We start from the raw sequence: 113,085 nt of genomic DNA, 5'->3' as shown, positions 1-113,085 counted from the left end.
TTCATAAATCATTTATTAATAAACTATGTAAAGTATAATTTTAAAAAGTAATGTATAAAAAACAATATAGTAGCTTTATTTTTAATTATTTTATACATTTACAGGTTTCTGGTTTACAAAAAAAAATTATTATCAACGAAAAAACATATGACAATGGGGCCTAGCGCGTGAGACATGTATCCTCCTTAAACATTTTTTATTTTCCGCATGATTTAAAAAAATTAACGAGCAGTATAAAAACACAAAAAGGATCTCTTTATCTTTTCTTTTTTTTTTGAACACGCAAGGATCTCATTATCTTATAGAACAATATTATCTCTAGGCTGTCTATTAAGAAGAACATGGTATTTCATATACATTATGCATCTCATAATCCATGTCTGCGAAAAAAATATCATTTTCTGCATGACTGTTCTTATCAAATCCCATTGCATCTCATAATACAGTTGATGTATTAAAATGAATAAATAAATTAATTAAATAATATAATCTGTTAATTTAGGATGAATTTTCATGTTTACCACTTTCATATTACAATTATTCATCTTTACTACCACTAAATTAACATTTTTAAAAATACATTTTTCATTAAATGGAAAAAAACTCTTATGCCATTGTTCTATATATATATAAAATAATTATTTACATAAATAAATAATAATAATAATAAATAACAAATATTTTTTTATGTTTTCGAATTATATTTTTCAAATTTGAACTTTTTATAATTTTTATTTTTGAATTTTTTCTTTTTATATTTTTTTGTTTCAAGATTTCTTTTTAAAAATAGAAAACTATGTTTGAAACTATTTATATATTTATTAAAATCTTAAATTCCACATTCAGAAAACCCTACCCACCCCTCAACTCTAAACCTAAGTCTAAATTAGTTAAATCTACAGTTATAAATGTATTATATCCTTCATGAATGTGATATTTTTGACAATTAACATAAATAATAAATTAACTATAAATTTGAATTTGTTTTAATTATAACAAAAACTGTTGAGAAAAAATCTAACAAAATCTTACTTAAAATTTAAATATTTTTATAAAGTAACACATTAATTAATTTCATAATTAGGAATATAATATTATTATAAATCACTCTTAACTAAAATTTTATTATGAAACAAGAAAATACAAATTCTATACTATTCTTTTTATAAATTCTATAATTATTCTTTATTATATAAAAATAGAAGTGCTATATGAATTAAATATTACAAAATTATATTAAATAGGTAAATTAACAAATTTTATATTTTTCATTTTTTTTCATTTCAATTAATTACAACTCATCATTATAATGAGTTAAATATAATATTTTTATACAAAAATAAATTTATTAACACATGTTAAACTTTTATATTTACAGCTATATATTATCTTTTTTTTTTTGAAACTCTCAACAATATACTGCTTAAAAATGTTTATAAACAAAAATATAATAGTATATAATAACTTTTAGTTCATTTACTATTTAAAATTTTGCTATTAGGAAACTATGAATTTTAGTAATTCATGTAAAATATTAGTGACAGATCAAATTTTAATTATAAATTAAAATTTTATTCTAATTATAAAAAATATGTTGAGAAAAATTTAGAAAATATCACCAAAATTAAAATATATTTTTATAAAATAATATATTAATGTGGTAACAAAAATAAATTCAAAATTCATGTAATCTTCCAAACTCAAATATTTTTTTTATCATCTCCTAACTCAAAGATAGTTGTGAATTTTTCAAAAAATTCTTGACAAAATATAAAGTTTTGAAAATAAACATCAAATTCGAAATGATTGTATTTATAATTTTACAAAAGATAAAAGCATAGATAATAAAGAATAACTTTTTAAAATGCACCACGAAATAATAAACTACATATGTTGTAAAAATTAAAAGCAATCTGATATTTTGAATTCTTAATTAAAAATAAGATAAAACTTAATATCATAACATCCAAAAAATATCATATATCAATAAAATTTACTAATATAATATGATAGATGCTACTATGCATAAAATTTACTAAAATAATAGGTCTATAGTATTTTAAAACATTATTTTTACTTATAAATCCTGTAAAATACTAAATGATATATGTTCAAGTATTTTTTTTAAACACAACATGTAATTATAAATTATTGTAAACATATTTATTTCCCATAATATAAATAAATAAATTTAAAAATGTATTATATGTAAAATGTATAAGTTAAAGAAAAAAAACATATTTTAAAAGAGGTTATCTATTTGATTATTTCAGATTGTTATTTTATTCTACCTAGTTCGAAAATATATTAGTAAGTAATAAAAATTAATAATAAAGTAAAATGTATTAAACAAATCACTATATATTAATAATACAGAATAAAAAATAACAATAATATTATAGAGTTACACAATATATAACACTAAAATAGAAATTATATATTTAAAATATTGTGATAATATCAAATACATTAATAACATGAAAAAATATCCGCGCGGACGTGTAGGTTAAAATCTAGTTAGAGTATTAAATTGGATATTCTAGTATTAAGAGCTTCATGAAATTTAGTTATATTATGGGATTATCTCTTAAATTAAAATATATTATAGTTATTTTTGAATTAGTTAATTATTTTTTATTTGATAATATTACCATTAATAAATGTCTAAAACTAACATTTTTAATGGTAGCATGGATTATAAATCATATGTTAGACGAAAATGTATTGTATATAATGTTTTTGTTTTAATATAATAGACAACAATGTTTTCAGAAAAAAAGAATAGCTAACAAAAATGAGGATGCTGTTGAGTGTTTTTGTAAGACTTGTATGACACTGAAATTGAGCTAAAATCAAAGCATATTTACCAATCACTCATTTAGTTCAATAGGGTACATATTTAGAAAAATTAAAATTCACATTGTAGGTTCATTTCTATAAATTTATATTTGGAAAAGGTAGGTCTTTAAATTTCACATTGTAGGTTATGTTTCCCATCCCCAGAATTTCGCAAACCAAGTTAGTGAGGGTAGAAACCTAAAGTTAATGATTTTGGTTTATTATTAATGTAAATAACTAAATATGTCATATTAACTATTTTTTAAGTGGTCATACTATGATTTGTTAATATAGATAAAAACATAATCCTAAATTAATAGATTTGATGATTCTAGAATTATATTCTGTCAAACAACGTTTTAACAAACTAAAACAAAGATTTTTACCGGAAAAAAAAAACTAAAACAATGAGATGTCAAAAAAAAACAAAACAAAGAGTAGGACGATCACTAGCTGGAATAGAGGAATATCCGGATATCCAAAAAGAAAAAAAAACTTGGAAAAATGGCATTCCAACATATAGCTTTTTTTTTTTTGTATACTAAACAACATATAGCTTGTTGGAATCAAATGAGATAGAAACTTTCAAATTCATACAAGAATGAGGCGTATTGGATTTCACAACTTAAATCAACAAAGAACAAGGAGGATACTTACTTCTTCTTCTTCTTCAACCGTTCTTCCTCATCTTGCACCATCATGTCAAGAAACCATTCTCTCACCCCAAGATCCAAAACCCAAAACAGATCTTCCAAGCAGTTTCAGCTTCTTGCGAGAAACAAAGCCATCCATTTCTTGCCCGGTACGTTACTCTTACTTCTTCAGAAAACTTGTAAGGACTACATTTTTTGTTTTCACAGTGTACTTATATGTTGTGAAAACAGAGGAATCAAGTTACAGATTCAGTGAACAGAGTTAAGCTCCGAGATGGGAGATTCCTAGCTTATAAAGAGAGAGGTGTTCCAAAGAACGAAGCCAAATACAAGATCATTCTTATTCATGGGTTTGGAAGCTCCAAAGAGATGAACTTCTCTGCTTCAAAAGTATATTATTTTGGGCCTTTTTGTGGGTTTTTAGTTTTATTGTAAAGTTGACTTTATCTTGTCTCACCTGGATTTTGTAGGAGTTGATAGAAGAGCTAGGCGTATATTTTCTACTCTACGACCGAGCTGGATATGGAGATTCTGATCCAAACCCGGAACGTTCGTTGCAAGGCGAAGCGCTTGACATAGAAGAACTTGCTCGTAAGTTGCAGATAGGACCCAAGTTTTACTTAATTGGAGTTTCCATGGGATCATATCCTACGTGGAGTTGTCTTAAACACATACCTCACAGGTAAAAATTGTCCACCCACCATTTAAGACTTTGAGTAAAAATCATAGGTTTAATATCCGTGGTTGAGTTTTTACAATTAACACCCCCAACAATCGTATAAAATAGTAACATTCGTGGTCTTATCGTAGAAAATGTTAAAATTGTGGTTTTATCGTATAAATGTTAAATTTTGAGGTTTTATATCGAAGAATAAAAATTTATAAATATTGCAGGCTAGTTTTTTTCTTTTTTTTTTTTTGAAAAAGGGTTTGCTTGCAGGCTAGCTGGAGTGGCGTTTGTAGCTCCGGTCGTAAACTATGGGTGGCCGTCGCTTTCTAAGAAGCTTATAAAGAAAGACTACAGGAGGGGGCTTATAAAATGGTGTTTTCGGATATCGAAATATGCACCTGGCCTGTTACATTGGTGGATCAGTCAGAAACTCTTCCCATCAACTACTTCAGTCCTTGAAAGCAATCAACTCTATTTCAACAGCAGTGACATTGAGGTACTCAAGAGAATTACCGGTTTTCCGATGCTTACTAAGGTAAATCCATACCTTATATATATATCACACATGAGCTTTTTGCTTATTCGGTTTAGTACTCAAGGTAAATCCATACCTTACTCTGATTAAAGTTCTGATTATTTGGTATAAGACCAAATTTTGGTCTGGTTCGTGGCAAGAAATCTCGATTCGGTTTAGTTCAGTTCAATTTTTAGTGGTCTTATTTGCTTGTAGGATAAACTACGGGAAAGGAGTGTATTTGATACTCTTAAAGACGATTTCTTGGCGGGGTTCGGGCATTGGGACTTTGATCCATCTGATGTAAGAATGAGTGGAGAGAACTCTGTTCATATATGGCATGGAAAGGAAGACAAGGTGGTTCCGTTTCAACTTCATAGATGCATCTTGAAGAAGCTGCCTTGGATCAAATATCATGAGATACCTCATGGAGGACATTTGATCGTACACTATGATGGTACGTGCGATGCGGTTCTAAGGGCACTATTGCTCGGGGAAAATCAAAAGATGTATCAACCCGAATACAACTAAAATCTCTTGTGTTTGGAGACACATACGATTTCAAATTGTTAACGAGCATTTTGTCATATAAGAACTACAATACATTCACAAAACTACATGAAACACACACACACACACACATATATATATATATGACCTACTAGTTAATCCTATTTTTCCTCCTATAGAGCAAGCCATGATCAAGAGAATGATAAACGTTGATTTTGGCATCTACAACTACAATATAGAGGAAGAAAATGGAGCAATACGTCTTTAACTTGTGTATGTATAGAAGGTTAACTATTATTTATCATACGAAATTACTGCAAATTGTTTTACAAAAAAAAAAAAAAAAGAAATTACTGGAAATTAGATTGAATGAAATATCTCATAAAATGTAACTTACTGAAAGTTTAAAACAAATAACAACACAGTGAAATCTAATTTAGACTAGACATTAGCACAAGCAGAATATACAGACCTCAACTTATCAAAATCTAGACACACCAAATATCCACATTTTTATCATTATAATTAAACCAGAGAAGGAAAAAATTAAACCAGGGAGTAGCACAATGTTCACACCAAAATTCAAGAGTTTGTTGTAACACTTATGCAGATCAGGATTAGGCTTAGGCCACACCTCTCTAGGATCAGACATCACTTCAGCAATTTGCTATTCGCTTTTTTCTTTCCTGTGGGTTTCTGTTTGTTATTTGCCTCATTTTTTTCCTACTGGGAATTAACCTCTGGATTGTGTAGTGTAACAGAAACCCTTCAAACTGGTTTCCCATTGATTAAATTTGAGTTTAGCTTCTAATATTCTCTGATCGAATCACTCACACAAGCTCATATCTTCTTCATCAATGTCTTTAAGATATATACTGGTTCTAAAGATGTGATCATCAGTCTACCAGACGTTCTTAAAGCACCCACATCCATAGTATACATAAAAATAAAAAAATAGCAAAAGTAAGAAAAATGAGAGAGATGATCTCTCATATGGGAAACTATAAAAATAATTTGAGAAACCCAAGTACATTGGTCACTCTTTTAGGAATTCAACAACTTTAAAATTTTAAAAGATTAATAAAAAACATAACAATAATAAATATTTTACTATTTTTGAGAAATCCACAAGTTTTTTTACCATTGAGTATGCTCTTATTGGCTACATTTTGTTCTTTACACAAAAGATGCTGCTTTTATTTTCCAAAACATTATCACCTCGTTCATGTTCATATCATTTCCTAACCGCTGTCACCATCCCCGTTATGCTTGCATCCGTTTTCGATTCAACCACCACCACTATCTTTATAAGTAAACGGTCAATCGCTCGTCTCTTGTTATAAGTAAACAGTCAATTGAACAATGGAAAAGTCAGGAAAAAGATTTTTTTTTCTTTGGTGCAGTCCTTGCATAAAGAGAAGCGTGAACATATCTTATATATTAAAACAGAGGTCACAACATTGATTTATGTGTGATTTTTTAAAAAATTGATCTAATGAACCTATTCAAAATCATGTTACATTTAATCTCTAATCTTATCATTTAAATTTTGGGTCAACCAAAATTTTTTATTGGACTATCAATAATTGCATTTAAACAATAGATGATCCATTGAATTTATAGATAATATAAATTAAATAGATATAATTTAATGTTGTAATACTATACCTCCATATATTAAATATTTAAATATTTGTCGATGTTAACTTTTAAATTATAAAGAATTTTTTTAAATAACAAAAATCATATTATCTAACAATGATTAATCTTTACTATTTTAAACCAATAAAAACAAATTTTAAACTATATAGTTTATTGATATGGAAGTTATCCTTATCTAAACTAATATCCTTATCTCTATAGAACCCCTTTGTACCCTCCACTAGATGCTGAGATATGGACATTTTGGTTTGCAACTACTCAAAGACAATATACCGTTTCTCTTGTAATCCACCAAGCCAAGCTTGTTTTGCATCTCATAACATACAAGTCCTTTTTGGTCAATAATTCTCCCATATATATGCAATACAAGTATTATAGAGCACATGTAAAAGACTAGTCAAGTAAATAGAATTCGAGGATGGCTAAAAAGAAATGTTCAGATTTGTGACCTTCTTTGATACTCCTTCCCAAATAAGTCAGGTATCGTAAAGAACAACCAAAACATCCAAACAAAACAAAATAAAATAAAATGTCTTCAAACCAATGAAACCTAGCTTAGAGCAGCATTAATCATGGGGGAGTGCTTAAAAAATAAGAATAAAATAGTGGTTGGGTCTCACTATTTTTGAAAATAGGGGTGTTTCTGCTGCCTAAATAAGCAGCGATCTTGGGGAGGTTTTTCAACAGTTTGCGAGTCCCACTGACACGTGACGACTCGCGATTGGTGGGATTTTAATTTTTTTTTTTTTGGGTTTTTAATCAGAGAAAAGAAAAAAAATTAAAAAAATAAGCACCCTAGATGGGTTGCTGGGATAAATATGCTCTTAGAAGCCTAGAAGGAGAGAAGAAAACACAAGCAAGCATAAGCGTTTAAAGATACATCAAGTTCTCAACATCATCTAATCCAATAATGCCCCACTTGTTAGTAATATAGCAGTTGGATGTGTCTTTGATTTCAACTTCTCTCAAATGGTTGTTTTGTAGACTGTAAAGAAAAAGGTGGAAACGAGTGCTACTTTTATGTTGAACGATCATCTCGCAGGTTTTGGGATTACGAGATGTATTTTGAGGTACCAAAATAACCTCACCGTTTCTAGTTGTATCTTGTACCCTGAAATGGCTGTCATTGAGTAAATGCATCTGAGAAGGATCCATCGCAAAAGTCTTTTTCGACCACACATTCTTCTCCGCATCATCCATAACCCATAGTTCCATCACACCTCTCTCTTCAAAATCGTCATTGTATAAAACAGCTACTCTTCCACCGTATTCTATAAGTTCAGTAAAACAAGTACAGTATGAATCCAAAAAGTCCAAGCTAGGTAATTATAGACACGCCCCTTGACAGTCAATCTTTGTGTTAAAGAACAATGTGGTCGACACGGGTTTGAAATATTTCTCCACTGACTTGATCCATCTCCTCCTAGTAGTAAGACCCATTGCTCTGGCACGTACCTTCCGCATACTTCAATGGGTGCTGAAACTATGCAAAGCACTTTATATTGATCATGAAGAGAGGATCATGTCCGATATATATGGCACATGAACTTCTTATTCGGGCGATCTTCAACTATGATGCTGGACCCTTCTTTAATAGAAACACAGTTTTGAATACAATAAAATGGAATCTCATTTTTATTAAGTGTTGATAAAATCCGGATAATATATGTAAATTACACATGTAATTGACCAAAGTAAACTGACGCTAAAAAAAAAAAAGGAACAACAAAAACTAAAGATGGGCTTTATTTTCTACTGTTCATTGGGCCCACCAATATAACAAAGGCCCAAGTTGACGATATCAGACTAGCTAGGGTTTACTCTCTTCCTTTCATATAAATTCTTGAAGCCGCCTCAAACGCAGAGTAAGGGTTTCCTCTGCTTCACCTCTCAGGTTCGTCACTTTCGTTTCGTCACTTTCGTTGATTTCGTGAACATTTCTATAACCTTTTCGATTACTTGTTTGCAGGTTCAGAGATTCGTTCAACTGCGAGAAACTCAAGATGAGGTAAAAGCCTGAAACATCTCACAATTTTTCATATTAGATAGATCTCGTCTTGTCTTTGCTTAGATTCTGTCTTGTCTGAATGCTTACTTTTCATATTGTTTAATGAATCAAGAAAGTTGATTGTTGTTCTAATTTGAGTTTAAAATGGGATTGTGTAGTAAGCTTCAGAGCGAGGCTCTTAGAGAAGCCATCACAACCATCAAGGGCAAATCTGAGGACAAGAAGCGTAACTTTGTGGAGACGGTTGAGCTTCAGATTGGTCTGAAGAACTATGACCCGCAAAAGGACAAGCGTTTCAGTGGATCTGTCAAGCTCCCGCACATTCCTCGCCCTAAGATGAAGGTCTGTATGCTTGGAGATGCTCAGCACGTTGAGGAGGTGAGTCAATTAATAATATCACTGATTCAGTTGTGCTGGTGAAATGTTTGTGTTTGTTGGTATTAATGCAAAGTCTTTGGTTTTGGTGATGAGATTAGGCTGAGAAGATGGGGCTAGACTCTATGGATGTTGAGGCTTTGAAGAAGCTCAACAAGAACAAGAAGCTTGTTAAGAAGCTTGCGAAGAAGTACCATGCTTTCTTGGCTTCTGAGTCAGTCATCAAGCAGATTCCCCGTCTTCTTGGTCCTGGTCTTAACAAAGCTGGTGAGTTTCTTTGATAACTTAAAGTCACGTAGTTGGGTGTTTTTGAATCATTCTTGTTCTGAACTTTTCTTAAAATGGTGCCTGATGTTACAGGAAAGTTCCCAACGCTAGTGAGTCACCAAGAGTCCTTGGAAGGGAAGGTGAACGAGACCAAAGCGACTGTGAAGTTCCAGTTGAAGAAGGTTCTGTGTATGGGTGTTGCTGTTGGTAACCTTTCCATGGAAGAGAAGCAGCTCTTTCAGAATGTTCAGATGAGCATCAACTTCCTTGTCTCGCTCTTGAAGAAGGATTGGCAAAACGTAATGTTCCTGTCTAATTCCACTGAAACAATCTTTAATCAAGCTCGCTCTCTAATCTTGTTTTGAAATGGTAATCTTTTGCAGGTGAGGTGTTTGTACTTGAAGAGCACCATGGGACCACCACAAAGGATCTTTTGAGTTCTCTACTATTTCATCTTCGAACTTTTGCGTTGTGGTTTTTGTTTGTTTCAGAGATCTTGAGTTATGGTTTTGTTTGGTATTAGCAGAACTGAAGTGTTAGTTTGCTTTTTGTCAAGACATTATAATATGCATTGTTGGATTCTACCATATCGACTCTCCAGTTCAATTTTATCTTTATCAATTATCGCCGTGAAATGCTTACTAGTCAGAAAACATCATTTGAGATTTCCCAATCTTTTGACGTGTGGCTGGACTTATAAGATGGTGCATGATCCTTGGTTGCATTAGGATGTCTCGTGGAGATAATAAAGAGGCAAGAGTTTCATTGTGTGGCTACTATTTCTCATTTGATGTAATTGATTAGGCTTTAGGCAAGTTGTTTCCGCAATTGGAATTTACAGAAGATGACTTCGTGAGAGGTAAATCTGAGTTTGTCTGAATAGAGATGCAGAAGCAAATCAAAAGGAAGTAGGAACAATTTTAATTGTGTTTGCGTCAAAATGTGAGCACAATAATTTGGCTAGATGATGGGATCGACAATACGTCGGCATTATTAGGAGAACAGATGATGTGCCATATAGTGCTGAGTTTTGTCGATTTATGTCGACATAAATCATAAATTCACAATAGTATAAAGAGACACAAATAAATTATTTAAGAAGTTCAAAACTATCCCCAAGGGTTTAAGCGTTGTACACGGCCTATGGCATGAGTCAAAGGACACACGAGTTCGCAACATTGTAGTGCCAACTTCCCCACTTTGACCTTTGATCTCACTCGACACTCATCTCCACCAACAATAGACCAGTACGCATTCATCATAATTATACTTCTTATTGTTTTCACAGTATATAAATTCCCCAATGTTTTTTTTCTTCATTAATACAGTAAAGGCTATAGCAATAGTGAAGACCCCATGTGTGTTTTTAATTGTCTAGCCAAATATTCTATCAAGATCCCCATCTTTTTTTTCTTTTTTTTTTGTTAATCAAGAACATATAAGTTTTAGTGTCATTAGATATAAGTTACCACAGAAAGACGACTCACACTTTGTAATTCGTCACAAGTATAATAATCAAGTAATTTTTTGCAAATCATTTAAAACTAAAAATTCCAAACTCATTCTTCCTGTTTAATTAGATAAATCATTTTATGATAAAAGTACATCAAATATATAAACTCTATCATTTTATGATAAAAGTACATCAAATAATTAGATAAATCAATTTTTAATTATTTAAACATTAAAAATATAAAGAATTATATAATTTGAACAAAAAATGACACTTAATTCAATTAAACAAATAATCAGTTTCCAAATTATCAGATTTAACATGAAATATATCCTTCAAAACATATATATATATATACTGGATTACGTTTCCATGACAAGAGATTCACTTTGTCACCTTTTTTTGGTAATAAAAAACACAGATGAATTTGAAATAATTGAAAAATGAAAAAGTTAGTAGGTTCAAAAAAGAGTCAATTAGCTAGAAATCTATTAAAAAGTTGGAAATTTGCAAACTACCTAAAACAGTAAATGTGTAAGAGCTACAATAACTAAATAGCACATAAAATTATCTTTGAAGTCCTTTGGTAAATTGCACATTTTCTAAAAATTATTAGCTTATTTGATTTCTAAAAATTAAACAAAAATCTCATTTTCTCTCTCATTGTCGGTGTCTTCTTCTCCATCTTCTTCTTCTCCTCTCCTCTGCTTTTTTTCTTTTTTTTTTGATGAATCTAAAAAATCCAAAAAATATATTCCAATATAATGGTTTATATAATCATTTGATCACACCCACCCATTCATCACCAGTCTTGTATAAGATCATGAGTTATATCTTGTGGAGTTCGTTTTTTTCGTTCGGAAATTCCTCGGATCACTTCTTAGACAAACAATATGACTCTGTCGTAGAACTAGTTTGCGCACAAAGCGAGAAAAGAGCAAAGATCCGTGCCGACGTTTGTAAAGTATGAACTGAGATTGCGGGAAACAATGATATTTATCTTGAATATGTTGTTGTTGTTGTTGTTGTTGTTGTGAGGGGTATGGTGAGGATGTAGCAAGCCTTTATGAGCAGCATCTATAGATATCTTGGAAGAATCATAAAGGTTTACCTAATCTATTGCGGATAAATAATCAACCTCATGGTGAGTGTAGTTATAGTGTGAGTTACCCGCTAAACAAATGATTAGCTGGTTACAATACTACTTGACAAGGAAATGTATGTAATATACAGTCAATTTAACAATTATAATGGAAACAATAAATTAAATACCCGATAAGTGAATTTGTATATGTACAATAATCTAAATAACTTGTACAAAAATGTATCAACAAGCCATCATCTCAATGAATGATTAGCTAAACATTTATGTAACCAGCTAAGCAAATAATTAATTGATTACAATACTAGTTATCAAAGAAATCTATGTAATATACCGTCAATACAACAATTATTATGGAAACTATGTATTAAAAATCTGATAACTGAATTTATATCTGTACAACAATTTAGATAACTTGTATAAAAATATATCAACAATGAGTATGATTCTACTTTTCATATATTTTGTAGATTTTACAAGTCATCAGAATCACACTCGATATACATATGAATCTTATATAATGTCACCATACATACATCGGTTACATTATTAATTGAGGTAAAACTCCACAATATATATATATATAGTCATTTGTACCCATATCACTAAAACATGTATTAAATACCAGATCGAACTATATGTATCTGCATAAGTACCTTTCATATCCTAAAAGATTTGGGGTGCGAGTATTCTCAACCTATGTCATGCCCTAGAAAATTGATAAACTGACTACTATTTTTTATAGTTACAATGCACCCATTTCTCTAGCAGTGGAAGGAAGAACACCCTCAGCTGTGTCTTGTTCTCCGGTTATTGCCATTTCATTGAACATGCATGTTTGGAAGGATTGGTTCTATATATTTTTCTGCCATAAACCTATCTATTAGCAGTTCATCCCAAAAAAATTAGTGGCATCCATTACGCCACAGGTTGAAGAGGGATTACACTCAATCAGGTCTTATCCTATGCCACCAAAAAACCTTAGAGATCGTTTCTATGTGCAAACGACGGTGGCATGAACATGAACAATCAAATAGTATAGTACTCCATCACCATCATCTAGAAATATACCGAAACAATCATAAGGATTTACGCCAAAAGAATAATTATGTGGCTGAGAATTTTTTTTTTTTGTTTCAAATTTTTTTTTGGTTTTCTTCTGTAAATTTCTCTAAAACTGAGATTGAAAAATATTTCTGAAAATTAAGACGAAACAAGCAGAAGAAGGGAAGTGAACAATTAAGAAGAAACAATCAGAAAAAAAAAGAAACATCAAAGAAAAATTAGAGGTAGATAGAGAAAAATTTAAGAAACCATGAGAAAAACAAAAAGAGAACGAGAAAGAAGAAGAATAAAGAAAATGTTACGAAAGTCAAAAAAAGGGGAGGAGCCGATTATGTTGAAAATATAAAAAGATGTGGGATCCGCTGCACTATTTGCACAGTAAATTCTACTTCTATATAAACGATCGATTCGATCGTTTATAAATCATCATTCACTCTTCTCTTCTCTCTTTAATAAACTCTTTCTATCAGTGTTATAAATTCTACGGGTATAAAATTTTGCCCTTATTTAAATTCCCGCGATACAATAAAATTCCAGTTCTTTTTATAACACGTTATCAGCACGATCACTCTGCGATTCGACTGATTTTTAGTGCACTCGATTTAACCCCAACGGTCACAAAGAAATTTTTTCAAAATTTCCCCTTTCTGCAACGGTCATAAACAGTGATTTTCATCTATAAATACAACTCATTTTCACTTCATTTCATCATCCAAAACATATCATCTTCTCTAAAAAATTTCAAATCGCTCTCCTCCGATTTTTCATTTCAAGAAAGATGATTCGCGCACTTTTGTTTTTATGTGCCATTTTTATTTGTGTTTCTATTTATGGTTTATTCGTTGGAGAATTTACTCCGAGTGAATTTAAGATGAATATCGGTTTAATTTTCTTTACATCGCTTCTCCTTGTAATTGCTTGCATGATTAATGTAAACGGTTCCTTTTAATATCAATAATATTCTAATAATTTTTATTTATGTGCTTTAGAAATTCAAATGGCAAAAATCGAGAAACTACACGGCATGGGTCACAAACATGGAGCTTCATCTAGATTCCGAGAAAATACTCGAAACAATAAGAGAAGGCAATATATCAACCTCTCATGAAAAGGCTAAGGCCGTGATATTTCTGAGAAGGCATCTAGATGAAAATCTTACGCATGATTATGCGAGAACCAAAGATCCCTTAGATCTTTGGAAAGCTCTGAAGGAGAGGTTTGATAACCAAAAGAAAATTACTCTCCCCCATGCACTCGATGAGTGGAAAAATCTACGATTTCAAGATTTTGAAAAAGTGGAAACGTACAATTCCGCTATATTGAGAATAGCGGCGCAATTAGATTATTGCGGTAAGCCTGTCTCGGAAGCAGAAATGCTCGAGAAAACTTACCAAACGTTCCACAAAAATCATTATGTTCTACAAGAACAATATAGAAATTGTGGGTATACGAGGTTCTCTGAACTCGCTGTGGCGCTTATAATAGCGGAGAGAAATAATGAACTCCTCATTAAAAACCACAATGCCCGACCCACGGGAACCAAAGCATTTCCTGAGGTAAATGCAACGGATATAAAAAATCCGGAAAAAGGAAATTATTCCTATCGTGGGCGTGGTCGTGGCCGTGGTCACAATCGTGGTTTTGGTCGTGGTCGTGGTTATCGATTTAACCGCAACCATGAAAGGAGTAACAACCCAAGAGGAAGGGGATCCAACACATGGAATCGATCTGATCGGGTAAAAGGAAAAGAAACCCAAGAAAACCCTACTCATAAAAATGAGAACGTCTGTTACAGATGTGGATCGAAGGGACACTGGTCTCAAGTATGTCGAACTCCTCGGCATCTATGCCAATTGTACCAAGAATCTATTAAAGGCAAGGCAAAGGAAGTAAATCTCAATGAACACCTTGTGGGTACAACATCGACATACCTCGAATCCTCTGACTTTATGGGAGATTTCGACGAGGCCACTCATCAAAATAATTGAAGTGCTTGTACTGATCAAGCTTAATAATGCCTAGTGATGCCATAAAATATTATGTATTTCACTTTCAAAATAATGTTGTATTTCAAAATATCTAATGTATAATTATTGTGTACTTGTTATTGATGCATAATATGTTTACTTATGAAAGTTTATTTTCTTTATTGATATTAACTGTGTGTTACAGAAATGGATAAGAAAGCAAATGGAACAACAACTAAACAAATTGGTAGAGAAGTTTGCATACCAGATAGTGGCACAACGCACACTATACTGAAGGATAAGAGATATTTCTCTACTTTAAAGTCAGTAAAAATGACTATAAACACAATATCAGGTCCTACAGACCTGATCGAAGGAATTGGCAAGGCGAACTTTATGTTGCCTAATGGAACAAAGTTTTCCATAGATAATGCCTTATATTCTCCAAATTCTAAGAGAAATTTGTTGAGTTTCAAAGATATATACCGTCAAGGGTATAACACTCAGTCTGCAACTGAGAATGGAAAGAAGTATTTGTATATAACTTCTGAAAAATCAGGCAAAGGCCTTGTACTGGAAAAATTTCCAGAACTTCCTTCTGGATTGCATCACACTTATATTGATGCTATAGAATCACATCTTGTGATAAAAAGAAATCCAGAAGATGTTACATTATGGCATGATCGCCTTGGTCATCCAGGCACTACAATGATGCGAAAAATCATTGAAAGCTCACATGGTCATTCAATAAAAACCCAAGATATATACCAAAGTAATAAAATGACATGTGATGCGTGTGCTCTTGGGAAATTAATCATAAGACCATCACCAACCAAAGTTGACAAAGAATCACCAAAGTTTTTGGAAAGAATCCAAGGTGATATTTGTGGACCAATACATCCACCGTGTGGACCATTCTACTACTTTATGGTATTAATCGATGCATCGAGTAGATGGTCACATGTTTGTTTGTTATCATCTCGAAATATGGCATTTGCGAGATTTCTAACTCAGATAATCAAATTAAGAGCACAGTTCTCAGATTATCCAATTAAAAGAGTTAGATTAGATAACGCTGGTGAATTCACATCCCAAGCTTTTAATGATTATTGTATGGTATCAGGGATTGAAGTAGAGCATTCTGTTGCTCATGTTCATACACAAAATGGTTTGGCAGAATCATTAATTAAACGGCTGCAACTAATTGCAAGGCCATTGATCATGAGATCAAAACTCCCAACCTCTGTATGGGGACATGCTATTTTGCATGCAGAAGCACTAATTCGGATAAGACCAAGTGCATACCATAGATATTCCCCATTACAGTTAGCATTTGGAAAAGAACCAAATATCTCTCATCTAAAAATCTTTGGTTGTGCGGTTTATATTCCAATAGCACCACCACAACGTACAAAGATGGGACCGCAAAGACGGTTGGGAATATATATTGGCTATGATTCTCCATCAATAATAAGATACCTAGAACCACAAACTGGTGATGTGTTTACGGCACGATTTGCCGATTGTCATTTCAATGAGAAAGAATTCCCAACTCTAGGGGGAGACAATAAACAAGTAGGAAAAGAGATCAAATGGAGTGTACCATCGTTATTACACCTTGATCCTCCTACGAAACAGTCAGAACTAGAAGTTCGACGTATCATGCATTTACAAAATATAGCAAATCAGCTACCTGATGCATTTGCTGATACCAAAATGGTAACTAAATCACATATACCCGCTGCAAATACTCCTGCTCGTATTGAAATACCACAAAATGGTGGAACGGCAGTTGATACACGTGAATCAGGAACACGTTTAAAGCGCGGTAGACCTATTGGTTCAAAGGATAAACTTCCTAGAAAACGTAAGGAATGTGAAAAGCATGATACTCCCAAAATAACAGAAAATATTTTGGACGAAGAAAATTGTGAATCTAATGACAATATAAAGCATCTTGAATCTGAAGGAAATCATGAGATTTCTATCAATTACATCCATAATGGAAAGATATGGAAACGAAATGAGATGGATGATATTGATGACGTTTTCTCATACCTTTTAGCAAAGGAAATAAATGAAGAAAACGAAGATCCAGAACCAAAGTCTGTATATGAATGTCAAAAGAGACATGACTGGATAAAATGGAAAGATGCAATTCAAGTCGAATTAGATTCGCTTAACAAACGAAATGTATTCGGACCTATTGTGCTCACACCCAAAGATGTAAAACCAGTTGGGTACAAATGGGTGTTTGTCCGAAAAAAAATGAGAAAAACGAGATTACAAGATACAAAGCTCGTCTCGTAGCCCAAGGTTTCTCTCAAAGGCCAGGAATTGATTATGAGGAAACTTATTCTCCTGTCATGGACGCAATCACATTTAGATTCCTGATGAGCCTAGCGGCCAATGAAAATTTAGAAATGCGTCTCATGGATGTCGTTACGGCATATTTATATGGATCATTAGATACTGATATCTATATGAGAATCCCAGATGGATTTAAAATGCCAGAAACGTTAAGTTCCAAACCTAAAGAGTTATGTGCAATAAAATTGCAAAGATCATTATATGGGTTAAAACAATCTGGACGAATGTGGTATAATCGTCTCAGCGAACACTTAACAAAAGAAGGATACACGAATGATCCTATATGCCCTTGTGTTTTCATAAAGAAAACAACATCCGGATTTGTGATAATCGCGGTGTACGTTGATGATCTTAATATTATTGGAACTCAAAACGAAATCCAAAAGGCATCAAACTATCTGAAAGGAGAATTTGAGATGAAAGATCTCGGGCAGACAAAATATTGTCTAGGATTACAAATTGAGCATTCTCGAAAGGGTATATTTGTACACCAGTCTACATATACCAAACGAGTATTGAAACGCTTTAACATGGATAAAGCAACTCCTCTTAGCACCCCGATGGTCGTTAGATCACTTAATGTTGAAAATGATCCGTTTCGACCATCTGAGGAAAATGAAGAAATACTTGGTCCTGAAACTCCATACTTAAGTGCAATTGGAGCTCTTATGTATCTTGCAAATTGTACTCGACCTGACATATCTTTTGCCATTAATCTTTTAGCGAGATTCAGTTCGTCTCCTACGCGAAGACATTGGAATGGAATTAAACATGTCTTTCGTTACCTTCAAGGAACAACTGATTTAGGCTTGTTTTATCCTAAAAGTTCAAAAGGTCAAATGATTGGTTTTGCAGATGCAGGTTATTTGTCAGATCCACACAAAGCTCGATCCCAGACAGGATATGTTTTTACAATTGGAGGCACCGCCATATCTTGGCGTTCTCAGAAGCAGACACTTGTTGCTACTTCTTCAAATCACGCTGAGATCATTGCACTCCATGAAGCAAGTAGAGAATGTGTATGGCTAAGATCAATAAGCCGACACATCTGTTCAAGCAGTGGGATTGACGAAAATACGGAGCCAACTATTCTATATGAAGATAACGCGGCATGTGTTGCTCAAACGAAGGAAGGATATATCAAAAGCGATAGAACCAAACATATACCTCCGAAGTTCTTCTCATACACTCAAGAGCTCGAGAAGAATAAAGAGATTGAAGTAAGATATGTTCGATCATGCGACAATGCAGCCGACCTCTTCACAAAATCACTTCCTACCTCGGTATTCAGAAAACACATCCATAACATTGGAATGCGTCATCAGAAGGATATATGACTGCTTATTCGAGGGGGAGCTTACGTAGTTGTACTCTTTTTACCTTACTATGGTTTTTCCAATTGGGGTTTCCTAGAAAGGTTTTTAACGAGGCAACAAAGACGTTAAGCGAGAATGGATAGTGACACCGGTCCCCAAGGGGGAGTGTTACGAAAGTCAAAAAAAGGGGGGAGGAGCCGATTATGTTGAAAATATAAAAAGATGTGGGGCCCGCTGCACTATTTGCACAGCAAATTCTACTTCTATATAAACGATCGATTCGATCGTTTATAAATCATCATTCACTCTTCTCTTCTCTCTTTAATAAACTCTTTCTATCAGTGTTATAAATTCTACGGGTATAAAATTTTGCCCTTATTTAAATTCCCGCGATACAATAAAATTCCAGTTCTTTTTATAACAGAAATTAAATTATTAATTAATTAAAGTATACTTAAATGATATATTATCGATATGTTATGTGTAGGGGTAATAGGGTCAAAATGATTAATGTACCGTATGGAAATAGTGTAATACGGTATATAGCTAATTATGATAAAATGTTTAGGTGTAGGCTGCAAATACTCAAAAAATTATTAGCCGACGAAGGTGGGAAGCAAGTTGGGCCGTCACGCCCTTCCAAAAGCCACACTACCCCCTTTGATTTTTCTTTCTTTATAAACCATTCTTCCATCAACCAACCCCTCTCGTAGTCTCCGCTCATCCACCCTCCCTTTTTTGTTCTTGGTAAGTTTCTGGGATTTGATTTTATTTTCTTTTGTTGTTTTCCAGATAGTTGTTTGATCTGATGAGATTAGATGTTTGTAGATTAAACATAGTTTGTTATTTTTTTTGGTTGTGTTCGCTGTGGGGACATAAAAAAATCTTTGTTGCGATGTTGACTGATTTGATATTGAGATGATGCTAAAATCGAACTTATTGTTTTCAATACTTGGTGCAAAATATAAATTCAAAATCGGTGGAAATTGAACATTCAAGCGATTCATTTAACTTTGTCATGATTACTGATTCATTAATCATTTACTAATTAGTCTTTGGAGCATCAAGCTTGCATCTTCTCATTACGCTCCATATAGTAAGATTTAACATCAGTTTTGCAATTGAAACTTATTACTCTTCTGGTTCAGTTGCTACTTGTGATGCACATTCTTTCTGTGAAATTAATTGTGTTAAAGAGATTTAAGAATATTCATATAGATGATTTGAGTTTCTTAAACATAGACTTGTGCAGACGCAGTTGCATACACAAATGGCGACTTTTCAAATCTCTTCCACTAGCATGACCACCAAGGCGGTTCTCAGAACCCAGCCGACCAACAAGCTCATCGCTAACAATAGCCCACAAGTCTCCGTTGGATCCGTCAAGAAAGTCTCGAGATCCTTTGGCTTGAAATGCTCAGCCAATTCAGGTGCCACCATGATGTCAGCCGTGTACAAGGTCAAGCTCATAGGACCAGAAGGCGAAGAACACGAGTTCGACGTTCAGGACGACCAGTTCATATTGGACGCAGCTGAAGAGGCGGGAGTGGACTTGCCTTACTCTTGCAGAGCCGGAGCGTGTTCCACCTGCGCCGGTCAGATCGTGAAAGGACAAGTTGATCAGTCTGAGGGATCGTTTCTTGAGGATGATCACTTGGAGAAAGGTTTTGTCTTGACTTGTGTGGCTTACCCGCAGTCAGACTGTGTGATCCATACCCACAAAGAAACTGAACTCTTCTAAAGACCGTTCTCGTTTGGTGGTAGTGATGCAAATTGTTATTTGAGTTATTATTATTATTGTTATCAGTTTCCTTCCACGGATTTGTGTGTTTAAAGGTATGCTTTTGTATGAAAACGTCTCAGGATATGCCTTTTTAGTGTTCATCAGTCTGTCTTCGCCGGGTTGCAACTGGTTAATAAAATTGTTAAATGTCATTTAGTCGATCATTTTGTTTGTTTCGTTTGTGTTGTGTTCATAATTTGGAATTTTCATGTATCCATATCAGCCTGTGAATATAAACCAAATCGATATGGTGAGCAAAATGATGATAATACAATTCAACTTGCACTGTACCAACTACCAAATATACATCAACACTGAACCGGCATGTATTTTGGTTTATCTTCAACCGGGAAACTATTTTAGATTCCAAAATAACCGAGAAACCAAATAAACCGAACTGAACCAACTAACCAAAATCACAGCGCTGAGATGTAAAGTGTAAACATATTAATGAACCATTTGACCAAGGGACTCGACAAAATTTAAAAATGTTGGGATGTTAAATGTTACAACAAAAGAGTAAAAACTCAAGCTGGGATACATTTGAATTTTTTCGGATGCATAAAAAAAAAGGTAACAGAGTTCATTTGTTGCTAATTACTTCATGTATTCAGCCACACTCTGCGAAACATCGTCCAGGAAAGAAACAAAACCCCTGGCGCTAGCAAAACCGCTACCGTCCACGTCTTGTTCTTCAATAAGATAGTTCTCAAATGCCGTAGCATCGTCTTTCCCTTCTCGAATAAACATCAGTTTTGGTGTGATGCTCCTTCCTTGCTTCACCATATTAATGTTCTTCCTCAATAAGCCTGTAATAAGAATATTTCCATATGTACATCAGCTCTCATATCTTAAAAAGGTGATTTAGTTGGATTTTTTACTTTTAGCGAGCAAACTTACAGTCTTGTGGTGGAGGGAAAGGAAGTGAGGGGTCAGCTGTTGATGTGTAGAAGACTATCAAAGTGGTATATGCATCTAAGAAAAATATCGGACTACCACTTGTTATCAGTGCTGCACGGCTCAATGAATGACGCGGATACGCCTGTTTATCCGGTGTTGAATACGACACTAGCGATGGGTATATCCCGCAATGAAGAGAACTCGGTTCCAACACACTGCAATCAACAACAAACAGTAAATCTAGAGACTTGATGTTATTAACTTATTATTAGTTCATTGGGACGAGTGGCTACCTGAAAAGGCATTGCAAGTAGATTCTGTAATCAGGATGAACACCTTCTTCATGAAACCGGAGGAGAGGATTACGGAGTAGGGCAAAGACTAAGCGAGGCAAAGGCTCAAGTTGGGGACATTGTGAAAACGTGATGTCAATCTGAGAACTCATTGACTTGTTTCCCTTTTTGTATTGGACGAGATTATAGGCATCGTTGTATTGTGCTGTTAGGATTACTAGCCAATCATGAAGCAATGCCCTACCTTCTCGGACTCCATCCTCTAGAGACACTAAAATAACCTGCAGCCAAAAATAATTACGATAAATAGTAAATACATACATGATTAGCAGGTTAGTTAATAGATTGACAACATGAAATGATATTTTACCTTGTGAACGAGCAATGAGAGAACAACTTCAGGATCTACACTGTCGTAAGTCTCATTGATGTTTTGGGCAGTTTCAAATTGCATGGTTCTGATCCTTAGTCGTCTCTGAAGTAAGTGTTTGCCTCTGTTGAACATGAATTAGATCAAGATTTAAACGAAGTACGACAAGATCCACAGTATCGATTAGCATAAACAAATATTATGGGCTCCGGGATTGACTGTGCACAAGGTCATTGACTGCATATAACAGGATAGGAGGGTTTGAGATTTACTATCAACTCTAGGGTCTAGCATGAACAAGTATATGAGGTGTGAGATTCTTTTCAAGGATACAAAACTCTAGGAATGTCGGAATGTTCAAAACTTTACAGAGACTACAATGATTAATCAATAGCTTTATCATTTGGATACCTATTTGAAGATGGCAATTCAGAATTTTGCAGTCCCTCGGGAGGAACAACAACTGTGTACTGGAATGCAATTTGCACCACAGGTGGCTCTCTAGAATGCCTGAAAAGGTGATGAGTAATTAGAAGTATACAAGTACTTAAAGGCATAAAACAGAGAAAGAATAGAAGTGTAATATCAATGATCAGCAGCTCTTTCATCTTTTCCGCTCAATCATGAAATAGAAAAAGCAATTATGGTTCATTTACCTGGAAAACCCAGTATTATTTGCAAAATCAAAGTCATAAGCATATGTTGCATATGAATCACAGCAGATGATATGTTGAAGATTCTCGTACTGTGGATCGGGAAAGAAGTGACCATACTGCATGCAAGGGTAAATAGTTAGCTGAAGCAAAAAAGAAACAGAGTATCATCCAAAATTTTGCTTCTCACTAAATCCACATACAGAGTGGAGAGGTTTGAATTCAGTTGACGTCCTCAATCTCAAGACGCAATTGAAAGCATACGGACGGTTAAGCATCCGAAACCTTCAAAAGAAAATCACGCAGTTCTGTTTCAATTAATCTGTTAACACGTAAAGTAAACACAGCATGCTTTCCTTCTATTAAAATGAAAACAACTGATGTTGGGAAATCATCAGAACTAACATGTCTTGGGGAAGAGTCGAATCATCAGTGCTTGAATACAAAAACAGCGAGCCGCCACTTTCGATGCTAACGAACTTTAACGATGCTAAATCGGTGTACTCATTCGTAACTGCAAAGAGGTCTACGCATACACCTGACTCGACAGCAATGGTGGCCTATAAAAAGCCGTCAGTTCTAAAAGCTAAACGTATATTTATCTTTGAGATAAAAAAGTACTAAAGTAAGACTTACTAAGTCTTTGTAGAACGGTGTTTGCTCAGGAAGCAGAGCACGATCAGCATCAACCCTTTTACTTGCGTATTGTTCGCCATACCTACTTGTATCCAGCTGCCCACGTCCATAATCAGGAGGACCAGATATGAACGCAAACACCCTAGCTGCACTTATATCAAGTCAGTAAAACGCTCAACACTGAGGAAAGAAAAACTAGATTATGTTGAAATATAGAGTATGGACATGCTATATATTTATTCACATACCTAATGCAAATGTATTCCCAAATTCAGATCCTAGATAGTTGAAGAGAGCTTCCATTGCTGTACCAAATCCTCTACCGCCCATCAACACACCATCTATCCCTTGAGCTGCTCCAGATGACCTCTCCCAAGAAGTTATTGGTCTGAGTGTCTCAAGAGCGGCAGCAATACGATCCTTGCAAGTTTCTACCTGCGGGTAAGTATAGAACGGAAACTCAGTCTTCCTACAGGTGTTCCTAGCAATTGTTTTGTCCAACAATCACCATGAATGACCAAAGAAGTAAGAAACAGGAAAGTAGATGTTAAAGTTGAACATACCGGAGCCAAAAACTGTAACAAGGGCATGGCATCCTCAAGTTCTAGAGGTAATTTTCTCTCCGCATCAGGTGGAATAAATACATTCTTTACAACTGGTATAGGACCTTGAACATCATACAGTCCTATTTTATGGCTGAATGTAGCAAGCCCGAAAAGAGACCCTGGACTCAGAGCTGCAACATATAAAACAGGAGAGAGCAACAAAAAAGTCCACCTTTAAAACACAGTCACACAGAATAATAAAAAAATTCGATCTTTGCTTTAAGTTTTGTATCAAATGACCTTCCAGAGCAGCTAGCAATGCACTTTTCGTGAGCTCCAAAAATTCCTCAGAAGCTACAGATAGGAAAGTTGATTATGAGCAAAAACTCAATAAGAACAAGGGAAAGCATACAAGCCAGGCTAGAATCACGATCCATATCACATTCAATCCAAATTGTGGAGAACATTCTACATGCACTGCAATTCAAAGTTCACCAACGCGCAATTCAACTACAATCTACACTTAACCACAGAAGAAGAGAAGCCTTACAGGAGAGATCAATGGCTGCGAGGTACACAGGCCTTGCTTGCGTCATCTCTTGCTCCGATCCATCCACTAGAACAAAAAACAACATTCAATCAAAACAAAAATCAATAGACAAATCAAACCAATGGATACAAGAGGCGATAAAGAACTAACGAGGCAGCTCGAGATCAACGAAGGAGGAACTCATTTCAGGGATAGAGTCGTGAGGGTAAGAGTAACGAGCGATCGCATCGGAAGGGAGTCCATTAAGAGTGCCGCAAAGCGAGCAGGTCCAGGCCCACTGATCGAGCTCACAGTAAGTGTTGAAGTAAGCGTAGCAGTGTTCGCAGCGAGGAAGAAGATGGCCGTTGGATCCGTACGCTGGTCCGATCCCGCTCTCGTCTTTGGAGGCGAATGGCGTTACTGTGAGTCCCCAGGGGAGTCCTGACGCCTCTAGAGCGTCGGAATCGATCGGGAAACGTGACGCCGTTGCTCGCACGGCCATCTTATATTCAGATCCTTTTCTATGTGGTGGTGGATCGGGGGGAATGGGACGAGCACGGCGAGTCTGTGCGCCAATTTCGTCTACGGCGCACGTTAGCTTATGAGCGATGATGTCTACTCATTTGCACGAGTGAGGTGAGGTGAGGTGAGGTGAGGTGAGGTGAGGTGCGGTTGAACCGCTTTTTCAAAGTAGAGAGGGGCGAGTGCGATTTTGGTTTGTTTCTTACGCACCGTTAAACCATCCGGTCTACTTATTCCGTATTTGACCAATTTGTTTCTTGGTTTTTTTTGTCCATTTGAGTTAATCTTTTTGTCTGTAAAATGTGAAAATTTACACCATTTTCAAATTGAATATTTAATTAATTTTATTTGAGAAATAAACTAAACACGAAATGAAATTAAAGTGATTTTTTCACAAATAATGATTTTACTTGCTGCCATAAGAAATTACATTTGAATAGTTGCGAGGAAACAAATTGACATACATAGAGTTTCATCCATCACGTATTTTGTTTTTCTTAAATTGGACGATTTTTATCCAAAATCGCCGGGTCAGTAACTTATATTTATAAGAAGTTATTAATAAACATTATTTTTTTAAAAAAAATAATGAGGTCCAAGCGTTAGCGTTTGAAGCGAAAAAAGAATTGGAAGTTGGCGTTAGCGTTAGCGTTTGTAGAGAAGACCCCTTTATTCGATTTCGGAGAAAGTAGAATATAGATTCTCTTTCTCCTTTCCTTTTCCTCTCTCAAGTGACAGTCACCTACGCATCATCTTTCACCCACCCCAGAGAAAATCAAATACAGAGAACAGAGAGGAATGGAAATGGAAGGAAGAAGGAGAGAAGTGGTTGTTTCGTCTCTTCAATTCGCCTGCTCCGACGATATCTCCTCCAACGTCGCCTCCGCTGAAAGGTTCCCCCTTTCTCCTCTCTCTCTCCCCCTCTTCTCATTTTCCCTGCTCCTTGAGAAGAAGGTTAACTTTGCTCACAATCTATTATGCAGGCTGGTCAGAGAAGCACACGCCAAAGGAGCCAACATCGTTCTTATTCAGGTGTCATTCCTTGCTCTTTAATTTTTTCCCAGATTAAAAGTTCGAATCCAATTTAGGTTATCATCACTATCTGGAAACAAGTAGAGTTATTGTTCTGTAGTGAACTATGTTGTCCTCCTCTGACTATTATCAAATTCCAGGAACTTTTTGAGGGATATTACTTCTGTCAAGCACAAAGAGAGGACTACTTTCAGCGAGCCAAGCCTTACAAGGACCATCCTACCATTGCAAGGTTTAACCTTTTCTTTCATATTGATATTTAGCTTCTGTATCTGTTATAGAATGTGCTTTAATGGTTTGTTATGTGTTACTACTACTACTAACACAGGATGCAGAAGCTGGCGAAGGAGCTGGGTGTTGTGATACCCGTTAGCTTCTTTGAGGAGGCAAATACTGCGCATTACAACTCTATTGCCATTATTGACGCTGATGGAACTGATCTAGGGATTTATAGGAAGTCGCATATTCCTGATGGACCAGGTTAGTTAAGATTTGGACTTGTAAAAGAGTTCGACCTTCTTTTGCTGATTACTTTTTCTTAACTTCAGGGTATCAAGAGAAGTTTTATTTCAATCCCGGAGACACTGGCTTTAAGGTAGTTTTTTTTCACTGGTAGAATCCCACTTTTTTCTTATTTAATCATTATGCTATTTGGTCAACATGATTGGTTACTTTCTCCATTGGTGTCAATAGGTTTTCCAGACAAAGTTTGCAAAAATTGGGGTTGGTAAGTTACTCTATGTATAGCTTTTTTCTTTCTTTGTATCTTGTGTGTTTTAAGTTGGTGGCATCGTAACTGAAGTATTGGTGAAATGTCTTTTATTCAGCTATATGTTGGGACCAATGGTTTCCCGAGGCAGCTCGAGCTATGGTTCTACAGGGTGCTGAAGTACTGTTTTATCCCACTGCCATTGGTTCTGAGCCTCAAGACCAGGGGTTGGATTCACGTGATCATTGGAGGAGAGTCATGCAAGGGCATGCTGGAGCTAATGTGGTGAGTTCTTATCACTGTCCCTTTTTCAAATTCGATCAGTGTTCTCTTATTAAATTTCTATGTGTACAGCTAATGAATTAGGGAATACTTTTGGTTTCAGGTGCCTCTAGTAGCCTCGAACCGCATAGGGAAGGAAATAATTGAAACCGAGCATGGACCGAGTCAGATCACTTTCTATGGAAATTCCTTCATTGCCGGTATCAAATTTTATCAAATGATTCAAATAAGATTAATAATGCATTTTGGACCAACAATATTTTCTTTCTTTTTTGTGATATGACAGGACCGACGGGTGAAATTGTGGCCGAGGCCGATGATAAAACAGAAGCTGTTCTCGTGGCACAGTTTGATCTGGAGAAGATCAAGTCGAAGAGGCAAAGCTGGGGAGTGTTTCGTGACCGCCGTCCAGATTTGTACAAGGTGCTTCTTACTATGGACGGTAACCTTTGAAATCTTATGCTGTTTAAACCTTTTCCATGAGATGACACTGGGAAGCATTGCTTAAAGACCTTACAATAAGTTCCATTTGTATTTTCTTCAATAAATAGAGCTCTACTACATGTGCTGGCTCTTTCATGGCTGCCAGTTTTGCTTACAAAAACACATTAATCGTTTGTGTTTGGCGTTTACATAATGAATAACGTTGTTATTTTCTTATGTAAATGTCAAATGAAAAAAGGGAAGAATGAAAAATGATATACATTAAAAAGATGTGAATTTTTCATGTGAAACACAAACAAATAAATTGAACTTGGAACAATAAACTAAGTTATTTGCACCTTGGATTTACCAAGAACATAAAACAAAAACAGAGCTCCAACTCCAACTCCAACTCCAACATCTGTCTTCATGTTTTCTGTTTCTTTTCCTTGTCGAAATCCAAACCATTTGATGGTTTGACTTCATCTTCCACCTTCATGGTCTCCTCTTCCTTGTTCACATCATCAACACCTTTGTGTTCTTTTTCTTGTTGATTGTATTCTTCCACATCACCAACTTCAGCTTCGCTGTCATCACAAGGAACGATTTGGGTAGATGCAACTTTCCTCTCTCTGAGTGTTTTCTCTGTGAGGTTCTTCAGCAAGTGCATAACTTGGACCGCATACATCAACGCTGTTAGAGGATCTGCCATCTACAATAAAACCAAAACAGACCCAGTTTGTGGATCAGGGAAAGATCCATTTGGTTACAAAGGAAAACTGTTGGAAGGTTTTTAATGCAAATGTAGTTGGTGCAAGAACACTAACCTTAGACATGTTTGGCGCAAAGACCAAAGCAAGGTTACGTGTGGTCATCTTGTTGACATCTTCGAACTCTACAATATCAGCCATCAGATTGACTGCCCAATTCAAAAGAGAAGCTTCCGCTTGCGGTAAAAGTCTCACAACCTTGACAAAATCCTCCTCTGACTCACACTGCATCACTTGTTCAGACGGCAGAGAATCAAGTATTCCTCTCGGTAACTCTCTGAACCAAGCCTGATAAAATATAACCATTCCAATGTTACATCAGCTAAGCCAAATCTAAAACCCTTGAGTTTTGTTAAAAGAAGCTATATACCTTGATAAGTCCGGAAAGACAGTGGACATCTATGCCCTCTGGTACAACTCCTTTGTTTAACTCTTCTCTTACAAACTCTTCCTCGCTGTTATCTCCTGTGATTCTGAAAATGCCTTCAACTTTCAAACCTCCTTGATCGTATAGTCGTCTTTGTAATAGCGACAGTATGATCGGAACACAGTTCCCTCTTGAGTCGTACGATAGCTGCATTGACTCTGTAGAAACCCCAAACACTGTTGCACTGTAAACCACACAAACAGGTTATTAAAGGAATAATACTCAGGACCTGACAATTTAGTAAGGGTTTCAATATATATATATATTTTTTTACAAATTTGGAAAGCTATTTCTATGTAATTTTCTTCAAAAGTTTTGGAGGTTATAGGCGAATGTTTGACTGACATATGTCCAGGACCGGCCCTAATAATGTTTGGAAGAACATACATGTTCCATCACATTGTTATCATTTGTGGAACCTTCCTGATATGTTACCAAACCATCTCAAAGGTTCATGATCATATTTAATATACTATGTTTAGATCACAATCTATAGTCAATGTGAAATGAATTTTTAGCAATAGATTCATAACAAGAAGGTGAACCTTGCACTGGGGGCCTTTTTGGGAACGTCAGGCTCGAATTCAGAAGGAAGACCGAGGAAGCCATCGAAGCGATCGTATGTCACGTGAGCCACGTGGCATATATTGGTCGGGGGACCAATGTCCATGGCTTGCTGGTTGTTTGCCTGATCCGCCATGTTGTTTTCGGTCGAGAAGCAACGAGATAACTCCGAAACGACTCGACTTACCGACGCGGAGCTGCCGAACCGCGAAAGTTCGGGCTTGCCGCGTCTTCTCACTCGCGCTATCTCTCCTTGACAGCCAAGTTAAATGGAACAATTTGTACACACGGTTTTTCTTCTTCTTCTTCTTCTCCGGTTAGGGTTTTTTAGTCGGCAAGGTCAATGCGTGATATGCAGAAGGGGTGATATGTGATTTATCATGGCTCGTGAAAAAACTTGGTTCACTTAATTAAGATAAAATAAAAGACCAAGGTATACACGTAGAGTGAGTGGCGATCAAGAAAGATAGGTTAGGAGGACGGTCGAACGTGGGAACCACTACCTGGAAGACTTCTTCTTATTATATATTATATATATCACCATGGTTGGAAAATATCATAGGGATGATAAAATATGTCATTTTTAGTTAAAATCAACAGATCAATGTGAAATTTTCGATTCAAGAATAAACCAATGCTGCTTTTGGATTTAGAAATCATTGGGATGTAAAACCAGAAAGAAGAGCACATGAAAAATATCGCACGATTTATGAATCAAACTTTGCTAAATACTACTTTTTATTTAAATTTGGGAAAAAAATCGAAGACCTACTTACCGTGATGACGAAGGTAAAAGGAAAGTTTATTATGTTATGTCTCAAACAAGTTCACACAAATCGGATGATATAGTAAAAAATCAGAGCGCAGAAGACTAACTGAAAAAAAAATACCTTATCTGAAAATATATTTTCTTAACAACTATGATGACGTGCTTGAATATAAGAAATACATACATAAATATTTTTAAAAAATTAACAGATAAGCTCAATTTTTAAATTGTCTAACATTGTTATTGTTTGTATATGATGTATATAGCACACATGCACTTTACTTACGGAGAAGACACGGTAGATGAGCTTGACTCCTCTAGAAAAAAAGAATTTTCCAGGATGAATTTATTATTATATAAGTGTAAGAAACATATACAAACACTAATATTAACGTCTGATCAAAACAGTTGATAGGATTGTGCGCACCAGACTCCTATCAATTCAACGAATGGGAGACGACTCTTTGGAGAGTGGGTTACATATTTGGCTAGCTACAAGAACGTGAACTACAGGATATGCTAAAAGAATTCAAATCTGCTTAAATTTAGTCTGTTTTTTTATTCTTGAAAAAAACTTAGCCTTAGAAGCACTTGATGAGCTGGAATTGTCTTCCTCTCAAGCAATTGATTCCGACTGACTTCCTGGCTGATAATTGTTGGTCTCTACCAATTTCGGGTTGGCATAAATGTGATATTGGTGTTGCTTGGGATAAGAACAGTGCTATTGCAGGTGTTTATTGGATTTTGAGGAATGATTATGGCATTGTTCTTCTCCACAGCCGAAGAGCCTTCTCCTTTGTAAGAAGTGAATTGGAAGCTTTTAAATCTGGATGCTTAATGAGCTATGGAAAGTATGAGCAGCTTACGTTTCAACAAGATCATCTTTGGATTGGAAGCTAAAGACCTCATTTCTGCGATTACTAGGCCACCTGCCTGGCCATGCTTCAAATGGTTGGTCTCTCCAATTCTTAATGCAATATCCCTTCTGTCAGATTGGAAACTGCTGCATGTCAAGAGAAGCGCTAACAAAGGAGATTTTTGGATTGCTGTTACTGTCATTAATTAATCAGAGACGTTCTCAATCTTACGTTGCTGCTAACTCTCCCTTGTGGCTGAGAGATTTTTATGGATGTAGAAAGTAGATGTGCATTGTTAGCATGATCTTACTTAATGCTTCCCTTCGGTATCCTCTTGTAAATCTCCAGCAAAGAGCTAAAGGATGGGCAAACCGATATCTTTCTACTGCGGGGAAACTTGTAATGCTCAAGAGTGTCTTAACTCCGACACCCTCCCACGTCATGACTCCCTGTCTCGCTGTGTAAAAGGATTCAATCCGCGGTTACCCGATTCTGGTGGGACTCAAACAAAGAAACAAAAAAGATGGCGTGGGTCTCTTGGGACGACATGACGCAAACAAAGTCTAATGGTGGCCTAGGTTTCAGAGACTTCCAAAGCTTTAACAATGCTTACCTAGCTAAGCTAAGTTGGAGACTGTTGAACAATCCAAACAGCTTGCTCGCTCAGACTCTCTTCGGCAAATATTGCAAGGATGAAGAATTTTTACAATGTCCGGGTAATTATTCAGAATCCCATGGATGGAGAGGAATCCTAATAGGAAGAGATCTTTTATTGGAGAACATGGGATGGCTAGTTGGAGATGGGAAAGCTATCAAGGCGTGGCCCGATCCGTGGCTTAGTCTTACGAACCAAGTGCGACCTATGGGACCAGCACTAGAGTGGTGTTCATATATCTTAGTGTCGGACCTTTTGGATCCTGACACTCGGGAATGGAACAGAGACCTCATCAGACTGATCTTCCCCTCCTTAGAAACCACGATACTGAGTATGAAGCCAAGCCGTCTAGGAGCCTCTGACAAATTGAAATGGCTCCATACAAAAGATGGAGAATTTTCTACCAAGACAGGGTACAGCACCGCTCTGGAAGCACGATCCAAGGATTCCGATAGACCAAGACCATCAGTTAACTGGAACAGAGGAGTTTGGAACCTTAAGACCGCCCCCAAAGTTCAACACGTTATCTGGAAAGCCTTGAAAGGTGCTTTACCAGTAGGCGAGAAGTTACTTGCGCGACAAGTACCAATAGATCCATTGTGCAAGCGCTGCGGTAAACTCGAATCTATTAATCATCTCCTATTTCACTGTGAATTTGCGGAGAAGGTCTGGAAACAGGCTCCATTCCTGCAATATCTGGACCAGAGAGGATTACTATATTTGGAAACGGATTGGATGGGTTTGGTTGAGTTAACGTGTCTCCGACCAGTGGGGATCGTCGCAACTCAGCTAGCCCCCTGGCTCATCTGTTCGCTATGGACATCACGTAACAACATGATCTTCAACAACAAGATCGTGACAATTGAGGAAGTTATATCCCGGGCAATCTCCTCAGCAAAGGAGTGGAAAAATGCGCAGGGCCAAGATGAACCGAAGAAGCCTTCTCAACGCAAGATAGAAGACGTACCACACTACGATACAGTTCTTCAAACAGATGCAGCATGGACTGAGACAACAGGAACCACTGGACTGGGCTGGGCTATCAAAACCGCAAGAGGAACTCAGAGATTCTCAAACTCTACTACCTTTGTCACATCACCACTGATGGCCGAAAGTTTAGCAATGAGGGAAGCGATCAAGAAGAGCAAGGAGCTGGGGATCCGGAGTTTACGGTGCGAATCAGACTCTTCACAGCTGATTAAAGCACTCAGTTCATCTTTTGAACCTCTGGAGATTTATGGTATAATTTCTGATATTAAAATTGAGGCTAGCTCTTTTGATGTTATTTCTTTTTGTTGGATTCCTCGAGAGAGGAATGTGGATGGTGATTCCCTAGCAAAAGCGGCGTTACGCCATGTAACAACTGACTCGTTCAGTTAAATGTTTTTAGTTTAATCAATGAAGTTGCGTTCCAAAAAAAAAAATCCTCTCGTAAATCTTGTTTGTTCAGTGAAAATTATAATTCCAATGAAAAAAGAAGTTAATCTATAAAGTTTTTGATTGACTAAATTTTACATTCACTCGAAAAAGAAGCACTTGATATATATATATTTTAACGTTGTATTTTCTTATAACATACTTATTTTTTTATGGATAACAACGAGTGTAGCTAGAGTGGAAGAATTTCTCGATTGGTTGCATGAGTTTGTGTGTGGACCAAACTATGTAATGAGCACTCGAGCATATGCATTTACAGTTTAACGGAGAAACCAGTCAGGGATAATTTCTGATTTTGGTGTTCCGTTCTCATTTAGTGACAGATGTGTACTATTAGGCATGGGCATTTGGGTATCAGATCAGTTCAGTTTGGGTATATCGGATATCGGGCAATTCATTCGGGTAGGGGGTTATATGATCCATTTACTACCTAACGTATTTTTGGCTCAAGTAGTTTCGGATTCGGTTTGGATAGTAAAACTAGGAACCAAAAGAGTTCAGAAAAATTGGTTCCCATTTGGTTCTGATTCGGCTATTTCAAGTAGTTCAAGTTAAATATCTGATATTTATGATAAAATATCGAATAATCAAGATATTTTAGATGATTCGGATAAAAATCTCAGATATTTTGGATTATTTAGGATATTTCGGATAAAAATATTTAGATACTTTCAGATATTACACAAAAGTTATACTTGGTCTTCTTTTCTTCATCGATAATTTTATTGGCACAACACATAAGAACTTTATTAATTTCGTTAATATTTATGGAGAGTAGACAAATTTATACTAATCCTTCTTTATAATTGCCATTTTAGTAATTATTGACTTTCATTTTTACCATATGAAATCCACTTGTCACATTTTTAGTAATGAAATATTTCTGAGCGTATTGATTCCAAGGTGGTTTCCAATGGGATCGTTATAACAACAAATCTATGAAGAATCGTACAGCACAACCATTATTCACTATATATTCATAATGATCACCAGACCCAAAAGGCCAAAATTAATTATGAAAATTAGAATGGGCATAACACTAGAGAAAACCAGCAGACCTTCGCCAACAATTATGTTGAAATTTGAGATGATAAGACCAATAAAACATCTGAAAGAAACTTGATAGATGATAACCAAGAAGGACAAAAGAAAAGGTTGGCAACGGAAGAATACGAATGTAAGTTTCAATCAAGATATTAGGATAAAAAATTACAGTAACCACCGAATTACTACGAAGATATCATCATGGGAGAAAAACCTCCATGGATGGATAATTTGCAAATGGAGTCATCCATTTCTATCGCATCCGTTTATTTCCATATGTGAAAATGAAGAAACAAAAAGAAAAAAGGGAAAATATGTAGGGCCGATGCCATAGTCGACGTCGGCCTAAAAACCAAAGATTAAATTTGTGCACAAATTTGTCAAACGCCTTAGAAATAAGGGGGAGGAAGGGAGAATATAACTTGCTTTTCAATTTCTGTCATTTTCTGAGGAAAGTTAATCTTTTATTTTATATCCTTAGAATTCACAAACAAGAAAAGTATTGTTTGCATTTGAGTCAGGATAGGATCCCCTGATAATTATAAGCCCAGAAGCCAAAAAATTTCTCCCCATTAGTTTGGAAAAGCGTGAAATATTAAAAGTTACCATTGAGTTTCGAAATAGGCTCTCATATTAATAAATGACAGGTTTTATACCAGTAGAACGAGGTTATACTTTTTTTTTTTTTTTTGTAACTCTGGTATCTGGGCAGTCACATTCCCAACTATCCTCCGTAGGGGGTTCAGTGCCCCAACAAAAGGGATGTTAAATCCGTTGTGGCCAATGCTCGAACCCGGGTGGCGGGCAGTACAGTTGTACCTTCTTTACCACGAACGAGGTTATACTTTCTATTATATATTGGCTCTTATAAATATATGCAATTTCCAGCCATAAAGCATACGCTTTATTTGCTTCTATTCAGACCTGCTCTGATTTTTCAGTTCAGTGAATTATTTACTGGTTCCATAACAAAATAATTTACATATGTTATAGTTTTTTATATTCAGTATTTCTATTTTTATTTAGTATCCATTTTGTTTGCATCTACAACATGACATAATATTGCTTTGCTGAATGTGTTATGCATTCGTTAGTGTTCAAAACAAGGAATGATGGTACAACACTTCAAAGTTCAAATAATCCATGCAATAAATATTTCTTCTTTCATTATTCCAAAAGAAATATATTTTTTTTGCTATGTACAAATCATATAAATTTGCTTTTCATTATCATTTATATCCATTTTATTTTCAGAAATGCTGAGTCTAATTTTTAGTTTTACTATTCCTTCATTAAAAATATGTGAATAGTATCCAAATCCTAAATATCAGTAAAACGATGTAGATAGTTTACTCGATGCATGAAAATAATGACACAATATTTACGTTTTTCATAGATTTGAAAGTAAATAGTTTCCTATTGCAATGAGGATAATAATAAAAGTTTACTTTACCATTCATTATAAACTTTATTTATTTTACCACACAATATGTGGTACCATATACAACATAGACTGCCCTTGTACTAGAAAGCCTACTTGGCGATCTTTTTGGGTGTATATATATATATATTAAACTCGTTATCTAAGGTTGTGAAAGATCTGCGTATGGAGGAGGAGTACCATATCCGACTTGTGGAGGACTATAAATTGGTGTTGGAGGCTTCTGCACAGGTGGTGGAAGTACAGGTGGACTGTATGTGGGCGATGGAGGCTTTTGTATTGGTGGTGGTATTACAGGAGGACTGTAAGTTGGTGTCGGAGGTTTCACTGGAGGTGGTTTAACAGGTGGGCTATAAGTTGCTGTTGGAGGTTGTTGCACTGGTGGTGGCTTTATAGGTGGGCTATAAGTTGGTGTTGGAGGTTTTACTGGGGGAGGTTTAATAGGTGGACTGTAGGTTGGTGTTGGAGGCTTCTGCACTGGTGGTGGCTTTACCGGAGGACTATAAGTGGGAGTTGGAGGTTTTTTCACAGGTGGTGGTTTGATAGGAGGGCTATAAGTTGGTGTTGGAGGTTTTTGCACGGGTGGTGGTTTGATAGGAGGACTGTAAGTTGGAGTTGGAGGCTTTTGCACGGGTGGTGGTTTAACAGGTGGACTATAAGTGGGTGTTGGAGGTTTCTGCACCGGTGGTGGTTTTACAGGAGGACTATAAGATGGTGTCGGAGGTTGTTGCACTGGTGGTGACTTTACGGGAGGACTATAAATAGGTGTTGGAGGGTTTACTGGTGGTGGTTTAACTGGTGGACTGTAGGTCGGTGTTGGAGGCTTCTGCACTGGTGGTGGCTTTATCGGAGGACTATAAGTGGGAGTTGGAGGCTTTTGCACTGGTGGTGGTTTGATAGGAGGGCTATAAGTTGGTGTTGGAGGTTTTTGCACGGGTGGTGGTTTGATAGGAGGACTGTAAGTTGGTGTGGGAGGCTTCTGGACGGGTGGTGGTTTAACAGGTGGACTATAAGTGGGCGTAGGAGGCTTTTGCACTGGCGGTGGTTTTACAGGAGGACTATAAGTTGGTGTCGGAGGTTTTACCGGAGGTGGTTTAACTGGTGGGCTGTAAGTTGGTGTTGGAGGCTTTTGCACGGGTGGTGGTTTAACTGGCGGACTGTAAATTGGTGTTGGAGGTTTCACTGGAGGTGGTTTAATAGGTGGACTATATGTTGGAGTCGGAGGTTGTTGTACTGGTGGTGGTTTTATTGGAGGACTAAAAGTAGGTGTTGGAGGCTTCACTGGAGGTGGTTTAACTGGAGGACTATAAGTTGGTGTTGGAGGCTTTTGCACTGGTGGTGGTTTAACAGGTGGACTATAAATTGGTGTCGGTGGTTTTTGAATGGGAGGTGGCTTGACTGGAGGACTGTAAATTGGAGTTGGAGGCTTTACTGGAGGTGGTTTAATAGGTGGACTATAGGTTGGTGTGGGAGGTTGTTGCACTGGTGGTGGTTTTACAGGAGGACTATAAGTAGGTGTTGGAGGTTTCACCGGTGGTGGTTTAACTGGAGGACTATAGGTCGGTGTTGGAGGCTTTTGTACTGGTGGTGGTTTTATGGGAGGACTATAAGTAGGTGTTGGAGGTTTTTCAACTGGTGGTGGTTTGATAGGAGGAGGCTTTTGCACAGGTGGAGGTTTGATAGGAGGACTGTAAAATGGTGTGGGAGGCTTTTGGACTGGCGGTGGTTTGATATGAGGAGGCTTTTGCACGGGCGGTGGTTTGATATGAGGAGGCTTTTGCACGGGTGGTGGTTTGATAGGAGGACTGTAAGTTGGCGTTGGCGGCTTTTGCACTGGTGGTGGTTTTACAGGAGGACTATAAGTAGGTGTTGGAGGTTTCACAGGTGGTGGTTTAACTGGTGGACTATAAGTAGGTGTTGGAGGTTTTTGCACAGGTGGTGGTTTGACAGGCGGACTGTAAGTTGGCGTCGGAGGTTTCACTGGAGGTGGTTTAACAGGTGGACTATAGGTTGGTGTCGGAGGTTGTTGTACTGGTGGTGGTTTTATGGGAGGACTATAAATAGGTGTTGGAGGTTTCACCGGGGGTGGTTTAACTGGTGGACTATAAATAGGTGTTGGAGGCTTTTGCACTGGTGGTGGTTTAATAGGTGGACTATAAATTGGTGTTGGTGGTTTTTGGACGGGAGGTGGCTTGACTGGAGGACTGTAAGTTGGAGTCGGAGGCTTTTGCACCGGTGGTGGTTTTACCGGTGGACTATAAATCGGTGTTGGTGGCTTTTGTATTGGAGGTGTTACCGGAGGACTGTAAATTGGTGTAGGAGGCTTTTGTACCGGTGGTGGCACAATTGGGGGACTGTAAGTTGGTGGTGTCGGTTGACTGGGTGGAGCTTCATAAGTTGGTGACGGAGGTGTGTACCCATAATTATCAGTCGTATACCTACTGTTTTGATTCACTGTTTCTCCTGTAGCGACTAAAGAACCACTAAGAAAAAGAATAATGAGAAAGAAGCTCAGTATACTTATTAGTGGGACTCTCATCTTGTAAGTGACTTATTGTGAACTAAAGATAGAGACTCGTTCGGGAGTTTAAATACTTGAAGTTGTGAAAAAATCTTTGTGAAAGGATGTGTCTTATCGTGCAAGCTTGTTTCTACAGAATTTACGGTAAATTGAAAGACTCTTTACTCTCTGCTTACGGGAAGAAAGGTTGTGTTCGTGTCAAGAGAACCCTAAATTACTTAGTCCATATTCAAACTCGTGTAGTATCTCATTTCTAATGCCATACATGTGTCGTGATATTTTGCTTTAAAACCGTTTCTGATTCTGTAATTATATATTTGTCTTGCTATATTAATCAGATCACTTAATGTCAGTTTTAAGTCTTTGTTTTTTAGTCTGAAGATGCCTGGAATTAGCTGGATACTTTGTTGCTTGTACGTTACGATCAGGTTTGGTAACGCCTTCTCTTTCACTTTATTGATTTTTTGAAAGACGAAACTAGTTGATTTCTCGCACATTATTTAACAGTATTGTTTCTCCAAGCCCTTAAAATCTTCTTTTTTTTTCTTTCTTTAGAGACTTTGAATCCCTAGAATTTATATGCCAATAGTTAAAAATCAAGGACAAACTTGTAATATATTTAGTTAGAATAAATACAAGGTTAATGTAACATATATGATTCAAAGGTTGTATCGTATGTCATTCTGGGAAGCATATATATAGTCTGACTGTAATTTCGAATTCATGAATCTTGTTGATTACGGTGTACCAAAATATTGACAAAACTAAATATTAGAAAATTTGTTCGACAACTCGCATTTGCTATATTATACATCATTTGTTTATTAGATTTTTCTGCCGACTGAGGAAATCTAGGAACCAAAAACAAAATCGAAATTCCAGATTTATTGCAGGAAAGCCGTAAGCCCGTAACAGTTCATATCATATGTGTCACCGCGTGCAGATTTTGCTTCGTCTATGTACAATGAGGCTGTTAAGACTCGAGACAATCATTATTATTATTTTTTTCAAGACAATCATTTTGTTCTTGTTAACAATGGTTTAGGTGTGTGCGTTAATTTTATTCCAGTGTCGCGCACCTTAATTTAATTTATAAACATTTGCGAACAGCCCATTTATTTATTGAAACACGTTTTAAGGTATTTGTAAGTCCGTCTGTATTATTTAAGATTAAAAAGGTATTCGTCCTAAGCAGTGTTTTAAAACCCGACCCGAACCCGCAGTTGAACCGGTAATCCCGGTGACCCAGAAAAAAATCCGGTTTGAATTTTGTGAAAAATCCAATATTTAAAAACCCGTAAAAATCCGCAAAAACCCACTAAAACTCAGAACCCGATATCGGTTGAACCACCGGTGGAACCAATAGATAACTTTAATTTTATTTTTTAGTTTCGAATTATGTTTTTGGATTCTGTTTTATATTCTAAATCTACAATTAAGAAATTAGGTTTTCACGTTTCGATTTTATATTTTTAGATTTTAACGATTTCACTATGTCCTTCGAAGAAAATGAAGTGAATGATGATATATATAACCAAAAATTAGTTGATGTGATTTGGATTTATTTATTTTTGTTATTGACAATTTATTACAATGATGTTTTACTTTTGATTTATTTTAGATTTGAAGTTTAATTTATTACTCATATTAGACATATAAATATTTATGAATTTTATCATCTTGATTTTTTAGATGTCATAACTCGTAATATGTTGCAAAAAAATTATATAGTCTAAACTATGTCTATGATATTTTATATGTCAAATGAAAAAATAAAGTTAAATATTTTCTAATTTTTTAACATAAATTATATACATATCCAAACTATTATTTTATGTTTTAATTTTTTTTAGAAAATATTAAATTTTAGTTTATATATTTTAATTTTTATAGCTAATGTAGTATTATATAATAAAATTTATTTATTTATTAATCTGCGGTTAACCCAATAACCCAGTGACTCGGTAAATCGTCCGGTTCAATGTCCGGGTCGGATTTAAAAACATTGGTCCTAAGCCATCCGTATTTTCTGAAAGATTTTTTTGAGAAACTAACTAACGAAATTTGGAACAAAATATGGTTATATTAAGAAAACAATTGATCAAACATTTTTTGTAAATTGTTTTTGGTAAATCGTGGATTGCTTCTTTAAACAATCGCACTTTCTGACATACCAGCGAGCATCTTCAGCTGCATGTTGCAGAGATTCTCCAAGTGTAGTTCCATATTTTTATAGATTATCAAACTTGTATGGAAGTTAGTGTAAACGTTTCAACTCAAATAAGGATGTATATTGTAATTGTGGTTAAGGATTCAATTTGGAATTATGACAGTTATAACCAGACACATCTTTATTTTGATTGAAAGACTATCCTTCTCTATGCTTTCATATTACAACTAGTTTTGGAACAAGATCCCCTCTAGTTTGTCTCCACAGTTGTCTCCCATGCAACTTAATATACTATTCTTTGTTATTCATATCTGTCAGCAAGCCCATTCACTTAGCAAGTTAGGAAAGAAACAAAAATTCTACTTATTTACCTTGCTCCTTCGGACTTTTTTTGTTACAATAAAAAAAAATCTGTAGATGCATTAAGCTATACTGATTGTTGAAAATAGAAAAGATATACCAACAAAATTTTGTATCTGGTTTATTGACTTTCGGAAAGAGAAAGGGGATATAACTTTGTTTAGGATAAATATTGGTGTGTTATCAACCAGATTGTGGATGGCTTATAACCAAAAGATTATGATTTGTAATCTTTCCATTTATCTATGACGGTGTAATCTCCTATATAAGGAACCCCTATGTTATGAATAAAGATAGACTTTTCCATTACTTATATAACATGTTATCAGCACGAAACTCTGAGAAACCCTGAGCCTAAAATTTCCAACCAGAAACCCTAATTTTCTTTCTCTTTCTCGTTTTGAATATTCAACCACTAAACCCTAAATTTTCATACCATCAATCTTCCTAAGCCGCGAAAGCAATCCGACCAGACGATATGTTCACATCCTGACGTACCGACGACCAGGCGATCCCGATAGCGCATCCGATAGACGATCCGACTGACGATCCTGACTGCTCTTCGCGACCCGACGATCCGATTCGGCACGTACCAGCTCGCGAAGTTCTTCTCGATTCTCAGTGGTCCGTTCAACCCGTTTGGAGGTTAAGGTAAACATCCAAACCCTAAAACCTTAAAACTCCAAATCGGATTCTAATAATCCGATAAACCCTAAATCATGTTCCTACATGATTAAAACCCCAAATCGGATTTTACAAGTTAAAATCCGATAAACCCTAACCCTAAATAATATAAGTATCAGAATTAATTATACTATAATTATCAAATCACATATTAAAACCCTAATCGAATATTTTTGAAATCAAAACTGTTTTCGGTTTTGATCATTGAGATTTTAAATCTGATTGAATCTGATGCTATGTTGCTAGAATTGTTTGACAGTTAAGTTGCTAGATTTATTATTCTCATCCTGCTAGTTTAATAATTCTGATCTGTTTAAGTCTTGATTAAATCTGACCTGCTTGTTTTTATTAATGCTTTGATCACAGTTAGGATTGATAGATTTATTTTCTCATCCTGCTTGGTTAATTGTTCATCTGATTTAGAATTGTTTAAACCGACCAGCCTGTTAAAGCATTGATTGAATCAGATAGGTTGCTAGCTTGCTTTGCTTATATAATCCGATAGGTTGATAGATTCATGATAAAATCTAATGTCTTGAGGTTTATGATTGTATGCTAGGTTCGATTTTATTGATTGATCTGATTAGAAATCATGAAACCCTAATTCTAGTCCTAACCTTAATCCGCATATCTGAAACTTGAAACCCTAAATTCATTATGCTTATGAGTTCTATTAAATTGATTGATATGATTATATGTTTTTGAGGTTTGATAAATTCGGATACTAGATAGATTATTTACACACGGTTTATGCTAAATACCAATCAGCCTTGAAACTGATTCATTGAAATTCATGCTTGAAATCTATATTCTAGTATTGCTAAAATCAGCCTTGAAACTAATTGAGTGATTAATTGAATCCATTTTTGCTAGTCTTGATAAACCATAATATTATGAGCACATAAAAATAGTATTGCTGAGACTTGCTAGAAATTTATTGATTGATTAAATGCCTTTAAGATTGATAGTTTCATTGTCATCACAAGATTGAAATCTGAATTGATTGTTTTTAAGAATAAGGCTGCATGAAAAATTATACCTAAATATTGAGTGATATATGATTTGAGATGTCGAAAATCAATATAGATTTTGCTGCCCTAAATCTCTCTGGAGATAATTATTTACAGAGGGCATTGGATACAAAGATTATCCTAAAGTCAAAAAGACTTGGTGAATGTATCATAGAAGGCAATAATGCCAATGAGAAAGATTGATACATGGCAATATTAATTATTCGCTATCATCTTATTGAGAGTCTCAAAGATCAGTATTTGACAATTGAGAATCCTCTAGACCTTTGGACATAATTCAAATCGAGATATGATCACCAAAGAAAGGTGTTATTACCAAAAGCTATGGAGGAATCTCAGAATCCAGGACTACAAGTCCGTGGATGAGTCTATTGCTAGATAAGCCTCCAATACTGATGAGAAACAATGAATTGAGACCTCCTGGATCATCAACCCCATTACCTGAAGCCTATAAGGCCGCAAAGGAAAAGAAAGAATCCAAAGAATCTAACCACGTCCAGGATGATAGACCACACGGCCATGGCCGTGGAGGGTAGAAAGGACGTGGCCATGACCACTATTATACATTTGGTCGTGGGAACCACTATGGCAAAGGCCGTGGGTATCAACCTAATTTAATACCATGGTCGAGGCAGAGACCGTGGTATATCCTTTAAACCACAAAGCTCGACCAAATCAGTGTGCCATAGATGTGGAATGGGGAACCATTGGGCTAAGATATGTAGAACTCCCAAACATCTTTGTGACCTCTATCAAGAGAGTCTGAAAGGGAAGAATCCTGAAACCCACTTGGTATATAAAGATGGTAAAGATGATTTTGATCATGAAAGAGATGATCCTACGGAATATGAAACTTCTGATTGCTTAAAAGAATAATGTTGATTTCGACTTCTGTGTTTGTTTTGCTTTTATACTTGCTTTGTTTTATCACTTTGAATTTATTTTATTGTTTTGTTTGCTCCGAACTTAATAAAAGGAATGAATGATTTTTTCAAATATATAAGTTTATAAGAAATATAGTTGCGGGTATAGCCATTCTCATGATAAGCTACGACCAGACTAAAGAAATTTAATGATTTATATTCACTCATAGAAGCCCATTGAGTTTAAAAGATATAAGAGTGGTTTCCATATTGAAACAATGGGCAAAGGAAATAAAAAGTTCCTTTTAGATATATAAAATTCGCCCAAGACCATAGAAAAATGGTCGAAACTATACATGCATTCTCTACTAGTCTTTACTATGCTAAGATCAGGATGATAGAGGTTAAATTCCTGCGAAAAATATTCACTTTATGGCATAATCGGATTGGCGATCCTGGTTCAAACATGATGCGAAATTGATATACAAATGGGCACACATTGAAAGAAAGAAAGAGTTATCCCAAAGAATCTCACGTGTGTAGCATGTACACAAGGGAAACTCATTGATAGGCCATCACCAGTCAAAGAGACTATGTAAATAATAAACGGGTGAATACATGTCTCAAGCGTTTAAATGATTATGGTATGTCCATGGGGGCAAGTGTGGACAATTCCGTGATACATGTTCATACCAAGTACGGCTTGGCCGAAATCTTTTAAAACGCAAATAGCTGATTGATAGACCATAACTTATGAGGTCAAAAACTCGCATTCACAGCTTGTGCCACACGAAATTTACATGCACCTAAGTTAATACGCATCAGGACATTTAGTGAGCATAGATATCCCCTATCACAATTATTAACGGGTCAAGAGCCATACATACCCCATATCATAAGACATTTGGATGTGTTGTCGATGTACTAATTGCTCCACCATAGAGAACTGAGATGGGACCTCAAAAGGAGGATGAGGATATATGTTGGATATGATTCTCCCACAATAATAAAGTATCTTGAGCCAACTATGAGTGATTATATTTGAGGCCAGGTGCACAGATTATTTTAAGACCAGGAGGAGAAAAATAATAAAGCTGGTAAAATAATGGTAAAAGAAATAGAATGGAATCAACCATCAATGTCTTGGCAAGATCTTCGGACTAAATAATGTGAAATAGACGTCCAAAGATTATACATTTACAAAGCTAGCTAATCAAATGCCAGACACATTTGCTGACTCGAAAAAGAATGACTAAGTCATATATAAACCAGCTTGTAAAGCACCAACGAATTTGATGTCCAAGAAGAGACACAGTCAAGTTGCTACAAAGTCTAGACAACGTATGAAACGTGGTAGACCAATAGGTTCCAAAAGATAAGAATCTTCGGAAACAAAAGAAAGGTGCAGAAAATGATAATCAAAATCTAAATCCGAGGTTACTAAGGAAACCATCCTAGACATGGAGATAAGGCCGGCCGGCTCTAATGTACAGGTACCAAACAATGTAGCTTGGGACGCCAAGATGCAAAGTATTAAAGGTCCTGATAATAATGAATCTCAATCGATTATATCATGTCTGGAACATAATGGAACCAATAAGGAATGTCGACATAAGATGATTTATTTGCATATAAGGTAGCACTTGAATTTATGAATATAAGCGAGGATCATGAACCCACGTCAATATAAGAGTGCGCACTCGAAGAACAGATTGGATTGAATGGAAACATGGGGTTAAATAGTTTAAGGAAGAAAGGCGTATTTGGTCATATGATTAAGACGCCATATGATGTTAAAACCAGTGGATATAAATAGGTCTTGTGAGGAATAGAAATCGTGAGATATAAAGCTGATGTTGCACAAGGATTCTCACAAAGACCAGTAATAGATTATGAGGAGACATACTCCCATGTGGTGGATGCAACTACTTTTAGATTTCTCATAAGTCTGGCTATATAAGAGAGAAAATTAGACTTGCAGCAAGTTGATGTAGTGACTGCATATTTATATGGTCCACTGGATAATGAAAGTACTAGAGGGTATTGAGCTGAAAGTACAACAAGTTCTCGAGAACAATATTGATAATCATCAAAGTATATGATCTGAATATCCTATGAACCTCTGGATACAATTTCCCAAACAATTGAATATCTCAAGAAATAGTTTGAGATGAAAGATCTTAAAAAAAAAACAAAGTTTTGTTTGGGATTACAGCTTGAGTACATTAACAATGAAATCCTTGTGCATCAAATGGTATATACAGAAAAGGGTACTCAAGAGATTTAATATGGACCAGTCTCACCCATTATCTAGTACATGGGCGTGAGATCACTTGTTTTGGACACTGATCCATTCAGTCCAAAGTTCAGTCCAAAGCTGGACGATAAAGAAGTCTATTTAGTCATGAGATGGACGATGAAGAAGCCTATGATTTTGGTATATTTTATACTAACCAGCCCAAAGAGTGGTTATTTGGTTTTGTTGATTTGTTTTCAGACAGGTTATGTTTTACACATGGTGGTACACGCATATCACAGCAACATCATCCAAGATTTCGTGTGTGTGTATTTGATGTCGATGACTCAATATGTTCGATCAGATTGTGGCATGGCCGATGGTAAAAAAGAACCAACTATCATGTTCAAGGACGAAGCATATTCTGTCCAAGATCTTCTTCACCCACGGATTGCAGAAAATTGGAGAGGTCCAAGGGACCTTCAGTAATGTCCAAATCAGGGGGAGTAATGTGTGTTGTACTCTTTTTCCTTCACCATGGTTTTGTCCCAATTGAGTTTTTCTGGTAATGTTTTAATGAGGCAACATTAAAGCACATTACAAGCTCTAAATGGTTATGGCATCCAAGGGGGAGTGTTATGAACCAGATTGTGGATGGCTCATAACCAAGAGATTATAAATTCCGAGGAAATTCCGACGAACTAGCCGTTGGCGTCGGAATTCCATCGGAATTTCCTCGGTCTGTCGGCAGGATTTCAACTATAAATACAAGCACCCCTCTTCCTCTTCATTCCCTCCATATCTTCATCCTCCCTCTTACTCTCTTTACACACGAATTTGATTCATAAAAAACATGTCTTCTTCAAATTATTTTCGTTCTTGGATCGATCGACCTCATTTGGATCCGAACACGAGATTGCTTACGGAAGAATACCAACGAGGTATAACCGAATTCATGGGGTTAGTTCACTGACAACCGGAAGCAAAAACGGGTATGTTAAGATGTTCTTGCTCTAATTGTAAAAATAGAAAAGTTATTAAAGAGTGGGATGTTTGGACTCCTCTATATTTGAGTGGGTTTACACGAAGTTACAAAATTTGGTATCATCATGGGGAAACTGATTATGAACATGGTAGTACTAGCGAACCTCAGCCAGCGGTTAGATTAGAAGAACCAATTAGAACGGATGTAGATTATGGTGTAGGTACTGAGCAGATGGTAAATGATCATTTTAGAGGGGAAGATTTACCCAATGCAGAAGCTATGTGATTTTATGATATGTTGGATGCTGGAAAGCAACCATTGTACGAAGGTTGCAGAGATGGTCATTCAGCTTTATCATCTGCTACAAGATTGATGGGCATTAAAACATATTATAATTTGGCTGAAGACTGTGTGGATGCGATTGCTGATTTTGTAAAAGGTATTCTACCCGAGGATAATGTAGCTCCTGGTTCATACTACGAGGTTCAGAAACTCGTTGCTGGTCTTGGTTTATCGTATCAGATAATAGATGTATGCAGCGACAACTGCATGATTTATTGGAGGGCGGATGAATAGCGGGTTACATGCAAATTTTGTGGGAAGCCTCGTTATAAAGATACGAGTGGAAGAGTTCCAGTGCCATATAAAAGGATGTGGTATTTGCCTTTGACGGAAAGGTTGCAGAGGTTGTATCTGTCTGAACGCACAGCGCAACCAATGAGATGACATGCGGAGCACTCAACAGATGGTGAGATCAGACATTCTTCAGATGCAAAAGCGTGGAAGCATTTCCAATCAAAGTATCCCGACTTTGCGTATGAGAGAAGAAATGTCTACCTTGGATTATGTACTGATAGTTTCAGCCCGTTTGGCAAGAGTGGAAGGCAGTATTCTCTATGGCCAGTCATTCTTACACCATACAACCTACCCCCAAACTTGTGCTTGCGACGAGAGTTTTTTTTTTCTCTCGATTCTCGTTCCCGGACCAGAGCATCCTAAGAGATCACTTGATGTGTTTCTTCAGCCACTAATATATGAGTTGCAACAACTATGGGCTCAAGGTGTTGAAACATACGATGTTTCGTGTAAAGAAAATTTTCAAATGCGGGCAGTACTAATGTGGACAATAAGTGATTTTCCAGCATATGGTATGTTATCTGGATGGACAACGCATGGAAGGCTATCATGTCCATATTGTCAAGATAACACTGATGCTTTCCAACTAAAACACGGAAGAAAAACGTGTTGGTTTGACTGTCACAGGAGATTCCTACCACCTGATCATCCATATCGTAGGAGTAGGAATTTGTTAACGAAGAACAAGAGGGTGTTTGACAGTCCACCTCCGGAAATTTGTGGGAAAGATTTGAAGACACAACTAAGAGATTTTGGTGCAAAAAGGACGCCAGACGTCGGTCGAGATGATCCATGGGTTACTGTTACAAGACTCAACCCGAGAGGCCGAGTTCAGGGAAGTTCTGAGCTGGAAGACCCACTACAACCAAGCACATCCGGCAACTTAAGTGCAGCAGAAGATTTAGATGGAGTTGGCCTTGTAGTCGATTTAACCGATTTCGGAGAGGAAGCCGTCGTTCACGTAGAGGATGAACCAGTGATTGGAGAGTTTCACCAAGATCCAGATTCAGATTCATCTGGTGATGATGACTCGGAAACAGACTAGCATCGATTTGATTATAGAGTCATTTTCCTCGGAATTTCCTCGGAATATTCCGACAGAATTCCGAGGAAGATAAGGGTTTCCTCGGAATTCCCTCGGAATAACTAGGGGTTTTTAACCGAAAACAACGTTTTGCGGATTGAATAACACGTATATAACCTTCATTAAGTGTCTTAACCAGATTATGAAGTCAAACTTTGGTGTTTTACCCAATAACAAACACTTTTACGATTGCATGAACGAAAACCACACAACATAAGAGAAACACTTATACACTTTAATAAACGGTAAAGGGAATACTTACAATTATTTTTGAAATTTTGTTTTTTCATGGTTTATGATCATCTATACAAAGAATCCTCAATGGTATGCATTACAATTGTATAAGAAATGAAATACGACAAAAAAAAATCGATGTTTTGAAACCCCAAACCCTATTTCCTCGGAATATTATCATTTAACCGGGTAAACCAAGCCGCCAAATATTTCGCGAAAATTGAATTATTGATTTCGGAAGAAATTCCGACGGAAATATTTAATCATTCCGAGGAAATTCCGACGGACATTTTCCGTCGGACGCCTCATTTTATTAGGCCAAACCAGATCTTCTTCCCCATTTCTCTCTTCCTCTCCGCCGAAGTCTCTCTTCCTCTCCGCCGTTTCCTCCCTTTTATCTCGACGATTTCCGGCGAATCCGCCCTAATCCTCCTCAATTTCAGTCACTGCATCATGTATGAACCATATCCCACTCTCTTAGGTTAGATTTGTTAGGTTTTTAAGTAGATTTGATGATTTTGGAATGATATTTATAGATTTTTGTTAGGGTGAATGGTAGGATTGTGTAAAATCGAGTTTGATTATGGTATTCACTTGATTTGGAATTTTTTTTTTTAGTTTTTATTAATTTTGTGGTTATAAAAATCTAATTGATAATTATGTATATATAATATGAAAACGTTTTTTGTATACAAAATCTATTTTTTGCATTATAAATCATTTATATATTTATTAAACATTTTAATATCTATAAAACTTTTTTTGTGATTAAAAACTATTATTTGGGATTTTAAAAAAAATATATATATACACATATATATATGATATAAATTTCTATATTTATTAAACATTTTTAATATTATTAAAACTATTTTTTGTAATTATTAAACTATTTTTTATTTATTAAAACTATTTTTTGTAATTATTAAACTATTTTTTATTTATTAAAATTATTTTTTGTAATTATTAAACTATTTATATTTTTGTGATTAAAAATATTTTTTAAATATGTTTTTTTTTATTTATTAAAATTATTAGAATTAATTTTTAAATATGTTTTTTTTTTAATTTACTGATCTAATGATGATCAGATCCGGCCTCGACAGCGTCGTGGTCGTGTTGGTACGGGGAGTCAGTCTCGGGATTCCAGCCAGATTCAGGATTTCTCTTCGCCCCACAGCTCCTACCATACATCTCCCTCTCCATTTCCCGCTCCTGCTCCTCCCACTCCCGCTGCTGCACCCGCTCCTGCTCCTCCGGATCCTCCGGGAGTGATGAGTGTTGCGAAGTTGGTTCGACAGCCCGGTCGTGACCATCTTCCCTATCTCACTCCGTATCCACATGGAAGGGGTCAAACATGGTAATTAAACGTAATTGTTTTATTAAAATTTGATTCATTATTAATAATTTGTTCTTTTTATTAGGTTCAACCGATCCGGGAACGAGATCAGCGCATGGATCAACCGTATGATGTACTCGGCCCTCGATAAGGGACGTCCGACTTTCACTGACTTCCCTACCGACAAGCAGCATCTGTGGTTTCGTCAGTTTGCGGTAAGTATTCTAATTTTTTACTTATATTTTTAATCTTTAATATAAATTTTCTACTATTTGTGTTTTTTTTCTTCAAGAATTCAACTGGAATTCCGATGATACGCTCTTTATCTATCACCACTTCGTCCATAAAGTTATGGACAACTATGGGAAGCAGATGCACGAGTGGAAGAAGAAGTGGAAAATAAACAAGGTTGTTTTTAATTTATTAAACTATTTTTTTATTTATTTAACTATTTTTTTTTTATTAAAAGGTCCCAAAGTCGATGAACAACACGGTCTGGAAGGAGTTGTGTGTGCATTGGGATAAGGAAGAGACGAAAGAAACTTCTTCCACCAACTCCACCAACCGCAGGAGCGAGCGTAAAGGGAAGGGCGTCTTCAAGCATAACTTGGGTGCTCAATCTATTGCCACTCTGGGAGATCGTATTGCCACTCTGAGGGATCGCATGGTAAGTTCAGCCGCTTTTTCTTCAATTATTTAAGTTTTGAAATTTAATTTTTTGTGCATTTCTTCTTATTTCTAATGTTTGTTTAATTTATATTTTTTTTCAAGGCGGAAGAAAATGATGGCGAGCCGGTTGATGATCTCGCCCTAATGAAGAGGGCGTACACCAACAAAAAGACCGGCTAGATTGATGATGGTCTTGTGAGGGAAGTGGTCACCCTGGTCCAAACTCAGGTGCAAGACGAAGTGTCTCAGCTTCAAACCGAGATGACGATTCGACGGCTTCGACCAACTTGTCTCGGGTTCGAATCAACGAAATCGTTGAATCGGTAAGTTCTTTTTTTAAAGTTCAATTCATTTATTTCTTGATTTTTATTTTATCATCTTTTTATATTATTTAAATTTGGCTATTTTCTATTTCAGTCGGTTCCAAAGAATAAGGGATGTTTGGTCGGTTTGGGTCGTCACTCCCGGTCGGTTCCTCCTTTTTCTGCACCACCGCTCTTTGTTGATCCAGAAGTACTTACGGCTCAGTTGAAGGACAATGATGATCGCATATCTTTGTTGGAGACCCAGATGACGGCTCAACAGGCGGGCTATGAGGCATAGAAGAGGCTGAACCAGCAAATGATGGAGATGATGAAGAGGATGTACCCGAATGAGGTGTTCCCGAACGTGCAAGACCCGTAGTTTTTTTTTTTTTTCAAAAACTTGGAATGTTTTATTTTTATTTGTACAACTTTGAATATTATCTAATATGTTTTCAGTTTTAATTTTAATTTTATATTTTCGAATTTAAATTTCAAAAATTTTATTTTTTAAAAAAAAATTAATTTTTTTTGAAATTCCGAGGAAATGAACCCTCGGAAATTTCCGACAAACATTTCCTCGGAATAAGTCGTCGGAAAATACCGAGGGACTCCTTCCTCGGAATTTTCCGAGGGCTCCGTTCCTCGGAAATTCCCGATGAAAATTCCGAGGAACATTTCGTCGGAACTTCTGAGGATTGGACCATCGGAAAGTCCATCGAAATATCCCGAGGAAGTTCTCCCTCGGTATATTCCGAGGACCTTTCCGACGAACTGGTGGTCCTCGGAGTTTCCTCGGAAATTCATTTCCTCGGAATTCCGTCGGAAATTTCCGAGGGATTTCCGAGGAAAAATGAATTTCCGAAGAGTTATTTCCGAGGACTTGTTTCGTCGGTATGTCGTCGGAATAACGTTATTCCGACGACATACCGACGATTTTTTTCCTCGGTATGCCGCTGTTTTCTTGTAGTGCAAGGCAGTCAGCACATACGTTTAGAGATCTTGGTATGTAAGCAATTGAGAACTTAAAAAAAAACAGTAGAACTGGCTTTTATTTCGTCCAACTCAGGTGCCATTGCCGGCCAGCATGTCTTGATATCATATAATTATGCATCCATATTCTAAACTTTTGCAGAGTTTTAATTTTAGAAGCATCAAGATTCAAGATATTGAAAACTCAATTTAAAAGAAGCAGTATTTTGGACACTGAGCAACTCAGAGAATCCCAAGTACAGAAGCCTTCTCTCTTGGATGTCAAGAGGTGTCAAGAGTTATGACATCTATAATGTGTACGTGCTTTGATATCAAATGCGCTGTTAATGTGAAAAATAGTAAATGCGCCTATGAATGTTGTGTACGTGGTACCTTTTATTTTATTCAGATTTCCCTTTTGACTCTTGCTTACTTTTTTTTTTTTTTAACTTTACTCTTCCTTACTTTGCTTGCTAGAAAAGAATTGATGTTAGATATAAAGAGTTTTTGCTAATCTCTATAATATTATTTGAAATATCTGTTTTTTATTTGTCGCGCTCACGTTAACTCCTACGATGGTTGATTACACTAATACCCTTAATGAATTAAATATATTACATTTAAATACTATTATTGAATTTTTATTTAGTTTCCTTTTTAAAATTTTCCAAATAATATATATAATAAAATGGAAAATTTTATAAAGTTTTTAAAAAATTAAAACGAAAATTGAAATATTCCATTTAAAAAATATTTTTAAATAACATAAAATACACTTTTTAAGTAATAAAATATTTCTTTATATCTATATTTTCTTAGACGAAAATATATATTTGCATATAATGTAATTTCATAAAACAACATTCACACACATAATCTTGATATTAAAAAATGAAATATTATTTCTTTTAAAACATAATTTTAAACAATACAAAAATATATATTTTTAAAGTAATAGAAATAATTTTTATATGTCGTTGGCATCAAATATAGTTTATAATTAGTATTATTGAAATGTTTTATTTATTTTTCATATATTTAGTTGACTATAATATCTTTCAATTACAGTAAAAAATCTATAAATTATATTTTACTTATATAATATGATTTTAAAATACAATCACCCATTTTTTAAACTGCTTATTTTTAAGAGATATTAAAAAAATATAAACAATTAACAATAAATATATTTTAGTTAAATAATTATATTTTTTTAAATAACATAACACTATATACTTTAACGAGGTAGATATATTATATTTAATCATTACTAAAATTATTCGTTTTCATAATATTAAATTTTTTTAAAATTTTATGTTTTTTTTCTGTGGAACTTAATATGACTATAATTAAAATACCAAATCAAATCGGAATTCTCAGATTAAGATTATTTAAAATAAATTTTAGTTTACCATTTAATAAATTTAAAGCATAAAATTATTTAGAATTTATAAAATATTTTAATTATTGATATGTGTTCATGAGCTTCTAAAAATGTATCAATTACTTATATATGTAACTTCATATTGATCATCGCTTTATTTTATGATATTTTGTTTTAAAAAAATCAACATATAATTTGATAAATATTATGAAAATACATGCACATTTAAACGATAAATAAAACTAATTTGATTTTACTTAATTATAATAAAAATAATTATACTTCAGTTTGAATTTGAAAAAATATATGTAACGCATATACTCACAACATGAGTGACTCAACTAATCCAACTTATATCTAAAATCATAGATTTAACTAAAATAAGAATATATAATTTTGTAATAATAATTTATTTTATAAATATAAATTATAAGATGACTCAAAACATATTAACAAATGATAATAAAATACTAACCAACTGTTATAATTTAGTTCTTTTGTAAAATTTACATATATGCATGAGATATTGTAGAACATTATCGTTATATTAATTTACATAATTTAGAATCATATACTTTAGTTTATTTTATATTTCATTCTAAGCACAATATATCTTAAGTTATACATAATCTTCCTGAAATATATTTACATATCTAAGACAACAACCAACGTAAATGCAAATAAGAAAATTAATCATAATTTTAATATATTTAAAATAAAAAAATATTATAGTTGAATTCAGAGAAATAGATGGAATCTAATATACCCAAATGATAATTAAATCGACTATAAAAATAACAAAACCGACTAGATATAACATATCTACAATCATATGTCTAATTAAATTAATATAATATCATTAATATAAATTATGCATACAAATTATAAATTAATTTAAAATTTTAAAAAATAACAATTCAATTGTTATAATATATTTATTTTATAAATATTTATATCCGTGCATGAGCACGGAAAAATCACCTAGTGTATATATATATATATATATATATATATATTTTAACAAAAGTTCCCTTGATTTGTGGTGTCTTTCTGGTGGAAAAAATAAATAAAATAACAACGTGAGCAGCAGGAAAAAATAATATAAAGCGTTTATAATTACACTGATGACTGACCATGGACTATTTGATCTGGTGAACATAAAGCTAGCCATTAGGTCAAATAGTCCATGGTGAATATTCACCAGATCAAATTGATAAGGTGAATTAACAATATTCTACATCACCTACTAAGTGCAACCTAAAGCAAAGTTAGCAAATAATTGACCTGACCTTTTTTTTTTTTTTTGCAAATTTACCTGACCTAATCCTATAAAAAAATGTGTAACGCCTTCATTCAGAGCGACTCACTGGTCCAAAAGTAATTATTCTTTAAAAGAACGTCTATGTGTATTGTATAATGCATATTTGGTTATAACTTAAAAGGTACACGAGCGTTGACACAGACACACTTTATAATTAGGTTCAAAAAGTGGAACTAACAATCCCAATAATAATAATAATAAAAAAACAATCCCAATAATATACAGTCCGAGTTTATATGGAAATGGAGCAAGTCATCTTCAATATTTTATCAAGCGACGATCTTGAATGTAAGATTATGAAGAAAGTCCCATCAAACCTAAAAGGAAGAATACACATACCCAAACCAATTCAGCAACTTCACCAAGTCAATCATATATATATAATTACAAGCAAGACTTATGATTCATCATCAAAATACCTAGCTCCTCCTTTGAAGATTCGGAAAGGAATAATCCTATAATTTCTCCTCTTCTTAATTATTTCCCATGGATATAGAAAAGGCCGGTAGGAGAAGAGAAGAAGAAGAACCCATTGTTCAAAAGCCAAAGCTAGACAAAGGAAAAGGCAAAGCTCATGTGTTTGCTCCTCCTATGAACTACAGTCGAATCATGGAAAAACATAAGCAAGAAAAGGTGAATATGGCCGGCTGGAAAAGAGGTGTAGCAATCTTTGATTTTGTACTTAGACTCATTGCAGCCATTACGGCCATGGCCGCTGCAGCAAAGATGGCAACCACCGAAGAGACTCTTCCTTTCTTCACTCAGTTCTTGCAGTTCAGTGCTGACTACACCGATTTACCAACGTTGTCGTAAGTTATAAAATGTTCAGTTTTACTTAGATTATACCAAAAATTTAATAAATAACTTATCGAAATCATTTTGTAGCTCTGAGTTTGGTGCTTAGTAAGTTACTATAACTTTGTAGCTCTGAATTTAATATATGTGTTTTTTAACAGATCTTTCGTTATAGTAAACTCAATCGTGGGCGGTTACCTAACCCTCTCATTGCCTTTCTCCATTGTCTGTATCATCCGGCCTCTCGCCGTGCCGCCTAGGCTCTTCCTCATCTTATGTGACACGGTAATATTTTATATGCAAGATTACTATCTAAAACGTCACATTTTCTTTTTGTTGCGGTTTTATATATCCAGAGAAATAATATCTTTAAAAAAAACAATATAAACGCAAACGCCCACTACGAAAGAGTTCCCCATTAACAATGAATTTTTTTCGTAAAACTGTAGTTTCATTTAGAAAAAGCTCCTTATTATGAAAATGTAAACGTAAAACCAGCGCCGAAAACAATAAGTGCTTTAATCACCTAACCTCGGGTGATAAGGTTAGGTTGATACAGGTAGCTCGTTAATGCATATAAAATGGTTGTGTATATACAAAGGTTTTAAGATCAATAACGATGATTGTGTGTATGTCGATTACATACAAACGACACATCTCTTTATTAATATACAACTTTTGCGGACTAGGCGATGATGGGCCTCACAATGATAGCAGCATCGGCTTCTGCAGCGATAGTTTATTTGGCGCACAACGGGAATTCAAGCTCGAATTGGCTTCCGGTTTGCCAGCAGTTTGGTGACTTTTGCCAAGGAACGAGCGGCGCCGTGGTGGCTTCCTTTATTGCAGCGGCTCTTTTGATGTTCCTCGTCGTCCTCTCTGCATTTGCTCTCAAGAGATCGACTTAAAAGCTTGTAATGAAATTCATTTGTGTGAAAATTTTAAAAGGGTCAGATGTATGATTTGTTTCTTATTGTGTTGTGTAACTCGAATGTACTGTGGATCATGTTGTAAATCAGTTTCATCTTACACATAGTTTGTTTTTGTTTTTTCCCAGCATAAATTGTCGTTTGAAAGAGAGCATTTATTTACCTGAGCATGTTGGAAAATATTATAGTCATCATGATGGTTAAGGTTAGGAGGATCCGGATATCCGGAAAATTTAGGGTATCCGGATCCAGATCCGTGGATTTAATATTCGGATCTGGATTCGTGGTTTTCGGATATCTGGATTTCGGATATCCGTCTCGATATTCTATTACCCGCGGGTATCCGGATCCGTAAAAATAATTAATTTTTTTTTTAAATACTAACTTTTTTAATATAATACATAAATTAAATATTTATACAAGATTTATAAATATATTTATATATGTCTATAATATTGTAAAAACTAAAATATAATATTATAAGATTAATTCATGTATAAATATTAATATATCAAATAAAAATATTAATAAAATTTAAAAATTTAATGTATTTTAAAAATACGGATCAGGACCTAAAAAATTAAGATATCCGGATCCGGATCCGGTCTGCACGGATCCAAGATTTTACTATCCGGATTCGGATCCGGATATCCTATTTTCGGAGCGGATCCGGAGCGGATCTCGGATCGAATCCGGATCTTGGATATTAAGTTCCAGGGCTAGTTAAGGTGATGATTGTTTTTAGTTTTTATAATGGTTTTTTTGTTTGTGTGTGGAAATCTCTGTTTTATTAGTCAATCAGGTTTTTAAAGAAAAAGATTCCCTAAATGTTAGGATAATTATTATTTTTTAACTTGTTTTATAGCAATTAAGATTTGAAGAAAAAATTTTTTGCACGAAATAGAGAAACCGGATTACAAGTCCAACCGTTTTTGCTGAAATAGATCAGTGTTGTGTTACACAAGTTTAACCGGCGCTATGCCGGGATCCGACAATGGTTCCAATCTAGCTAACACTGTCCAGACGACAAGTCTAACCCTAACTGGTCCGTCTAAACAGTTAAACCAAGTTTGTTCTTTGATTAATGTTCCCCTCAGTCCGCTAAATGTGGGTGTTACACAATGGCAAATGGACAAGTGGCAAAGCTACCTCGAAAAGATGTGGACACGTGTCAAGCTCAGCACTCGGGTCGTCTCTATCCCAGACCCGGACACTACGGTGTTCGAAAAAACTAACTCTCTCTTTCCCCCAAAAATTTAACCAAATTGTCCTATTCTTCTTTCTCGCGAAACCCTAATCTCCTCCGATATCGCTCGAATCTTTGGTACTCGTATCTTCCGTCGGATCTCGAGTCTATACTCTCAGCTTCTGAAATCTCCGGTGAGCTTCCTACTCTGACAAGTCAACTCTAGGGTTTCGATTTACCCCCCTTTTATCATCGTTTTTGATTTCGCCCCGTTCCCTTTGATTGATTTCTATATGAAAGTTGTGTCAGTTTTGGTATTGAGAAAGTTGATTACTTTACAACTAGGAGGAGGCTTTGAGCTTGTAAAGGTTTTATCTTTGATGGGAATGTTTCAGATTTAGTTTCTTGTGCGTCAGTTATGAGGGACATTGTATGTAGCTTTTGAGCTAGTGAAAGTGTTGTTGGGATTGTCTAAAGTTGGGGAATATTGATGAATGCTAGGGGAATGCAGATAAGGTCTTGCTGCGAAGGCTGGAAGGAATCCCACTCTCAAGGGATTGTCATCGTTGCCCCTAAAGCAAGAGCCAGGGACAAACCTTGGGATCATCATCACCTCTAATCTTTCCTTTCTTTGTATTTCGAAAAATGGCTCGCATTTTGGTTCAACGAGGAAGTTCTTCCAACGCAAGCCGCTCTACTTCCTCCTCGTCTGGCTCGTCTTCTTCCTCAGGAACTGAGCCACCACAGGCAAGCAGTAATGCTCAGGTTCCACCAGTGACAATTGATGAAGAAACTTCTACGGATGGAAAGCAAGAGGAGGTTATTGTTGTTGAACCAGCAGAGTGTTCTGAGGCTCAGGATGTATCACTTCCCCCCAGTGATGAGCTTGTGGATAGAGAAGATGATGAAGGTTTGGTTGCTTCGGAAAATGTTGTTGTTGAAAGTGAAGGTGTAGACTGTGATTCCCCTGATTCGCTGCCCTTACCTGTTCCTCCACCAAAGCCTTCTTCAAATGATAATAGGAGATCGGTCTTGAGAAGTTTTGGTGCTTTACGAATTGGAGCAGCACAAACTGGATCACACCCTTCTTCTCCAAGGTCACTTAGTGAGAACGAAGGCTATAACAGTTCCGATGAGCATATGCCATGCTTTGTGCCCTCTCATACTGGCTCTAGCTCTGGCTTGGTAAGTTTTATTTTCAGAGAATTTATTTTTTGCACTCTTATGGATTTTTTTTTTATATATTTGATTCCTATTGTACAGGAAAGAGAAGATGAGTTTGAAACCGAGATTAGGCAATCGAAAGGCTTCGAAATCAGGCGTATGCTGGAAGATGGAAATTGTCTCTTCAGGGCTGTTGCAGATCAAGTATATGGAGACTCGGAGTCACACGACATGACTAGACAACTGTGCATGGATTACATGGTAATTTTCTATCATTTGTCAAGCTAGGTGTTTGACTTTTGCTTTCATTAGATGAGCAGAAAGGGACTTGCATTTGAGAATAGCACGTTAGAAAGATATATTGAGCCAACAATATATGATGCAATTTCGCTACTTACCGTGTTATGCTACTTTTGAAACTATGATGGTACCTTTTGTTCTGAGTGAGCACACAAGTAGTGGTTTTTAGTTATGATGGTAACAAGTGGCAGAACTTACTCACGATGGATGGTTTAGGAACACGAGAGGGATCACTTTTCTCAGTTCATAACCGAAGGCTTTACCTCTTACTTGAAGAGGAAAAGGAGAAACAAGGTGGCGCTTTTCTCCTAACCTTTGTTAAACTATGTGTCAAAACAACTTTTGACCCCTCTTCTTTTTACGCAATGGTAATATAGGTCTATGGAAACAACGTGGAGATCCAAGCTTTAGCAGAAATGTATAATAGGCCTATCCACATTTATTCATATAGCACAGGTGCAACTTAGATTGACAGTGAAAACAAAAAGTTGTTCATGTTCGATAGTGTGACATGAAATTTATGAAAATTTGTTTTGTTTCCTACAGAGCCGATCAACATATTTCAAGGGAGCTACAACACCGACACACCTCCGATAAGGCTGAGTTACCACCATGGGAACCATTACAATTCTTTGGTGGATCCACATCGGTTGACAGTTGGTGCAGGTCTTGGGTTTGGTAGCCTCAGTGGGGTAAGCTTAGTTTCCTCTCTTGTTCAGAAAGATAGGCATCTCTTTGTTTTTTCTCATTCAGATTTTCTTGTTTTGAATCCAGAGACACGTGGACAGAGAGCAGGTGAAAGCTGCTATTAAGGCTCAGCAAGAACATCAGATTGATAATGCAAGTAACCCATATTATATATGTACAAGTCACTAATCTATCTGAGTGTATGGGCTTACTTATACGTATTTGACTATGTTAACAGGCGCTCTTAGCAGAAGGGAGATATTACTCTGATCTCGAGCTTACGGAAAAGGAAATTGAACGGTCGGTAATGGAAGCTTCTCGTGCTGAGTATCTTATGGAATGGTCCAAGCCACGTATTGGTCCCGCCTCTAATGCTGAGACGTCCTCTTCTGGAGCTAGTGAGTATTATTTTTTCTTTTGAACCCTTCTCACCTTGAGAAGAACAAGCATATTTGAGACAAAAATGAAATTCTTGAAAGCAGGAACTGACTGGAAACAAAAGGAGGCAGTAAAAGAGAAGACGGTGGTGATGAGCAGCAGCAGCATAGATATGGTTTTGTCGATGGGATTTAGCTATACGCAGGCCATGGAAGCTTATAGCATTTTCGGGGATGACGTTGACTCTATCGTCTGCTATGTACTGGAGACGAGCTGTGGGAGCACCAACAACCGACGCAAAGGCAAAGCCACGGAGTAGATAAATATGTAACATTGCGTTGTTTTGTTATATAGTATGAGACACCGATTGGTATTCTTATCAACGTTTGGGAGATTGTTACCCTTTGTCAAAATAGTGAATAAACTTCTGCGTCATGACATGGTATGTTTAATGTATGTAGAGTCTTCCAACCGAATAAAAGAGTAAAAGAAATCACTTAGATTAGGCTATGTACTTGTCCTAAAATCTCCAAAAAAATTCGGTGCGAAGATCTCATTGAAATCTTTACTCCCTCCGTTTTTTTAATTTAAATCGTTTTTAATATAAGTCGTTTTAGAATTGTGCACATAGATTAAGAAATCATTAATTTTTTATATTTTCTAAACAAAAACATTATTAATTATTTACCTAACCACAAATCAACCAATAATAAAATAGAAGGTATATTATCATTGGTCATATAACATTAAGTGTTAATAAATTTTACATAGAAAACCGAAAACGTCATATAATTTGAAACAAAAAAATTTCTGTAAAACGACTTATATAAAAAACGGAGGGAGTATTAAAATACTCCCAAAATCTCACGGCCCTGCAGCGCTCTCAGCTTGAGCCAACGTGATTGGAGTATGATCGTTACTTAGGGATGTCAATCAAAGAGCTGGACCGCGGGCCTGACCCGTAAAAGCTTGCTGCGGAACGGGATTGGGCCTCCATTTTGTAAGCCCGTAAAATTGCGGGCCTCGCGTGACGGGTTCAAAGCGGGACGAGTCAAAAGCGGGACGGGTCGAAAGCGGGATGGGCTACAGGTCAACCTGCGGGATTTTGAAGACCCGCAACCCTAAGTCCCCATTTCTTCTTTCACCTAAAACAGAGAGAGAGAGAGAGAGAGAGAGAGAAGGCGATTCGACGCTATGTAGCTCCGGTGACGGTGGCTTCAGGGTCGATGATGCTTCCGGTCTGCACCGGCGAAGCTTCTTCGAGTCATCATAAGAAATTTGAAAACTCACTTTCCATCGAAGAAGAAGATATAGTTCCCGCAGGGTTCTTCATAGTTTTGCCTATATTTATTTGTTCACATTATCATACATTTTGGAGTTTTAGGTTTCATATATCTTTAACTGACTTCTATTATTCTTATTCGCAGAAGATGAAGTTGGTCGTGAAGAAGATAAATCTTCATCTTTTTGTCGCTTTTTGGTGATAAAGATGAAGAACAAGAAGTGTGATTGGTGTTTTCTTTTTATTTATTTTTTGGGATTAGTATATTTGATTTGGTATTGGTTTTATTTAATTTTGGATTCAGAAAACTAAAGCATTTGTTTGAACTTATGAGTTATAATATTTGGATTCAGCAACTAAATTATTATTTATTTTTAAAATGTTTAGAGTCTAACAAAAATAAATAAACTAGTGTTTTGATCCAATTAAAATCTTCAACTAACAAGTGTATTGCTTTATCCAGTTCAATCATCGACTAAACTCACTTACTGATGCGTCATGAAACTGATAAAGCGTCATGAATCATGTCTTGAAACGTTCAGGAGCCATATGTCCGTTTGTAATTATATGTCCCGCGGGCCGATCTGCAAAAGCTTACATGTTTTGCAGTACGGGTTTGGTCAGCCATTTTGAAGACCGCAGTCTGCGCGGGACTGACCCGCCGTGACCCGCTCGAAGACGAGCCCGCTGCGATACGGGACGGGATGGGACGGATCAACCTGTTTGACATTCCTATCGTTACTCATTAGTGATGTTGGTGTTATCAGTAGACATATGTTGACAACAAGTAAATCAGATTATTACAGAGCCGAACTTGCATTGCTACTTCCAGAGAGAGAAGTATGTTTTCCTTTTTCCAATCAGGTAAATTATCAACTTTGAAAAACCACATTTTATATAGTATCAATTATCTAACTTTGAAAAACCACATTTTACATAGTAAGATAAGCACGGAAAAGAACTTAGTGAAAATTGAAAACAATTTGGCAAGATCTCCCTAACAAACAGGAAAAAAAAAAGAATATAGATCTGACGGTTGAAAACATGCCACCGTTCTAACACACCCATCTTTGAGATCCAACGGCTAAACATATGCCAGACTGAAAGTGGAAATATTTCCCTTCAATTGATTTACAGATTTACATGAGTTGATATACACAAAACTGTTACAAGATACGAGGGATCTTGTCCTCGAATACAGGAACGTAATGTAAACATTCTTGACTGACTAACACGCATCAAGGCCATAGCCTTCTCTTTGTCAAATACTTCATGGGTAAAGTCAATAAACTTTCTATTTAACCCACAGAGTGTCATGTTCCACTGTCTAACTGGTTCATGTATTGTCTTTAAACCCTTGATGTTGAGGTTCATCCAAGTCGGCACCAATGTGTTATATACACGGCAATGAACTAGGGTATTACAAAGGGAGTTAGTGCAAATATATTATGTATCCTTAATCAGTGAAATTCATAAATCAATCATTGATATAATTGATCCTTAATACTTTAGATATACGATACTTCTCTTTCTGAAATTGCCGTCTCATGATTATTAATACAAAATCAGTGAAGTCCAAATCATTGACCAAAGTGATACATAGTTACAATCCATAAACAACAATAGTTTGTCTTAACCTTATGACATGAGGTTCGATTTTTCTTTGACTCGGTCGCCCTTAGTCATATATGCGAAGTAGAAAAAAAAGGCTCTTGTCACAACAATCTAAGGATGTGTCATATGTATTTGACTGTTTAATGTTTTGCGGTATTGCCTCTTATCCAGTTTAATCTTGAACCATAGATTAAGCCGGCCGTCAGATTAATCGTTTGAAAAAGTTGTGGATTGTGAAGTAAATGATCAATGTATATATTGTTTAAGTAATTTAAAAGACAACTAATGTGTGTATACATTATTTAATTAAATTTTATAGATCAAGGTGAATGTTCATTTAACTGATCAACGAAGGTTGTTTTCTTGTCTTAGTCATTAGTTATTCTGTAATACAGGTGGATGATTGTTTCGAAATAAGATTTCTTGTAGATCATATTAATGAAATCTGCATTAGTGCAATTCCGTCTAACCTTAAAATATTACTTTTGGTTCGATCTGTAGTCCAACGTCATTTATAATTACGATAAGGCCTACCTTATCCTTATCCTAATCATGAAATTATGATCCGTCTTTTAATCATTCTTCAGTTATCTTTTATTTTCATGTCTCAGACCAAACAAAACAAAACAAAAAGATAATCTGTCCTTTGTGGAGGGAGATATCTTCAATGTCGATGAAACATTAGAGTTGGTAGTCTTTGGGTTTTGATTGAATGAAAACACATATAATGACAGACATCGATGGCTAATGTGTTTTATATATGTATTTTTGGCTCTTTTTGTATTCTATATTAAATATTAATTATTTGATTCTATCTACACTTTCAAATAGCGGAAACATTTTAAAAAAAAATTAATTTGATAATACAAAAGTATCTGTAGACTAATTTGGGTTTTAGTTTTAGTTTTTCTTTTGTTTTATAATAAACACATCTACTTTGTTTGAACTATAATAATTGATGGATTTTAAAAACATAATATACTCATTTTCGGATTTTTATAACTTATTGTAATACTCAGTTGTTAGAATTTAATAAAACAGTTAACATATAGTAGTAACTTGTTACCTATTCAATAATGTAATTATTATTTTTATTGACCGTTCAAATTATTTTTGTAAAGTAAATTAAAATAATTTGTTTAACCTAAATTCTGGCCACAAAAATAGTTGTCTAAAATTTATAACTTTAATATGTGTTAACAAATTTATTTTGGTATAAATATATATATATATGGTTATGTGTTATCTTTTTTTTTATAGAAAATTAAAAATATTTTTGGTTAAGAGTTTAAATTTTGATGTAAATTATTTTATTACTTTTGTATTTATAGTAAATATGAAAATTATATATCAGACGTTACTTATTTTTTATGAAAATTGTTTTAGTTTAATTGAAGGAAATATTTTATGGGGTTTTTGCCAAAACTAACCCACAACTTGATTTTAACCCCAAACTTATACCCAAACTTGAATCAAATGCAAAACTAACCTAAAAGCCTAGTGAAATTACAGCTTAGCCCCTTGTGACCAAACAAAAAAACAGAAGCTATTTTTACGAATATAGCCCTAGTAAATAGTCTGAGTCGTCTGAGATGTTGGAAGTCGTCTGGTACCGGTTTATTTTAAAAATAATTTATAAATCTTGTAAAAAAATATTTTGATGCGTGAAAAATAAAAATCAAATAATTATTAACAGTTTTAAGTGATATAAATTAAGATATGATAAAAATGATTTGTTTTGAAGATAAATGAGTGGAAGTAGTGAATCATGAAATACTTTGGTTTAGGAGTTTGGCAAACATATGTTGTAGTATTGTATGTATTGTTAGGGTTAGATTTTGGAAAACTAAAATGTTTCTTTCAAAAATTAGTTTTCACCTATATGTGTTTATTTATGTGTATAGTAAACACTTTTGAAGTTTGATTTGATTTTATGAAGTCTTTAATTAGATAATTAAGTTTAGGGGTTATGTTTAGGGTGTGGACGACTTATATTTCAGTCGTCTGTTGAATAATTTACTCGGACGACGTATATTTCAGTCGTCCACATCGTACCGAACCTTTAATTTTACCAATGTACGTTTTAACCTAACCGGATCATTTTACTCGGACGACGTATATTTCAGTCGTCCACATCGTACCGAACCTTTAATTTTACCAATGTACGTTTTAACCTAACCGGATCATTTTACTCGGACGACTTACATTTCAGTCGTCTGGTGAAGAAATTAAAACAGACGACTTACATGTAAGTCGTCCAAATATTCCCGCCTAAAATTTTTTTAAAAAATTATTTTCCCGCTTAAATAATTTAAGTATTCTATTTTAGTTTCCCGCTAAAAATATTTAATTTCCCGCTAAAAATATTAAACTCTTCTGGACGACTTACATGTAAGTCGTCTGTTTTAATTTCTTCACCAGACGACTGAAATGTAAGTCGTACAGAAAGTCGTCTGAGTCAAAAATATTTAACCTAATTGGATTTTTTGTCTCCCTACATAAAGAAAAATTTACACATTCTCTCTCCTCCTCTCAAATGGCTGCAACAAAAATGTAATGTTCATCATTCTAAAACTCTCTAACCTCTCTCTAATCTCTTTGACTTGAAAACACCAAACTTTATATGAATTTTTCAGTTTTGTCTCATGTATTTCTTACTAATCTATCTCTTTTGCAGGTTGTTAATCAAATGGTACTCATCTTCCACTAATTTAAAGGTAAATCTATTAATTTTAGATATGTATTTTGTGTGTTCTATAAATGTAGATTTATCTAATCTTCCACTCATTTTCTCTATTTTTAAGTCATTTGAACGTTTTTGGATATGCATGTTTTTCAGATCTTGAAGACTTCTTGGACGACTTACCTGTTAGTCGTCTGGAAGTCGTCTGGACTTCTTGGAAGTCTTCTGACAAAGTCGTCTGGACTTCCAGGAATTCGTCTGGACTTCCAGGAAGTCGTCTGGACTTCCAGGAAGCCGTCTGGACTTCCAGGAAGTCGTCTGGACTTCATGGAAGTCTTCTGACGGAGTTTCCCTTTCATAATAGATCTGAGCGTTTAGGTAAGTTCTTATGTCTGATTTTTCTTCATTTGGTAACTTCTTGTTGTATAAAGTTCTTACTTTTTTCCCAAACTAAAACTCTCCAAACCCACTCTAATCTCTTTGACTTGAAAACACCAAACTTTATATGAATTTTCCAGTTTTGTCTCATGTCTTTCTTACTAATCTATCTTTTTGCAGGTTTTTAATTAGATGGTACTCATCTTCCACTAATTTAAAGGTAGATCTATTTTTTTTAGATATGTATTTTTGTGTGTTCTGTAAAGGTATATTACCTAATTTTTCACTCATTTTTTCTGTTTTTAAGCCATTTGAACGTTTTTGGATATGCAGGTTTTTCAGATCTGGATTTAATATGCAGGTTTTTCAGATCTGGAAGACTTCTGGGACGACTTACCTGTTAGTCGTCTGGAAGTCGTCTGGACTTCTTGGAAGTCTTCTGACAAAGTCGTCGGGACTTCCTGTAAAGTCGTCTGGACTTCCTGTAAAGTCGTCTGGACTTCCTGTAAAGTCGTCTGGAAGTCGTCTGAACTTCCTAAAAGTCTTCTGACAAAGTCGTCTGAACTTCCTGGAAGTTGTCTGGACTTCTTAGAAGTCGTCTGGACTTCTTAAAAGTCGTGTGGTCTTGTCTACTCAAGTGGAATCCAAGCTTGTCTTTGTAGAGGAATGATCTATAATAGTTTTGTTTGTGGTCTGTTTTGTTAATTGCATGTCTACTCTTTTAGTTGTGAATTTTTTGTAAAATCAGTAATAATGTTTTCCAAGATGTATTAAATGTGCTAACAATATGTTTACACATTTACAAATCAATGAAATAATAGACTTCAGTAGCCTTTTTCTTATCTTTGGATCTCTCATATGCAATAATAAACTCCAATGGTCTTTTTCTCATCTTAATAAACAAGAATGTTGGTAGTTTTATATTGATACAACATTTTAAGAAGCATTTTAACTCTTCTTCCAACTCATAACAATAGTCATCATTATTGTCTATAACAATAATACTTAAAAGATGGAAACAAACAATAGTAACTAGTCAAAGCATATCATATTTTATTATAAGTTTGCGTTGAAAAACTTAGTCAAATTTAGTAAAACTAAGGGAGAGAACATATTTTGTAAATATGAGTTTTACATATCTTGAAGTTACTTATCACTCTTAAAAATACAAGTTATTCAAAAACTAACGTAGAAGACTTAAAAACTAGCGGAGAAGACGCGGACGACTTCAATCTAAGTTGTCCAGACGACTAAACTATACGTCGTCTGGTCAACGCAGAGGTTATTTTTGCAATTGACTTTGAAATCTGTTATTTCGGACGACTGAAAAATAAGTCGTCTACTATTGTTTGGCTAAAAAAAAAACTCCAAAAAAGCTAGACGACTTACATTTCAGTCGTCATAGGTTAGTTTTGCATTTGACTGGATTATTTCAGAAGTTTGACTTTTCTGGACGACTTACATTTCAGTCGTCTAGTGAAAATTAAAATAATAATATTTTTTTAAAAGTAGACAACTTACAGTTAAGTCGTCATAGGTTAGTTTTGCAATTGAAAAAAAAAACTTCAAGATTTAATTATATACAGACGACTTATAATTCAGTCGTCCACGAGACGACTGAAATGTAAGTCGTCCAGGATTTACGAGGTTTGACCAGAATCTCGGAAAAAAATCCTGGACGACTTACAAGTAAGTCGTCTCGTGGACGACTGAATTATAAGTCGTCTGTGTATAATTAAATTTTGAAGTTTTTTTTTCAATTGCAAAACTAACCTATGACGACTTAACTGTAAGTCGTCTACTTTAAAAAAATATTATTATTTTAATTTTCGCCAGACGACTGAAATGTAAGTCGTCTGGGGAAGTCAAACTTCTGAAATTATCCAGTCAAATGCAAAACTAACCTATGACGACTGAAATGTAAGTCGTCTAGGTTCTTTGGAAATTTTTTTTGAAACCAAACAAAAACAGACGACTTAACTTTCAGTCGTCTCAGGTTACAGATTTCAAAGTCAATTGCAAAAATAACTTCTGCGTTGACCAGACGACTTCCAGGTAAGTTGTCTACAGCCAGACGACTTCCCAAGTAAGTCGTCTGACGAACAGATCTGGAAAAAAACTCGATGTCATACCTTAAATTGGTGAGATAAGTTCCTTAGCATACATAAGGCTTCTCCAAGCATACATAATCACAAACGAAAGCAACCCACCCAGAATCGTTAGCTTCTATGACTCTATGAACCATAAAAAAATTAGAATCAAAATCATGGGTTTTTTTAGCTCATTGTGGAGAGAAAGTGAGAGATATGTTGTGTTTAGTTCACAAGAATGGAAAAAGAAGAAGGGTAAATCGATTTTGGGAGCATTAAGAGCTTCAAATTGGTTGTTCATGGTGGTTGTGGTATTGAAGACAATGGCAATCTTGTAATTACTTGAAGATGATGAGGGTGAGAGAGTAAAAATGTCATTTTCGAAAAAAAAAAGAAAAAAAAAATTGATGGCATTTTCGTAAATTATATGAACTTGTGGGGTGAATAGGGCAAAACCAATTTTCAAAAAAAAAGGAGGTTAGTTTTGTGTTTGACTTTAAGTTATAGTTCAATTCTGCAAAAATCCCATATTTTATTTATGAGCATGTATATATAATTTTAATATGAATATACTTAGTTTAATTTTATAATAATTAGCGTATTAATTTATGTAATTATATTTATCATTTAGCTTGATAATATATTTTTATCTATGTAATATACAATAATATTAGCATATTTTCGTTTTTCCTTTTAAAATAATAATAATATAATAATAATTTATAAAATAGTGGTGAAACATTTTATAATATTTTGTTAGAAAAATATATGTTTATTACAAAATTAAAAAGGCAAACATATTATGAATTATGGAAACTTTTGAATTAATTAATTAGAAATTGATTTAACAATATTACATATAAGTAATGTATAAAATTCTAAAAAAAAAAGTTAATGGTACAAAATGACACAATCCATAATGTACCACGTAAATATAGTGTTATTTCATATAATAGTTATTTTTCAATAAGATTGATTACTAACACGAAAATACTAATTCACACTAATCAAATTTAGAGTAAATCTTGATTATGCTACTATGCTTAACTAGGCCTATGCGTAACTATCACGACAACGACGTATTTTATAAGATAAAAACAAACATATTATATGTATCTGGTATCTTTATATAAATATTTTAAAGAAAAAACTTCTTCAGTTTTTTTTTTTTTTTTTGTAAAAAGGCTTTAATATAAAATGCATAAAAAGGGTACAAGTATGAGTTTTCACTCATAAGTTTTGGAAAGCTTGGAACAAGAAGAGGGTTATTACAACCATAATGAATGATTCAGTTAAGAATCATAAGCAGCAAGAAAGTTAAAAAACATTGGTCAATGGTTTTGGCTTCCTCGGCCACGGCCACGGCGACCTTTACCTCTTCCACCAACCTTCGTCCATCCCATGTCTTGAATCTTTTGAGTTGGTTTTATTGATCTTCCTCCTCTAGTTAAGTAACTAGAAGTCTCTCCAACCTCATCATTATCATCTCTCTCAAAAGAAACCGGTATCTCCGGCTCAATATGAAATTGTTGATGGTTGTGAGCGAGGGGAGTGTAGACACCAATATGTTGCTCACTTTTAGAAGTTCCAGAGCTTTCCAAAGTGATAATTTGTGATGGAACATCTTCCATAATCTGTGACTGATGTGGCACAGCATTTGCAGCTGCTAATATAGGCAAAATGATATCATTCTTTGAGCAAGGGGCAGTATGTACCTCATGCAACTGTGTGGGTGAACTAACAAGAACCTCGGGCGATGGAGTGTCATGAGACTCAGTTGGAGCCTCGTGTAATTGGCGGGAGGAGGGAGATTGCGATCCTGGTTCGAGATGGTCAATAAGTGCACTCGGAGTGTTATGCAACACCTTAGCTATGTCCACAATTGGGATCTCTTCATTGGCAGACGGAGCTTCTTTTGCAGTTTGAACTTCTAGTGGTTTAGGAGGAAGAAGACATCTCTTCTCCTTATGGCCAAGTGCTCCGCATCTTCCACAAGCACTATGGATCCAAGCGTACTCCACATCTACGAAGAAGATATTGCCTTGCTTATCATCAAGCGCAATGTGCTTCGGAAATGGTTTATCTAACTCCACCTCCACTAAAATTTTTGCTTCTCCCATGTTTGTTGGATCTAATCGAGGCTTGTGTGTAAGCATTGGCTCTCCCAAACCTGAAGCTATATGACTGATGCCTAATCTAGAGAAGCATGAATCCGGTATATTCTTAAGTGTTACCCACACGGGTAATGTAGATATCTCGGGGGTATTTAAAGAATTTACGGGACTCCAAGGGGCCACAAAAAGGAGACAGTCATCGATATGCCACACACCCCGTTGAACAACCCATTTACGAGTATTTTCATGAGGGATATGGAACAAGAACGATGAATCTCCTAATTTCCGGCAAGAAATCTTGCATTCCCGTCCCCATAACCTATTCAAGACAGCATGAATAAGACCCCCAGGCGGGCTTGACCACCTATGGAACTGTCCAATTATGTATTCCTCGTTATTCTCCGGTCCTAACTTTAGAACCTTAGAAGGAATAGTCACCTGAGGAGTGCCATCCAGTCGGTAGGTTGGTACCGCCGCACGATAGAGGTTTCTGGAGGATTGATTCATCCGGGCAGCCCAAGGAAACCAAAGGCTTCCATCTTCCTTGAGTGTTAGAGGAGGAAATTTTCTTACAGGCAGATGAGGTGCTGCTTGAACCGGAAACAGCTTCCCCTTCTTTTGCTTCTGACCATTTGTGGAAGTTTCACCAAGAGAAGGCCAAAATGAATCGATTTGGCTTTTTACCGCTTCAGAAATGGTCAGCCTTGGAGTGGCTAGTTCCGAAGGAGTATGTGGGGGCGTGAAGTGAAGCGGCTTCGACCAAGCACCTATGGAACGGACAAAGGCGATACCTTTATCGGAATCAGCTTCACCGTCTTTATCGGATTCAGCTTCACTGTCTTCCATTCGAGAAATCACATTAGCCGAATCATCTGGTGGTTTTGTTACCTCGGCAACTACGTTGAGCTCATGGATGAGAGAACCAGGAGGAGGAGGAGGAGACTTGGTGTTTGTAGCAGCTAATATTGCAGGAGAAGGAAAGGTTGTGGTTTGAGGAGAAATGATGGTGATTGCAGAAGCAGGGTGAGTACCGGTGGTTTCAGTAGGAAGAGGGGGTACGACGATGGTTTCAGTAGCAGGAGGAGGATCAGTGGCGGAAGCCGGAGGAGCATCGGATTCTGTTTCTTTCACCAACGACAATGGAGTTACAGGAATGATGGGTGCTGGACTTGACCAGCGTCCTAGATACGGCCATCGAGGGTCCGGGGTAGGAGTCTGACGCAGGGCTTCGCCTTCAACGGCTTCACGAGATGACTTTGGCTGAGGTTCAATGACCGGAGAGGGAGGATCTTGCGAGTTCCCATTGAAAGGATCCATCAGAGAACAAGCGAGAGGACTATGTAGAAGAGGTTATGTGATTCTGTTGTGCGGATAGACCTAGCAGCGGCGACTCACGACGGAGAACGCCGACGGATCGAAAAGATCTGAGTTTCTAGGTTTCTCTTTTTGGGTCGTGGGTTGGGGGTGCGTACAAGGCGCGTGATTGGAAGTAACAATAATTACTTTTTAACTTCTTCAGTTTTTAACTGCTTTTTATTAAAAAATTCTGAAAAAATAAATATATAAAAAATTGTCTTATTTTACTATAATACCTACCCCGTAATTACTATAAATTTATGTGCTAGTTTTTTTTTTTTTTTATAAAAAAATTTATGTGCTAGTTATTCTACTATAACCACTATAATTTTAATACAGGACATTAGTACCACCACGAATAAGCATACAACACAACTAATGCACCCTAATACAATCATATTGCGAAAATGTCTTTTTTTTTTCAAGAAAGAGCCACCAATTAAGACCACCGGTTCTGACTTCTGACTGGCCATTAAAAAAAGTTATTTGTTCTAAAAAAAGCTTTTAACTGACCATAAGAACAAAAAATGTCCTCCTGGTTTTCAAAATCCGAGCAATACCAAAAAGCTTGACAAGTCAACTCAATGATAAAACTAACGTGGAAAATATGAAATTCGTTGCAGAGATTACGTGATCTGTCTAATAAGATAAGTTTTGAAAAGGATCACAACCTAAGTTGGGTTGTTGTGGCTCCAGAGGTTTTCTCTCTCCTTATTCTCGGTTCTCTCTTATTCATTTTTCACAGAGGAAAGTGATGAGACCAAACCTCAGGCCAGTGTTATCCAGTGTAACTTCACCTTTATGGATCTTTCTCCCGGCGTCGCACCTTCGGTGGTCTGCCGGCTTTTGATTCTGGCGTCAACGCTTTCCCTTCAGGCGTTTGGCGGCCGGCTTTAGTCTCTGCGTCGCACCTTATCTTCCGGTGCTGACGGCGGCTTTATATCCGGAAGTTTCCGGTTTGTCTACTCTCTCCGCTTGAGCTTTTCCTGATTCGAGAGAGCTTCGTTCTCAGATCTGATCATGAATCAGACTCTTAAGCTCGATCGCATGTGGTTGAAGCGTTTTCTCTAAGCAGAGACCGTTTGGCTTAGTCTTTGGTACGACGGTGGTTCTGCTACTGGATTTACTCTCGGCGGTGTCGATTGAGGTTTCTGGTGGTTGAAGGTCCGGTGTTGAAGATTAAGGAGTTGTTATCAAAGTCTTTTCACTTCCCATCATCGTCTTCTTCGGTTTCCATTGAACGGGTTTCTGTTTCCGGTGTGTCCGGTGAAACGCCGATTTGAATTCCAATGATGACGTGCAAGTCGGTGAAGAAAGGTGGCGCCTTCGCTTGGCACGTGTCCCTTCCGCGCATGACCTGCGCTTCTCGTTCAACACGATGTCAGCCTCGTCACCTTCTTCCTTTGGACTTTTTCTGGCTGCGCCGTTTTGGGTCTCTTTGTGTTTTGTTTTAATATGTATGGGTCTGGATGGCCTTAATCTTGTAAAATCCTCCTTGGACTTTTGCCATTATAATAAAGACAAGAAAAAAAAGAAAAAAAGATAAGTTTTGAAAAGATTTGTCATAAATGGAGCGTGTATATACATTTATTTATCTACAGAAACTTTAGAAAAAATAGGAATAATCAATCATGCATCTTGAAATAGAATAGTCTAAAAGAGCGACGGTTGACTGAACCATCGCCTCCTTTAACCATTCTCTTTATATCATTACTTCATTAATTATATATATCTCTATGATTTCATAATCATCTCGTTGCACATTCTCTTTTCACACAGAAAGAAAAAACAAAATGGCGCACGGCGATTATAGCAACGGTGACTCCTTCTCAACCCTTCATCCTGACATCATCCAAACCCAAATCTTGACCCGACTCGACGGTCCGACGCTTACCTCCACCGCATCAACATCCTCTTATATCCATACCCTCTGCACCGAACAGAAGCTCTGGCAAGAACTCTCCACCGCCGCGTGGCCTTCTGTAAACGATCCACGTGTTGTTAAAGCCATATCCTCCTTCCCTTCCGGGTACCGCTCCTTCTTCGCTGACTCGTACCCGTTCAGTGAACACACGTGGCATTCCGAAAAAGACGATCCACCCACCACTGGATTAATCTCAGCCGTTGACCTGTATTATCGAGGAGAGCTAATCTACTCCAAGGTCCAAGAGATGGAAACAGAGAGCGGTAAAGGAGGATGGTTTTTGTCGACTCCATTTCGGGTCGATCTGATCGACCCGAAAGAGTCGGTTGAAACCCGGATACGATATCCGGGTGGGGATTACGAAGCGTGGGTGAGAGATATGGAAGAAAGCATGAAGCTTAACTGGATACTGATCGACCCGGTGAAGAAACGCGCGGCGAATATATCGAGCAGGGACGCAGTTTCGGCGAAGCGGAACTGGTTGACCGGAGATTTGGAGATTAGATTTTCGACGGTGGTGACGGGGAAGAGAGCGGCGGAGGTAGCCATGGTCCTGTCGTGTGGATCGGCGGAGACGTGGAAAGAGGTGGACGAGGAAGTGGGAGGGGAAGTGCACGTGAGGGAGGTGAGGTTGGGAATAGAGGACATAGAAGGAAAGTGTTTGAAAGGAAGGGAGAGTGTGGTAATATTACAAGGGTTGTTGGAAGGCAAGAGAAGTCGTAAAGATGGATGTGGTGAACAGGGAAGAGGTAAAGGAAAGTATGAGGAATACGTGGAGATGAAGACAGAGTGGAGAAAGAAAAAAGAGAGGAGAGAAAAATTTCAAGACACTATTTGTATGATTTTTGGGTTTTCTTTGTTTGTGCTTTTGTGGAGTTTTATTTTGTTAAGATAATAAATATGCTAAAAAGGTGAAACACAACATAATACGGATACACAAGTCTTTCATTATCAATATTCTTCTTGCTTTTTTTTTGTAATAAATGAAAATTTACTAATATACAACAGCGTGAGAAATTCCAACCCAACATATAAACTGGCATAAAAATATGATATCTACAGGTTCTTTTCTTATAGATTAGAGTTTCAAGTTCTGATAGTTTTAGTAGCTAAATTGTGAGTTACTCACTTCCATCACAGCGATATAGAACGTTAGAAAGAAATGGTCTTATACAACAATATTTTATTTATAGTAAGAGTAAATTATGAATAAGGTGTTATAAAAATCTTATTTATTAAAATAAAAATTATGATTTTTCCCTGTGAGATATTTTATTTCAAAAACTTATAATTTTTAATAAATGTATTTTTTTTTAATTTACTTTAACATTCCAACAATAAACTTATTTAACACAACTTTATGAAAAGTATTCTAGGAGAGTACTAAAAATTATTTATCACGAAGTAGCAAACATGAATTAATATGACCAAAATAAATTTCATTAAAGAAGAAATAACAATTGTACTCATATACTATAGATATATAAAATTAAATAAATAATTTTAAAGAGATATTATTTTTAAAAGGAAATATTTGAAACATTTTTTTAACAAATTTCTCAGAAATAATTTTTTCAAGTTTTTTTATTAAGTTTATTTCTTCAAATTTTGTTGTTAGAAAACAATTTATTCGTACATTTAAGTTAAGTAAAACCTTTATATCTTCTAAAATTTGAGTTTAGAAAGACCATTCTGAATATATAATACCTTTGTAAACTATAGAAAGATCTTGCTATATATATATAACATCTTCATAAAATTTAAGAAAGCTTTCATAAATGTGTTTAAAAATAAATGTATCAGTGTATATTTAGAAAAATATTCATAAATATATATTTACGAATACTTTACTGAATTTGAGTTGTATGTATATTTAACAACAATATATTCTTAAATATGTATATCATTTTTGTAAATTTTTCAGAATACCTTCATAAATTTAATTTTATAAGGATTTTATACATATTTAAAATAATCTTCGTAAATTTTGAGAGATGTTATATATTAAGTAGTTTTTTCTTAAATATGAAAATAAATAAAATTTAGGAAGATGATATACATATTTAGGAAGACTTTTCTATATATACATGCAGTTTATATTCAAAAGTCTATTTACACATTTATGAAAAAACTGAATTCTGGAGAAAAATGAGAAATACTACATATTGGATATCATTTTCAAAAATAATATATCATTTGGATTTAGGATATAGTGATTATTGTTTAGTATTGGGGGGTTGGGTTAAAATATTTCTGATTTTATTATTTTCAAAATTTTAAGTATTTATTTATTTTCTATATTTAATAATAATTAATTAAAAAATTTAATAAGACTATAATTGTTATTTAACTTTTTAATCAAATATACTTTGTCATCTTAAATATAATAAAAAGTTATTTAAAAGATTTGCCCTTATAATATACTTTAAGTGTATAATGTATATAGAAAATGTATTTGAAACAAAAAGTACAGAGAGAGAATGTATATATTTTGGGTTTTGTGCGATGTATGGTGTGGCGACTTGGCCTGCATTCTAGTGGTACGTGTGTTGAGTGTTTGAAAACGAAAACAACCTCATCCGCTTAATTTTTCCCAGGGACGTGGATATTCGTTTACCTCCTCATTTTTTTGTTCTTCTGTACTCTCAGTATTGCAAGGCATCTTCTAAATTCCAGATGATTAACACTAATTTTAATTAACTTGATAAATAAAAAAAATTAACCTTTTTTAGATTAAATAATTAGATAAAAAGCTATAACTACGGTAAGATATGTGTGTACAGAAAGAACAAACAATAAGAGAGGTAAAGGAAACGATTGACTTAGTTTTTTGGTGGCTGAAAACAAATTAAACGATGGCGATGATTCTGCAAGTCCCTTCGTCTACTCCTTCTTCCTTGTGGAACACCAGAGACACTAAAACTCGATTCTTCTTCTTCTCTTCAATCCAAACTTCGTCGGAGTCCAATACGAAGAAATTCAGATGCAGAGCCGTCCGAGAGAAAGCCGAGGAGAAGAACACTTCCCCGCCCTCTCCTGAGGAAGTTACCAAGAAATATGGACTCGAAGTTGGTCTATGGAAGGTCTCTTTCTTATCTTCAATCTTCTTGGATGATCATATGTTTACAATTTTTGAAATGAACAATACAGATATTGAGCTCAAAGGACGAAGAAAGTGATGGAGAGGAGAAGAAGAAGAAGTCAAAAACAGATGAAGCTAAGGAGTTGCTTGCAAAGTACGGTGGTGCTTACCTAGCAACATCCATCACCCTTTCCCTCGTTTCCTTCTCGCTCTGCTACGCTCTCGTCACTTCTGGTGTTGATGTTCAATCTCTCCTTCTCAAGGTTCTCCTTTATCTTTATGTGTTTCTTGTTCTTGAATTTGAGTAATTATAGCTGTTGTTTTGTTTTCAAAGGTTGGGATCTCGACGAATGAGACGGGAGAGAAAGTGGGAGCCTTTGCTTTGGCTTACGCAGCGCATAAAGCTGCTTCTCCCATAAGGTTTCCTCCCACAGTGGCTTTGACTCCTATTGTTGCTAATTGGATTGGGAAGAAAGTTGACAAGGAGAAGGATGATGAATAGTCTTTTCCTTTTTGTTTATATATACATATTACTGGATAATAATTAATTCTGTCTACAAAGAGTTTTTAACATCTCGTGAGTATGAATCAAAGAGTGGCAGAATCCAAGTTGTGCGACTTCTTTAGACTTGTCCATTTGAGAACTGTAATTTACTGACTTTACCGCTCGGCAGTGGTTAGACTAGTAGTCTTCATCCATGTTCGTCGTGTATGGTTCGAAGGATCTTTGTGTGTGCTTCTGTTATGTACATGAAAATGGTCACGAAACAACCATCTTCAACACCCACTTTCAACGGTCGATTTTTCTGTTGCTTATGTTTGTTGTTCCAGTACTTATCCCTGTCATTCCTCACTATTTAATACTTCTTTTGCTTGCTCGACTCCGACATGATCTGGCTAATTAGGAAAAACCTTGTTCTTTGTTTAGTGTTGTTGCATTTAAAACACTCCAAATAACAAAAGTATTTTGTTCTACTAATGTTTCTCCACAAGAACTGTCTTGCTGTTAATGAGAGTTTTGTTGTGGACTCTCATGAAAACCGTTTAATATCATCCACTTCACATTTCTAAGCCTTGGTATCTTTGTTCTAACATCTGAGAAGCCTCTTTATGCAGTTATGCTACTTGGCAAACAAAGGAGAAAAGATAAGATGTAAAAGTGGATGCAACTACTCTAATAATGGCACGGAGAACAAACGTTACACACAAGAAATATTTATCAATACTGTATAGAACAACACATCACTGCGAACAACAAAACAGAGTTTTTTTTTTTTTACCCAAACGGCTGGCCAAAAAACAGACCCAAACCATATCTTTCCATCTTTACATACTTCATCGTCTTCCCTTCTTTGTCCTCAAATATCTCAAGGATCTCTCCCGTCTCCCCGGATATTTTCACCGCGATTCCATGCGGTTTGAATCCATTCATCACAGCAATCAACAACTCCAACTTAACCGTCTTCTCAACCAGTTTCCCAAGCCATCTGTTCCCCACTATCAATCTCCCAACTGGAGATTTCTTGCTGTGTATCCCAATCCAAAAGTCTCCAGTTGGTGTTAGCAGGATGTTGTCAGGGTATCCAGGGACCTTCGCAAAGATATCAAACATTGAAATACTTTGATGATAATTCACATATATTCTATTAAAACAGGAACACGACCTATTGATATAGACGTGGTCCAGCTATTTTAATACAATTATTAAAACTTTTTATTAATCTGATTAGAGTAGACACCCACCTATACCCACATGATGATGATTTTATCCCTCTCCCCTTCTCTAGACAATACACAAAGCAGACAGCATAATTAATATCAACCCATTTTAGTTTCCAGAGATCATACATTTACATTGGATTTAATTTATGCAAAGGGAATATGATGCAAGATTCCTGTTTTGATGAAAAGACAAAAAGTCATCTTATTAGAAATATAGTAAACATATGAGTTTCAGAGCAAAACCGATAGGCAGCTTGAGAGCATATATGACTTGTGGGCTGAATCCAAAAGAAGATCGCATCGTTCGACCTTCCCCCGCATACGAGTTCCCAATGGAGTGGAACGCTCCTCCAAGCTAATCACCGCACACCAAAGACGCTTGCGTTTCCTGCGAGTCTCATTCCATAGAATTACCAGTTTCCCACCATGGTTAACTAATTGAATCGTTCTGTAATTATTAGCACGTATCTTGTACACATCATTCAAACCATCTATTACCTGCTGCTTTCCATTCATTGGGTTATACCACGTGTACTTACGGTCATGTTCAGCAAAAATCTCATTTCCTATAACGCACAAAGGTCCAGTTATACGTCCTAGACCCACAAACCCCGCCTCTTGTACCCATCTTTCTTCTTTCGGATCATATGCGTAGTTCTTGTTCTTGTTCATGGTGAAAGCGTATAGCCTTCCTCCATAAACCACACCTTTGTGATCATGATCACTAGGAGGCTTAGGCAATGGCTTCCAATTCTGAGTCTTTAGGTCGAAAACCTCACCCCAATTTTCCTTGCATCCTCCTATTACATATATCTTGTCATCTAAAAAGTAAGACCTAGCGTGTTTCCTTGCCACCATCATGTCGGGAGCAGGACGCCACGTACGACTCCGACAATCAAGAACTCTAACGGCTCTACAAGAAATCTGGTAGATTTCGGAATGGACGGCGACAGAGGTTGAGTTTGGTGAATACGAGGAAGAGAGTGTTCTTACCGGTACTAAACTTAACTGACCCTGACGGTAGCCGAGATTGAACCATCTGTGACGATGACTACTGGAGGAGGGAGTGGGTAGCCGTAGGCACACGTAGAGGCGAGCGTCTGTGATACCGATTAGGGATCGAGCAAAGTAGATATCTGGAGAAGATAGAAGAGAGTAGAAGTTTTTGGAGACTAAGCAGAGGGAACGGTACTGAGATATCGAGATCCGAGCTAAGACGTTCACAATGACATCATCTGGAATTGATGACAACGACGTCTTCCTTTTTTTCGCAGGAGTTGGTGGGGCTATAGGATTATTCGTCATGGGTTTCACTTTGTTATTTGCTTTGTTATTAGTAACCTTCACCCTATGGTCTTCTTATATAGCCAGCCGATCACATACATATTCCTTTTCCTGTATAACTTTGTATATTTTCCTTTTTGTCTTTGGGAAAATATTAACCAACCTTTTCCTGAGAAAAGGAAACTAGCGTTTCTTTGGTTTTGTTTCTAATTGAATAGAAAGCTTTAAAAGTTTCGTTGCTATTCATATTGAAGGCCTCACACACTATATCTCGCAGGAAGTCAGAACTTTAGTAATACTTTTCTGCTTATTCCTATGGCTTTGCTGGACTGGTACTGCCTTCGCTTGCAATATTAAGGACCATGTAATGATATGCAATGATATGCTAATGCTCTTATATACATTCATTCTGATGAATCTTTCATTCTTCTCTAGTGTAGTGAAACTTTTTGTTCTTATTTATAGGTGGTATGTAACGAATAAGTGATTGTTTTTTTGCGCTGAGGGATGATAAGCCTTTAGCTAATGCAGCTATCTTGCACTTCCTTTTTCGTATTTTTTTTTGTTTTTTTGTTTAATTTTGTAAGTAATTGTTTCAAATGAAAGACGGCTTCGAGTAAACAAAATTCTAAAGAAAAATAATAATTCAAAAAGACCAATGTGATTTGATTCTCTTACAAAAATTTGGTGAAGGACGATGAAAGTCTAATCCTTTGCAGACAATCTATCAGTAATGGCTTAAAATACAACATTGAAGAAGAAACATACTCTCAGTGTGATCTTTTATCACATAAACCCAGGAGAAAGTGATTGAAACATAATACTCTTAGTGTGATCTTCTATCATATAAACCACATCATTGACGGTTTATACAAACATGCTTTCAACTCAGGCCACTCGATTTTCTTCTTATTTGAATTCAACTTCTCCTAATATAAACCACACAATTAAAGAAAAGGTTACATGGTTAAAGTGGAGATCCATATCTCAGAGACCAACCAAACCTAAGGGAAGCTATTTTTAACTAACCATTTTCTTGTTCGAGAAGTCATGCACAAAAGAGCCAAATGAGTTTCTTTTCTTGTAGTTAAACTTGAGGAAAGAAGAGAATAGAGATTTTTTTAACTTTTAAAGACGAGGAGCTAAAACCAAGGTCAGAAACTGCTTTCACAAAGTCTTTAGGGTCTGCTCCTCCATTGTTTGGATCAAACCCTGCTTTTTACTGAGGCCAACCACTGTTGAACACACCCAACGAATGTCTTGTTGTAATGGAAATGTTCAGTGTCTTGTTGTGTCTTTGTAGCAAAGTCAGCGGAATGAGACATTCTGTTTGATGACTTTTCTTGAGTCTGCTTCTTCGATTTGAGGTCAAGCTCCTGCAAATTGGTTGGTTTGTGGATGAGAACGGTCGGAATGGTACAGCATTGTCTGCTACGGCGTCTCTGTTTTTGTCTGTTGTGGCCATTATTTGTATTGTCCGGACTGCCAAAAAGAGCCTTTGAAGACCCCTGCCACTTAGAGATAGCTTTATTCTTGGCGGTAATGTCTTTTTTTTTTTCTCTTTTACATTGCAACTTCCTGATTCGAGTTATATTTGTAGGGAAAGAGCATAAACTAATCTTATCAGATAAAAGGATATGGTCCCCTGTCTCCAGTTTGCCACGTAGAGATAGCTTTCTATGCATATATTCTTCTCCAGTTTGACTGTAAAGAAGAATCATTGCTAATTTGCAGTTACTTTAATCAACTTTTATGTTTCATAAATCAAATTAGCAATGATTCTTCTTTACAGTCATTTGATGCTTAATTATGGAATTTTTTGAACAAGTGACTGAAATGATACATGGGAGACAGGAGGAGAAAAACAGAGGAGAAAAGATAACATGTAAAGTGGAAGCAACTACTCTAGTAATGAAAAACGTTACACAATAGAAATATTTATTAGTACTGTATAGAACACATCATGCGAACAACAAAGCAGAGTTGAAAAGAAAAAAACAGAGTTACTTGCGATCAAGAACCCAAACGGCTGGCCAAAAAACAGACCCAAACCATATCTTTCCATCTTCCCTCTCATACGCCTCACTTACATATTTCATTGTCTTCCCTTCTTTGTCCTCGAGTATCTCAAGGATCTCTCCTGTCTCGCCGGAGATTTTCACCGCGATTCCATGCGGTTTGAACCCGTTCATCACAGCAATCAACAACTCCAACTTAACCGTCTTCTCAACCAGTTTCCCAAGCCATTTGTTCCCCACTATCAATCTCCCCGCTGGAGATTTCTTGCTGTGTATCCCAATCCAAAAGTCTCCACTTGGTGTCAGCCGGATGTTGTCAGGGTATCCAGGGACCTTCGCAAAGATGTCGCGGGTCCCAGCTTTAGGACCTTTTATCCAATATCGGTGGACCAGACCTGTGGCTGACTCGCAAGATATTAGAAAAGACCGGTCTTTGTTTAGAGCCAAACCGTTATTACAACGGAGATTGTCCATCACAACTTTGGCCTCCTTCGTCTTCTTATCATATTTGATCACTCTTCCCGACCGCTCCCCATTGGCAGCAACGAAAAATACCTCCCTAACGACAAACAACACATAAGTCTTAAGCTATTATTCTTCAAATAACAAAATAATATATCATTAAAAATAATAATAATATATCATATATTGAAATGCAAATGCTCGGATCATAGGTAGGGTACATGTATAAGCTAGGTGAAGCGTATAATAATACCTGAAATGATACTTGTCACTACTATCATTGAAGTAGAAGACATCTTCCTCTTCGTCAATATCCATTTGGTTCGCAAACATAACTTTGCGACCTTCGGCCTGGTCCACAACTAACTCGGCCAATCCTCCCTGAGGTCCAACCTTCATGACTCCTTGGTAACCATCGCATATGTATAGATCTCCCGTTTTCTTCTCAAAACTAAGTCCCAGTGGTCTTCCACAAGTAGGCACTACTTCACGGCTTGAACAGTTCCCTCTTCATATAACAAAGAGAATATAATAATTATTTTTTCATATAAACTTTTTGATTTCAGAAAATAATAATTAATATAACACTAGGTGTGGATTGTGCATTTGAGAAGTCCCAAATATGTAGGCTTTTGGAACATTATTGGTCGAGTTTCTAAAAACAAAGATATTTGGGACAATATGTGATTAATTCCTGTACTTTATCTTTAACGGTTCTAAAATGGTGTTAGATTAGAACTTTTTTTTTCTCTCTCTTCATTTTGTTAATTTTTCATTTATTTTGTTACATTTTTTTGATAAAATATACTTATATGAAAAAAATATTTATTTTGTCCATCCACCTTTTCTACAAGTGTCAAATACCTAAGTTACCAAGCACCAAAAAAAATTATCAAGGACTGCTTGAACAATAATTTTAGATAGAGTCCTAAACTCGAAACTTAAAATTTGATAGGATTCACTGTAAAATTCATTCAGCAGATCTAAAGTTTAAGTCCTATGGAGAAAACAATGAATTAATTACAAAGACAGAAAATATTCTGTTTTTTTTTTCACATCAACTGGTTTGCTTATTTGCTTATATGCACGTCTCCGTGTGTTCTAGTGAACGTTGTAACAAAAATAAGAACCTGTGAGGAGATGTGTGGGCAAACTCAACCCAGCCGAGTGCATCGCCGCGCCACTTGAGAATACGACCGTCCACGACGGCAGCATAAGGACCTTCTCCTTGTGGGTCAAACTCGATGCTCTCTGGTCCATCAACAGGAATTGGAATGGTCTTAGCCATAGGCAATATATTTTTGGTGCCCTCTAAATTGTCTGGCGCAAATAGAGTCTGATATGAAACCACGGCCAAGATGGCAAAGACAGTCGGAGCAGCAGCCCATGTTGGGATTTTCTGACTAATCGGCATAGGTTCTTCTCAAAAGATTACTAAAGAGACGCGTGTATAGCACTTCTAAACTATTGGTATAGTAGCTACATACACCTGATCAAAAGTGACCTTAGTTATATAATAAAGAAGAAAGAATTTTCCAGAAAGGGGAAGAGATTGAAGAGACGTATGGAACACTACATACACCTAACAAAATCAAAGTGACGCTTATTAGGACAATAGTTTATAGTAAGTGCGAAGCGGTTAGTCTACACGTGCCATTTCACTTGAATTATTTAAGTGACAGCTAGTTAGCTGATAGAATAAGTAAATGCTATGAATCAATGTGTGGAGTTATTTATACGCAGAAGAAGTTCAGTTTTAGAAGGTTTCCAAAGTTTTTTTTTTTTTTTTTGGGTCTAAATATTAAGTTTTATACCATTTTTTTAGAATTTACAATGTTGTGAAACACAACTTATTACAAAGAAAAGAAAAGAAGAGCAAGGGAGAGAGCAATATAAGAGAGTAGCAATTAATTAAAAGGGAAAATAAACCAAAAGTAGAACTCCAGCAAAAAAGGAGGGGGAGCAGATGATGAAGGCCGAATTAAGGACAGCAGTCTGTCTCGCATAGCCTGGTTCACCACGCGAAAGAACGCATCTTCAATTGATGACACTCCCGTGAAAATGCGGGAATTCCTCTCACGCCAAACGTTGTAGATGATAACTTGGTTCAGAAGCTTGAGCACAGTCACTGCCCGCGAGGCATGAAGTCCAGGGAGCTGCTGGCAGATGAGCACAAGTTCAGTGAGTGAGGCAGGAGGTGACACCAAGTACCTGCCACAGAAACGAGACCAAGTAGCAACCGCAAAGGGACATTGAAAAAACAAATGGCTTATAGACTCATCAGCTATAGAGCAGAGTGCACAACCTGGAGAGACAGATAGACCCCAGGAAATCAAACGATCACGCGTTGGTAACCTTCCAAGGAACGCCATCCAAGCGATGAAAGAACAACGAGGGATTTTCTCTTTGAACCAAGCCACTGAATGCCACTGAACCAGAGGACTAGGGAGGCGAATCCTTTCCCAAGTCACCCTAGTTGAGAAAGAATGACCAAATCCCCCAGAGTTGTTTCTTCACAGATAAGCATCCCCACCGTTAGCTGCAGATGGAACTGACGTTGTCGATAGGATGATCTGAAGCGTTACATCTAGTTCAGAACGCGCTGGTGGAAGATTCCAATGACCATTGTCGACTACTTGAGAGACGGTGGCAGAGAGGGATCCGAAGAGAACGTGGACCCGTGGAACCGTAGAAAAGGTGTAACGGACCCAGCTCTGTCCAATAGTCATGCCAAAACAAGGCAGTGTCTCCATCCCCGACGTTGCATCTAAGGAAGTTATGAAGTTGATCCTTCAGTTGAAGCATACTCCTCACAGTACATGAGAACCGTGGCGCATCATTTATAAGCCAGAGACTCCGTCCATTGAATCTATTATGAGTTAACCAGGGCACCCAAAGAGAGCCTGATCCATAGAAGAATAACCATAGTCTCTTCAACCTGAAAACCATCTCAAAGTCTTCAAGCAATCTGATACCAAAACCACCCTCCTTTTTTGGAGTGCATATATGCTTCCAAGAGACCCTTTCCCCAGCAGCGGAAGTTGTGCTATTCTTCCAAAGAAAACCCGAGCATAACGAGTCTACCTTAGCATAGAACCACTTAGGCAGCACAAACACAGAACTCCAAAAGTTTACCATGCCATAAATCACCGAGGAGATCATCGTTACCTTTCCAGCGAAAGATAAATTTTTGACAGTCCAGGAATGAAGCTTAGATGTTATACGGTTAAGGAAAGGCTGAAGAGTGGCTGCAGAGATTTTTTGGGGCTTAGAGGTAACCCAAGATATCTAGTAGGGAATTCTCCTTGTCGAAAACCAGATAGTTGACTCAGTTCCGTGGCTTGAACGTCCGTGTATCCCCCATAAAAAATCTCAGATTTGGATTCATTAGTATCCAGTCCAGACCACTCCTTAAATTGATTCATAACCCCTTTGATCCCATCAGTAGATATTTGTGACCCATCAGAGAAGACTAATAAGTCATCAGCGAACAGAAGATGAGTGAGCTTAGGGGAAGCACAAAGAGGATGTAAACTGTAAGAACCATCAGATTCTGCTTTGTCTAGCAGACGGGAGAGAACCTCCATGAGCATAATGAAGAGATAGGGAGATATAGAATCACCTTGACGGAGACCCTTCTTCCCTTCATAGAAACCAGCAAGCTCCCCATTAATAGCCACCGAGAATCGCGTCGAGGAGATACATTCGGTTATCCAAGTGATGAACATTGGAGGGAACTGTTGAGATTCCAGCACTTTTATCACAAAGTCCCAACACACCGTATCAAAAGCTTTGCGAATGTCAATCTTAATCATAGCACTCCTAAGGCAAGAAGATTTGTTGTAGTCCTTGATAAGCTCTGTTGCCAGCAAAACATTTTCTCCTAAACTGTGCCCTTTTAAGAAAGCGGCTTGGTTAGGACTGACGCATTCAGTCAAGAGAGGATTGAGGCGATTTGCGATGATCTTAGATATAAGCTTGTAGACAACGTTGCAGCAGCTGATTGGGCGATAATCAGTGAGAGAACAAGCTTCCGGCTTCTTGGGAATAAGAGCAATGGCAGTAGTATTCATGTCCTTGAGAAGTCTGCCATTGCGGAAGAACTCCCTTACAGCATAAATGATATCTTGTCCCACAATATCCGATGAGGCTCTGATAAACTCAACGGAGTACCCATCCGGCCCTGGACTCTTATTTAGTGGCATTGCAAACAGAGTAGCTCTGATCTCAGCTTCTGTAACTTCTTGTTTTAAATAATTCTGCTGCAGCTCCGTACATCGAAAAGGAAGTAAAGACTGCAAATCCTCGGGAGAAACCAGAGAAGAGGGAAGGTCTGTAGAGCCTAAGATCCCCTGGAAGTAATCAGCGGCATGTGATTTGATCTTCTCAAACGAGTATAATATCCGATCAGTGGCGTCTTTGAGGTAGTGGATATGATTTCTGGAGGCATGAGCGGACACACTCTTGTTATAGAATGGAGTATTGCGATCCCCTACATCAGCCCATCGAACCCTTGACTTCTGTTTGTAGAAATTTTCTTCCGCCTTAAGTAGAACATTCAATTTATCCCTCTCGGCATGCTCTTCTTGAGCAGTTGGAGTATCCGGCGAAGTAAGCAGAGCTCTCTGTAGAATGTCAACCTTCTCTTTTTGATTCTTAACCCTCTGGGATATACCGCTGAAGTGCCTTTTATTTAAGCGTCGCAATGGTCTCTTCAGCAGCTTAAGGGAGCGGACGAGCTTAAATTGATCAGTACCTGTGATCAAGTCTGTGTTCCAAGCTTCTCTTACTGTCTCTGCATACTCAGGATGATCAATCACATGATGAAAAAATTTAAAGGGTTTGGTAACCTGACATCGAAGAGAAGGCAACCGGAACAGGCAAGGAGCATGATCAGATTGACATGGATCTAGAAATTCCGCATAAGAATTAGGAAAGGACGATGACCATGCTTGATTAATGAAGGCATAATCAATTCTCGTTGATATAGGGCTAACATCCTGACTGTTCCTCCACGTGAATGGTAATACCTTAGCTTGTGCCTCGAACAGTTGAGCGTCCTGAAGTCCAATGTTTGCCTCGTCCATCCCAGAGACATCAACATGAGAGATAAGGTGGTTGGAGTGATGAGAGGTACGCAGCATCTCATTAAAGTCACCCAACACAGTCCAAGGATGAGAAGATACCGGAGAAGAAGCCTGTAAGTCAACCAATGAATTCCACATACTCCTCCGTTCCTCCACCAAGTTGTAGCCATAAACAAAGGTTACCGTGAAGGAGATGTTTTCCGATAGGATAGAAACCCCGCAAGTAACTGATTGAGCTGTTGCATCATAGATAACCAGTAGAAACCTTGGGTCCCAAACAATGAAAATACGACCCGAAGCATCATCTGCATAATTAACAAAATAATTCCACCCTCTTGGAATAGCTCCTAATACTCTCTCTTTAATATCTTCCAAAATATGAGTTTCCAGAAAAGCTCCAAAAAGTGACCTATGGATATTAATTCAATATTTGGTCATCGTGTGGCGTTTTGTATGATTCGGTCCTCTTACATTCCACGCAAAAAACATACTTAAATTTTTAATGGCGTTTTGCAGCCTTACGGCTACTCTTCATGCGGTTAACCAGGATAAAAGGGTTGTCTTGCTCATGTTCTTCCAAAGTTGCAACCCGATACTTTTGGATCATGATTTGCATGTAACTCACATTTTTCGGTCAATGTATGTTTTGTGATAAGTATTGTATTTTTAGATATTATTTAAATTTATTATTAATTTGATTTTAATAATTATTAAAAGGTCTATCAATCTCGCAACTGAGACTACCGATCAGTGATGGTGCTAGTAGAGAATGAGAGAATAAACGATGTAGATGTTTTTTTTTTTTTTAACTGAACGATGTAGATGTTTTCGTATACTATCTCTACTATATAAAAGGAACTAAATTAGAGGATTTTTAAGCATGCCACATCAGCAAAAATATTCAGATCCAACCATTGTCGCATGTCAGCTTAATTATTATGTCATTTTGTCTTATGTCGAAGTCCAAATGATGGCCCACCAAAACCATTGAGTTGTAGTAACGCAGACATGCATTGCTCTTCATCTTCCTCAACAAAACTCTCTCAGCTCAGCCGTTTCGGATCTCCGGAGTAACTCAAGTCATCCACCACTCCCACTCACTTTTCTTTATTGTAAAAATCTTATGGCGACCAAACTCTTCAATTACCCTAACTTCACCTATATATATAACTCGCTTCTCATCGAATCCACAAACCCCGATCATCCAAACTCACCGCATCCATGGCTAAGAAAACGGCGAGACCAACTACAACGGCCTCATCTGCTTTATTCTTCAATGATTTTGTCCATGGATTAAGAGAGACGAAGATTATCTCCACAGAAAAACTTAGTGCATCTAAGCTGATGCTACGGGATCCAACCACCGGATCCACTTTGTTCATCGTCATACTGTGATGGTGTGTTGCTATCTAACTTCCAGGTTACATCTATGTGTAGCTAAATCTGAGGCCAGAAGTTATGAAAGGTATTCAAGAAAGCATCGTATGGTTCCTTTTTAGTTTCTGATGTTAAAACTGCATCTAAGATATTTTTCATTTGGCTTCTTCGATGAAAAGACTGGGACTAACCACAATGATAGGAAGTCCGAACAATGGGAGGCCACCAAACGAGAACTTTTGTCTTGGCATGGAACTCAAGGATCTTATCATCAAACCTGATAGAGACTGCATCGAGGATCGGGAAACAGTATAGCTACAGAGACTGCATCGAGGATGGACACAAGTATGAAGCTCGTGATTCCTACCTAATGGGGAGGTTTGTGGTTCTTCTTATCTTTGTTTTTAATTGGTTAAAATATGTATATGGTTTTGGAAAGTCGTGATCTTTTGATGCATTATCGATGCATGAATGGTCCACTTGGAGACCGTCGGTGAGTGATAGGTATGAGATGCCTGAACATGTCATCATATTGAGGTAGATTATGGCTGGAGAGAGAGAGAGAGAGAGAGAGAGAGAGAGAGAGAGAGAGAGAGAGAGAGAGAGAGAGAGAGAGAGAGAGAGAGAGAGAGGCTATAATTGTGACAAATACGCAAGAGGTGCAAATGATAGGTATGAAGCTATTGGGCTTAAGTGCTAAGTATTAAGTTCATGTCCTTCAACACCATGCAATTCAATTTATAATAGATGCAAGCTAATGTTTTGTCTCAGAATTAAGTTTTCGTAGAGTGTTGGTGCTACGAATTAATATTTAACTGCTCTGTTCCTACCCTGTTAAGCTATGTGTATAAAGCATTAATAATTGATGCTATCCAAGGTTTTGTGCTACTGGAGTTAGTCTTCGCTGAATGTTACACCGCTTTGTAAAGATTTTTAATTCTTTTTACATGTTTTATTGCTATAAGTAGTCTTATTAAAGATCTTTTAATATATGCTCAAACCTTAACTTATGTTAATAATTTTGTTGCTAGACTATTTACAACTTAATACCATGGAGGGATCTACTCATGCAGTTTCTAATAAAGTTGTGTGTACCATATCATGATAGATGTATATATTCATACATTTAAATAAATAAAGGAACGGGTTTATTGGCGGTAATACTAAATAACAACAAATGTAATTTAGCAGGAGACATTATATGGATTCTAAGCTATAAAGCATGTAATGTTGCAATATAAAACAACCGTTCTATTCTTGAAGAGTGTTGTGAACTTGAAAAAAAAGATATGAGTCGAAGATAGTCACATAGCATGGGTTCTCCAACTTTTAGTATCCTAAATTTAAACAGGTTATGAACCCTACGTTATTTTGGTCTTGTGATGTGTCTCCTATATGTTGTTTCCTTACAGTCTCATATGCATATTAAATAGTTAGCTATGGAGTAGTGATGAGGCATTTTGAAGGACCAATTTAAATTGAACTATTCAGGACACTTCAACTAACTATTGCTGATTAATCCAACAATCATAAATTAGTGATCTTTAATGTAATATATTTAAAAAAAAAACTAAAATTGTCAAAAAGTTGGTCTTTATTAAAAAATTTTTTTTTGATATTTATTTTTATCATTAAATTTATTTTCGATTTTATTTATAGTACCTCATAACTATTGAAGAAAAACTTTCAAAAATATTACTGATAACCTTTTTCGATAAAAAGAATTAATGATTTAAAGAGGTAACCTATAAAAAACGTTACAATAGTTTATGCAATAAATTATTTTAAATTAATTTATTTGCTTGATATTTATCAAATATTCACTTAAAACTGGTCACCAAATCTAATCACTCAAAAAAATTTTTATAAACATACAATTTTAAACATAAATAGATTGTGAAAAACTATAAAAATTAAATTTAAACCCATTAGCCGCGCGTAGCGCAGAAACAACCTAGTCTCTATAATGTTATTCGAGGAATAGTTTCCTATGTGTTTATATTAATTTTCACAGTGGTATATTGCAGTACTTTTAATGAATTAAATTAATTATTATTGGTATTACTTCTATTTTTCCTTTTTAACAATTCTTTTTTTAATCACATTATTATTAAAAGGGAATTTTTTGTAACTAAATTGTTATCAAAAAGTAAATATATATAAAAAGTAATATTTTAACATTAAAATATACAATAAACATGTAATATTTGAAACCCACGATCAGTTACATATTTACAAAATTATTAATGTACTTTAGTAAAGCATGTGCTTCCTTTTTCTAATTTACTTATTTTGTCGTACATTTAAACAATTTTTTAAGTATTTTATTAATTAAAAAGAAAATATGTTAGTTAGAAAATTTGTAAGAATTATCTTTTTCCTTATTTATAATTTATATGAATGTACAATAACATTTTATGAAGATTTTCATTTAGGATGCGGTGTAAGTAATTTCTATTTGATGTTGCTTTCGCTATGACCATAAACAAGAGTTAAGATCAATTACTAGAGAAAATTGGTTTGTTTTTAATAAAACCTATTTTTTCTCACCAACAAGTATACGTAGCGATTTCCAAAATGAAATCAAACCCGGTCTGAAAGTTCTTAATACTGATCAAGAAGGCAATTCATAAAAGACAACCAAAAATATTGTTTATAAAAAAAGTTTTCTAAAGTATTAAATAGTTTAAGCTTTTTTTTTTGTTTTTTAACTAAATAAACATTTGTTTGTTTAGACTAACAACTTAGATAAAAACAATTATTTTCACTTCAGTAGTGTTTTTACTTAATGTCATTTTATGTTATGTAACTTTTATCCATAATAGTATAATACACCTAAACGAGAAATTATTTTGTTAGTTATTATATTTTGTAATTTATGAACTGTTAAATGATTAGGTGTTTTAACAAATTTATTGAAATTAAAATATTTAACTAAATTAATCAAAATATGATATTACAATCATAACTAACAACATTATCTAAATTAATTAACTATCCCAAAATTTAAAAAATATCATAATTTTAGAAATAAAATATTGTGGCCAAACTAAATATTTTTCTAAATTAAAACAGCGCAACGAAATAACTCATACATTAAAATGACAATTTAACTAAAATAAAAATACGTAAACAAATAAAAGCTAAAACTAATAAAAATATTATCCAAATTATTATACTTTAATTAGCTTTTGGTAAATATTCACTCCCGTATTTTTTTGTGCGGGTGAGTCACCTAGTTATTTATTTTATGCGAAAAGGGTTCTGTTGATATATTATGTCTTTGGCTAATTTAATGATGGCATACCAGTCGGTTTATGCTTCGTACAACAATTCTAATTTGATATTTAGAATTGAAAATCTTTATATTTATATATGATATTATCGTAAAACAAAACTTACAATAGTTAACATGTATAAATTTTAAAACTGTATTTTTGTCCGCACGTATATATACGGATTGTCAACCTAAATAACATATCCAGTTACTATATAACCATTTTCATTACTATTATTATCGAGTTGAATCAATTGTATTTTGGACGACTGATCTAAATGCAACAGTAACAGAAACGATTTGTACAAAAGCACAATGATTAGAAATGAATGCTCCCACGTAATTATTATGACTTGTTAATTGGCATATGGTGTAATAATAAATCGACCATATTAAAACACTATATATTTAGAAAATATTAAATGAAATCAATGTTAAAGAAGATTATAATGTGATACTGTTTGTTGATTATAAATTTTTTTTTTAAAAAACTAAAGAATGAAGTTTTTTAAAATAATTTTTTTTGGTTTTTTATCCATCAATCCGTAATCGCAATACATCTGTGATTTTGAATAGTTTAGAATGGGTAGGGTACACGTTACATGATCTTTATGTGATGGAAACGTTAGTCAGCCACGGCAGATACATATGGTAGGGGGGAAACCAATTCTCATCCTCACTGGGCCGTTATTTTACTTTAGCGGCCCAGTAGTTCCACGACGGCTTCAACTTTTCCTTTCTCTTTTTTTTTTTTTTTTTGATCAACTTCCTTTCTCATCTCTCTTATTTCTGGCAATCAAATCATTCACAAACGTGAATCGGAACCCTAATCAGAGCCTGCTCGCGGCTATTGGATCCCAAATTTGGTCGAAGATATGAAGAAGTACGGATTGCAAATCAGGGCTCCGTCGCAGAAGAAGCAGCCAACACTTCGTCCGCCTCCTTCGATTTTCGACGAAGACGAAGACGTTGACGTTGAGAAGGAGATCTCTCGGCAAGCTTCGAAGACCAAATCTCATAAAGAAGTACGTATCCTTTCCCTCCATCCTCACTCTCTCTTTTCGATTCAGTTTTGTTGAATCTGTTGTGTTTGATTATTAGACGGAGGAGCAGCTTAAGAAAGCCTTGGAAGAGGATCCTTCCGCTTTTGCGTACGATGAAGTTATTGACGACATCAAACAAAAGGCCATCGTTCCTAAATTGCAAGATCGCCAAGACCGCAAGGTTAATAACTAATAATGCAAAAAAATCTCTTTGTTTTTTTTTTTTAATGCTGGAGTTTGTTGTTGTGATTGCAGCCAAGATATGTTCAGCATTTGATGAAGAAGGCGGAGCAGAGACAGAAGGAGCATGAGATTGTTTACGAGAGGAAGCTCGCCAAGGAGAGGGAGAAAGACGACGATCTTTTCTCCGGTAAGGACAAGTTTATAACCGGCGCCTATAAGAGGAAGCTAGAGGAGCAGAAGAAGTGGCTTGCGGAAGAAAGACTCCGTGAGCTTCGAGAGGAAAGAGATGATGTAAGTGTTGTTTGTTTGTATATATCCTTTAAATCTAAAACTAATGCTTGTTAGGTGTTTATTCCTTTGTGTTTGATCTTTGGTTAGGTTACAAAGAAGACAGACTTGAGTGACTTCTACTTCAACATGGAGAAAAACGTGGCGCTTGGAGCTCGAGGTATCGAAGAGAAAGAGGAACAGAGAAAGGCAAAGAAGCTGGAGGAGGAGATTAGAAAAGAAGAGAAGAAAGCAGATTCACCGGCAGAGGAAGTGTTGTTGCCTGAATCACAAGATGTTGGATCAAGCCGTAAGAGAAGTATGGAACCGCAAGAAGAAGAAGAAGAGAAAGATGCGTCTGAGAAGAAGATTGGTTCAGATGTTGTCCCAGAAGAGAAAGACTCATCAACTAAAGAGGAAGCGAAAGAGGCTCCAAAGGAAACTACTACTATACAGCACAAGAAAAGCGAGGATGCGATTGCTGCTGCTAGAGAACGGTTTTTGGCTCGGAAGAAGGCAAAGGTTGAAGAATAGTTGTGCCAAAGGTTACTTTTGGTCATCTTTTTCTTCTGTAATATTTGATCACTTTCTGTTTGAACACCTTTTCAGTATAACGCTTGTTAAGTACCCTTTCACCAAAGTGTTAAAAGATAATCTTATTTAGAGAACTGTCTCTGATTGTTGTTCTTAAGATTACACAAGCTGAGAAGAGTTGCAAAAGGTAAACTTTAGCATAAACCAAACCATTCATTGATCGACTGTAATGAACCAATTCTGTAACGTGTAGACATATATCCATAAGGGAAAAAAAGTGAGTGTAACACAAAAGCAGTGGAAAGATGATGATTAACAAGTTAAGGTTCAATGATCCTAGTGATGAAGAACATAGGAGAGCTCTGTTTCAACCCTCAGAGTTCCAAAAAGATGTTTCCCTCTTATAAGCTCATTGTATGTGATGGGGAAGGTCTAGAAGTAATTTTCTTATTTTATAACTTGTTCTTAGCCCATTTATTTGTTTTACTCTTCTGTTAGATTATAAAAGGACTCGAGTGATTCTTACTTAGAAAAGCTCTCCAAGAAGTGCTACCTGAACCTTGAGATATTGGATTATGTTTTAAGCAAAAGTATGTAGCCGCAAGAAGCAGAGAACGCAACATGTGAGCAGAGCCGGCTTAGATAAAGGGACAAGTGGTGCGACCGCCCCGGATCCAACATGTGAGCAGGACCGGCTTTTATAAAGACTAAGTTCGGTTTCTTTCATCCTACTTTTATCTTCTACCACTGTCGTGATGAGGATACATAATTGTGAGAATAAGAAATTGCACAGAACACAGAAAGAGATAAGAGAAACAAGATGGAGAGAAAAAAAAAAAAGGGTAAAAAACCTTCGACATAGAACTTGTAAAATATGAAGACGAGAAGCTAAATGACTTGACAAGTACACATAGGTCTAGAAACTACTGCCGTCAAGTCTTTCAAGTTGAGCAAAACCGGACACGTAACGCGCAATGTCCTCTTCGGGTGAAACATCGAACTCTTCTTTTGGATCTTTAGCTCTGCAATAACATCCCCGTTTTCCTCACCTTCACTCATCTGAAAAGTACCGCCAGGCTTGTCGTTTACATTATTTCTTGCTACGACACCTGTCCACGTCGTACGTTCATGTGGCTCTTGTAGCGTGCTCTGCAAGTAAACCCTCTCTGTCTCGAAAATTTCTTCGATCCGCACGTGTATGCTCATCTCGCTATAGTAAAGCCTCGAGGAGCTTGGGTTGGTCGATGAGAGTTTCACCTGTTTTGGTATAACGAGAATTTAAATTTTGATGGGACAAACCGAACTCAACCAACAAAACTAACTCAGATCACTAGGTTTTACTTGTTGAATAAAGAAAAAGATTAAAAACACTTACCAGTACTTTTGATCTTGAGATGGGATCAAGGGAGACATCGTCAAGCATGAACCGTGGGACACGCACTTTGTTCAAGATGAAGATGAGCGATACAAGAACGACTATTACAACTACAGCGACAATAACGGAGATTGTTACTCTTCGTTTTCTCTTCTTTTGGATGTCTTCATACTTTACGGTAATTGTTGCCCCTGCTTCTTTGGCTTCTGTCTTCGTGGTCGTTGCCTCTTCCTTCTTCATTGTTTAGTTGCTAAAGTCAGCTAACTTCTCAATTCTTATGGAACTTTGAGTAGTTTTTGAAGTAATAACTATGAGACGCAGGTTTATATAGGGAAATCTTAGAGAGTTGAGAGCATGATGGATTTTGGAAACCTTCTAAATTCAAGATTTGTAAAGTGTACACAATTGGAAAAATGGAAAAATTTAGAATCCTGGAAATTTTCTAAAAATTTAAAATACAATTATGATGTATAAGTTTAAATCTAATGACATATGGATGCAAGTTACAAGTTTTCTATATTCTTTCCATGTCAAAAAAAAAAAAGTTTAAACCTAATGATCCCTTCTTGATACAATCTCTAAAGTTATCATCTTTCAACATATCATCGCAGGGCGAAAGTTAAAATCAAGAATACCAGAACCAAAAAAAATTATCTTAATAAGAAGCACTTGATACTATTAAAATTAATTCCCAAGACCATCCAAGTTTCATTATCTTCAATTTTGCCACACAATATATTCCTTATTGCAGGGTAAAGTAAGATATAGAATCACCAACATCTTCAAGAATGAAACAGAGAATCATCATCATCATCATCATCATAATTCAACAACACATTAGCTGAAAATGGTCTTCCCATTTTTTCTCTCGAACATGTATAATTCATCATAGACATTGAAAAAAATACCATTGTCGACTCGATTTACATTATTATAAAACATGAATAAATTTCATCATCAACATCGCAAGTAATTTGGTTTAAATTATAAAACTCCTATTGAAAGAAACTCACCTTCTATCATCTCATTAAGGTTTGCATCTCTTAGCCGAACCAACCATGTTCCCCGAACTACTATTCCCCCCGACACCAACCGCCACGTCATCGCAGAAAACCGTGACGTACCTCCTCCTCCGGTACACTCCATACCGGAACGTAACCAAAGAAACCACCCTCAAATCGAACTCCACGCTTCCTTTCTCGCCCCTCTCTTTCCCAATCGAATCAACCAACCGGCCATCGACGTACGTCCCGGAGACGGAGAGCGTCGCGTTCACCGGAGTCTGATCCTTCGTCCCCAGATCGAACGGCTGCAGGCGCGTCTCGGAGAGAGACGCGCGGTCGTAATAGAGCGCGCACGAGACGCCGTCGTAGTGAAGCGACATCTTCGAATTAGGGTTTTGGAACTGGAGGCGGAGGTCCCAGTTTCCGGCGAGGCGGTTGTCGGAGACGGTGAAGTTGGAGACGGAGAGGGAGTTGAGGTAGACGGTTGGGAGCTGGGGACGGACGACGATGAAGAAGATGAAGAGGATGAGGCCTAGGATGAGGAGGAAGACGGTGAAGGCGGTGAAGAGGCGGCGTAATAGGACAGCGCGTGGGCTAGGCTGAGGCGCGTAGTGGGGGTTGTGGTTTTGGTATGGGTAGGCGGTTGCGGCGTTGGGAGGGTAACCGTTGGCGGGTTGTTGAGGCGGATACGGGTATGGATACCCGGTGGCGGGTCGGGCGTTCGGGTCTTGCTGCTGCATATCCAAGGGATTCGAAGAGAGGAGAGAATCTGATTTGTTTCTGATCAAGGAAAGTAGAAGAGAAAGTGTTCACAAGTAGAGGCCAGAAATGTAATAAACCGAACGGAAAAGAGATATTTTTATTTTTTTACGCGGTTTTAAAATTGTTTTGGAAGGTTGAAAGGTTAAATATTTTTAAATAGAAATTAAACAAAAAAAAAATCCTGGAGAGTAATTCAAATCTAACGCTGCGTGAGATAATAATCATAAATTTTAAGATTTGCAATGATAATGACAAGTTGACAATATTGTAAGAATGCCACAAACTTTATTAATCAATAGATTATATCGTTTATGTCAATTTTGAAATCAGATTTGTTTATGAGAATTGAACTCAATATACGAAGATGACATCATATTTAAGAAATTAACCAAAATATTGATACAAGAAATTTGTATCGGTTTGAGCTAACCGGAAATTGAAGAAATTGGTTTAGGGTGCTTTGAACATTGTACGGAAAGAGAAATGAGAAAGACAAAGAGACGAACTCTCGAACCGGACCTCGTGGTCTGGTGGTAAAGGAACCTCAGCTGAGGTGTCAACCATCACGAGTTCGAGATCCGGCCACGGAATGACTTAGGCCCCCTGGTGGGTACAGACGCAGGCTGGTTCCGGGTTCAGGGGGGATTAAGGCCGAAGGCCCGAACCCATCCTGGTTAACAAAAAAAAAAAAAAACTCTCATAGTGATAGAGGCTCTGTAAATACATAAGACTTTTGAGTATAAATATTAAAAACTCTAGCTTCTTTTTCTTTAACCAACTCTCTTGAATTGATTCATTGTGAGCGTCTCTCTTTCCTTTGTTGTTGTACAATGAGCTCTATAAGTAAGATGCATTCTTCTTCCTTGGTGAATTGTCATGATTGATTTAGTTCTGGATATAAACACTATCACATCAGTGAGTTGAACCAGGTTTATAAATCTCTATGTCTCTGTTTATCTCGTTTTTCATGTTAAACACAAACAAACAAGTGAAAAAGCTTGAGAGACAAAATCAAAATCGTCCTTTTTAAACTTGTTAGAATTACAACCCCATGGAAATCAATCAGATAGCTTCATATTCCTTCTTATGATTTCATTTTAATCATTTCTGTGAATGATATAATTAAAGAGCTATTGTAACAAAATGGTATCATAGCTTGTTGCACGATAAGTGGTATTAGAGCAGGTTGGTTAACACAAAAACTGTTATTCTCGATAATAAATGAAGGTAGTCTATTTTTTTATATTTATGTCCCTCTTGAGAGAATCAAGCTGATTCTAATGGATATCGGAACTGTCATCTTTTTTTCGGCGAGAAAATACAATTCTGATGTTTTCTATTAATTTTTGTTAATCATATTGCAATAACCATTTTTACCAACCATATTGATAAACACTGATAACAATTGTTTTTGGGGCATTAACCATTTTCAGTGTTAAAAATGGTTATTGCAATATGTTTTTCAATGGTTATCGAAAATTGGTAAAACCATTTTTATCAAAATAATAATTTTTATATGTTGCAATATGTTTTTCATTTATTTTTTAAAACTGATAACAATTATTTTTTGGGCATTAGACTACCATTCAATTACTCGATTATGAGGTCTTTTAGATAATAAGATTGAAATAATACAACCAATAAATATATAATTTTTGTGAAATGAAATAGTATTTTTGGCCAAAAGTTCAGTTGTCAAGTTGGATATTCTAAGTACATGAAAAAGATTGAAAGAATGAAAACGTTTTTTAAGTTTCCACTAGATCTCGACCCGCGCGGATTTTTACTTTATTTTTATATAAACATTTTGTTTTCAATTCTAAATTGGTATATATTATAATATATATGTGTCTATCAATTTTTAAAACATAATAAGTATACGGTATATTTTTTCATTGAATAGATTATTTCAAACTTTCACATGTATTTACATATTTTTCTATATATATATTTTCGGATTATTATTTCATTATTAAAATCGTAACTATATATATATATATATATAGATTAGTAAAATATTGTTTTATTGTCATATTAAAAAATATTGTAACATTTCACAAATTTAGAAATTTTTAAACAAATTAAACTTTTCGCTTCATAGATTTATATTATCGAGTAAATAATTAAACATTTAGTTTTTGTTTAATTTTTAAAATAAACGATATAGTTAATTTGTTTTCATTGGTTTAAGGTAGTAAAGATTAATCATTGTTAGATAATATGATTTTTGTTATTTAAAAAAATATTTATAATTTTAAAAGTTAACATTAACAAATGTTTAAATAATTAACATATGGAGGTATAGTATTTTTTTTTTCTTCAAACGGCTATGGAGGTATATAATTTTTTTTAAATGATTTTATAGTGAACTAATAATAAGATTGAAAATTACCAATCGATATGGTGTTATCCCAAACTGATGCTTTTTCATTTTATCTCGACACTCTTCATTTCCTTCTAATAAATCTGTTACATTACATGCATTTCAAAAAGAACCATAACTTTTATCATCAAATATCCTCATAATATTTAGAGACTTTATATAATTGTTTAGTATTTGAAGATTAAATAATTTTCCTTCAAAAGTATTTTGACTCTTGTCAAGTCTTGAGTTATACGAAATATCTTTGAAAGTTTATATATGTTTCTCCAAAATATTTTATGATCATTTGGATTTTATATATTTTATATATTTATTTTTTTCTTTTTATACTGCATTTTTCACTGCTCATTAATACTATATATATAGAAACCAAAAATTGCAATAGTTAACAACCAAAAAGTACAATGGTTGATCACCAAAAATTGTAGTGGTTGAACACCAAAACTTGCAACAGTTAACCATAAAATATTGTAATGGTTCTTTTTAAAAATTGCAAATGTTCATCCAAAAAATTGCAATAATTCATTTAAATCTCTAACAAAGCATTATATATATGAAAAATACGGTTTAAAAAAAGCAGTTATAACAAACAAAACAGAAGCAATTATTAGCGAAAAAGTACAATAAACAATTATGAGCAAAACTGTATAATACACCTTTACCAGCAAAGTTATAACGAAGAAACACATTTATAGACATTACTTGGGATCCCTATTATAATTTTAAAATATTGTTCTCCATCTATGAATAAAATAAATAATTATTAGATGAAAATGATACACATGTATTATTAGATGAAATTGATACACATGTATCACTTCAACATTGTGACCAATATGGCTTCTTCTTTAACGATAACAATTGGTCTTTGATAATCATCTACAACAAACAAGAAAAAAAAATTAATAATAATAAATAAATAAACAGTTATAAGAACACACTACAAGAAAACAGCGGTATTCTGACGGACATTGCGACGGAAAATGAAATCCTCGGAATATACCGAGGAATTTCCGAGGAAATTCCGAGGAAACACAAAATTGGGGTTCCTCGGAATTTCCTCGGAATATACCGACGGAATTCCGAGGAAACCTCAGTCCGTCGGAATATTCCGAGGAAATTCCGAGGAACAATGTGTTCCTCGGAAAAAACCGATGAATTCCGAGGAAATATTATAGCCGTTGGAGAGCCGTTGGGGGATTTTACAAAATTCCGAGGAAATTCCGACGAACTAGCCTTTTCCGTCGGAATTCCGCCGGAATTTCCTCGGTATGTCGGCAGGATTTAATCTATATAAACAAGCACTCCTCTTCCTCTTCATTCACTCCATATCTTCATCCTCCCTCTTACTCTATTTACACACGAATTTGATTCATAAAAAATATGTCTTCTTCAAATTATTTCCGTTCTTGGATCGATCGACCCCATTTGGATCCGAACACGAGATTGCTTACGGAAGAATACCAACGAGGTATAACCGAATTCATGGGGTTAGTTCACCGACAACCGGAAGCAAAAACAGGTAAGTTAAGATGTCCTTGCTCTAATTGTAAAAATAGAAAGGTTATTAAAGAGTGGGATGTTTGGACTCATCTATATTTGAGTGGGTTTACACGAAGTTACAAAATTTGGTATCATCATGGGGAAACTGATTATGAACATGGTAGTACTAGCGAACCTCAGCCAGCGGTTAGATTAGAAGAACCAATTAGAACGGATGTAGATTATGGTGTAGGTACTGAGCAGATGGTAAATGATCATTTTAGAGGGGAAGATTTACCCAATGCAGAAGCTAGGAGATTTTATGATATGTTGGATGCTGGAAAGCAACCATTGTACGAAGGTTGCAGAGATGGTCATTCAGCTTTATCATCTGCTACAAGATTGATGGGCATTAAAACAGATTATAATTTGGCTGAAGACTGTGTGGATGCGATTGCTGATTTTGTAAAAGGTATTCTACCCGAGGATAATGTAGCTCCTGGTTCATACTACGAGGTTCAGAAACTCGTAGCTGGTCTTGGTTTATCGTATCAGGTAATAGATGTATGCAGCGACAACTGCATGATTTATTGGAGGGCGGATGAACAGCGGGTTACATGCAAATTTTGTGGAAAGCCTCGTTATAAAGATACGAGTGGAAGAGTTTTATAAAGATACGAGTGGAAGAGTTCCAGTGCCATATAAAAGGATGTGGTATTTACCTTTGACGGAAAGGTTGCAGAGGTTGTATCTGTCTGAACGCACAGCGCAACCAATGAGATGGCATGCGGAGCACTCAACAGATGGTGAGATCAGACATCCTTCAGATGCAAAAGCGTGGAAGCATTTCCAATCAAAGTATCCCGACTTTGCGTATGAGAGAAGAAATGTCTACCTTGGATTATGTACTGATGGTTTCAGTCCGTTTGGCAAGAGTGGAAGACAGTATTCTCTATGGCCCGTCATTCTTACACCATACAACCTACCCCCAAACTTGTGCTTGCGTCGAGAGTTTTTGTTTCTCTCGATTCTCGTTCCCGGACCAGAACATCCTAAGAGATCACTTGATGTGTTTCTTCAGCCACTAATATATGAGTTGCAACAACTATGGGCTCAAGGTGCTGAAACATACGATGTTTCGTGTAAAGAAAACTATCAAATGCGGGCAGTACTAATGTGGACAATAAGTGATTTTCCAGCATATGGTATGTTGTCTGGATGGACAACGCATGGAAGACTATCATGAAGCAATTGCAGGTTTAAGTGGTTTCTTCCGCGATTTATGCACGAGATCAGTGACTCTTGAAGGTATTGAAAATTTGAAGACTAACATAGCCGTGATTCAGTGCAACCTTGAGAAGATATTTCCTCCCTCATTTTTTGATGTTATGGAGCATCTTGTTATTCACCTGGCAAGAGAATTGGAACTTGGTGGTCCTGTGCAGTATAGATGGATGTATCTTTATGAGCGGTATATGTTCCATTTGAAGAAGATGGTGAAAAATTTAAGTAGGGTGGAAGGTTCTATAGTCGCACAGATGATCAATGAAGAAACTTCAAACTTTGCCGAGTACTACTTTCCAGCAGAAGTTCAGACCAAAAACAGAAGACCTGCTCGGCATGATGATAGAGGCGAACGGGCAGCATATCATGTTACGGTTCCAGACATTTTCACAGATGTTGGACGACTTAGCGGAAAACCAAAGGACCGTCGACTTACTGAGCAGGAGCGCAGTCATTTGCAAACATATTTGCTCACCAACTGCGAAGACGTTCTTCAATATGAGAGGTAAATAAATGAGCTTACAAATTTTTATTTTAACAAGTTGAAATTTAAATCTTAATTAATTAAATTATTGTCATCATATACAGGATTTTCATGGCAGAAAAGCGGTTCGAGTATAGATACGCCACAGAGGACGAACTAGAAGAAATGAAGCAGAGAGAATTTAGTGGATGGATGTTTACTTATGTGAGTGCTTTAAACAAATTAAAATATATTTTATCACATATTTATACTAATTCACATTTATTGATATAATATATATATATGTGCTATTAATAGGTGTCTGCTGGTTTGGCCAGAGGTGAAACATTTGACGATTGGATACGTGAGATGGTCGTTGGACCAAACTTTGTTGTGAAGTCATATCCGAGATTTTGTACTCGAGGATATGCATTCACAACTCAGAAGAGGAGACGTTCGAGTACGACTTATGATGCTGGCGTTTGTTCTGCATCAGGAGATGATGTATACTACGGACACATACATGAGATTTTGGAAATTAAGTATTTGGGCATGGTTGGATTGCGCTGTACTGTTTTCTATTGTGATTGGCACGACAACACCCCAGATCGAGGTGTGAGAACAGATGCATTTGGTGTTACATCAGTAAATTCGAGGCGAAAGCTGCAATATTATGATCCTTTCATTCTTGCTTCTCAGGCCGATCAGGTAATTAAATGTTAATTATTCAGAATGATTCATCATCATGTGTATTAATTTATAATTTTTCTAAATGTTACAGGTTTGTTATATCAAGTACCTCCGGGTAAGGAACAGAGATGATCCATGGGTTACTGTTACAAGACTCAACCCGAGAGGCCGAGTTCAGGGAAGTTCTGAGCTGGAAGACCCACTACAACCAAGCACATCCGGCAACTTAAGTGCAGCAGAAGATTTAGCTGGAGTTGGCCTTGTAGTCGATTTAACCGACTTTGGAGAGGAAGCCGTCGTTCACGTAGAGGATGAACCAGTGATTGGAGAGTTTCGCGAAGATCCAGATTCAGATTCATCTGGTGATGATGACTCGGAAACAGACTACCATTGAACTTATTTGTTTTTATTTTTAAAGAAATACCGAGGAAATTCCGAGGAACACTTGATATAACCTCTTTCCTCGGATAATAGTTATTTGGTTTATCTAGCAAGGCAAAGCTGAATACGAATTAAAAACTACTCAGAACACAACCAAATAAAACGAAGAAACCATGTAAAAGAAATACGAACTCATAATTAAGAAACCCAAAAAAAAACTCAGTTCAAAATTAACAGAAAATAAGACCATAAAACGTTAGAATAGAAAAGAAAATAAAATAGCCGGTGATAGCTCCTACTCCTCGTCTCCTGCTCCAGATGTTCCTGCATCGTTGGGTCTCTTGGACCTCTTTCTTACCCTGTGTGTACCACTCGAACCCGAACCAGAGGTGGATGGAGAGTTGTCCCGATGAACTACATCATCCTTTTGGCAACGACACGGCCTGATACGTGAAATGGCAGCCCAGATCTTGTGTAGCATGTCGTTGTTTGTCTTTATGCTCTGATCTCTCCAATGTTGTTGCTGGCGCGAAGTGGCGTTCGGTGGAAGCTCTTGCAGCTTGTACTGGCTAGAGTCTGATGGGAGTAGCTGATGGGGTTGTGAATCATCTGGAATGGCTTGTGCAGCCTCATCTTCTCCTTCTTCATCAACCACGCCCTTGCCTTTGGTCTGATATTTTGGCGTGAAGAAGGATGGCTTGTATACTAGTGCGGTAGCAGGGGGTAGGAACTCAACTGCAGCCTCTGAAAGTAGAGAAGTGAGACCGATCTGAGGTAGGTGGCAGTAGAGTGTTTTCTTCGCTCGGTCCTGGAATACGTAGACGTAAGGACCATCCCGATGGATCCTCGAGTGGGGACCAGCTATGAACTCCTTACTTACTAGAGAAATGACATCCAGGTAGTTCCAAGCAATGTTGTTCGATCTGTCCAGTGCTACCTCCTGGTTCTTGCAGTCTACACCCACATGTCTAAGGATCCGAGTAATCACTGCACCAAATCCACATGCATTGCTCTCTTTTTTGGTTACTTTCCCCTTGTATCCTGCTAAGTTTGCGGCCAGCACCGCTCCCATGTTGAAGGCAGTAGCAGGTGGGAATGTAGAGTTTCCAAATGCCGGTAGCAAATGCCTCACACCTTGGTACAGGAGGCACAACTCCCATTGCGTGACTGATGCGGCTGTGGTTGTCCCGTATAGCAATGAGCCAATGAGGCGTGTGGCATATCTCAGTACTGGGCTCCGGATAAGTGACTCCTTTGTCTGAGAAGATCTATAAACCCCTGTGCCAATCGTTTCCCAGAAGTTCAACAGCTCTGAAGTCCAATAAAGACCAGATGTCCTCTCCCCTGCACTCAATCCAAATAGTCTGCAGAGGTCTGTGAAAGATACCTCATAGTATACTTTCTGCACTACGAATGCCAGAAAACCTTCCTGATGGCTATCATCGGGACGGGTGACGTATGCGGATGCTATGAACTGGCGTACCAACTCCGGATAAGTGGGTTCGTTGAGGTTGCATAGTTGGCCTAGACCCATGTTCTGGAACAGTCCTTCAATGTCTGCTTGGATTCCCAATATTGTCATCGTCTCAGGACATGCTAGTTGTGTAGCTGGAACGGCTACCTTCTTCATGTTGTTGTAGTGGGTGGTATCAGACTTATCCCACTTCTTTGGCCTTTGCTTCTCTCGCTGAGACGAACCCTCTTCTTGTGTGTTCTTCTTTGCTGACATTTTCGTGCGCTTCATTCTCTACAAAATAGAATCATTGCTCTCAACATGGTTATAATCAATTAAGAACTCAAAGCAACATGAAAATGAAAAGCGAAATCGAGTTGTGATAAAAAAAAAACCAAATTGAAAAAAATTCTCAATCCCTAAATCATCTCAAATCCTGTTTCAAACTCGTTGATCACAGACAATTGTGTTCTATTCCATGTTTAAACATCTGTTTCATGCATATTTGATCAAGGAATCAACACGGAAATAAGAAATTCACAAAACCCAAAAAATTGCTCAAGAACAGGATTTCAGAATGTGGAGATTCGCGGAGTATACCTGTCTTAGGGTGAAGACGAGTGTAGGAATCAGGTAGAGCTCGAAAAATCAAGTGGAATGGAGCCCAAAATTGTTCAAATCGGATGATTATAGAGAGAAAAAGGGGGGCGAATTATAGGGGAAATCGGAGGGGATGAGAGTTCTAAGGTTTAGATCCAGAAAAGGTCGGGTTTTGCCTTATAATTCTGTTTTCCGAACACACATCGATCGATGCGTTTTTGTTCTATAACGCATCGATCGATCACAATCTTACGGCCCGGTCCATCTTTGTAATCGATCGATTTGTTTTTGTTCAGAAACGCATCGATCGATGCGTTTTTAAAAAACATACAAGATTTTCCGAGGACATTCCGAGGAAAAATTGAGATTCTCGATCGATCGATGGGATACTCTCATCGATCGATCACAATCTTACGGCCCGGTCCATCTTTGTAATCGATCGATTTGTTTTTCTTCAAAAACGCATCGATCGATGCGTTTTTAAAAAAACATACAAGATTTTCCGAGGACATTCCGAGGAACAATTGAGATTCTCGATCGATCGATGGGATTCTCTCATCGATCGATCACAATCTTACGGCCCGGTCCATCTTTGTAATCGATCGATTTGTTTTTCTTCAAAAACGCATCGATCGATGCGTTTTTAAAAAAACATACAAGATTTTCCGAGGACATTCCGAGGAACAATTGAGATTCTCGATCGATCGATGGGATTCTCTCATCGATCGATCACAATCTTACGGCCCGGTCCATCTTTGTAATCGATCGATTTGTTTTTGTTCAAAAACGCATCGATCGATGCGTTTATTTAAAAAAAATTACGTTTTGAAACGCCAAACACTAGTTCCTCGGAATTTCCTCGGAATATTCCGAGGATATTCCGAGGAAGAAGAGGGTTTCCTCGGAGTTCCCTCGGAATAATCCGAGGAAATTCCGAGGAAATAGGGTTTTTAAACTGAAAACAACGTTTTGCCGTTTGAATAACACCTATATAACCCTTATTAAGTGTCTTACGTTCATTATGAAGACAAAAATTTGTTCCTTACCGTATAATTAACACTTTTCCGATTGTATGAACGAAATCTCGCAATATAAGACAAACACTTATACCTTTTAATGAACGGTAAAGGGAATACTTTCAATTAGTTTTGAAATTTTTTATTTCATGGTTTATGCTCATCTATACAAAGAATCCTCAAAGGTGGTATGCATTACAATTGTATAAGAAATGAAATACGGCAAAAAAAATTGATGTTTTGAAACCCCAAACACTAGTTCCTCGGTATTTCCTCGGAATATTCCGAGGAAATTCCGACGGATATTTTACTATCCGTCGGAATTTCCTCGGAATAATTTCATTTTACCGGGCAAATATTTCGCGAAAATTGAAATTAGAATTCCGACGGAATTCCGACGGATAATATCCGTCGTACCCTAGGTTTTATACCCACGAGCCACTTCTTCTTCCCCATTTCTTTCTTTTTCCTCTGCGCGACTCCTCTCTTTTTTCTCCGGCGATTTTCCCCTGAAATCCGACGATATCTCCGGCGATCTCCCCCTTTTCTTACACAAATCATGTAAGGACCCTATCCCACTCTCTTAGGTTCTATTTGTTAGGTTTTTGTGTAGTTTTGATAGATTTTTGTTAAGGTGATTGGTTAGGATTGTGAATTCTTTGTATAATAGGTTTAGAATTGTGATTTGGTTGAATGATTTGTTTTGTTGAATTGATTTAGAATTTTTGTATAATTTTTTTTTTCTATTTATAAAATCGATTTTTGTATATAAAATCGATTTTTGTATTTTAAAAAACGATTTTTCTATATAAATTCGATTTTTTGGACTTTACAAAAAAAAATTTCTATATGAATTCAATTTTTTGGATTTTACAAAACATTTTAAATATCTATAAAACTTTTTTGTGATTTAAAACTATTATTTGGGATTTAAAAATATTTTTAATATATATATATTATTAAAACTATTTTTTTGTAATTATTAAACTATTTTTATTTATTACAACTATTTTTTGTTTATTAGAACTATTTTTATATATTTATTAAAAATTTTAAATATATATAAATCTTTTTTGTGATTAAATTATTTGGGAATTTTTTTTTTAAAAAAAATTAATTTATATATTTGTGTATTTATTAAATATATTTTTAAATTTACAGGTCTCATGATGATCAGACCCGGCCTCGACAGCGTCGTGGTCGTGGTGGTACGGGGAGCCAGTCTCGGGATTCCAGCCATTTTCAAGATTCCCCTTCGCCCCACAGCTCCAACCATACATCTCCCTCTGCTGCACCCGCTCCTGCTCCTCTCGCTCCCGCTGCTGCATCCGCTCCTGTTCATCCGGGTCCTCCGGGAGTGATGCGTGTTGCGGAGTTGGTTCAACAGCCCGGTCGTGACCATCTTCCGTATCTCACTCCGTATCCACATGGACGGGGTCAAACATGGTAATTAAACATTTTTTTTTTTTAAATTTGGTTTCATTATTAACCGTTTGTTCTTTTACTAAGGTTCAACCGATCCGGGAACGGGATCAGCGCATGGATCAACCGTATGATGTACTCGGCCCTCGACAGTGGACATCCGACTTTCATTCACTTCCCAACCGACAAGCAGGTTCTGTGGTTTCGTCAGTTTGCGGTAAGTATTCTAATTTTTTACTTATATTTTTAATCTTTAATATAAATTTTCTACTAATTGTGTTTTTTTCAGCAAGAGTTCAACTGGAATTCCGATGAGACGCTCTTTATCTATCACCACTTCGTCCATAAAGTAATGGACAACTATGGGAAGCAGATCCACGAGTGGAAGAAGAAGTGGGAAATCGATAAGGTTCGATTTAATTTATTAAACCATTTTTTTAATTTATTAAACTATTTTTTAATTTATTAAATTTTCTTTTTTTTTTATTAAAAGGTCCCAAAGTCGATGAACGACACGGTCTGGAAGGAGTTGTGTGCGCATTGGGATAAGGAAGAGACGAAAGAAACTTCTTCCACCAACTCCACCAACCGCAAGAGCGACCGTAAAGGGAAGGGCATCTACAAGCATAACTTGGGTGCTCAATCTATTGCCACTCTCGGAGATCGCATGGTAAGTTCAACCGTTTTTTCTTCAATTATTTGAGTTTCAGAATTTAAATTTATTGTGCATTTCTTCTAATTTCTAATGTTTCTTTAATTTATGTTTTTTTTCAAGGCGAAAGAAAATGATGGCGAGCCGGTTGATGATCTCGCCCTAATGAGGAGGGCGTATACCAACAAGAAGACCGGCCAGATTGATGACGGTCTTGTGAGGGACGTGGTCGACCTGGTCCAAACTCAGGTGGTAGACGAAGTGTCTCAGCTTCAAACCGAGGATGACGCTTCGACGGCTTCGACCAACTTGTCCCGGTTTCGAATCAACGAAATCGTTGAATCCGTAAGTTCTTTGTTTTTAAAAGTTCAATTCATTTATTTCTTGGTTTAAATTTCTAAATTTGGCTTTTTTCTATTCAGTCGGTTCCAAAGAAGAAGGGACGTTTGGTCGGTTTGGGTCGTCGCACCCGGTCGGTTCCCCCTTCTTCTGCACCACCGCCCTTCGTTGATCCAGAAATACTTACGGCCCAGTTGAAGGACAAAGATGATCGTATATCTTTGTTAGAGACCCAGATGGCGGCTCAACAGGCGGGCTATGAGGCACAGAGGAGGCTGAACCAGCAAATGATGGAGATGATGCAGAGGATGTACCCGAACGAGGTGTTCCCGGACGTGCCAGACCCGTAGTTTTTTTTTTTCCACAAACTCGGAATGTTTTATTTTTATTTGTGAAACTTTGAATATTAATTAATATGATTTCAATTTTACTTTTAATTTCATATTTTCGAATTTAAATTTCAGAAATTTTATCTTTTTAAAAAAATTAATATTTTTTACATTCCGAGGAAATTAATTATATTTTTCACTTGATCGATCGATGCGTTTTTGTTCAAAAACGCATCGATCGATGCGTTTTTTAAAAAACGTTCGGGCTATACCGAGGGACAGGTTCCTCTGTTTATTCTGTGGAACTTTTCCCTCGGTATATTCCGAGGGACATATCCCTCGGAAAATTCCGAGGAACTGGTCCCTCGGTATATACCGAGGGAAAAGTTCCTCGGAATAAACCGAGGAAAATGTCCGTCGGTATACTCCTATCGATCGATGTATATATGTCCAAAAACGCATCGATCGATGAACTTCCGAGGAATTATACCGACGAAGTTCTCCCTCGGTATATTCCGAGGACATTTCCGACAAACTAGTGATACTCGGAATTTCCTCGGAAATTTATTTCCTCGGAATTCCGACGGAAAATTCCGAGGGATTTCCGAGGAAAAAATAAATTCCGAGGAATTATTTCCGACGACGTGTTTCGTCGGTATGTCGTCGGAATAACGATATTCCGACGAAATTCCGACGATTTTTTCCCTCAGAATCCTTGATGTTTTCTTGTAGTGACAGTTTAAATGAAAATGTACTAATTGAAAAGACAGAAATTAAAAGCAGTTATAAACGAAACGATACCATAGATTTTATAAACATAAATCTGTTTATTAACAAAATTATATTGAAAAGATATATCCTTTGGAATTAATTAGGATTACTATTATTATTAGATAAGCACTTAGTTGTTTACAAAATAAAAATAAAAAATAAGAACATAGTCCAATATAATGTTGAGCCCCGCTTGATCTTCTCCCATGAATAATGAAGTCTAGAAAATTAAGAAAAATATATTTGCAGTTTCTAGAGTTTACAAAAGACACGGATCGAAAGAAGTATATCCCAGCAGATAACGGTGTTTGAGCAGCGAAAATAATCATGGTGTATAACAGGTGGTTTTATTCTTCGGTGGTTTATACCAGGACAGAAGAATAAAAATAAACCACCTGGAAGAACTAAATAAAGAACATGACCGAGATAAGGCAATCGAAAGAAGTCAAAAGATTTAGATTTTGCTGGTTATAACTTATAATTACCAAATTAATTAATATCTGCTGCAGAATCTTCTCAACCCAAATAGGTTATTAGACAAAGAACCAATGAACGTAAAAAGATTTTAAAAACTCAGAACTGACCTTTATGACTTTTTCAATCAGTCTCGTTTCAAAGTTACACTCGTCTTTTCTAGTTTCTACTCTCTTCCCCTCATTACGTTTTCCAGGCTGTTTCATCTTTCTTGATATTACAGTATGTTAATGAATCGACAACATGTAGACAGAGACGTAAATACTATATTTTGCCATAAAAAGACATAAATAACATATTTATTAATAAAAACATGCTTAGGCATACGGATCGGATATCCGGACAATTTTAAGGTATTCGGATCCTTATCCGGCGGATCAATAATTTTACTATTCTTATCCGGATCCGGGGTTCTCGGATATCTGGATGTCGGATATCCTTCTAAAAATTGTAATATCCGGCGGATATCCGGATCCGGATTTGGATCCTTAAAATAAATAAAAAATAACATTAATATAAAAAATAATTTAAAAATAAATATATATATATATATATATAATGTTTTTAATTATTTCTATGTATAATATTACAAAATTTACATAAAATTTATATATACTATTATAAAAATAAAAATATATTAAATAAATTAATTTTTATATATAGATATTACTATTTTTGAAATAGTTATTAATAAAACTTACGGATCCGGATATCCGGACAAAAAAATTAAGGTATCCGGATCCGGATCCGGCTTTGACAGATCCAACATTTTACTATCAGGATCCGGATTCGGCCCCTCCGGATATCCGGATTTTCGGATCGGATCCGAATCGAATTTCGGATCGAATCCGGATCTCGGATAAAATTAGGCGTGTAGATCTTATGTAATAATCATATCGAATAAGAGAACTGTGTACCAAAGAACAAGATGATAAGGAAGATATCAAGAAATTTTTTGGTCCACTAAACAAAATAGGTTGAAACATATTTTGGATTATTTTCTCGGGTCATTTACTTGTGGCGAGATGCCCAATATTTTCCATTAAATGTATAGTTTTTACATTGAATTATGATTTATGAAACAAAATTTTTATATAGGTTTATTCATGCCATTTTAACTATGCAAATTAATTAATTGTGTTTTTCATATCATTTTCTTTATCAAAATCTAAATTTTAAATGTATTTATATTTCTGTTATATAACGCTAATTGTGAATATGTTATTTTATAGAATATTTAATGCATATAATTTTAAAGGTACATTCCAATAAAATAATTTCCTAACTTTTTACTCAATATTTTGCTAATGTTTTTATATGATCTAATAATAAATTTACAACTGAGATTTACCCCAATAAAATTTCAGATGTTGCTCCACAATGACTAATAACTTGATATATTTCCTCAGCATTAACACAAATTGTCGTTGTTGTTTAAGAATTATGTCATGAATAATAAAATCCATGTAAATAGTGGTACATAAAGTAAATCTATATTACTAAAACAGAAGTACTCATTTGAAAATGTTCTTACTTTATTAATTAAATTTTTTTTTTTACCTTTTTCAGTTGCATTTATGAAATATCCTAAAACGAATAAAACTGCCTAATTTATTACTTGTCTTTTTAGCTACATTAATAAAATATCCTTAAATGAATTTAAACTAATTATTTTATTGACTGTCTTTTTCAGTTACATTAATGAAATATCTTTAAATGAATTTGGACGTAATGTCATTTAATCAACCAAAAAAACTCTTGAGTTATCCTTAGGTGCATAATTTTAATAAAGGAGATTTTTAAAAACGTGCATCATTAAAACATGCAGCACTAATATATAACATGCATCAATAAAACTAGAATTTGATTCACACAATTGTACGGATATTATTTTCAGTTGATTAAATTTAAAAATAATTATTTATTCAAAAAATATTTAACAGTGGCTATGTTTTTAAAAATTATATGGTATTATTTGCTCATAACTCATTTGTCATTTGATAAATTGTTAGAAAGAAAATTTTAGCATAATATAACCCGGTTGTCATTTGCTAAATTTATGGTTTTTATTTATATTTTTTATTTTTTAATTATAATATTTTCATTTTATATTTGAAAGATAAATGAATTTTCTTTCGAACAATATTTTTGTAAATGTTTTTTTTTAAATAATCAATTAAAATTGTTACTATCATTGAATATCATTATTTTTGACATAATTTGAGTTTTCTTTTACATCAAAACTTATCATATTTTAGGATAATTTTAATTTAAAATGTAATTTTCATATTTTTCAAACAAATTCTAAAAATATTTTTTAAAATATTTTGTTATAATTGTTAAAAAAAATATTGAGTTGCATTTCAAATAAAAAAGATAAAAATATTAAAAATATTCTAATTAAAATATGTAAAATTTAATATAGTTTTAAGGAAATGGTCAAAAAAAAATTACACATAAAATAATCATGATTTTTGTTAACTGGACGGATCATTATTTATATGATATCGCACACGAAAGAAAAATTTCTGTTTTTAAAATTATCTAATTAACTCTATACTCATTTTTTTATATTTTTTATATGATATCACACATTCGTTAAAAAATAGATAGTTTAAGATGCAAAAAAAATATTTACTTAATGAATATAATATGAACGAATATTACAAATACATCATTTAATAAAATAAATAATTAAAAATTGGAAATTTATATCCGCGCCATCAGGGTGTAGTTATTAGTTATAATCACAATAAGAGAAATATAAATACAAAAGAGTAAGGCAAG

At 35.8% G+C, this 113,085-nt stretch overlaps 18 protein-coding genes across 25 annotated transcripts; 10 read left to right on the top strand and 8 right to left on the bottom strand.

Moving 5' to 3' along the window:
- The first annotated feature begins 2,038 nt into the window (after nucleotides 1-2,038).
- On the top strand, nucleotides 2,039-6,361 carry LOC106424290. Its single transcript, XM_013865038.3, has 5 exons — nucleotides 2,039-3,640; nucleotides 3,723-3,881; nucleotides 3,962-4,173; nucleotides 4,432-4,696; nucleotides 4,892-6,361. Exons 1-5 carry the CDS (start codon nucleotides 3,440-3,442, stop codon nucleotides 5,204-5,206), a joined length of 1,152 nt encoding a protein of 383 aa, XP_013720492.2. The 5' UTR covers nucleotides 2,039-3,439; the 3' UTR covers nucleotides 5,207-6,361.
- Nucleotides 6,362-8,638: 2,277 nt separating this feature from the next.
- Nucleotides 8,639-10,084, top strand: LOC106424329 (60S ribosomal protein L10a-2). Its single transcript, XM_013865078.3, has 6 exons — nucleotides 8,639-8,741; nucleotides 8,817-8,855; nucleotides 9,014-9,233; nucleotides 9,332-9,497; nucleotides 9,591-9,796; nucleotides 9,881-10,084. Exons 2-6 carry the CDS (start codon nucleotides 8,851-8,853, stop codon nucleotides 9,932-9,934), a joined length of 651 nt encoding a protein of 216 aa, XP_013720532.2. The 5' UTR covers nucleotides 8,639-8,741; nucleotides 8,817-8,850; the 3' UTR covers nucleotides 9,935-10,084.
- A 9,239-nt stretch (nucleotides 10,085-19,323) lies between these two features.
- LOC106424335 (ferredoxin, root R-B2) lies at nucleotides 19,324-20,717 on the top strand. 4 transcript variants are annotated; one of them, XM_013865085.3, is made up of 2 exons: nucleotides 19,324-19,517; nucleotides 20,013-20,717. In XM_013865085.3, exon 2 carries the CDS (start codon nucleotides 20,041-20,043, stop codon nucleotides 20,509-20,511), a length of 471 nt encoding a protein of 156 aa, XP_013720539.1. In that variant the 5' UTR covers nucleotides 19,324-19,517; nucleotides 20,013-20,040; the 3' UTR covers nucleotides 20,512-20,717. The 4 variants fall into 4 exon arrangements, with proteins under 4 accessions (XP_013720539.1, XP_013720540.1, XP_048612438.1 ...); XM_013865086.2 differs by having other exon boundaries at nucleotides 19,328-19,517; nucleotides 20,023-20,717; XM_048756481.1 differs by lacking the exon at nucleotides 19,324-19,517 and adding an exon at nucleotides 19,600-19,866 and having other exon boundaries at nucleotides 20,023-20,717.
- A 268-nt stretch (nucleotides 20,718-20,985) lies between these two features.
- Nucleotides 20,986-25,135, bottom strand: LOC106424333 (protein transport protein SEC24). Its single transcript, XM_013865082.3, has 14 exons — nucleotides 24,651-25,135; nucleotides 24,501-24,566; nucleotides 24,251-24,304; nucleotides 23,969-24,141; nucleotides 23,654-23,840; nucleotides 23,406-23,551; nucleotides 23,175-23,329; nucleotides 22,973-23,054; nucleotides 22,773-22,888; nucleotides 22,528-22,626; nucleotides 22,117-22,240; nucleotides 21,747-22,027; nucleotides 21,454-21,668; nucleotides 20,986-21,362 (listed from the first exon to the last, which is right to left on the bottom strand). Exons 1-14 carry the CDS (start codon nucleotides 24,979-24,981, stop codon nucleotides 21,151-21,153), a joined length of 2,241 nt encoding a protein of 746 aa, XP_013720536.1. The 5' UTR covers nucleotides 24,982-25,135; the 3' UTR covers nucleotides 20,986-21,150.
- A 499-nt stretch (nucleotides 25,136-25,634) lies between these two features.
- On the top strand, nucleotides 25,635-27,684 carry LOC106424340 (N-carbamoylputrescine amidase). Of its 2 annotated transcripts, XM_013865093.2 has the most exons (9): nucleotides 25,635-25,894; nucleotides 25,985-26,033; nucleotides 26,174-26,265; nucleotides 26,362-26,513; nucleotides 26,582-26,628; nucleotides 26,727-26,760; nucleotides 26,861-27,027; nucleotides 27,128-27,224; nucleotides 27,311-27,684. In XM_013865093.2, the coding sequence occupies exons 1-9, from the start codon at nucleotides 25,800-25,802 to the stop codon at nucleotides 27,475-27,477; spliced, it is 900 nt and encodes a 299-aa protein (XP_013720547.1). In that variant the 5' UTR covers nucleotides 25,635-25,799; the 3' UTR covers nucleotides 27,478-27,684. The 2 variants fall into 2 exon arrangements, with proteins under 2 accessions (XP_013720547.1, XP_013720546.1); XM_013865092.3 differs by having other exon boundaries at nucleotides 25,701-26,033.
- A 27-nt stretch (nucleotides 27,685-27,711) lies between these two features.
- On the bottom strand, nucleotides 27,712-29,562 carry LOC106424253 (rho GTPase-activating protein 5). Its single transcript, XM_013865005.3, has 4 exons — nucleotides 29,190-29,562; nucleotides 28,588-28,828; nucleotides 28,275-28,505; nucleotides 27,712-28,159 (listed from the first exon to the last, which is right to left on the bottom strand). The coding sequence occupies exons 1-4, from the start codon at nucleotides 29,342-29,344 to the stop codon at nucleotides 27,875-27,877; spliced, it is 912 nt and encodes a 303-aa protein (XP_013720459.1). The 5' UTR covers nucleotides 29,345-29,562; the 3' UTR covers nucleotides 27,712-27,874.
- A 1,795-nt stretch (nucleotides 29,563-31,357) lies between these two features.
- Nucleotides 31,358-32,869, top strand: LOC106424252. The gene has a single exon (XM_013865004.1). The coding sequence runs from the start codon at nucleotides 31,358-31,360 to the stop codon at nucleotides 32,867-32,869; it is 1,512 nt and encodes a 503-aa protein (XP_013720458.1).
- A 2,532-nt stretch (nucleotides 32,870-35,401) lies between these two features.
- LOC106424237 (proline-rich extensin-like protein EPR1) lies at nucleotides 35,402-37,984 on the bottom strand. Its single transcript, XM_013864987.3, has one exon. It carries the CDS (start codon nucleotides 37,948-37,950, stop codon nucleotides 35,554-35,556), a length of 2,397 nt encoding a protein of 798 aa, XP_013720441.2. The 5' UTR covers nucleotides 37,951-37,984; the 3' UTR covers nucleotides 35,402-35,553.
- A 15,334-nt stretch (nucleotides 37,985-53,318) lies between these two features.
- LOC106424293 (casparian strip membrane protein 3) lies at nucleotides 53,319-56,195 on the top strand. Its single transcript, XM_013865040.3, has 3 exons — nucleotides 53,319-55,011; nucleotides 55,159-55,282; nucleotides 55,687-56,195. Exons 1-3 carry the CDS (start codon nucleotides 54,689-54,691, stop codon nucleotides 55,903-55,905), a joined length of 666 nt encoding a protein of 221 aa, XP_013720494.1. The 5' UTR covers nucleotides 53,319-54,688; the 3' UTR covers nucleotides 55,906-56,195.
- Nucleotides 56,196-57,100: 905 nt separating this feature from the next.
- LOC106424331 (OVARIAN TUMOR DOMAIN-containing deubiquitinating enzyme 6) lies at nucleotides 57,101-60,079 on the top strand. 2 transcript variants are annotated; one of them, XM_013865080.3, is made up of 9 exons: nucleotides 57,101-57,306; nucleotides 57,614-58,297; nucleotides 58,376-58,537; nucleotides 58,793-58,870; nucleotides 58,954-59,032; nucleotides 59,123-59,268; nucleotides 59,351-59,416; nucleotides 59,502-59,661; nucleotides 59,746-60,079. In XM_013865080.3, the coding sequence occupies exons 2-9, from the start codon at nucleotides 57,758-57,760 to the stop codon at nucleotides 59,958-59,960; spliced, it is 1,446 nt and encodes a 481-aa protein (XP_013720534.1). In that variant the 5' UTR covers nucleotides 57,101-57,306; nucleotides 57,614-57,757; the 3' UTR covers nucleotides 59,961-60,079. The 2 variants fall into 2 exon arrangements, with proteins under 2 accessions (XP_013720534.1, XP_048612436.1); XM_048756479.1 differs by having other exon boundaries at nucleotides 57,120-57,306; nucleotides 57,624-58,297.
- A 12,627-nt stretch (nucleotides 60,080-72,706) lies between these two features.
- LOC106424233 (F-box protein At2g27310) lies at nucleotides 72,707-74,033 on the top strand. Its single transcript, XM_013864985.3, has one exon. It carries the CDS (start codon nucleotides 72,952-72,954, stop codon nucleotides 73,975-73,977), a length of 1,026 nt encoding a protein of 341 aa, XP_013720439.1. The 5' UTR covers nucleotides 72,707-72,951; the 3' UTR covers nucleotides 73,978-74,033.
- Nucleotides 74,034-75,823: 1,790 nt separating this feature from the next.
- On the top strand, nucleotides 75,824-76,737 carry LOC106446757. The gene is made up of 3 exons (XM_013888544.3): nucleotides 75,824-76,165; nucleotides 76,233-76,427; nucleotides 76,499-76,737. The coding sequence occupies exons 1-3, from the start codon at nucleotides 75,938-75,940 to the stop codon at nucleotides 76,664-76,666; spliced, it is 591 nt and encodes a 196-aa protein (XP_013743998.2). The 5' UTR covers nucleotides 75,824-75,937; the 3' UTR covers nucleotides 76,667-76,737.
- A 581-nt stretch (nucleotides 76,738-77,318) lies between these two features.
- LOC106424242 (putative F-box/kelch-repeat protein At4g35120) lies at nucleotides 77,319-79,347 on the bottom strand. Of its 3 annotated transcripts, XM_048756477.1 has the most exons (4): nucleotides 78,385-79,347; nucleotides 78,130-78,274; nucleotides 77,908-77,947; nucleotides 77,319-77,755 (listed from the first exon to the last, which is right to left on the bottom strand). In XM_048756477.1, the coding sequence occupies exons 1-2, from the start codon at nucleotides 79,189-79,191 to the stop codon at nucleotides 78,242-78,244; spliced, it is 840 nt and encodes a 279-aa protein (XP_048612434.1). In that variant the 5' UTR covers nucleotides 79,192-79,347; the 3' UTR covers nucleotides 77,319-77,755; nucleotides 77,908-77,947; nucleotides 78,130-78,241. The 3 variants fall into 3 exon arrangements, with proteins under 3 accessions (XP_048612434.1, XP_013720447.1, XP_013720448.1); XM_013864993.3 differs by having other exon boundaries at nucleotides 78,130-79,337; XM_013864994.3 differs by having other exon boundaries at nucleotides 77,908-79,341.
- A 1,690-nt stretch (nucleotides 79,348-81,037) lies between these two features.
- LOC106424238 (protein STRICTOSIDINE SYNTHASE-LIKE 9) lies at nucleotides 81,038-83,274 on the bottom strand. Its single transcript, XM_013864988.3, has 3 exons — nucleotides 82,781-83,274; nucleotides 81,904-82,158; nucleotides 81,038-81,747 (listed from the first exon to the last, which is right to left on the bottom strand). The coding sequence occupies exons 1-3, from the start codon at nucleotides 83,062-83,064 to the stop codon at nucleotides 81,174-81,176; spliced, it is 1,113 nt and encodes a 370-aa protein (XP_013720442.1). The 5' UTR covers nucleotides 83,065-83,274; the 3' UTR covers nucleotides 81,038-81,173.
- Nucleotides 83,275-83,557: 283 nt separating this feature from the next.
- Nucleotides 83,558-84,403, bottom strand: LOC125586176. The gene is made up of 3 exons (XM_048756002.1): nucleotides 84,168-84,403; nucleotides 84,006-84,122; nucleotides 83,558-83,861 (listed from the first exon to the last, which is right to left on the bottom strand). The coding sequence occupies exons 1-3, from the start codon at nucleotides 84,401-84,403 to the stop codon at nucleotides 83,558-83,560; spliced, it is 657 nt and encodes a 218-aa protein (XP_048611959.1).
- A 7,721-nt stretch (nucleotides 84,404-92,124) lies between these two features.
- LOC106424341 (nuclear speckle splicing regulatory protein 1) lies at nucleotides 92,125-93,552 on the top strand. Its single transcript, XM_013865094.3, has 4 exons — nucleotides 92,125-92,416; nucleotides 92,493-92,615; nucleotides 92,690-92,908; nucleotides 92,996-93,552. Exons 1-4 carry the CDS (start codon nucleotides 92,267-92,269, stop codon nucleotides 93,416-93,418), a joined length of 915 nt encoding a protein of 304 aa, XP_013720548.1. The 5' UTR covers nucleotides 92,125-92,266; the 3' UTR covers nucleotides 93,419-93,552.
- Nucleotides 93,553-94,100: 548 nt separating this feature from the next.
- BNAC04G39010D lies at nucleotides 94,101-95,366 on the bottom strand. The gene is made up of 2 exons (XM_013864970.3): nucleotides 94,794-95,366; nucleotides 94,101-94,675 (listed from the first exon to the last, which is right to left on the bottom strand). Exons 1-2 carry the CDS (start codon nucleotides 95,031-95,033, stop codon nucleotides 94,307-94,309), a joined length of 609 nt encoding a protein of 202 aa, XP_013720424.1. The 5' UTR covers nucleotides 95,034-95,366; the 3' UTR covers nucleotides 94,101-94,306.
- Nucleotides 95,367-95,580: 214 nt separating this feature from the next.
- BNAC04G39000D (NDR1/HIN1-like protein 3) lies at nucleotides 95,581-96,713 on the bottom strand. The gene has a single exon (XM_013864969.3). The coding sequence runs from the start codon at nucleotides 96,535-96,537 to the stop codon at nucleotides 95,821-95,823; it is 717 nt and encodes a 238-aa protein (XP_013720423.1). The 5' UTR covers nucleotides 96,538-96,713; the 3' UTR covers nucleotides 95,581-95,820.
- Nucleotides 96,714-113,085: the final 16,372 nt, after the last annotated feature.

Source organism: Brassica napus, chromosome C4 (genome assembly GCF_020379485.1).
Source record: "Brassica napus cultivar Da-Ae chromosome C4, Da-Ae, whole genome shotgun sequence".
Classification (NCBI taxonomy): Eukaryota; Viridiplantae; Streptophyta; class Magnoliopsida; order Brassicales; family Brassicaceae; genus Brassica; species Brassica napus.
Note: the sequence above shows the minus strand (reverse complement) of the source record. Positions and strands in the feature narration are given on the sequence as shown.

What these genes read in the sequence shown, in the direction of transcription:
- LOC106424290 (XM_013865038.3), top strand. Translation starts at nt 3,440, where the DNA reads ATGAGGCGTATTGGATTTCACAACTTAAATCAACAAAGAACAAGGAGG. An exon ending in AGCCATCCATTTCTTGCCCG is followed by an intron (nt 3,641 to 3,722) that starts GTACGTTACTCT and finishes TTGTGAAAACAG; the next exon opens with AGGAATCAAGTTACAGATTC. An exon ending in CTTAAACACATACCTCACAG is followed by an intron (nt 4,174 to 4,431) that starts GTAAAAATTGTC and finishes GTTTGCTTGCAG; the next exon opens with GCTAGCTGGAGTGGCGTTTG.
- LOC106424329 (XM_013865078.3), top strand. An exon ending in ATGCTCAGCACGTTGAGGAG is followed by an intron (nt 9,234 to 9,331) that starts GTGAGTCAATTA and finishes TGATGAGATTAG; the next exon opens with GCTGAGAAGATGGGGCTAGA. An exon ending in TCCTGGTCTTAACAAAGCTG is followed by an intron (nt 9,498 to 9,590) that starts GTGAGTTTCTTT and finishes CTGATGTTACAG; the next exon opens with GAAAGTTCCCAACGCTAGTG.
- LOC106424335 (XM_013865085.3), top strand. Translation starts at nt 20,041, where the DNA reads ATGGCGACTTTTCAAATCTCTTCCACTAGCATGACCACCAAGGCGGTT.
- LOC106424333 (XM_013865082.3), bottom strand. Translation starts at nt 24,981, where the DNA reads ATGGCCGTGCGAGCAACGGCGTCACGTTTCCCGATCGATTCCGACGCT. An exon ending in ATTGCTAGCTGCTCTGGAAG is followed by an intron (nt 24,142 to 24,250) that starts GTCATTTGATAC and finishes TATATGTTGCAG; the next exon opens with CTCTGAGTCCAGGGTCTCTT. An exon ending in TACTTGCAATGCCTTTTCAG is followed by an intron (nt 21,669 to 21,746) that starts GTAGCCACTCGT and finishes TGTTGATTGCAG; the next exon opens with TGTGTTGGAACCGAGTTCTC.
- LOC106424340 (XM_013865092.3), top strand. Translation starts at nt 25,800, where the DNA reads ATGGAAATGGAAGGAAGAAGGAGAGAAGTGGTTGTTTCGTCTCTTCAA. An exon ending in GCATATTCCTGATGGACCAG is followed by an intron (nt 26,514 to 26,581) that starts GTTAGTTAAGAT and finishes TCTTAACTTCAG; the next exon opens with GGTATCAAGAGAAGTTTTAT. An exon ending in TGGAAATTCCTTCATTGCCG is followed by an intron (nt 27,225 to 27,310) that starts GTATCAAATTTT and finishes GTGATATGACAG; the next exon opens with GACCGACGGGTGAAATTGTG.
- LOC106424253 (XM_013865005.3), bottom strand. Translation starts at nt 29,344, where the DNA reads ATGGCGGATCAGGCAAACAACCAGCAAGCCATGGACATTGGTCCCCCG. An exon ending in AAAAAGGCCCCCAGTGCAAG is followed by an intron (nt 28,829 to 29,189) that starts GTTCACCTTCTT and finishes TGTGGTTTACAG; the next exon opens with TGCAACAGTGTTTGGGGTTT. An exon ending in GTCTTTCCGGACTTATCAAG is followed by an intron (nt 28,506 to 28,587) that starts GTATATAGCTTC and finishes ATATTTTATCAG; the next exon opens with GCTTGGTTCAGAGAGTTACC.
- LOC106424252 (XM_013865004.1), top strand. Translation starts at nt 31,358, where the DNA reads ATGGCGTGGGTCTCTTGGGACGACATGACGCAAACAAAGTCTAATGGT.
- LOC106424237 (XM_013864987.3), bottom strand. Translation starts at nt 37,950, where the DNA reads ATGAGAGTCCCACTAATAAGTATACTGAGCTTCTTTCTCATTATTCTT.
- LOC106424293 (XM_013865040.3), top strand. Translation starts at nt 54,689, where the DNA reads ATGGATATAGAAAAGGCCGGTAGGAGAAGAGAAGAAGAAGAACCCATT. An exon ending in ACCGATTTACCAACGTTGTC is followed by an intron (nt 55,012 to 55,158) that starts GTAAGTTATAAA and finishes GTTTTTTAACAG; the next exon opens with ATCTTTCGTTATAGTAAACT. An exon ending in TCCTCATCTTATGTGACACG is followed by an intron (nt 55,283 to 55,686) that starts GTAATATTTTAT and finishes TTTGCGGACTAG; the next exon opens with GCGATGATGGGCCTCACAAT.
- LOC106424331 (XM_013865080.3), top strand. Translation starts at nt 57,758, where the DNA reads ATGGCTCGCATTTTGGTTCAACGAGGAAGTTCTTCCAACGCAAGCCGC. An exon ending in CATTTATTCATATAGCACAG is followed by an intron (nt 59,033 to 59,122) that starts GTGCAACTTAGA and finishes TGTTTCCTACAG; the next exon opens with AGCCGATCAACATATTTCAA. An exon ending in GGTTTGGTAGCCTCAGTGGG is followed by an intron (nt 59,269 to 59,350) that starts GTAAGCTTAGTT and finishes TTTTGAATCCAG; the next exon opens with AGACACGTGGACAGAGAGCA.
- LOC106424233 (XM_013864985.3), top strand. Translation starts at nt 72,952, where the DNA reads ATGGCGCACGGCGATTATAGCAACGGTGACTCCTTCTCAACCCTTCAT.
- LOC106446757 (XM_013888544.3), top strand. Translation starts at nt 75,938, where the DNA reads ATGGCGATGATTCTGCAAGTCCCTTCGTCTACTCCTTCTTCCTTGTGG. An exon ending in TCGAAGTTGGTCTATGGAAG is followed by an intron (nt 76,166 to 76,232) that starts GTCTCTTTCTTA and finishes TGAACAATACAG; the next exon opens with ATATTGAGCTCAAAGGACGA. An exon ending in TTCAATCTCTCCTTCTCAAG is followed by an intron (nt 76,428 to 76,498) that starts GTTCTCCTTTAT and finishes TTGTTTTCAAAG; the next exon opens with GTTGGGATCTCGACGAATGA.
- LOC106424242 (XM_013864993.3), bottom strand. Translation starts at nt 79,191, where the DNA reads ATGACGAATAATCCTATAGCCCCACCAACTCCTGCGAAAAAAAGGAAG.
- LOC106424238 (XM_013864988.3), bottom strand. Translation starts at nt 83,064, where the DNA reads ATGCCGATTAGTCAGAAAATCCCAACATGGGCTGCTGCTCCGACTGTC. An exon ending in GCCCACACATCTCCTCACAG is followed by an intron (nt 82,159 to 82,780) that starts GTTCTTATTTTT and finishes TGTTATATGAAG; the next exon opens with AGGGAACTGTTCAAGCCGTG. An exon ending in AGTGACAAGTATCATTTCAG is followed by an intron (nt 81,748 to 81,903) that starts GTATTATTATAC and finishes GTTTGTCGTTAG; the next exon opens with GGAGGTATTTTTCGTTGCTG.
- LOC125586176 (XM_048756002.1), bottom strand. Translation starts at nt 84,403, where the DNA reads ATGGAGACACTGCCTTGTTTTGGCATGACTATTGGACAGAGCTGGGTC. An exon ending in AACGGTGGGGATGCTTATCT is followed by an intron (nt 84,123 to 84,167) that starts GTGAAGAAACAA and finishes TTTCTCAACTAG; the next exon opens with GGTGACTTGGGAAAGGATTC. An exon ending in TGGATGGCGTTCCTTGGAAG is followed by an intron (nt 83,862 to 84,005) that starts GTTACCAACGCG and finishes TTTCTGTGGCAG; the next exon opens with GTACTTGGTGTCACCTCCTG.
- LOC106424341 (XM_013865094.3), top strand. Translation starts at nt 92,267, where the DNA reads ATGAAGAAGTACGGATTGCAAATCAGGGCTCCGTCGCAGAAGAAGCAG. An exon ending in AGACCAAATCTCATAAAGAA is followed by an intron (nt 92,417 to 92,492) that starts GTACGTATCCTT and finishes TTTGATTATTAG; the next exon opens with ACGGAGGAGCAGCTTAAGAA. An exon ending in AAGATCGCCAAGACCGCAAG is followed by an intron (nt 92,616 to 92,689) that starts GTTAATAACTAA and finishes TTGTGATTGCAG; the next exon opens with CCAAGATATGTTCAGCATTT.
- BNAC04G39010D (XM_013864970.3), bottom strand. Translation starts at nt 95,033, where the DNA reads ATGAAGAAGGAAGAGGCAACGACCACGAAGACAGAAGCCAAAGAAGCA. An exon ending in TCTCAAGATCAAAAGTACTG is followed by an intron (nt 94,676 to 94,793) that starts GTAAGTGTTTTT and finishes ATACCAAAACAG; the next exon opens with GTGAAACTCTCATCGACCAA.
- BNAC04G39000D (XM_013864969.3), bottom strand. Translation starts at nt 96,537, where the DNA reads ATGCAGCAGCAAGACCCGAACGCCCGACCCGCCACCGGGTATCCATAC.